Source organism: Colossoma macropomum, unplaced genomic scaffold, assembly GCF_904425465.1.
Source record: "Colossoma macropomum unplaced genomic scaffold, Colossoma_macropomum, whole genome shotgun sequence".
Lineage (NCBI taxonomy): Eukaryota > Metazoa > Chordata > Actinopteri > Characiformes > Serrasalmidae > Colossoma > Colossoma macropomum.
The window spans coordinates 17685825-17802938 of record NW_023494796.1 but is presented as its reverse complement, the minus strand read 5'-3'; the positions used below and the strand labels follow the sequence as shown (position 1 = coordinate 17802938).

General features: G+C 38.8%; 6 protein-coding genes across 8 annotated transcripts; all 6 read left to right on the top strand.

Moving 5' to 3' along the window:
- The first annotated feature begins 332 nt into the window (after nucleotides 1-332).
- LOC118816820 (T-cell ecto-ADP-ribosyltransferase 2-like) lies at nucleotides 333-2520 on the top strand. Its single transcript, XM_036583414.1, has 3 exons — nucleotides 333-346; nucleotides 1146-1275; nucleotides 1798-2520. Exons 1-3 carry the CDS (start codon nucleotides 333-335, stop codon nucleotides 2518-2520), a joined length of 867 nt encoding a protein of 288 aa, XP_036439307.1.
- A 21873-nt stretch (nucleotides 2521-24393) lies between these two features.
- LOC118816565 (ecto-ADP-ribosyltransferase 5-like) lies at nucleotides 24394-34554 on the top strand. Its single transcript, XM_036583007.1, has 4 exons — nucleotides 24394-24608; nucleotides 24904-25029; nucleotides 27631-28349; nucleotides 32369-34554. Exons 2-4 carry the CDS (start codon nucleotides 24970-24972, stop codon nucleotides 32463-32465), a joined length of 876 nt encoding a protein of 291 aa, XP_036438900.1. The 5' UTR covers nucleotides 24394-24608; nucleotides 24904-24969; the 3' UTR covers nucleotides 32466-34554.
- Nucleotides 34555-40877: 6323 nt separating this feature from the next.
- LOC118816564 (GPI-linked NAD(P)(+)--arginine ADP-ribosyltransferase 1-like) lies at nucleotides 40878-44473 on the top strand. Its single transcript, XM_036583006.1, has 3 exons — nucleotides 40878-40996; nucleotides 42397-43115; nucleotides 44299-44473. Exons 1-3 carry the CDS (start codon nucleotides 40937-40939, stop codon nucleotides 44399-44401), a joined length of 882 nt encoding a protein of 293 aa, XP_036438899.1. The 5' UTR covers nucleotides 40878-40936; the 3' UTR covers nucleotides 44402-44473.
- A 1400-nt stretch (nucleotides 44474-45873) lies between these two features.
- On the top strand, nucleotides 45874-54516 carry si:ch211-145b13.5 (Kv channel-interacting protein 4). Its single transcript, XM_036583470.1, has 8 exons — nucleotides 45874-46008; nucleotides 50370-50497; nucleotides 50586-50655; nucleotides 51835-51905; nucleotides 52030-52137; nucleotides 53874-53978; nucleotides 54091-54153; nucleotides 54241-54516. Exons 1-8 carry the CDS (start codon nucleotides 45924-45926, stop codon nucleotides 54286-54288), a joined length of 678 nt encoding a protein of 225 aa, XP_036439363.1. The 5' UTR covers nucleotides 45874-45923; the 3' UTR covers nucleotides 54289-54516.
- Nucleotides 54517-59360: 4844 nt separating this feature from the next.
- synpo2b (synaptopodin 2b) lies at nucleotides 59361-84936 on the top strand. Its single transcript, XM_036583005.1, has 4 exons — nucleotides 59361-59493; nucleotides 74795-75487; nucleotides 77053-79130; nucleotides 83740-84936. Exons 2-4 carry the CDS (start codon nucleotides 74818-74820, stop codon nucleotides 83887-83889), a joined length of 2898 nt encoding a protein of 965 aa, XP_036438898.1. The 5' UTR covers nucleotides 59361-59493; nucleotides 74795-74817; the 3' UTR covers nucleotides 83890-84936.
- Nucleotides 84937-90314: 5378 nt separating this feature from the next.
- Nucleotides 90315-110424, top strand: myoz2b (myozenin 2b). 3 transcript variants are annotated; one of them, XM_036583003.1, is made up of 6 exons: nucleotides 90315-90566; nucleotides 92389-92484; nucleotides 95988-96154; nucleotides 102320-102422; nucleotides 106415-106598; nucleotides 109630-110424. In XM_036583003.1, the coding sequence occupies exons 2-6, from the start codon at nucleotides 92400-92402 to the stop codon at nucleotides 109853-109855; spliced, it is 765 nt and encodes a 254-aa protein (XP_036438896.1). In that variant the 5' UTR covers nucleotides 90315-90566; nucleotides 92389-92399; the 3' UTR covers nucleotides 109856-110424. The 3 variants fall into 3 exon arrangements, with proteins under 3 accessions (XP_036438896.1, XP_036438895.1, XP_036438897.1); XM_036583002.1 differs by having other exon boundaries at nucleotides 92361-92484; XM_036583004.1 differs by lacking the exon at nucleotides 92389-92484 and having other exon boundaries at nucleotides 90351-90566.
- Nucleotides 110425-117114: the final 6690 nt, after the last annotated feature.

Below are 117114 nucleotides of genomic sequence, written 5' to 3'. Positions count from 1 at the left end.
GAGATTAAGAAAGATCTGAGACCAGATTAAGATTTTTCAGAATCTAAAATAAAGCTGATACTTGCTGCCTTCTCTTGTTATTTTCTTGTTATTTCATTCCTACCGTGAAGCAAAAATAAAAACACCTGATCAGTCATTTGACTTTATTCTGTTCACATTTACCTAATTTATTTGGCAGTTGTGTTTTAAGCATAATTTATCACATTTCATTTAATCTGCAAAAACTTATCCACCTCTCCTTTGTCATTTGCATCAAGTCTTTTTTAAATTTGATATGCCAAAAGTTGCATAAAAACATTGATGGAATAAATCTGTAAAAAAATAAACATAAAATGCGTGGTGACAGGTATTCCAGACAAAATATGTAAAATTACAATCATGTAATTTCTTAGAAGTACTGCCTTTTTCTGTAATGTTCAACTAGTTCAACTATTTATTCTATCTATTTTATTTATTCTGACTTACAATATTTAACCATAATAATAACAGTAAACCATTATAAAGGTGATCATTTGTTTTTGTGAATTTACATTCTATTTCTGTAAATTAAAAACAGTAGTGTTAAAAAAGTATATGTATGCTTTATTTACATGCATTTAACCTTTTTTCCCCAAACATGGGCTTTGACCATTACATTTCACAGCACTTTGACAGTGAAAATATCTTTTTACAATGTAGCTATTGTGCTTTTTATTAAATTATCTTTGATTGTTATGTTGCTTGGCAACCACAACTACAAGAATTGTTAATTGCAACTATTATTAATTAAAACTTAAAAAAGAGTGACTCTGCCCTTCAGTGGTTTTACTTTGAGTGTTGTTAAGCATGACAATCTTGAAAAAACTGCACAGACCAGCATAGCTGATCACCAGCGTGGTATGCCAGCATGAACACCAGACCAGCATAAATCATCTTAGATTAGTATAGAATTTTTTTTTCAGCAGGGAAGGTGGTGCAAAACACCCTAATTGTAAGGCCTCTCACAGCTAACATGACTCTTAAAACACACTGACTTATTACCAAGTTCTTGCACTCCACACTTGAAACCTTTTTCATATACTGTATTGCATGTAATTGTATGTAGTCTAACTGAATGCTTTCTGAAAGATGCAGTGAAAACAAAAACACCACAACGGTGAAAACAGACCTGTCACACATCAACCCGTGTCACTGGAGAGCTTGGACTTCAGCTCCCAGAACCCCCAGCAGGATCACGTGACGCTGCAACTTCCCTCCAACTCAGAAACCTCGACGGACTGCATTACCCACAATGCTGTGGGGAATCACATGACCTCTGAAGAGATCACACGCTCCTATCAGAGGTCGCACTCACCCGAATACTAAATGTTTGCACCTGTGTTTTCAGTCATATGACTTAGTTAGAGTAGCTTTTAAGCCCGGGCTGTAGTTTAGCTCTTTGCGAGGTATTGCTTCTTCCAGAACATACTGAGCGTTTCTCCTGAGTGTTATTTGCGGTACGTTTTTGACCTTTGTTTCGTTATTTGACTTTGCCTTTTGCCTTTTGCCTTAGCCCTTTTGTACTGTTGCCTGTCTTTACTGATCTGTGTTTTTGGACCTTTGCCTGTTTTTTGGACTTTGTTGAGCCTTTGAGCCTTTTTAAAAGTTTGTTGAGCCTTTGTGACTTTAAAAGTTTCATCAGATTAGTGTAAGGCAAGCTTCAGCTATTCTTATCCCTTTATTGTAGTAAAGATTCTTGGTAACAACTGTACTGCAGTTCCAGTTTATATCTTTTCAGTATTTTCTTCTTCTTTGTTAAGCTTTCTGTCTGTTTCATAGGTCACTGCAGAGAAGAGAATGCTGGACATGGCTCCTGATGCTGTCGATGACACCTTCTCAGAGTGTCGTGACAAAATGATGCAGAAAGTTACAGCACAAGGCGGCCTGTTGCAGAAAGAGCTCAAGGCTAATAAGGATTTTGCAGACATGTGGAGGAATCACACTGGAACTTGTGAGAAGCAAATTTATGGAGGGCAAAAACATCACTTGGCTGCACTGCAGGCTTATGGGAATTCTAGATTTCAATTCCGAAAGACATTTAACAGACTGGTTCAGACTAAAGGCAGCAACGCCACAACATACAACGACGAATTTCCCTTCAAGTCTCTTCACTTTCTGCTAACAGATGCCTTACGACTTCTTAACCACGGCAAAACATGCTACACTGTGTACTTTGGCACAAGCAACCAGTATACAGCAGAAAACGAGACGGAGGTGCGTTTTGGGAGGTTCATACGTGCCAGTATCCATGAAAGCCTTGAAATTGAACATATTATCACAGCAGATGAAGGCACGCTGTTCAACATCACCTCCTGTTCTGTGGTTAATGTGGAGAACTTCACGTGCACTTCTGAGGAAATTGAACGGCTTATTTCCCCAGCTGAGGTCTTCAGAGTGCAGAGCATCGAGACTGCTTCAACTGATGATGTTGACTATAAAATAATCACTTTAAAACATTCAGGCTTTCTGAGCAACCATGACTGCTACCTTTTTCAGAGGTAAGTCAAGTTCCCTACTGTGTCTAGCTATATATAGCCCTTTGTTTCAGTCATTGGTTGTCTATCTGATGTATTGGCCGTCTGTTGGGTGTTCTTATTAATGGACATTGGAGGGTGCTGTTTTTCCCTAATAGTCTTGCTGCCGCAATGTGGTGAATAAAGCAGTATAGAAGAAGTCGAGTCACGTCTCCCGTCCATTGATTCATCATAACTTATAGTGATAAGTTATACTTAGATAAGCCAATTGCCAGCGAATTTGGTAACATTACCCTAAGAACACAATAAAGCGACGAGTACGGTTGGAACCACATGCATGGAAAAGAGTAGCCGGAGCTGGTATTGAACGGGCTAACTCAGACGTTGGAAGAGTGGCGCAGCTGGTACAGGCTATTAGGCAAAAGTCAAGAAACGGATTACAATGGCACATATCATCGGACAGATTGAGGCATTCGACAAAGCAAGAGAGCAGTGGTCTACTTACGTTGAGAGGTTTGAGCATTTTGTAAGCGAATGACATTACTGCGGAAAAACAAGTGGCGGTGTTTTTGAGTGTCATGGGGGTTACGGTGTACGGCTTACTCCGTAGCCTTGTTGCTCCAGAGAAACTGGGAGAGAAAACATATGCTCAGATAGTGGGTGTGTTACAGGCACATTTTCCCCTAAACCTATTGTGATTGCAGAGCGTTACCGCTTCCACAAACGCAACCAACAAGAGGGGGAAAGTATTACGCAATATGTCGCTGTTCTGAAGAAGCTGGCTGAGCACTGCGAATTTGGGGATTACCTACAGGATGCGCTATGCGACAGACTGGTATGTGGTCTAAGTAATGAAGCAATACAGAGAAAGTTATTGACAGAGGCGACAATCACATACAAAAAAGCGGTGGACATAGCCATGTCAATGGAAAAAGAGGCCACATTTCCCGTATGTGCAGAAGCAAAAAGACAGGAAAAAGGTCAGCAAAGCTAGAAAGTAGAGATAAGCACAAAAAATCTGAGACAAACCTAAGAAAGGGCAAATACACAAGGTTGAAACTAATACAACAGCAAGTGAAAGGGATTCATCTTTAGACACGCATTCAGAATTGGCATTACATCAAGTTACAACTGTCCAGAATGACACTGTAGGGGTGAATGCAGCTAATGACTCTAGCCCTAGGTCATCGGCAATTCGGATAAGGCCAGAGGTGGAAGGACTGCCAGTTGAGATGGAACTAGATACAGGCGCAGCAGTGTCTCTTATCTCCGAGGAACTGTACAGAGACAAATTAGCTCATGTACATCTGCACCACACCAGCACGGTCCTTAAGACTTATACTGGTGAAATGATTGCACTTGAGGGTGTCATTAAAGTAAAAGTGAAGTTGAACAGAGAGTTCGATTCCATCTTTATGTAGTTAAGGGTAATGGACCTCCACTTTTCGGCCGTGAGTGGCTACGCAGAATAAGACTTAATTGGGCTGAGATTAAAACAGTAAGAGGGGCACACCAAACTGATGTAGAGACACTGGATACACTCCTCAAAAGACATTCTAATGTCTTTAAAGAAGGCCTTGGAAAGCTCAGACTTTGAAGCTGCACTGACTCTGAAACCAGATCAGCAGCCAAAATTCCTTCAGGCTCGGGTGGTATCATACATACTCCGATCTAAAGTGGAAGCTGAGCTCGAGCGCCTGCAAAAGCAAGGAGTGATCTCACCGGTCCAGTTCAGTGAGTGGGCGACCCTTATTGTACCAGTAATTAAGAAGAGCGGTGGAGTGAGAATTTGTGGGGTCTTTAAAGTAACAGTAAACCCTGGACTCTGTGCAGAGTATTACCCCTTGCCTCGCATAGAGGATTTGTTTGCATCACTTGCAGGGGGACAGCGTTTTAGCAAACTGGACCTTTCACATGCCTATCTGCAGGTGCCAGTCAGTGAGCAGTCCCGCAAATACCTCACTATCACCACTCATAAGGGCCTGTTTGCTTATAACAGGCTACCATTTGGAATTACATCTTCACCTTCCATCTTCCAAAGAGTGATGGAACAAGTGCTGCAAGGGCTCCCCAATGTTCACTGTTTTCTCGATGACATTTTACTCACAGGTATGGATGATGCCCAGCATATGAAAAACTTGGGGGCATATTTATTATGCTAGATTTGTCCCTAACCTAGCCACTATACTACATCCCCTGAATGCACTGTTGCAGAAATGTGTGAAGTGGGTTTGGTCAGCAGAATGTGAGAGGGCGTTCCAAGAAGCCTAAAACCAGTTGGCAAGCAAAAGTGTACTAACTCATTATGACCCACAACTTCCTATCAGGTTAGCATGTGATGCCTCACCGTATGGCGTTGGGGCGGTGATTTCACATATACTACCGGATGGTCTGGAGAAACCCATAGCCTTTGCTTCCCGGACATTAAGTAAGGCTGAGCAAAATTAGGCTCGGGTAGAGCGGGAAGCACTGGAGATGATCTTTGGTGTCAGGAAGTTTCATGGGTACCTCTATGGACGGCATTTTACATTGCTCACAGATCACCGCCCCCTTACAACCATCCTAAGCCCCAACAAAGCCACGCCATCCATGGCCACAGCAAGACTTCAGCGGTGGGCTCTATTGCTTGCTGCCCATAACTACACAATTCAGTACAGCAGGGCCGCTTAACATGGTAATGCTGACGGATTGTCCCGGTTACCACTTCCAGTACAGCACAAGGAGAAAGTAGGGTCAGTGGAGGCATATCTGGTTCATCATTTAGAAGCATTGTCAATATGCAGTTCGGACATCTGTAAAGAAACGAAGTCTGACCCTATCCTCTCTCAGGTCAGGGAGATATGTTTGGTGGCCGGGCCTTGATGCACAGATTGAAGAAAAATCTAAAACTTGTGCATCATGCCAGTATCATCAGAAGTCTCCAAGCCTGTCACCACTACATCCTTGGCCATGGCCTGGAGCATCATGGCGGCGAATTCATGTAGATTTCGCTGGGCCTTTTGAAGGATACATGTTCTTTGTGGCAGTGGATGCTCATTCTAAGTGGCGGAGGTTTGTTTGATGGATTCAATAACTTCATCTAAGACTGATCCAGTGTTGGTCTGTGATTATCGGTGTGGGGAAAAAAAGTGGACGCCTGGGAGTGTGTTATCCAAAGCTGGTCCAATGTCTTACACTGTTGAGATTGGATTTTCGCAACACTGGAAACGTCACACAGAGCAGATGTTGGCCTGTCACCCGGAGATCACCAAGCACTCAGAACCACCGCAGTCCAGTGAGAGCTCACAACTGATGGACACTGACAGTGTACAGCCAATGTCAGAAGCAAGTAAACAACATAAACTGGAGTCTATGGCCAGCAGGTCTGCTGTTACTACTTCCGAGCACCCTGAAACTCCACCTGCTAAGTCACCAGCTTCACCAGCACAGCTTGTAAGAAGATGTCCTTTCCGGGTTCGCAAGCCACCAAAGAGACTAAACTTGTAATACAAATATTATGGTGGAAGCAGGACATTTATTTTGGTTGTACAAAGTTTAGCGAGTGAGTTGGGTCCCAACATAAGGCAAAATAATCCTTGACCCACTCAAGGTCTTGGGGCAGTCTACCCCCATCCTTAGTTTAGTTGAGATTATGTCCTTCATTAAGAAGAGGGTAATTATGATGTATTGGCCGTCTGTTGGGTGTTCTTATTAATGGACATTGGAGGGTGCTGTTTTTCCCTAATAGTCTTGCTGCCGCATTGTGGTGAATAAAGTAGTATAGAAGAAGTCGAGTCACGTCTCCCGTCCATTGATTCATCATAACTTATAGTGATAAGTTTATACTTAGATAAGCCAATTGCCAGCGAATTTGGTAACATTACTCTTAAGAACACAATAGTCTAGTCTACATTATGTTGTATGCAGTGGTTACGTCTGCCCTGTGTTTGTGTTGAAGTGGCACAAATCCAATTATTTGCCCTAATGTGACTCGGATCTGATGTTTTCAGAGCTGTGTGGACACGCAAATCTGATGTTTTCAAGTCCGACCTAAGTCACTTTCATATGTGGTCCTAGATCGGATATTCGTGGCCATGCGACCTTAATGTGAACGTTCAGATCAGAATTCATGTGTTTTTTTCCACTGCGCGTGCGCTATCATTCAATAAAAGTTGGAAGTAAAAGCTTGTAAACGGTGGAAAAGAAATACATCCCACCTTTTTCACCTTCATCTCGCTCTAATAATAAACAGCTGAGAGGTTTTCAGAGTTAATTATCTTCACAGCGAAGGATCGTTCTGACCGTTAGTCTGTTTGCTGATGATGCACGTGACGCACGCGATTTATTCACGTGCCGTTACTGAGTAGGATGTGCGCATGCGGGTCATTTCAGGACGCAGGTTTGTTCACATTAATGACAGACTTGAATCACTTACCTAAACAAGTGTAAACCATCGTGCCTGAGAGATAGGATTTGAGTAAAAAAACGGATTTGAGAAATGAGGCTTGTAATGTGACTGTAGCTTAAGTGTCTCTTAGTTAAAAGCCTTGTAGTTTGTTCATCATCATCATCATCATCGTTAACCGCTTAGTCCAGATAGGGTCGCGGTAGCAGTTGGGAGAGCAGAGAATCCCAGGTGACCCTGTCCTCCGCAACTTCCTCCAGCTCATTCCCGGGGACCCCAAGCCGCTCCCAGGCCAACTTGGAGATAGTTGCCTACCCGGGGTTTTATTCCGGTAGGCCGTGCCTTGTACACCCCCACCGGGAGGCGTCCAGGGGGCATCCGGATCAGATGCCCAAACCACCTCAGCTGGCTCCTCTCAATGCGGAGGAGTAGCGGCTCTACTCCGAGCTCCTCCCGGATGGCCGAGCTCCTCACCCTATCAAATAGAGTTGAGCCCGCCACCCTGCGAAGAAAGCTCATTTCTGCCGCTTGTATTCGCGATCTCATTCTTTCGGTCATTACCCACAGCTCATGACCATAGGTGAGGGTCGGGATGTAGACCGATCGGTAAACAGAGAGCTTCGCCTTACGGCTCAGCTCCCTCTTCACCACTACAGTCCGGTACAGCGACCGCATTACTGCTGCCGCTTGTCCCAGCCTGTGGTCGATCTCACGATCCTTCTTCCCATCACTTGTGAACAAGACCCCGAGATACTTAAACTCCTCCACCTGGGGCAAGTCCTTTCCCGCTACCTGGAGTGGGCATACCATCCTTTTCCAGGCTAAGACCATGGACTCGGAGGTGCTGATCCGCATACCAACCACTTCACACTCAACTGCAAAACGCTCCAGTGTGCGCTGGAGGCATCCATATGATCCAGCCAAAAGAACAACATCATCTGCAAATAGCAGAGACGCCACCCTCCGGCCTCCACACATAATGCCCTCCTGACCCCGGCTACGCCTTGACACCCTGTCCATGAATATCACAAACAGGAGTGGAGACAGGGCACAACCCTGGCGGAGTCCAACGCTAACACTGAAAGAGTCTGACTTAATGCCGAGTATACGAACACAGCTCTCACTCCGGGCATACAGAGATTGAATGGCCCGGAGTAGTAACCCCGGCACCCCATACTCCCGGAGGACCTCCCACAAGATATCTCAGGGAACACGGTCGTAAGCCTTCTCCAAATCCACAAAACACATGTAGACTGGGTTGGCAAACTCCCATGCCCCCTCAACAATCCGTGAGAGGGTGAAAAGCTGGTCCATTGTTCCACGGCCAGGACGGAATCCACATTGTTCCTCCTCAATCTGAGGTTCAACTATCGGTCGAAGTCTCCTTTCCAGCACCTTGCCATAGACTTTCCCAGGGAGGCTGAGCAGTGTGATACCCCAATAGTTGGCACACACCCTCCGGTCCCCTTTCTTGAAAATAGGGACCACCACCCCGGTCTGCCAGTCCAAGGGTACTGTTCCCGAGGTCCATGCACTATTGCAGAGGCGTGTCAGCCATGACAGCCCCACAATATCCAGAGCCTTAAGCATCTCCGGACGAATCTCATCCACCCCCGGTGCCTTGCCACTGAAGAGCTTGCCAACTACCTCAGTGACCTCCACCAGGGAAATGGAGCTTGACACGCCAGAGGCCTCTGGCCCTGACTCCCGTGAGGGAGGCATGTCACCCAGATTAAGGAGTTCCTCAAAGTGCTCTTTCCACCGACCGACAATATCCTCATTTGAAGTCAGAGTTTCTCCACCCCTGCTGAATACAGCCTGGGCGCAGCCACCCCGACCACTCCTGAGTCGCCGGACAGTTGTCCAGAACCTTCTCGAGGCCAACCGAAAGTCTTTTTCCATGGCCTCACCAAACTCCTCCCACGCCCTGGATTTTGCTTCTGCCACCATTGCAGCCTCCACCTTTTTTGCCTGTCGGTACCTATCTGCTGAATCGGGAGTCCTTCGGGCCATCCAGTCCCTAAAGGCCTCTTTCTTCAGCTTGACGGCCTCCCTCACCACCGGTGTCCACCAGGGGGTTCTTGGGTTGCCGCCATGATAGGCACCAAAAAGCTTTTGGCCACAGCTACGCCTGGCAGCTTCCACAATGGAAGTTTTGAACAGGGTCCATTCAGACTCTATGTCCCCTACCTCCTCCGGGACATGAGAAAAGCTCTCCCGGAGGTGGGAGTTAAAATCATTCCGAACAGGGGCCTCCGACAGTCGTTCCCAGCACACCCTCACTATTCGCTTGGGCCTACCGGGTCTAACCCTCAGTCTTCCCTGCCATCTGATCCAACTCACCACCAGATGGTGATCAGTTGACAGCTCAGCACCTCTCTTCACCCGAGTGTCCAGAACATATGGTCCCAGGTCAGATGAAACGACAACAAAGTCAATCATTGACCTTTGACCCAAGGAGCTCTGGTACCATGTACACTTATGAACATCCTTGTGTTCGAACTTGGTGTTCGTTATGGACAATCCATGTCTGGCACAGAAGTCCAATAACAATTCACCATTCGGGTTTAGATCGGGCAGGCCGTTCTTCCCAATCACGCCTCTCCAGGTCTCCCAGTCATTGCCAACATGAGCATTGAAGTCTCCCAGTAAGACTATGGAGTCTGTAGTCGGGACCCTTTCCAGAACCCCGCCCACTTGCTCCAAGAAGGCCGAATACCCCGACCTGTTGTTTGGTGCATAAGCACACACAACAGTCAGAGTTTTCCTCTCTGCGATTTTAATACGCATTGAGGCGACCCTCTCATCCACCGGGACAAACTCCAACTGCACTGCCGCCAGCCGGGGACTCGTGAGTATCCCCACACCCACCCGGCGCCCCTCACCTTGTGCAACCCCGGAGTAGGAGAGGGACCAACCCCTATCCAGGAGTTTGGTTCCAGAGCCGATACTGTGGGTGGAGGTGAGCCCAACTATATCTAGTTGGTACCTCTCAACCTCCCGCACAAGCTCCGGCTCCTTCCCCCAGTGAGGTTACATTCCACGTACCAAGAGCCAGTTTCTGCCGCAGGGGCCTAGGCCACCAAGGGCCCCCCTGCAATCTCCCACTGCCTGTACGGCACTGCACCACTCCCCCATGCTGGACCTTGCGGGTGGTGGGCCCACATGGTCCCCCCACGTTGCCTCTTCGGGCTGAGCCCGGCCGGGTTACGTGGGCTGCCCGGCCACCAGGCGCTCGCCGAGGGACGCTACCCCCAGGCCCGGCTCCAGGGGTAGGTCCCGGTGACCCTCTCCTGGGCAGGGTACACGATGTTCTGTGTCCGTTTATCATGGAGGTTTTTGGATCGAGTTAGTCTGGGTCTTCACTCCAGACCTGTTCGCCCTGGGAGACCCTACCAGGAGCATGTTGCTCCCGACGACTTAGCTCTGAAGATCCCTAGACCACACAAGCCCTTCCGCCACGACAAGGCCCCGATCCAGGAAGGGCTTGTAGTTTGTTATTTAGTATTATTCTTGTTCTAGTTTATTTTCGTTTGTTCTCAACTACATCCAGCCTCATCACTCTCCGAACATGACATGTCCCTTTTGCATCCTCCCTCAAATCAAATTCTTATAAAATTATACTGTTTTTGCCATACATTATTATCTGTTTTATTTTATGCTATTTTGCTCCAGATCAGAGTTTGGAGATAAAAAAGTAGATTTTACAAGAGTTGATCCAATAGATTTAGCCATTTTTGAACTATAAAAAATGTGACATAACAATGCCAGTATTTGGTATTTAACTCTAAAACACTTTACTTGGACAACTCCAGCTTGTTTTTTGTCTTGTTAGCAACTGCTGTTTTCCACTCTTAACCGAACACTAATTCTCCATACTATGTACTGTTTAATTGTATATAGTATCTAGTTTATTCACAAGTGATAAAGTTGAGTAACCTCAAAACAAACAACATAAAACTCAACCTGCATATCTGCTGTCCATAAAAAAAAAATCATATATATTTTTTCCAGTTTAGTTTTTCTACATCTTCTGAACATAACAGGTGTACTTTACATTCTGTAAAATTTTCACGATGAATGGACCAACAGAAATGGGCCAAAATGACTTGGAATGAAATTATTTTACATTATCTTGCATTTAATATTATGGACATTTTTGCTTTTTCCTGTAAAGTTACTTGATACTTGTTTGTGTTTTTTTTATTTTTAGAACAACAACAATATTTAGAATGGGCTGATTTTTAAAAACATGATGGATGCATAATTGAGCACTAACTAACAAGATCAAGCTGGAATTCAAAGTGAAATAATTTTTTGCCTTGTTAGTTCATGTTCCTAGTCATGTTAACCATGATTAATCAAACCATTCAAAAGACAAACTTCATGTTCCTGTAATTTCTGATTGAAGTGTAGTTACTTTTGTCTGTGTCTGAGCTTTGATTATGTCACTTATAACCAGCAGGCAAGGAAAAATGACGTTTCACCTCAACAGCCATCATCCATCGACACACTCAGCTAGCTCAGAGACTCTCCCTGATACCCAGAAACACATCACTCTGAGGAAGGAAAATGGGGACAGCAGCTAAGCATCAGCTCAAAACCTTTGAAGCCATGCAGATTAGATTTGGGTTATTTCTTATGATTCATATCTGTTTTGTTCTCTTTTTTGTGTCTTTCGAGGCCTTCTGGTGGATCCTCCAGTCCATTGCTGAGCTCTATGGTTCTGGCACTGGTGGCATCCTTTCTGAGTCTGTACTGCTGCACCGTTACACAGTTACTCACACATTCATCTGTATAAACACATGCAACAACGACACTTGCAGAATCGCTGAATTTGCTAATGACCTCATGGGCGATCTTAAGTCTCACAAGGTCAGACATACTCTCATTATGACATCACGAGAGGGGCAACTTGTTAAACCTTTAGTGCTGGACTGTGAATTCCACCACTAATAAGGGTATGCCCCTTCTAAACCCACCCCCAAATTGCTCTAGTCTGTGTTTTGGAGATTTTTTGTACAGTGACGATATGTGTCTTGTGCCCTGTCAACGTATTATTTGAAGTTTCATTAACTCAAAGGTTTAAGGCAGCCTGGGAGCTAACTTTTTTCAGCCATTTTTGTACAGTGCTTTTATGTGCATCACTAAAAGAGAGGAAACCCACACCAGCAGGATCTCACTAATGCATGCATGTGAATTTCTATGTATATGAAGTGAAATGAAATGTTTGGTGTTACAAATTAAACTTTACTGCTGATTGGCACATTCTTTGCCACAGTGTTTTAGTATAAGAAGCATTTTTTTTTCATCTGGAACATCTGCTTAGTATTTTAGTTGTTTGGCCACACTGATTACCTGATTACTCAATGAAACGATCAGTAGATTACTTAACTAGTATCAAAATCAATAAATTGATAGTGGGCACTTTCCATTAGTAGATTTTTTTTTCTTCAGAACTTAAAGAAGTTTACTTTTGTCTTTGGTGTTTGACAAAATATTAATTGAAGTAAAAACCTAAAAAACTTGTATTTTTTCCATCTCAGGCCATCACATCAATACTATGTGAGCTGTTTTTGTCTGATTTCTGTTTTTGAAACATAACCTACTGAATGTTTTACCATTTTCACCAAAAACTGACCAAATAACAGGGTTGAAAAAGATCATATTCTACATTACTTTTACTGCATTAATATCAAGTTAGTGAAAAAAACATATGTATACAAAGTATACAACTTAGAGCAGAAGGGAATCTTGTTTTAATAAAAAAAGTAATTTTGATCAAAATGTTTTCCTTAAAATCTTTGAATCAAGCCATTTTCACACACACACATATACACACACACCTTCTAAGCCATCCTATCCCAGCAGTCATTGGGTGGAAGGCAGGATACACCCTGGACAGGTCACCAGTCCATCGCAGGGCAGACACACCCTAGGGGCACTTTAGCATGTCTAATTGGCCTAACTGCATGCCTTTGGACTGTGGGGGGAAACTCACACAGACACAGGGAAAACATGCAAACTCCACACAGGAAGGACCCTGGTCACCCAGCCGGAAATAGAACCCAGCCCCCCCTTGCTGTGAGGTGACAGTGCTACCCACTGCACCAATTTGCCACTCAATTTCATTTTCATTTAAGGATAATTGAAAACGGCTAACAGTGATACAAATTTACCCTAAAATAAGCAGCATTCAGGAGTGGTTGGCTTGACAGGGTGCACATGTTGCATAATAACTACTAATAACCATATACACTATATAGACAAAAGTATTAGGACATCTGCACATTATACCCACGAGAGCTTTAATGACATTCCATTCTAAATCCATAGGCATTAATATGGAGTTGGTCCCCCTTTGCAGCTATAACAGCTTCCACTCTTCTGGAAAGTTTTCTACAAGATTTTGCAGTGTGTCTGTGGGAGTTTGCCCATTCATCCAGAAGAGCATTTATGAGGTCAGACACTGATGTTGGACAAGACGGCCTGGCTTGCAATCTCTGTTCTAGTTCATCATCCAAAAGGTGTTTCATGGGGTTGAGGTCAGGGCTCTGTGTGGGCCAGTCAAGTTCATCCACACCGAACTCACCCAGCCATGCCTTTATGGAACTTGCTTTGTGCACTGGGGTTCAGTCATGCTGGAACAGAAGAGGGCCTTCCCCAAACTCTTCCCACAAAATTGGAAACTTACAATTGCCTCACTCTGTGAGTTTGTGTGGTCTACTGCTTCATGGCTAAGTTGTTGTTGCTCCTAGATGCTTCCATTTCACAATAATAGCACTTACAATTGACAAGAGCAGATCTAGCATGGCAGAAATTTCACAAACTGACATTTTGAAATTTCAGAAAGGTGGCATCCTATAACAGTGCCACGTTTAAAGTCACTGCGCTCATCACTGCGGCCCATTCTACTGCTATATTGTTTTTGCGTGTAAATTGAGAAAATATAGTGAGAATTTTTACTTGTCTTATGGTCATTTGACAGAAAACAACAAGATGATGCAAATTCCTGTTTATGTCATAATAAATGGAGTGTTCCAATTTTTACAGGTGAGGCCAAACAGGTAAAAATGACTTATTTTGTTCAGTTAAATAAATCAATAGGGAACAGCAATTCTTTAGCCAAATAACATTGTATTTATGGTGTTAGTGGAAGATTTGAATTAATATATTTCATTCAGAGAAGTTCAATGTCAGGGAGATCAGATAGCCCTAAATCACCATAATAAAGCTGTATACAGGCATTTTATGCGTTTTTTTGTCACCATTTTATTTCAAGTTAAAGTACAGATCCCATCAGATTTCACAGAAATAAAAAAAGGAATACACTATAGCCTGATGGACAATAGCACATTTTGGTTGATGCTTCAGAACTGTCCTTTATGATTTTACAGGAAGTCTCCTCCCATCCCATGTCTAACCCACATACATGATTCTCCTGCTTCCCATGAGGCCTTGACATGTTGCTAAACTCTTCTCTATAGCAAAAGAGAAAAATACAGTGGAGATATTTCCTTTAGGTTCCTATTGAACACATTACACAATTTTGTAACATTTCTAAAAGCTCAGAAAGCTTCACAGCACAAATGTGAAACATCGATCAATACATGGTGAAAAAAACCATAATAAAGCATAAAACAATCAAACAATCAAAAGATATATATAAAAAAATAAACAGCAAATACAGTCAATGGTGAGAAATAAAATCCAAGCAGAATAAAAACATGGCAATAACAACAACAAAAAAAGAAAATAACAGTAACAATACAGATGAAAACAGATTATTTTTTTTTGACACTTATTTTTTATATAAGCCTGCTGTTTATGCTTGTTTTATAGGCTTCCTGTTGATGACGATAAATCAAGGTTTATATAAATTATGTATGTACTAAAGGCAAATTTGGCCATGCCCAATGCACATCATATGCAAATAAGGTGCTGGTGTTTATTTCCATGCACTGAAGCTGATTCATCAATTTGTCCCATAGCACTGCTTGTTTCATCGCTTACTGCACTTATGTTGGCAACAGGAGGTTACAAAAAGTACCAAATGCAGGAGTGCCAATAATTGTTTTGGTAGAAACTTTCTGATACTTAATAAAGCTTTTTGTTCTTGTTTCTTTGACATAATTTACTTCGATTAAAGATTAGATCTCCGTCTTATTTTCAGTGTGAGACTGAGATAATCAACAAGACATACTTCACCCATCTTTACCAAGGTTGCCAAAAATTATAGAGCGGACGATATATGTCCATGTAATATTTATTTACAAGCCCATGTAAAACATTTTCTTCAGAGTAAGTTTTTGATCATTTATATTTTTCCATTTATCATAAAATCCTCACAGGACAGCTGCTGTGTTCAAACACTAAGAAATATGAAAATTAAAAATGGTTTTGAACCAACAGAAAAAATATATATTGTAGGTATGACAATTAGAATAGTGCTCTACTCTAACCTAGGCCTGTCACTATTATTACCTATTTGCCTGACCACAATTACTTCAGCTAACTGCAGTTCTTTTCCACAGTTATCATCTTTCACAATCATATGTTTACATTGTAACAAACTGAATGTTAATCGGGTGTGTTTTCATCAGTTGGTTTGAGGCAAATGCAGAAAACATTTACTGAGTTGTGTCATGGGTCTTACAATAACAATAAAAGTTCTTCTCTACTACAACACATTTAGAGGGCAGAAGTGAGTAACGTTTGTTTCTGTACAAACACTTCATTTTTTGCATTTGTAGCAATCATTTTCTGCTTTAGACCCAGTTTGGTATCAGTTTTTTCATTTGTGTCCTTGGATCTACAAGTATCTCCACGATGGGGATAAACTAAACTGACTATAATTTGGGTCATATTTTGACCTCACCAAGCTAGAATCTTTCCTTCTATGTGTCTCAGGGGACAGTTTATCACCATACTTACATATTCTCACATTTGAGTCTTCAAAAACCCAGAACCCAGGGTAGAGTAGCTCATCAAATTTGGTCTTAAAACTATGAAGAAGGGTCATCATGTTAGACACACTGTAGAAGGACAAGATTCCAGATGCATGGTCCATATAGACACCAATTCTGGATGTGACTGGTCCAAAAATATCAATCTCTATACGATCATGAAAGAAATAGCTTTTGGAATTACTACAGCATAAACTCCAAGACTGTCTGTTGTGTCCGAAACCAAGAGAAGTACCACATCCTTTTCTGTCCACCCCTTTATATGATAAACCTGTGGACCATTCCATTCAACCTCCCAATATCTGCGTCCACTCAAACCCTGCTTGCACAGAGCCTGCGCCATGTAGCCAAATCTCTCCGGATGATCAGGGTAGTTTTGACGCTTATCGCTCCATGCCAGCTTGCTGTTTTTCTCACTGAGGCTGAGGTTGCAACTAACACTGTTCGGTTCCAGTATGGGTTGATGAAAGTCTGGAATATTAAACAGAAGCACATTGGAGGACCAGACCAACATCACAACATCCTGCAGGGTGCTTATGTGTGTGTGGCCCATATTTCCCCATTTTAGAAATGCAAAAGTAATTGGACAAACTAGCATAATTATCTAGTACATTGTTGAAACTTGCTTCCAGATCCTTTGCATTTAATGACTGCCTGAAGTCTAGAAACCACAGACATCACTAGACAGTGGGTTTCATCCCTGCCAGGCCTTTACTGCAGCTGTCTTCAGTTCCCGCTTGTTCTTGGGGCTTTTGCTCTCAGTTTTGCCTTCCCTAAGTGAAATGCATACTGGATTGGATTGAGGTCAGGTGACTGGCTTTGCCACTGCAGAACATTCTCCTTCTTTGCCTTCAAATGTCTTGGGTTGCTTTGGGTATATGCTTTGGGTCATGTTCCATTTGCAGTGTGAAGAGCCGTCCAATGAGTTTTGCAGCATTTGCCTGAATCTTAGCAGATGACATAGCCTGATACACTTAATCCTGCTGCTTTTGTCAGCAGTCACAACATCAATAAATACAGGGAACCAGTTCCACTGGCAGCCATACATGCCCACTCCATGGCACTACCTCCACCATGCTTGAGAGATGAGGTAGTATGCTTTGGATGAACAGTTTTCTCTTCTCTATACTCTTGTCTTCCTATCATTCAGGGATAAGTTCATCTTTGTCTCAAACATCATTAGTAGCGGCTCCCGAGTGGCGCAACCGTCTAAGCATTGGCCCTATCATCAGGAGATCGCGTGTTCGATCCCTGGTGATGCTACAGCCATCCGTAGCCAGGAGTCCTAGAGAGCACAATTGGCCTCGCCCTTGTGCTCTCTATCACTCTATCACACTGCCCTTCTCCCCCCATCACTCAATGTGATGCTAGTCAGCACAGGCGTCTGTTAGCTGACGTAACAGATCTGGCGGTTGGCGTTTTCCTCCGAGTGCGTTCAGCTGTCCAATGACGTGGCGTGAGCGGCAGTTCGAAAAGAAGCAGTGGTTGGTTTCACAGGTCTCGGAGGAAGCCTGTGTTAGCCTTCGCCCTCCTAGCGTTGATAGTATCGTGTGACTGGGGGAGTCCTGACTAGTGGGTGGAATTGGCGACGACTAAATTGGGGAGATAATTGGGTAAAAACACCCCCCAAAAAAAACATCATTAGTATGTTCCACAACTGTACCAGCTTTTTTTGGCAAACTTTACTCTGGTCTTCCTGCTTTTTTTCTTTTCTTGATTGTTGACTTTGACACTGACATGTCTACATCCTAGATGGTCCTCTTGATCTGATCAAGTGCTGAGAAGTGTTTTTTCTTCACCATGGAAAGAAATCTTTTGTCATTCATCACAGTTGTTTTTCAGGGTCTTCCAGGCCTTTTGGTGTTTCTGAGCTCACAGGTTCTTTCCTTATTTTACTTTATTTGGCCACATTTAAGGTTTTTGTTGTTTTTTTGAAGGGTTTGTTTTGATGCCTAATGATTCCTTGCAAAGTTACGGTGGTTAATGCAATACTTACATTTCAAGAAATCTTCTCTGATAAAAGGCACAGGAATGTGGATCATCTTCATATTTGTCACTAAGAGAAACAAACAAGCAAATGACAATTAAAAATAGATTACATAAGCAAACAGGACTAAATGCTGTTGATAATGATCTAACCCAAAAAAAAAGTTTTTAGCTGCTTACCCTCTATGTTTATTCTTGCTCCTTCAGCTGTACAGAAGGCATTTAATTGTTCTCTCAGCTTAGAGACAGACTTTTTTATCTTCTCAAAAGAAGGCAGCCTGACCGTTATACTAGGCAGAGGGTCAAACATTGGAGCGGTACAAAGTGGGCGCCAAGTCTGTGAAATAAACTACATTTATTACCCTCTGACATTCATATCAATGGTGAACCAAGGGACACAGCTGAAGATCTAAAACTCAGACATACCTGGAGGAAATGGGCGTGGTCCCCAGTCTCAGAAAGCTGGTCCAGCTCAGTGGCTTTCTCTTTCAGCATAACAATCTCCAACTCCAACTGCCTCTGAATCCCCTCAGCATACTGCAGTTCTGCTCTCTCCTTAGCCTTGATCTTCTCTTTCACCTCAGATCTTGTGCTCTCAATGGAGCGGATCATCTCAGTAAAATTCCTCTCACTGTCTGCAATGGCTGCCTGGGTAGACATCTGTTGCCTGTTTGATTTTTCCCATTTTCACTTGCAATACTTGTTCATACTAATAAACTTGACAAATTAACTACAGTAGGTGAAGTTTGCAGTTGCATACAAAGCTGCTGGAAGCCAACAATTGCTCCTTGTTCTATATACAAGGGGATTTTCACATATCTTTAAGAAAATATGCATTAAATTATTAAGATGTAAACAAAGTCATTTAGAGAGGTTTTATGTAAAATGCTCAAAATATACTCCCTGATGCCTGACATGGTTTTAAAAATATATATATTTTTAAGTGTCTTCTCATTACATAGAGGTACATGCAGGTTGTTGTGAGGCAAAATAGTACCTACCAGATTTACAAATATTTTTGCATTATCAACATTAAACGTAAACACCTAGATAAATATGTTAACTTGTGATTTGGAATAAATACAAAGGCTATAAATGTTGTAGATGTCACAACCCCAAAGAAATCAGTCACTAAGTTTCTCTACATTAAACCATTTCACACCAAATCACTCTAAATAACTTTGTTTACATCTCAGTGGCTGAACTGAGTAGAAAATTAGAAAAAAAGTGGAATTCTGCTTTAATATAACTCACCCTGAATGAATGCACAGCCTGTTTAATTCTCTCCAGTACATTTTCTGCCTGCTGGATCTACTGAGAAACCTTTTCTTTTGTCAGGAACAGTTGACCCTGCACAGTGACCAAGTTTGGTGATGGATTAAATTTAGAGATGCGATAATAAGAGGCTTTAGTTTACAATTTCTCAAATAATTCGTTTTATTTTAATATGAGCTTAATAATGCATAGAGATCAAATGTGAACTAATTTGTTGTCCTCAATAACACGTTAGTTTAGGTATCATCTATGTAAGCCCTTCATGACAGCATAAACCTGCATAAACACTGACAATATAAAGGCTTATTCCTACTGGTATCAACTGTCATAAAGCCTTCTTTATTCAGCCTTTTTCAGCTCAAGCTGACCTAACAACTTTGCCAACTGACAGATTTATGTAGGAATGCATTTATAATGATACTGGGACAGATACTGGGTGCTCATTTACTTATACTCAACCTCATAAAAATGCACCAATACCAACATTCGATTAGAAAAAAACTGGAATACAATGTAAAGTAAACTGAGTGTAAGCTGCCGTGCTATTGAACAAACAACTCAAACTGGCACTGAAGGAGGGTCTGCCCACACAGTGACGTGCTTCTGACACCCTGGGAGAAGCACGTTCACAACCACTTCACCAATATGGGTGGAGACACATAGACTAATAACACAGAGGCGAAAATATACGTCCGTATATGCCAACTTTACTCTGTTTGACAATAGAATTGCAAGGTATAAACGTTAATATGGTATAAACCATGTTGTCATATCATCTACACCACCACCTGGTTTTAGCTTTAGCGCACAGTGTTAGCAGCACTGCTCTGTTTCTCAGCATGTTTGCTTGGTACTCGGTACGCAGTGTGTTATTTTGAATAAAACAGCTTTATTGATAATTGTCTGTTGACAGAGCTGTCTGTACAGGCTGCGTTTCATGTAACATGTCAAGAAACAGATGAGAAGCCTCAGAACAAAACTATGAAACATACATACAGCACTTTTCAGACATCAAACAAATCCACTCTGCTCCACTGCAATGTTACTCAATCCAAGGTAATAATGTAACATAGCTAGCCAATGCACCTCATTTACTGTTAAGATACATTGCACTTATTTACACTAACAACTATTTAATTCTAAGTAGGTAACTTAGTATCAGCGAGCACTAAAACATGTATGTGCACTTATGTTGACATAAGCTTGTGTTATAGCACTTGAAATGACATAGCATGTTATGACAACTGATTTTGTAGCTCAGTGTATGCTGGTATGTCTGAGTAACATAGCCTATTGCTGATGATGTGACAGTGTACCCAGTGAGGCTAGTTAGTGAGGTTAGTACATTAAAATTGACAAGCAGCATTTTAAAATACTCGTGTTGTTTTATCTATGTTTCATGCAACTTTCTGAACCTCACTCTTATGTAAAACCTAACCTTATTATCTTTCTAATGTTCAATGTACTTGCAGAAAATATGCTAAGCTGAAACTTCCACACGCATTCATTAAAAGCCAAAATGTCTTACTTGCTTTGCAGACCTTTCCATATGATTTGGCACAATGGTGTGACCATGATGACTGTCTACAGCACACAATGAACACACACATTTTTGTTCATCACGACAGTAAAACTCCTTGAGTTTGTTATGATACGAGCAGACTCTGTCTGTAAGTTTTAAGGCATTGATCACTTTGTGTTTATTTCCAGGTTCAGCTCATTGTGAAGTCTGAAGTGAGTCCCACAGTAAGAGGCGAGGCACACCAGGCAGGTCTTGACTGCTTTGTGTTTTTGTCCGATGCAGACGTCACACTCCACATCTCCAGGGCCAGCAAGGCTTTCCTCAGCAACATGCGCCTTCTTCAGTTTCTCCACCATTGCAGCCAACATGGTGTTTCGGCCCAAAACTGGTCTTGGGGTGAAGTTCTTTCTGCATAAAGGACAGCTGTAGACTCCTCTTTGATCATCCTGATCCCACTTTGTCTTGATGCAGGTCATGCAGAAACTGTGTCCACAGTTAACAGAGACCGGATCCTTCCTTTAAACCCTATATTTAATGTAAAATATTACAAAGACAACATGTAAAGTGTTGAAATTCAGAAATGTTATTGTTTTTTTAAAAAATATATGCCCATTTTCAATTTGATCTGAACAACACATTTTTAAAAAGTTGGGACAGGGAAACAAAAGATTGGTAAAGTTATCTAATGGTAAAAAACATCTGGTGGGATATCTCACAACTAATTAAGCTAATTTGCAACAGGTCAGTAACATGACTGGATATAAAAAGAGCATCCCAGAGAGGCTGAGTCTTTCAGCAGTAAAGATGGGAAGGGGTTCACTACTCTGTGAAAGACTGCATGAGCAAATAGTGCAAAAAATTTGAGAATAACGTAAAATAGTAAATAACCTGGGGATTTCATCATAAATGGTACATAACATCAGAGAAAAACTTCAGAGAAATCTCTGCATATAAGGGAGAAGGCTGAAGTTGGCTGGGCATGATCTTCTGGCTCTCAGGCAGCACTGCTTTAAAAATAGACACTATTCTGTAGTGGAAATCACTGCATGGACTCAGGAACACTCCCAGAAACCACTGTCTGTGAACACAGTTCATCACTGCAAGTGCACAAATGCAAGTTGCAAATGCAAGAAGAAGCCTTATATAAACAGGATCCACAAACACCGCCACCTTCTCTGGGCCTGAGCTCATTTAAGATGGACTGAGGCAAAGTGGATAAGTGTCCTATGGGCCAGCGAATCAAAAATTCTTTTTGGAAATCATGGACGCCACATCCTCCAGACTAAAGAGGAGAGGGGCCATCTGGCTTGTTATCAGCGCATGGTTCAGAAGCCAGCTTCCATGATGGTATGAGGGTGTTTTAGTGCACATGGCATGGGTGACTTGCAGATCTGTGAAGGCACCATTAATGCTGAACAATATATACAGGTTTTGGAGCAACATATGCTGCCATCCAGATGATGTCTTTTTCATGGAAAGCCCTGCTTATTTCAGCAAGACAGTGTCAAACAACATTTTGCATGTGTTCAAACAGCATGGCTCTGAAGTAAAAGAGTTTGGGTGCTAAACTTGCCTGCCTGCAGTTCCCAAACACTTACAGAGTATTGTTAAAAGATAAGGTGATGCAACACAGGGGTAGACATGCTCCTGCCCCAACTTTTTTGACATTTTTTTGAAAGGGTGAGTTTTTATTTACATTTTGCACAGTGTCTCAACTTGTTTGGAAACAGACCTGTGTAAACATGACAGTACTGATAAAATTTCACTTCAAATCAACTAATTTAAGTGTTCATTGTTTTTTAGTTTATTTAAGTTACTTTGCTCCTTTATGCTGCTTCAAGAGTTCGAAGTGACTAAAACTAAAACTGTAAATAAGTTTTGTGGATATTTTTCAGTAACTTTTCCAGTTAGGCCGAACATATGTCTAAATTTACAGATATGCTATGACTTCATTTTTTAAATTAGTTTATTTGACTAACAAGCACAGTATGAAAAAAGTAAAACAGTAAACAGAAAAATGCTGCCTATTCAGATTTTTAGCGCTGTCGCCTCACAGCAAGAATGGCCTGGGTTCGATTGCCGGCCAGGCGACCAGGGTCATTTCTGTGTGAAGTTTGCATGTTCTCCCCGTGTTCGTGCAGGTTTCCTCCCACAGTCCAAAAACATGCAGTCAGGTCAATTGGACATGCTAAAATTGCCCCTGGGTGTGAGTGAGTGTGTGAATGTGTATGTCTGTCTGTCTGCCCTGAGATGGACTGGCGACCTGTCCAGGGTGTATCCTGCCTTCTGCCCAATGACAGCTAAGATAGGCTCCAGCGACCCAGAAGGATATGCGGTTTAGATGATGTATGTCTGTATTCTTTTTTGAGGGATAATAATTTCCCATCAAACTGGCCGGCAGTCTGCTTCTCTGGAATATACCGCCTCTGCTGATTTTGTATAAAGTCCTGGTTTCTGTCACTGGTGTCGCTGATGTTTCCGACGTTATGTTGTCATTTTATTGTAACTTTCAAGGTTTTTCTTTCAGCTGGAATGTTGGTAAATCATTTTGAGGGTCATGATGCCTTTTCTCTCTTTTTTTGTCCATCAAAGCACAACAATTGCATGACGAAGGTGCATTTTAAACCAGAAGCGGGAACTGTTCGTGCACTGCATTGCTGCAACTTAAAGTGTGCTCCTGTATTAATAAGTACAGCCATGCATGACAGCAGCAGCGGACCCACATGCACTAAGGGCATTTTTATGCTTTGAGTATATTTTTTCTTGCTATATAGTATTGATGTACAATACCCCTGAGGTTTTCGCCATTCATGACTTATAATTTCATCACAGAAATGTTCTGTTTTGCCCTGTGCAGTGTTTTTGTATTGTTTTCAATTTAATACAGGTCCCACAAAATTTACCAAACACTGCTTTCTGTCTTTATTAGCATGTTACTTACTGTCCCAACTTTTTGAGAATTGGGTTTGTATATTTACAGCATGCTGTAGCCTACTAGGTTAGTCTCAGGCAGAGGCCTATATATCAAATAGACCCATATAGCAAAGTATTGCACAAACATTGCTACCACTCTAGAACCCAAACACCACAATGTTGAAAACAGACCTGAAGGCCTTGGTATACTTTCAGAACGAAGCTCACAAAGGTTGTATGAAAGCATATGTATTGCAAGCCTTTCTGTGGTTTGTTTTGGTGCCTATGAGCCTCTTCTGCTCTGTTGAATCATAGCCTTTGTGGCGTAGTCTGTCCATCTGCGGAGTTGACCCAGCTGCCATGGGCATCATCTTTGGTTGCTTGTTTGCTTCGCAATTATGTCATGTTGTTCACTGAAGCCAGTCAAACGTTGTTTCCACAAGAAATATACTGAGGCCTTAACCACGAGACACCGTATTGTAGTTGTAGTGCTCAACCCTAGTCAGTTCAAATCTTTAGCCCCACAAATTCCCATTCAGTAAGAGATGTTGAATTATACTATCATGTCTGCATTTATAGGCTTGTTGTAGTCTCAGTTATTCTTATCATTTCAGGCATGAGTTAGCAAACAACAAACCTGTTCAATGCATCATTCCTCTTCTGAAAAGATCTTAAAAGTGTAATAAAAACTTAAGCTCAAAGATATTGATATCAGGAAGCTCCAGGGCACAATCTGCAATGAATATACCACATAAAAAAGCAGCTCAGAAAAGCTCATACTCTATGCTATGTGTGCATGTTCTTTCTTGATATCAGCCCCACCTTAACTTACCCACATTTTTGGTCATTGTTGAGTCAGCCTTTTACTGAGTGGCAGTGGTTGCCTGGGAAATTTCCTGTGTTATTTCCTTTCGCAGGTCAGCGGAAGACACTAGCAGGGAGTTACTGTTGATGTCCAGTCTTGATAAGAACAGAGTTTTCTTCTGAAGGATGGGCACTCCTGCAGACGCTGTGCTGCACACATTGTAACCAGAGCTTTCCGTGAAGTTTGATCTTGTAGGCTTGGTCTGGTAAGTGTCAAAAAAAATACTATATTCTGTTTATAGTCTTTTACTGATACAGCAAGCTTGTGGTCAGTTCTGGTCGATAGTCCAAGTTGTTCTTTCAATCTTCTATTTTTTCAGTTGTTTGGAAATCATTGAGTAGTTTTTTCATTATTTCTTCATTGTTTAATCAAATTCACTTTGTAATTGAAATTATTAGCGACAGTATTTCTGCAAGAAAACTCATTCTCTGAGATACAACGTTTGATATGATTATGATATATTCATAATGTTTTCTCGTCTCACTTTCTGTGTTTAACAGCTCTTCTCCGCACATATTTCCTGTGTTCATTTTGGCACGGCGAAGGCGAGTAGGCTAACTGACAGAATGGAATGTTGGAGTGTGAATCCTTTTCTCCTGATACTCCTTGCTGGGCTCTTATACACTGTAAGCTCTTTGTCTCCACTTCACAAATTTAAAGCTGCGTTCATAACACTATACAGCTGTTTTTGTTAACTGAAGATACCAGTGATACTCTTTGTTGTTTTATTGTGATTGCGCTGTAACGGTCACTCAAAAAATGAAATGCTAATTTTATTTTTAAATGATACTTCAAGTAGTGCCCCAAAACTCTTAAGTAGCTTCTCAGATAACATGGTAGGGGCAGAGCCATGGCTAGGCCCATCCATATTGATCACAGGCCTACCCAATCAAATGGGTAAAGAATATTTACTAGTTGATTTTTTTAAGATAATGAAATTTAATTGGTTTTCTGTGAGTGCTGTTATTGAATTGTGGCCAATCAAATTGTTATGCTCTCTCTGCCAAGCTCTGCCTACTTTTCCCAGCCCTCCAAAAACCGCTCAACAACCATTGCTATCTGCCATTTCCTCAAACCTTGGGTTTATTATTAGCACACCAGTGTTTAAATTTGAAGCCCCAGCTGTGGTTAAAAGATGTACCTGGGACATTGTTGTCAGTTTTCTGCAATTTTGTTACTTACAATGCTCTTTTGCCACAAAGGCTGAAAGTAGCTTTGTGAAAATGTCAAAGCAAACATCTAATGTTATTCAGTGTGTCAGAGGTAAGACATGAATGGACCACCTACTTATTTCTGCCTACACCCCTGTAATATGTCTTCAGAGAATTCAAATAAATCATAAGAAAGTTATTTGAGTAAAGTTTAATTATCTAATTCTATATATTACATATTGTATATATACCTATGCAATTAAATATCTAATTATCTAGACTGTTTTTATACCATTTTAAAGTACTACACGTACAATTAACTTGATCACTTATTTTGATTTACATAATGTAGTTATGCTGTCAGAAAAAGTCATTTTTTTTCTCACAAAATGTAAATACTCCCCTAAAAAGATACCACATGGTCCTTAAGGCCCAATACATTGTGTTAAATTAGTTTATACTGTATTCATTTTCCCAAAGGAAACAGGCATTTTTGCACCTTTTAACTTTTTAAACAGCTAGATTAGGATTAGGATTTGTGGATAAGGTGGAAATGTTTTGTTCCGTGCAGCATGCAGAAGAACATTTTGTAATGTAGGTTCTGATTTGTGTAAATCTTAAGTAGTGCAGATTTAAGTAGAACAGTGTGATAAACATGGAGTCAAGTTCCATGGGCATATATAACTGCAGTGGAAAATGGTACATTTAATGTTCAATAACCACCCTGTGACAGCCTCCAAACCCTGAAACCTGAGCATGTAGAAACTCGCTTAGCAGCAAGATACATGGTAACTCGTTTTTACAGCCAACAAGAAGGCTAGGTGTTTAAGGAGAGAATATGCACCCAGAGAGGAATATAGGCCAGGAGGAAAGATAACACAAAGAGTAACTAAAGAAAAAAAAGTAAAAGAATATGGTGCTGGGTGCCAGAAAGATGTTGCATTGTACTTATCAAGGCTGCATTGACCAAACATTTCTGAAGTAAATCTGACAAATCACTGTATTTCAGTGACACAACACAACGGACTCAGTTGAACTCAATTACATGTGTCAAGTAATATTAATGAAAAAAATGAGTACACTAAAGCAATACCCTACAGTCTACACCAGGGTTTCTCAACCTGTGGGCCATGGACCACCGGTGGGCCATGAAGCACCCTCTAGTGGTCCGCGGGACTGTACTCTGGAGGAGGCAGTAGTTTGTAGTGGGCCAGTCATAAAAACATGAGTGGAAAAAAGTTTACTTAAGCCTAATAATTAAAAAAATGAAGAATCAAACATTTCTGAATTATAACCAATATAAATATTAACAGAGCCTTATAAATGAAAACATCTCAGTCGCAGGCTGGTCAAACATCATCAGTTTGAGACAACACAGCCTCAGACATGCAGTGCAGTTAGCCAGAGATGGAGACGTTCCTCAGGGCGCTTTCTCCTGCCTTGTTCGGTGCGGACATATCAAACTTTTTTCTTTAGTTCACTCTGTTTTAATGTGTGTAAACATTCCTGTATTTGGGTCTGCAACAAACAGCTGAAATGGTCCGGCAAATACAGGTCCGCTTCCAGCCGAACCCTGTTTTATTCACTGCTGGTGGGATACATTTTATGATGAATCGAGGCAATTAATCTGTAGAGCCAACTTTCTTCCACTAGTAGCATGTCGGTGCTGTTTGTCAGTATAATTTGCCTGTTTTACCATCTGATTCTTTGCAGATTCTCATTCCTGCAGGCTGATAAAAACAACAGACGAGCCTTAAAACAATAGTGAAGATTTTCATGAACTGCTGAGCTTTATATTTAAAAACAGGTGGGCCTTGGGGTGGAAAAGGTTGAGAACCCCTGGTGTACACTGCAGCAATGAATGTTGCTTGAAATTAATAGCCTGCTTGTTTGAGTAGGAATGATCTCACAAACATGATAACTTTAAAAGTTTCATCAGATTAGTGTAAGGCAAGCTTCAGCTATTCTTATCCCTCTATTGTAGTAAAGATTCTTGGTAACGACTGTACTGCAGTTCCAGTTTATATCTTTTCAGTATTTTCTTCTTCATTGCTAAGCCTTTTGTCTGTTTCATAGGTCACTGCAGAGAAGAGAATGCTGGACATGGCTCCTGATGCTGTCGATGACACCTACTTAAAGTGTCGTGACAAAATGATACAGACTATTACAGCACAAGGCGGCCTGTTGCAGAAAGAGCTCAAGGCTAATAAGGATTTTACAGAGATGTGGAGGAATCACGGTGGAACTTGTGAGAAGCAAATTTATGGTGCAACACCTCCTCACTTGGCTGCACTGCAGGCTTATGGGAATTCTGGAGTTCAATTCCGAAAGACATTTAACAGACTGGTTCAGACTAAAGGCAGCAACGCCACAACATACAACGACGAATTTCCCTTCAAGTCTCTTCACTTTCTGCTAACAGATGCCTTACAACTTCTTAACCACAGCAAAACATGTACCACCGTGTACTTTGGCACAAGCAACCAGTATACAGCAGAAATTGGGAAGGAGGTGCGTTTTGGAATGTTCATCAGTGCCAGTATCCGTGAAAGCCTTGAAATTGAACATATTGTCACAGCAGATGAAGGCACGCTGTTCAACATCACCTCCTGTTCTGTGGTTAATGTTGAGAACTACACGTGCACTTCTGAGGAAATTGAACAGCTTATTTCCCCAACTGAGGTCTTCAGAGTGCAGAACGTCAGTCGTGTTTCAACTGATGAAGCTGAATATAACTTAATCACTTTAACACATTCACACTTTCTGAGCAACCATGACTGCTACCTTTTTCCAAGGTAAGTCAAAGATATTACTTATATACTTAAATATACTTAATGAGTTAATTACAGTATAAGGTTATTCTATATTACTACAGTGACCAAGATTTGTTATTTTTTTCATTTACAGCATATTTTAGTCAGTACTGTAGTTTAGAGATTGACTACCATGTTTACCAATAAACTCACGACTACATATCTACCAGATTAACTGTTGGTTTTCTATTAAAATCATAATTACGTAACTAGCATATTAGCTTTATAGAAGTGTTATTAGATAAGAAGTGTTATAATTGATAACAAAGTTCTAAGCTAGGGTTAAGGAGTGAACTGCAGTGATCGATTTGTGAAAAAAAGGGTGTTGACAAGAAGAACTCCTATATTGTGAGGCAAAAATTATACTGTTTTCATGATTGTGTATTTTATTTTATATTATTATGCCATTTTACTCCAGCTCAAAGTCAGGGAATAGAAAAAAATAGATTTGACAAGAGCTACCTCACCAGAGTAGCTTTTTTTTTAACTATAAAAATGTGACATAACAATGCCAGTCTTTTGTATTACCTCTAAAACACATTGTTTTCTTTTTGTCTTGTTAACAACTGGTGCTGTATTCAACTGTAAACTAAACACTAATTCTCCAAGCTACATACTGTTTTAGTACATATTATCTAGTATGTTCACAAGTGCTATAGTTGAGTAACCTAAATAAAAAAACAAAAAAAAACCAACAACTGGTAAATCAGCATTGTCAAGAAAAAAAAAAACAAACAAAAGCAAACCAAAAAAATGTATCTTGTATTTCTCTTTTTAGAATTTTATTTTCCTACATCTTTTGAATATATTAACCGTCTTTTACATTGTGTAAAATTTTTGAAGAAAATCATTTTACATTATTTTGCATTAAAAGTCAGGGCGACTTTTAGGGACGTTTTTTTTGTTTTTTCCTGTAAAGTTAACATTATTGGGAGTTGTGCCATGTACCCATCCCCTGGACCCTGATGACAGTTGCGAGAGCTGGCAGGAGGACTGGCGATTCACCACCATTGCAGATTCAGGCCCCTGCCTTCGTCATCAGGGCCCAGGCTACATGGCACAACTCCCTATAATTCCTGTAATTTTTATAATATAATGTTGTACAAATTTTTTTTGTTCAAGCAATTTGTCGATGCTCAGGAGTGGCACAGGAATATATGCAAAAACACACACAACTTTCCCAGTGGGCTACATCGTCCCCCATCTAACTGAATTGGTTTTAGAGTTCTTTTAGGGACAGCTTGTGATCTAACCTGCCTTGAGTTTTGCCTAGAGCAATGTCTCCCTCTGAAGTTAATGTCAGAGCCCATTCCCCTTTCAAATACAGACTCAGATTCAGCAGTGAAGGGAGAGCGGTCACCACCTTCTCCTTCCATCAAGCAACCACTTTTAATGCCCTCAGGTCTGAGGTTCTGTCTTATTTGAAACATCATTTGATGGTCTCTTTGCCAACGCCCTTTGCAAGAGGTGCTGCCTGCAGATCTTATATGGCTTATACATTCTTTTACACTCCAGGTTTGAGGATGATTTTATGGACTCTTGGGATTCTTCACTTTGCAGTGTCAGCCATCTGTTTAGCCTCTTGCTCTGGGTACATGTCTTCCATTGCACAGATTTGTCAGGGGCATCCAAACCATGTAGCCTTATAGATTGGCCAATAGGCAAAAGGCATCCTCTGTCAGCTATGCCCTGGCAAGTGAGGCAGTTCTTCCATCAGTACAAGGGTTATGGGACACTATCGACTCTGACGCTTGTACTTCCCTTTCTGGCCAAAATTCTGCACCAGCACCTGGTCTCCCATGTCCCAACCCTTCTAGGTTGATACAGGATGTCTACCTGTCTATCATAAGCCTACTTGTTCTGTTGATGTACCTCGTTGGCAGCCTCAGTAGCCAGCTGTTCTGCTCCCTGCAGGTCCCTCTTTAATTTCTTCACATACTGGATGTGATTTTTTACTGCAGCACCATTAGAGGACATTTCAAAACAAAGATTCATGGGAAGTCTGGCCTCCCCTTCAAACATAAATAGTACGTAGAGTAGCCAGTGTTCGGAGTAAATTCTTACAAGTCGGCCATAATGTATTTCTCCACCAGGGTCTTAGCTATAGTGAGGACTGTCTGATTCTTGGTCAAGAAGGCCTGGACATAACACGTAATGTGATCTGTAACCACTAATACATTGCATATCCCCCTTAGAGCCCGAAAAGCAAGTCAGTGCGTACCAGATCTCTCTGGTTATTGCTGATGATCTGATGTAAAGTTAGCAACCATTTTGCAATGAGTTTTATGAGTTTTTAAAGCAAACTGCCCACAGTGTTCTGCAATTCTGCTGCCATTTTGGGACAGTAGAGCCTACTTCTCAGAAAGTCACTCGTTCTTCCCACTCCCACATGGCCCATCTTGTCATACAAGGAGTGCAAGACAGTCTTCTGAACAGTATTTCAGGGATTGAACTACCTTCTGGTCATCCACCCCCCTTCATGAACTCCATTACTATGCCAGTAACCACATCCTCCTTCTGGGCTTGAATCAACTCTGCTTTTGACATCAAATCCAATGAGTTCACTTCTAGGTGTGTGGGGTTGGTATAGACATGTGGAACACACACGGGTGTGGCTCCTTGTTGCCTCACATAGCTAATAGTCCTTCACTACCCAGATAGCTCTCATCCCTGTCTGCAGCGTACTCTCCCACTCTTTAATGTCCTCTTCCCCTGCCAGGTTACGCAAGAACAAATCAGAATCCATGTTGATCTTGCTGGGCCAATTCTGTGTGTCAAAATCATAATTGGCTAGTGCTTCAAGCCAACAATGCCCAGTGGCATTTAGCCTGGTGGTGGCCCCATTAAGAAAGCCTGGAAACTGTACACAATTGTCCACTTCAGTGCCAAAAACTCAAGCTGGTGGATTAGGTAATTCTTTTCTGAGTTACTCATCTTCCTGCTGGCAAAGACTAGAGGTTGTAACCCTCCTAGGTGTTCCTGATACAGGATAGCCTCAAGCCCTTTTAAGCATAACAGTCACCAAATTTACTTAAATTAGGCTTCCCCTACATCAGCCTCTCGTTTTATACCCAGAAAACACAGAACAAATGAAAAATTGTATAGATAAAATGAACTGCGTGTAAAGAAGGCAAACCAGGAAAATTAGAGATTGAAATAATAGGGGTGAAAGTAAAAATAGGGAGCTGTGAACTTGACCTCGGCCTGGACAGAAAGTCCACAGCAACCAGGGGAGATCTGCTATCTGGGTGATGGTCTAGGTGAATGGCAACGTTCAAACATTTGATAAGTCCTGCTGTTCCGTTCACGAACAGAGAAAAACTCCAGTTAAACTTGGCTGAACTTGCTTCGTTAGGATTAATTAGCCCACACGGCTAACTAACAGCTCTCAGTATGAGACAAATTAGCTACTTCGAGTTGAAGTAGAAGATCCGTTTGGCCTCTCTGGTATTAAGCTTCTCAGTTTGACAAAAATATAGGTAGTATTTGCAAAAAACACACACACACAAATGTCCCAATGAGCAAATAACATATTTTACCTAAACGGCCATCATCCTTCGAAACGCTCAGCTGGCTCAGAGCCTCACCGTGATGCCCAGAAACACATCACTGTGAGGAAGGAAAATGAATTTCCGATTCTCGTTCACTTTAAATAAAGCTGCACTTCGATCTGAGAGCTGCCTCTAATAAGTACAACCATACAAAGAAGGCTGTGACAAAACTTATTCTATTGTTGTTTAAATATAGCAGTAATATGCTGACACTGCCTTCCCTCAGTGCAAAATGGTGCTGTGTGTTAATATTTTGCATACTAGCCTGCCAAAACCTAGATGATCAACATAGGATACACCTTATAGTGTGTTTACACACAGAAATAGACTTTTGGGATTTGAGCACAGAAGCTGGGTATCAGCTCAAAACCTTTGAGGCCATGCAAAATGCATTTTTGGGCTATTCCTTATGGTTCATGTCTGTTTTCTCTTCTTTTTGTCTCTTTTAAGGCCTCCTGGTGGATCCTCCAGTCCACTGCTGAGCTCTATGGTTCTGGCACTGATGGCGTCCTTTCTGAGTCTGTACTGCTGCACTGTTACACAGTGACTCACACATCCATCTGTATAAATACAAGCAACAACGACACCTGCAGAATTGCTACATTTGCTAAGGACCTCATGGGTTACATTATTATAGTCATCTTTAGTCTCACAGGGCCAGACATGTACTCTCGTTTATCACATCATGGAAAGGGTGCAACCCCTCTAAAAGCCACTCCCAAATTCCTGTGTTTTTTGTAAACATCTGAAGTACAACTGATAACACAAGCTAGCAAATCGAACTAGCGAAACGCTATTAGCCAAATGACCTGTTTTTCTTTTGTGGGATTAAATGTTTATCTTTACGACGTGTAATGTGGTCTCCACACTGACAACATACATCTAGGGGCCTTTCAGCCATGTTAACTTACATTACAACCACAGACTAATGACAGGCTAGATGTCAGTTGGACAATGATGATGAACAGACCCTCACCCCCTATTTTGAGCTCCACCTTCACAAGGTGTTGGAGTGGTTCTGAAATTTGACCTTGTTAAGCCCCACATTTAAACCACACTTAACCCAAAATTTCTCATGGCTGTCCCCTGTCGTTTTCACTATGAGATCATGTCTGGCCCTGTAAGACTAACCTGCATTCACACTGGCAGTGACTTATCGCCTTTTGTTGCTCAAATGTGGGTGTTTCTGAACTTGAGCTGAACTTGGTTGCCATGGTCTCATGTACAGCAAGCAAATGCCATGGCAATACACTGTACTTTACTGACCAGTGGCTACAGGATGTATACAAAATCAATTTGACCACAAATTGATTTGTTGTTACCCAAAATCGGATGTGATCCTGCTAAAAATAAAAATTGTGGAGAGTAACTGCATGTCTATAATTGTAACCTCTGTGTAGTGCATCATATTCTGTGCAGTCAGTATGACAAGAAAACAGTGTTGTTCCGTCGATTTGCTTTGAAAACATGGCCGCTGTTCCTCCATCTCTAGTAGGAACAAATATCTAGGAACCAAAAAAGATGCACACTGCTTCATTCTAATTTGCATAAAATAAAACTTTGCTTAACTTTATTGCATCACTGACTCCACGCCTTCATGTTGCCAACATTCATGCTGCACGCTGTCCCTGGAAATCACAAGCTCTTATTGAGAATGAATGAGCCTCTTTTTAGTGTACGGACTAAGGAGTAAGTGTGTGCTTTGGAAGGTAGTATTACTCTTATAAGATTGTTAAATATGATTTAATTTCTTTCGTTGCTTCCTGTGCCTCAGCGGAAAGAGAGAAGTGGAAGTGGACAAATGTTACTTAGATTTGTGTTTAAGAGAGACTAAGATTTTATACTATACATGGACTGAATTTATACATGAGCACATTGTGTTTAGCTATTCATCTTGGATTTGAATGTATCTTTGAGCTAGACCTAAAAATTAATAGGCTGCTAAATAAAGCTGGTAGTATTTTAGCACTGATGAATGTATACAGACTCTTTTGTAGTGCTGTGAAAAAGTATGATTGTCTCTATATTTGCATATTTGTCAAACTAAATTGTGTTTTTTAGCAAGTGTGAGATGAGCTTTTATGTTCCTCTTGGTTAGCAGTTGTTTTTACCCTGCATTTCTCCCATGGGTACCATTTTTGTCCAGTCGTTTTCTAATGTTGGAATCATGAGCACTGACCTTATCTGTGGCGGGTGAGGCCTGCAGTTTCTTTGAGGTTTGTTGGGTTTTTTTCATGACTTCCTGGATAAGTTGCCAACTTTGGTCAGCAGGCCACTTCCTGGGAACATTCACCACTGCTCCAAGTTTTTTTGATGATAATGGCTCTCAGTCACTTCCCAGACTGATGTATTTCAATAAATTTCTTTTTTAATCTGTTCATGTATTTGGGGTATTTTGGGTTTACTCAGATTGTCTTTGTTTTTTTTTTATTACATTTAGTCTGAAGATCTGAAACAACTAAGTGTGACTAATATGTAAAAAAACAAGAAATCTGGAGGGGGCAAATACTATTCAGCACTGCATTTGATTATGATCTTGTGAATAAGCTGTCCCTATATTTTGTGCATTGATTGTAAAATGTTTACTTGTTTTTAAATGTTGTTTTCATGTGATTTTATGGAATTAAAAGAGCGATGGCACCAACTTCACTGTTTGTTTCATTTTATACAGTATATCATGAATTTTGGAACAAAACCTTGCATCTCCATCGTTGTCATGTCAAAATTTCATGATGAATGGGTGAATAGAAAAGCTCCGAAACATCTTAGAATGAAATCTCTATACATTAACTTCCATTGACAGTCTTCAACATTTTTCCTTTTTTTGGACATACAAGGTTTTCTGACTGAGTGACTCTTGGTGCAGTGTGGGCCAGATTGATAAAACTGCATGGTAAATAGGAGCTGTTTATAAAATCACTGTGGCAGTAACTAGCACGCTGTCTTTTACTGCGATCAATATCTACATGTAGGTAAGACAACACTACCTATCAGCATGCAAATTGCCAAATATAATGGTCTAGGGCTGCTTTTCCTTAGTTCCAGTGAAGGGTAATGTTAATGCTACAACATGCAGAGACAAAACTTACACAATTATATGGTTCCAACAGTTGTGGAAGGCCCTTTCCTTTTCCAGTGTGACTGTGGCCCTGTGTATAAAGCAAGGTCCATTAAGGTGATGAATTTAGTGTGGAGGGACCCAAACAATCCGACAATACTAGACAGCAGACTGTTCTTCATGTATTATTTCTATACTTAAAAGATCCTGACCTTTGCAATGCAATTGCTGTTGCAATGAGTGTTTGCTGTTTTAAATTCTGATTGTTGACTGATGATATGATGTTTGTCTTGTGGACAGACTAATCGAGAGACGGTGTACAACATTTCGAAAGTATGCGCAGACCAAGATCTATCTATGTTTGCTGGGTAAATGTAAAACATCTCCTGCATAAGTGAAGACCATGATAAAACTAGGCCTGTCATAATAACTGGATTGATAACTGCAGTTAGGTATAAAGCTGTGTTTAGCAGTGTCAATGTTATCCACAAGAGGGTGCTACCACTCACTGTAAGTAAAAAAATGTGTTCTGACTTTTAAACACTATCCAAAAAAGTACCTCAATTTTTGTCATTTTTAGCAAATTAACAATTCTGATAACTTACTAAGTGAAATGCTTTAAGACTATTTTAACCAAAAATGACTGAATAGCAGGGTTGACACCTGGGCTAAAGCGAGTAACAGGGTTGAAGACAGAGATCATATTCCCCATTAAGTTGATATAAATGCAGTAAAAACACACATAAAATATACAACATAGAGTAGAAGAAGTTTAAAATTTTGTTTTAATGAAGCTTAAAATTCGTTTTAATCTAAATGTTTTCAATAAAATAGGGTTAAATGGTAATGCGTTACCCATGGAGCCATTCATTTTTTGTGTGTGTAAATTGAGAAAATAGAATAAGAATATTTACTTGTCTGACGGTTGTTCTGAAGAAAACAACAAGATGATGCAAATTCCTGTTTACGTCATAATAAATCGAATGTTCCATTTTTTTACAGGAGAGGGGGAACAGGCTTGGGTAACAGGGTTGTGCATAAAATGTGGGAGGTTAAAATGACTTTATTGTTAAATACTCCATTTCCAAAAAAATTGGAACGCTTAAATAAAAATAAAATGCAATGATATGCAAATCATGTGAACCATATTTTTAAAGGATAATACTACAAAGACAACAAATCAGATGTTGAAACTGAGAAATGTTATTGTTTTTTGAAAAATATATGCCCATTTTGAACTTGATGCCAACAACATGATCCAAAAAAGTTGGGACAGGGGCATGTTTACCACTGTGTTTCACCGTCACCTCTTCTTTTAACAACTCTCTGTAAGGGTTTGGGAACTGAGGAGACCAGTTGCTGTAGTTTTGATAGTGAAATGTTTTCCCATTATTGTTTGATATTGGATTTCAGCTGCTCAACAGTTCAGGGTCTCCTTTGTTGTATGTTTCATTTCATAACCCTCCAATTGTTTTCAATGGGTGACACTTCTGGACTGCAGGCAGGCCAGTTTAGCACCTGGACTCTTTCAATACGGAGCTGTTGTAATGCATGCAGAATGTGGTTTGGTATTGTCTTGGTGAAATAAGCAAAGCCTGAAAAAGACGTCATCTGGATGGCAACATATGTTGACAAAACATGTATATATCGTTCAGCATTAATGATGCCTTCACAGATGTGCACATCACCCATGCCATGTGCACTAATGCACCTCTACACCATTCTGAATACTGGCTTTTGAACTGTGCACTGATAACAAGCTGAGTGTCCTTTAGCCCGGAGGACGCAGTGTCCATGATTTCCACAAAAAAAAATTCAATTGTTGATTTGTCAGAGCACAGGACACTTTTCCACTTCTCCCCAGTCCATTTTAAATGAGCTCTGGCCAAGAGATGGTGGCAGTATTTCTGGATCCTGTTTGTGTATGATTTCTTTTTTGCATTTTAGAGATTTAATTTACATTTGTGGATGCAGCGACAAACTGTTTTCACAGACAGTGGTTTTCAGAAGTGTTCCTGAGCCCATGCAGTGATTTTCACTACAGAATCATGTCTGTTTTTAATGCAGTGCCGCCTGAGGGCCCAAAGTTCACAGACAGCAAATACTGATTTTTGGCCTTGTCCCTTGCATACAGAGATTTCTCCAGATTCTCTGAATCTTTTAATAATATTATTTACTGTAGATGCTGAAAAGCAGAAGTTCTTTGCTATTTTACATTGAGAAATGTTATTCTTGAATTGTTGCACTATGTGCTTGCGCAGTCTTTCAGAGTGGTGAACCCCTCCTCATCTTTACTTCTGAAAAACTCCACCTCTCTGAGATGCTCTTTTTATACCCAATCATGTTTCTGACTTATTGCCAATGAATCACCATGTGTTTTTTTAGCATTACACAACTTACCAGCCTTTTGTTGCCCCCAGCCCAATTTTTTAGGAATGTGTTGTTGGCATTAAATTCAAAATGGGCAAATATTTTCAAAAAACAATAAAAATTCTCAGTTTCAACATTTGATATGTTGTTGTTGTACTATTTTCAATGAAAATATGTTTTACATGATTTGCACATCAGTGCATTTTGTTTTTATTTACATTTTGCACAGCTTTTCCAACTTTTTTGGAAATAAGGTTGTAAATTAATAGTAAAAAAATTATTAATTTAACATAAAATTGCTTGGATCTTAGCCAAAAACACTGTCATGGTTGTATGGTGTTAGCGGAAGATTTTAATGAAAATATAACATAGAGAATTTCTATGTCAGTGAGGTGGGACAGGCTAAAGTCACCATATTAGGTGGACACAGGGATTTTATGTGCTCATTTAAATGCTAGTTTTGATAATTTTATTTAAAGTTAAAGTACAGATCCCATCACTTTTCATAAAAGAAAAAAAAACAACAACATGGACTTTATTTGTTATTGCTTTTGAAAAGATGTGTGAGAGATTTATCTTGTATAATGGCGTCATTCAAAACAATACTGATGCCGTGCAGTTTTATATGGACAAAAAAAAAAATCAGTGAGTACAGGGAGTTATATAGTTCATCCTATTTTCTTTACTAGACATAATACTGTACTTCTTTTCTAAGGCCCATACATAATGTATTTTCCTGTTGTTATTTAGCACCCATCAACAGTAGGTTGGTTTGAATCAGACATCAGTGTGTTTTGATAACCTAAACTTTGCATCCAGTATATTAACTGCATTAATGCTGTGAAATGCTGACAACAGATGATAAGTCAGTCAATTAAGTCTTTTAACAGTGAGTTTGAGAATCATCCGGTTTTTATGTTTGCGTTTTAGAGTATACTGCTTATTCCAAGGGATTGGTGGAAATCCAGAGATGGTAGCAAAGAGCTGAGAATGAGAAGAAATATCCGTTATATTTATAGTTTGTGTGCTTGATATTTTTAATCAATGATTTACAGTAACCGATGTGTGAACACCAAACAGAGGAAAAAACATGTATGGCCTTTAGAAAACAGTATTATGTCTAGTAAACAAAATTGGATGAACTATATTACTCCCTGATCTCACTGAAAAGAGTTTTTTTCTTGTCCATATAAAACTGCACAGCATCAGTATTGTTTCTGCCATTATACAAGATAAATATACAGGATTAACAAGATTAGCCTATGAAGACAAGCGCTATAAGAGAGTTCAGACTTTTCAGTAGAACACTGTTAGACACTGTTAGCTACATTCAAAGAAACCTTGGTAACATCAGCTTAGCTGATTAATGTTAAACTATTTGAAGTTAGTTAACGTTAAGCCTCAGGTAGGAAACATAAGGCCTAGCTACCAATGTTAGTTCGATTAATATGTTATTATTTATTGGCTGGAGTTTTGACACAAACGTTCAGACATTTTACAGCGAGCAGATGTGAAAGTTGAGCATGTGCTGTGGAGCTGAGAGCAGAAATGAGTGTTTTGCATGAATAGTAAGTAAGTAAGTAAGTAAGTAAAGTTTATTTATATAGCGCTTTTTACAACAGGTGTTGTCACAAAGCAGCTTTACAAGGAAATGAGCATTACAAAAAGAAGTCCGGGTCCAAGCCCCCATGAGCAAGCCAGTGGCGACAGTGGCAAGGAAAAACTCCCTAAGAGAAACAGGAAGAAACCTTGAGAGGAACCAGGACTCAGAAGGGAAACCCATCCTCCTCTGGTCGACACCGGATAGTAAACATTGTTAGTATAAAGTATTATAGTACAAAAAACAGGGTAAAACGTGAAGGAAACAATTAATTTGAATAGTTCAGTTCATGCAGCAGAAGCAGCAGCTTCAGTGGGGTCAGGTTGTGAGGGTGAGGTTTGCACGGTGAGCAGTGGCACCCGATCAAGGCAGCAGAGGCAGCAGCATCAGCAGCAGGATGGGCAGCTGTTCAACTCGGCAAAAGAAAGAGAGGAAAAACACAGTCAATGAGCTCTGAAAGGGATGAATTGTTGTGCAGATTGTACCTGCGCACTTCGTGCTGACAAGTCCATTCAAGTTCATTAGCTGCACGCTCAGACCACCGCTGTCCTCTCAAACCAGAACATTCCTCTCTCAAACATCAGGATCTTCTCTTAAACATTTTGGCACAAAACTAACTCCATAAAAGTGCAGCACAATGCATTAAAATCACCAACACCAATAATATTTGGTCAAAAGGCTGCAAGGCTGGAAAGGTGGTAATCTGCTGGTAATGGGCCGTTAGTTTATATGTCTATATATGTGCCTTAAACAATGTCAAATCCAATCATTGGCAGTTTCTGTTATTTCTGACCAGCCATTATGCGAAACACTGTATTTTTGTATGTATGTTTACAATGTATATTTACTGTATTATACCAGCTAACCTAATCCTAACCCTCCTATATTTCTTACATGTTACTGAGAGTCTGTTTCATCTAAAAAGGACCACTCAAAATAAAGTGTCACCAAAATGTCTTCAGTGAATTTTAGCCTAAAGTTCTCTTTTTACCTTAAATGAGTTTAAAATCTCTTTAGGACAATGTTTAAATAAAAAAAATCGCAATTGCAAAATGAGTTGTAGACCCCAAGGTTTAAGTTTCAGAACTTTAAGCATGTATATTTACTGTATTATACCAGCTCCATGTGACTTCTGCAGTGTAGATATGGGGGTTGTGTCCCCTTAAATCCTCTCCCCACCCTATAAAGGACAAAGCCAACTGGTTACTGGAGAACTGCCTGGACTTTTAAACTGGGCAACCATGTACAAAATGTTCTTCTTTGTCTAGACGTGCAGCTGAATTGTCCCAGAGGCAGTAAGTTTTCTTACTTCTTACGAATATGGAATCTGTACTAGCATGTTTTCTTAGCATGCAGCAACACTGATCTAGTGATTTAGAAATACATTGAAAAAGTTGTTCCATTTAGTTTGTAACAATGTTGCACGTCATCTAATTTTTCATTGAGCATTTCACTTCTGGACCAGAAAAACTGCAAAACTGCGTGTATACTTACTGTAAACTGCTAAATTATACTTACTTATTATCAGCTAAGCAGTTTTTCTGCTGATTAAAGCTGTTAAACGTGCTATCTGACCACAGCCACATTGCCAGTGGGTCATTCTCGGCTTGTTTACTTCAGAAAACTCTGCTCCCTCCCTTCCCTTTCTCTAGTTTCTTGTCTAGTGTTGCTCCCTTGTGGTCACAGTTGGAGCTTACCAGGTTTGAGTCATGTACACAGTTCACAGGCCAGTTTCCTAGACAAGGATTAAGCCTAATCCTTTCAATGGGGAAATTTCATTCAGAATGCTGTGTAGTTCAGGACGAGGCTTAATCCTTGTCTGGGAAATAACATATTTCTGGCTATGTTTAAATGGTAAAATCCAACTGTGGCTGGCTTAACTAAGTTCTGTAAAAGAATGTTTATAGGCCCCAGTGTTAATTTGGTAACTTTTTTCTCCTTTTTGATTCTGTGCTCATTTTACCTTGGCAAAGATGAGTGGACCGATATAATGGGAGGTCAGAATTTGAGTCTCTTTCTGCTGATGTTCCTCCCCGTGCTCATCCACAATGTAAGTTCTTTGCATGAACTTCTAAGGATTTGTAAGACTTCTTTGTCTCTGGTTCTGATATATAAAGGTAAAAAACATTATTTCAATGTTTGCTCTGTTTTCTTTAAACCAGTGATGAACCCAATACCATTTATCAAAACCACAGACTAATGCAACCTTCAGATTCACATGAATGAAAACATTCATGAAACAGTTTGAAATTGTTCTCAAGTCACATAATCAATAGAGATATTAAATTTGCCACTACGTTCGTTTCAGGTTGGAGTGATCTAGTTATATCAAATTTTGGACTGCAATCCTGGCACTTGCATAAAACTCTGGTAACACATTATTTTGAGTGGGCCTTTGTAGTTAATTAATAAACTCTTAACAGATTATCAGTAACACATCAACAACATATCAGTGAAGTAGCAGTAGTGAAGCATCTCAGTACATTGAAGTAAATATCTTGTAGATGTTCTGGTGATTCATTACTTACATTGAGTAGATGTATTGTTAATATGTTACTTCCATTACACAAAAAACCAACCTTACCCAAAACCTGACCCTAACCCTGGCCCTAGTCCTAACCCTAACCATAACCTCAACTCAGAACCTAATCCTAACAATCCTATATTTCTGACATGTTACCGAGAGTCTGTTGAGTGTTTGTTTCATCTAAAAAGGACCACTCAAAATAAAGTGTCACCAAAACGTCTTCAGTGAATTTTGGCCTAAAGTTCTCTTTTTTATCTTAAGTGAGTTTAAAATCTCTTTAGGACAATGTTTAAATCGAAACTGAAAAAAATCATAATTGCAAAATGAGTTGTAGACCCCAAGGTTTAAGTTTCAGAACTTTAAGCAATTTAAATGTACATTTTCAAAATTTAGCACTTGAATTTTACTTAAGATAATGTGTGTTTCAGCATTTAAAATTTAGGCTTACACTTAAGATGTTTTACACTAATTTCTTATTCAATCATTTTCCTAATTCTACAGAAATCTTACATATCAACACAGCAGCTTTCCAAATGTGGTTCATTGGGTTTCTTATATACTCACTGTTATCAAAAAGAGTTCCATATTGTACCAAAAAAGGCTTAATGACTTCTCTGCGTGAGATTAAAAATCATATAAAAAAGGTTCTCTATCATTGAGTTGAGCCTTGCAACTACACAAGAAACAATTTAAGCATTAAAATAGTTCTTAGAGACATAATGATTCTATATATAACCATTGCCTATATTAAAAACCCTTGAAGAACCCCTTTTAAAAGGTGTGGTTCTCCTAATTCTCTTCACCATCTTCATAAATTCAGTCTATCTATCATCTATCTATCCATATATCTTCTGTCCTCTGGGACAGCCTGACCCCTACACTAAGATCCATGTGCTCCATTATAGCTTCTCTTAATTGTGTAGGTCACTGCAGAGAAGAGAATGCTGGACATGGCTCCTGATGCTGTCGATGACACCTTCTCAGAGTGTCGTGACAAAATGATACAGACTATTACAGCACCAGGCGGCCTGTTGCAGAAAGACCTCAAGGCCAGAAAGGATTTTGCAGAGATGTGGAGGGGTCACGGTGGGACTTGTGAGAAGCAAATTTATGGTGCAACACCTCATCACTTGGCTGCACTGCAGGCTTATGGGAATTCTGGAGTTCAATTCCGAAAGACGTTCAACAGACTGGTTCAGACCAAAGGCAGCAACGCCACAACATACAACAACGAATTTCCCTTCAAGTCTCTTCACTTTCTGCTAACAGATGCTTTGCAACTTCTTAACCATGGCAAAACATGTTCCACCGTGTACTTTGGCACAAGCAACCAGTATACAGCAGAAATTGGGAAGGAGGTGCGTTTTGGGAGGTTCCTTCATCCCAGAGTTCAGCAGAGCTCTGAAATTGAAGCAGCTGAGTCAGAAGGTGAAGGCACGCTGTTCTACATCACCTCCTGTTCCGTGGTTAATGTTGAGAACTACACGTGCACTTCTGAGGAAATTGAACAGCTTATTTCCCCAACTGAGGTCTTCAGAGTGCAGAACGTCAGTCGTGTTTCAACTGAGGAAGCTGAATATAAAAGAATCACTTTAACACATTCAGGCTTTCTGAGCAACCATGACTGCTACTTCTCTACCAGGTAACTATGGCTACTATACTATGAGTGTTCTTATAGCATTTTACTAAGAGTTGATTTTGTTGAGTTTCATACACTTAGCACCATTTTAAAAGGGTTCTAGAACCTCTCCTTAAAAGGTTATTTATGTCTCCTTTGCTCCTCACAAAAAACATACATTTCTTCAGGTTCAGATAGTTGTTTAATAGTTATTTTCTTATTAAACTAAAGCTAAATTTGAAGGAACCCTACTAAGTAAAGACCACATTTATCAATTTATGGCCTTTATAAGCTCAAAGTCAAAATCTTTAAAGGTGTCAAGGTGCTGCTACACCATGCACCATCTGCACAACAACATCACTTACTGACATAATTTCACCTGAATTTCACTCAAGATTCATAAAACTCACGTGAGTCAAGTGAAGCAGATGGTAGCTTAGCACAATGATATAGCAAACTTCAGTGGGACAGTTTCTGCTATGAATTTGTAGCTAGGCCTACAGAAAGACTGAAATGCTGCACAGACTAACATACACCAGCTGATTTAATAGACGCTCTCAAGATGATTAACAAATAAGAAAATAAGAAAGTGTCTGTAATTCGCATTTTGACTATGCATGTTAGCTCCATTCCAAAATAAAACCAGGCAAATTACATTATCTTTCATCTGCTATCTTTAAGTTTACCGCAAAAACCTTCCAAATAATTTTTACTTTTAACTCTATACCAAAGCCAAGAACATTATAGGCATCTTTATCTGGAATAGTGAGGATATTGGAGCAAAGAAAAAACTGTGATGGCTAAAAATCGTATCATAACCTGTCAGACAGCCTTCCAAATGGCATTAATGTTATTATTCAGATAGAAGTCGGCCAGATGAGGTACACATTTAGCAATAAACGCATTTTCAGTGTATTCCAATACGTTTGGAAAAATACTATATATTATCTCACTTCTGTATAGCAAAGTTAAAACTGAATGTGTTGTAAGAAAAGCATTGTTTTACACATATTTTAGGAAATGTCTTCCACTATGATTTTAACTAGCAAAACATTACAGTTCAGAACTACTGAAGATTGTCTTACCACAATAGCCTTTTGAGTATACTACACAATCCCACAGCAGCCATGTATAAAATATTGAGTTTAATTACACTGTATGTACACTGACTCATCATTTTTTCTTTCTCCCTGGCCGCTCGCTGAAGCTCACCTTCTGGATCCTCTGCTCCACTACTGACCTGCAAGATTCTGGAATTGGTGTCCCTCATTCTTGCCATTCTTCTGCCAGTAAACATGCTTTACGAGTAAACAAAGTTTTGACCCAAGATTGCTTTGTAATCCATATTTTCTTCATTAAACAAGTTATTCCTCTTAACACCAGCTAATGTTTCCTTGAATTTCCATTTCGAGGCTACTTTTTAGCTGAAATGAAGCTGAAATGTCACTGTAGCTTCTTAATTATGCTAAATTTGTCAAGTAACAATTTTAGGCTTTTTAAATACTGTTTTATGCTGAATGGGAAGAATTAGTACAAGAGCATTTACATTGATCTACATTTCGCACAACCTATAATGTACAACAGTATCCTAATTTTTCAAGTAGAGACATTTTTGTGCAATATCTATCTATCCATATATTTATGTGTGTGTGTGAGTATATATATATATGTATATATATAATTAATCACACTAGATGCACTATGGTGATATTTCTTGACCAGCTCTGTGTACGTGCAGCCCTGTGTGTGTGTGTGTGTGAGTAAACTGTGTGACCGTGTGACCCTGAAGGCTAACTCAGGCAAATTGTATCGCTGTGTTTCAACAATGCCTGGGAAACACTGCTCAGTCCTTTCTGGGACATAAATCATATCCATGTTGCAGATAACTAGGGACACTTGGCTAAGAGCTGCAGGCTGCACAGAGATCATATCTTTATTCTTCGTCCAGAGACCATGGGCCGGATTCACCAAAGTGTCTTAAGAAAGAAAATCTCCTTAAATGTGTTTCTTCTTATTTTTCTTGAGAAAAATGTTATGACAAATTATTCTCATGTTGTTATTATACAAGTGATTCTTCAAATAACTTTTCAAGAATTCTTATATATCATTTTTACCTCTTTTCTTAAGAATAATTGTAAGAGGTATTCTTGAACACATTATGGGCCTCATTCACCAATATGTTCTTTCTGAAATTTGTTCTTGAAAAAGGTCCTACGAAAAAGGCTGTCAGATTATTAAGGTGTTCTTAACGCAGAATAGTTCTCACCTTTGTGCTTTTGAGTGTGTGTAGATTCTGTTCTTACCTAAGAACAAATCCCTAAATAAGAAGACACTGGTGAATGTCAGAATCTTCATGAAAACTGCAGAAGTGGGTTTTTAGAAGAGATTTCCTCTTAAGAAAGGCTGGTGTAGAGGCCTATTGTTGTTTTACAGTGGAGTATATTTGCTTTTATTTTTACAAGATTTCTTTCTCTCTCTGAGTTGGAGGAGTGGGTCAGTGTGCCCCTGAATGAAGCCTTGGATGATGAAAGTAATGTGTAATCGAGTCAGGGTGAAATGTGTGAAACGTTAACCTGTAAGATTCTGGTCTTTATGAAATATATTTTTGACTTAACATAAACACTGCCACCTTTTGACATTGTGGCAGCAGTGCTGACTCTCTTGCTGGGATGTGTCTGGCTGCTCATATGGCCGTAGGCTCCACTTTCATTAGTGAAAGAGTGACTGAGCGCTCTCCACCCATGAGCACACGCTCCCACATACACACATATACAAGCTCCAGGCTACACATTCCTGGCCCGTAAATAAGAAGACTTCATTTTGAAACTGAACATGAGCAGGAGACGACGGTGTAAACGGCAGCTGGTGAAGTTCATCCAGCATATCCACCAACTCGTAACAGGAACTTTAAACTCAGGTAATGTTATTTTATTCAGAACACTGGTCTGCACCTATATTCCCTACTGAAAATAACTTATTTTGAAAAATAACAATTCAATAATAATATTGACAATAACTTGGTTTTTAAACATTTAACATTGCAGGTTCATTTCCGCACTTATTATTCAGTAACTACAGGAATTTCAATGCAAACTAATAGAGCTATTCTTAGATTATAGAAGTGTGTAATAGGGGGTTAAATTCTGCTTCTCAAAATGTTTGTGATGAAATGTTACACACATTTCAAGTAATTCAATGCACTACTTGGAGAAATCACTGTATGGAGAAATAAGTGTTGTTTTGGAATGCATTAATCATTTAATCATTTACTGTCAGATTACCCTGACAGCAAGTATACGCCAACGTAGGCTCAGTTATATTGATTAGATACGGCATAACAATGGTAAAGCATGTTGGGCCAATGTTATTTTGGCCCGATCTTGGTTGGCAACCAATGTTAGAAGTGGGGCTACATTGGCCCATATAGATTCTTATAAGGTGCAATACATATATACATAGACCATAGACTCTAAGCCAAAAACTGTTTCAGTACCAAAAAAGGTTTCTATGACTTGCAGCAGCAGTGGAGCCTCTTTTTAAGAGGTTCTTCAAGAACCATAAACAGTAGGTTTTACATCATAGAGGACAACCATTCATACATGTAAAGATAAAACAATTTATGCATTCAAATGCTTCTTTGTGCTCTCACAGTTCTATATAACTATTGCCTTTACCAAAGAACCCTTGAAGAACCAATTTTTAAAGGGTTTATGGATGATCGATATGGACTATTGATGCTCAAGCCAATACCACTAACCTAATACATGATCAACGTCAAGATGAAGCACCTAATGTAAAGATATACAGCAGTAATGATGCTTTATATGAGGAGATACAGCAGTAATGATGCTTCACATGAGGAGATACAGCAGTAATGATGCTTTGTATGAGGAGATACAGCAGTAATGATGCTTCATATGAGGAGATACAGCAGTAATGATGCTTCATGTGAGGAGATACAGTAGAAATGGCACTTCATTTGAGGAGATACAGCAGTAATGAATGCTTTATATGAGGAGATACAGCAGCAATGACACTTCATATGAGATACAGCAGTAATGAATGCTTTATATGAGGAGATACAGCTGTAATGAATGCTTTATATGAGGAGATACAGCTGTAATGACACTTCATGTGAGGAGATACAGCAGTAATGAATGCTTTATATGAGGAGATACAGCTGTAATGACACTTCATGTGAGGAGATGCAGCAGTAATGATGCTTTATGTGAGGAGATACAGCAGTAATGATAGCATGGGTGTCATTTTCTAGGTTGCTAGTAGGTTTTTAGAACAGTTTGCTACAATAAATCAAATAAGATAGGTGCTTTTCTGCTTATCTCCTCAAAATAATTTAAAGTCCAGTGTCTAGACCTGAGGCACTGACTCTTGAAGAAGACACTTCATGTAGTTCTTCATAATATCATTTCTGAGGAATTGATATCACCACCACCATCTGATGTGTTCAGAATGGATCCTAGCTATAATTTCACAAGCTAGTTACTGTTTTATTATTTATTTATATCATACTTATACTTATTATTATACTGCCCTTTGATGTACTGGTGACCTATCCAGAGTGTTTCATGCCTTCCGCCCAGTGACCACTGGGATAGGCTCCAGCACCCCCTGCAACCCAGAAAGACAATCTGAAACAGGTTTTAAGTTGAAGCCATTTAATCTCATGATGTTTCTTTAAAAATTGAGTAAGTTATAGCTGTAATTGGTGGCGGTGTTATGATTGGGCCCAGTGAGCCTAGGCCCCCACACTTTTGTTACCGGCCCACCCAAAGTGACTGTGGTTGAAGCTTGGCAAAAGCAGCAGCACTGGCAAGGCTACAGCCTTTTATATAAATGCAGAAATTTGACATAAAACCCAGAAAAAATATTAATATTTCAGGCACTGATGAAAAAATACACCCTCCAATAACTTAAACCGTCATGGTTTATTAACATGAAATAAGCTGAGTGAGATATTAATCTTAGTCTTGTGTTGATATCCAGTTAATATCTCATTCAAGTCAGATATTAGAATTCATTGCATAGTAAAACTCAATATTAAAGAGGAAAAGATGCAAACTTTCCCACTGAAATCCATGGCATGCTTGGCCAGAGACATACAGTAAAATATCTAATATTGTGAAAATTTGAAGTACATTAACTAAAGTCCATGTGGTGTGTTATTTTTCTCCACTGGAGTGTTGGATGTTCACTGTGGTGGCGTCATTAGAAACTGGGGCAGTGGTATTATGCTCTCCGAAGGGGACACCGCTTAGCAAAGGTGTCTTTAGTTACCTGGCCTGAACCAGCAGTGCAGTGAATTTTTAATCGTATGTGTTGAACTGAAGTATAGGGTCCCTCTGGTATGCTGAGTTGCTAAAATCTGGCCTGGGAAAAACCTAAAATATCGTGGAATTTTTTTATTGCCTTTTTGATATAAGAATTTCATATGCTATGTAAACATTGCTTCAGGTTTCAAAATGTAGCATTCACTCCCCAAGTCAATGGGCCATAGTTTTAAAAGAAATCAAACTTGTTTCAAACACATTGTTTTTGTGATGTCACAAAAAACAACACATTCAAGAATACATGCTATTCCTTTTCAGCATACAGCAATTTAGCCCCATCCACTTCAGTTGAGGTTATAAAGAATGTTTCAGCCCAGACTTTAAATGAGGCACAATACACAGCAGCCAATCAGAACGGAGATCATTTACAAATGTCAGTCTTAAAGGCACAGTAACAAAAACAGCCTGTATGATTGTAACAGATAAAGAGATGTTCGAAAATGATGCCATGCAAAAATGAATAATGATCAGTTTTCAAAACCGGTTATAGGCATTTTAAGGCAAGTGTCTTAAAGGGGAATTCCACCATTTTTCAAAAATTCTACATAATTCAATGGTTGAGAGTCATTCATAGTGGTTTGTTGTGAAATGCACCATTCTAGATAAATTTACAGACTCAGATTTCCTTACAGTGGTGTTAATAGGAACCAGGGGTCACAATGTCTACAACACAAATACAGCCATTTTACTTACTATCCAAAACCACCAGTGAACCTACACAAGTCTACTGAGTCTTACATGGAAGGTTTGTGATGGTAAATCTGAAAAAATAAGTTTTCTTTGGGGACTATTTTGCCTTGTATGTGATACAACACCCTGCATGTATCCATCCACCTTTAAATCATTCATTTTTAAGAATATGTTCTAGGCCAAAACCTTATCACAAAACTTTTGTAAAGCAATCTCTCGGACTTCAGGCATTTGTAAGGGAGTTTTTAGATAAATACAGACATCTGGCTCCTATCACCACCAATGTGAACAATTCTGACTGGGTAAGTTTCTCTAGAACAGAACATTTCACACTCTAAATGACTGTGTTTACAGGATAATCGTTTAAGTATGTAGAAACATTGATTGATTTATGCTGTTGAAGTTATATCACTGTTTATTTAAAACTACTAGATACAGTGTATTTGTATCTCAAGGCCCAACAACACTGAGACAAAAGCTGAATTATTTAAATCTGCTATGCATGGACACCTTCTCAGATACACAACTACATCTGCCATTACACACGAGCCTCTCGAAATATAAACACACGTGGGTTAGAAAAAGCCACCAGGAAACGTCAACCTCTCTTCATTATTCATTCGAAAGGCAAGCGTGTGTGTAATTAGCATTATAGGACCTGCCAAGGCCAGTGCTCTTAGTTTCAGGCTCTGTCCTCAGAATGCAGGTAGCTGAAGCGGACACTCTGGTTGAGTGACCACTGCACACCACTGAGTCACATGGTATCACTCTCAGGTTGCCAGGAATGTGATCTTTGTCATTCAGGGTCATTCCTTGGAGGATTGTTGAACATTTGAGAAATAAAAACATTTATTGTTTATTTGCACAGTAAAAAATAATGAACAGTTTATGAGCACTTATGCACTTCAGTCATACATTGATGGTCATTTTGGAGGCCTATGCTGATTTCACATGACCCTTAACCAAACCTGTAACATGTAATACCACCTTTTATCACGCTATGCATTGATAAAATTATAAAAATTAATGAAAAGGTATTTGATTTAACCCCTTAAAGAACCAGAGCCCATCAGCTGACCCAAAGTTTTGTTACATACTTATAACCTAAGAACAGTAGTTACTATAGTTACTGAATACTAAGCATAGTATGCTTAGTATGCACTAAGCCTGGGATTTTAAGGGATTAACAGTGACATTGATGTATGGCTTGGTTGTGATGATCTCTGTTACTGTGTCATAGATAATGAAGATGAGGAGCAGGACAGGACCGTGGTGCGCCGTCGCCGTCCTGTTGATTTGGAGCGATTACTCAATCAGAGCCGCTTCACCAAGAGAGAGCTCCAGATTCTCTACAGGGGTTTCAAAAGCGTGAGCACCTGTTACCTTTACTATTACTTTTATAGCTACTACATCCTCATTTTGTATTGAAATGTTAAAATGTGTTTGTTTTGCTCAGGAGTGTCCCAGCGGTCTTGTTAATGAGGATACATTCAAAACCATCTATGCTCAGTTCTTCCCTGGTGGAGGTGAATATTTATATTTTAATCTGTTTTTTATAAACAATATTTTTCTGCATATTTATTTAAAATAATAGTAGTGTTTGTGTGTGGTTTTAATCAACTGACATTATAGAATATTAGACATTGAAACATTTGGAACTTTTTTGTGTTTTGAAAAATTGGTTTGGTGCAAACAGTGACCTCTTGTGGTCAAATCTGCAAATTTGACTTTTCTGACCAGCAGAGGGTGCAGTTGAGTGTTTCTGCAACTACAGGCACTTTAAGGTCCTGGCAGTGGATTTTTGAACAAATGTTCACATTTTCAGCTTAAAGCACATAAAATATTTTGTCATAAAACATTTTCAGAGTTAAAATGTTAGTTGCTAAATGCAATAAATGAATGTAATATATTAAGTGTCTTCAAATGCTTCAAGAAATGTTAATTACAAAATGATGTCTTTTCAACTGGAACATCACTGTATACATGTTAATTCAAATAATTTAAACAAATATTGTTGATCAGCCATGTATTTTCTATAACTATGTCAGGGCCACATTTATTTGTCCTTACCACAACACCTCACCTTACCAAATGTCCCAGAATAAAGTTTTTTTTTAGATAAATAAACCTATTTTAATGACGTCCGCCGTAAAGACAAATTTAATTCTTATATAATTCGCTACAGAGACAGATTTATTTCAAATTTGCTGTGAAGAAAAATTCTGTTTTGTTTCAAAATTTTCTATGAAGACAAATTCAATTCAGATTAAATTCAGCATAAAGACAAATTTGTTAAAAATGTTAGATTAAATTGACTATAAGGACAAAAAAGATTAAAATATTATGCTGTATGTTATTCTGTATAACCCCTTATTTGTATTACAGACCCTTATACCTCAAATAAATTTTTGTTGAGGTTCATTTTCTAAAAAATCCTAAAAACTGACACTGGAGTGTCAGCAGTAGAAACACTCAGTTACAGCATGCCTTAACGCTACCTCACAGTACCAAAAACTGCAGAAGAACTTTTGTTTTGTATGTAACCAAGTTTAATATTTTCAGAATTACATACATTTGTCTGCATATATGCATATAACTTTAATATTTATTTTAATATTATATTAAATATTTTAATATTGTGAGTAAATGTTGATTAATGATAATGTCCTATTAGAACAACTCCTAATATGGAATTTTTGTTTCAGATGTTTCAAAATATGCTCATTTTCTCTTCAGTGCATTTGATACAGATCAGAATGGCATAGTGATTTTTGAGGTAAGTATTTGTGAAAGGAAGCTACTGTTTTTTGGATTTTCTTAGCAGTACAAACCAGAAGGAGTGATGATCTGTATATTATGTAAAGCATACTCTGCAGTACACACTGTTGTGAACTCTGCAGGAGTTCGTAAGAGGCCTGTCGGTTCTGCTGCGAGGCTCTGCCGAGGAAAAGCTGTGCTGGGCCTTCAATCTGTATGACCTCAACAAAGACGGACACATCAGTAAAGAGGTCTGTCTTTGAATTTGATTGAAAGAACAACTTGGCGAAAAATCATATTTACACAGTTTCCCTCTTACTCCAAATGTAGTCATCCAAAACATATTTGCACTGGAGCTAAGGCTAATTAAAGGAAGCTTCTATCTCACCAATGCTGTGCAAAGTCTAACTGAGTTCTTAAGAATTCTCTCATAAACTTGCATATGTGGTTTCTAGCTCTCCTATACAGGGGTCTCAGACCACCGGCCTGAGCATAGCCTCATATACAGCCTAATTTAGCCTGTCACACATCTACTATTTACCCATAATTCTGAGAGGCTTGTCATCAATGTGAAAGCGACAATAATAAACCTTACTTGATATCTGCTTTTTTGTGATTGGTTTACAAATTTGAATCTATCCAATCAGATCACTGGTGCTTGGCCGAAAATATGTTTAGCAGTCCATGTGCCAAAATCATATATTTGCATAAAAGCATATATTTGCTGTTATTTTATTGCTTGTCTGCTGTTATTAACAGCAGCTTGTGCTGCAACAACGATGAGTGTTTGTAAAAAGTAAAGTGTTCTAACAGGCAGTATAGCACTGATGTGCTCTGGTGTTGAATTCCCTTGTTTGGTGTGGATCATAAAAACATGTTTCCCAGGCGAACTTGTAAGCAGACCAAGACCCACGACTTTGTCAGACCACCATTCATTACATTGGTGCGGACCTGAATACGGGTGGAATGTTCATTCGTCCACACCCACAGAAACTAAAGTTTCTGTTTTATGTCTATAAGTCAGCATTCCATGCAGTTTGGAGGTAGCAGAGATTTTCTTTGTGATGTGAGCATCTTGACCTCAATCAGAAAGTGGTGGGTTGTTGCTCCAGTACTTTGAAGAGTGGTGGGTCTAATGCCCGCCTGTCTTTATGGTTCTGGCGGCCCTGTCTGACAGGTAGATTTGTATCTCCCACCATACACTGTAGCTGGATACCCAGCATAAGCTATGTAAAATCATATTATATCATATTATTATATCCCCATATTGGCGAAACACAACGACACAGAGGTGAAAAAGTCGACATTTGCTACCAAATTCCATACATGCCGACTTTATTCTGTTTGACTGAATACAGTAGTGAGATATAAACATTGTGTGTTGTACAGCAGGCTTTGTCCGTACATGACGGTCTATTCAAATGTACAGTTTCTAAATGTACAAGGTTTCTAAAATCACGAAGTGCAAGGCTTTAGAGCACATTCAACTACAGCTCAACCAGTCAAACAAAAGAATCCAACAAGATGTGTGATTCCTGCTGTTGCTGTGCTACTGTTATTTAAAGAGACAGATGAGGATCAAAACTATGAAACATATTTTACCTACAGCTGTATGGTAGCATTTTTCTGGCATGGAACAAAATGCACTCTTCTCCACTGCAGCGCCACTCAATTATAGGTAATTAACGTAGCATAGCTAGCTAATGTACATGATTTAAATCTGCTTAAAAAACTTAAAAAACTTAAACTTAAAAAAGTACATAGCACTCATTTACACTAGCAAGTACTCAATGCTAAGTAGGTTACTATGTATGGTATCTGAACCATTATCGATGCTTCACTAACTGTAACATTCAAAATGACTTCTATACAGCAACATGTAGACTTAAAGTATAAAAGTGTGTCTACAAATGCAACAGTGGGCCTTAAAAGTACATTTTATGTTTCATGAATCATTTTTGTTTCAGTAATGTATTGTCTCTTCCAGGAAATGCTGGATGTAATGAAAGCTATTTATGATATAATGGGGAAGAATATTCCTCCACTGCTGAAAGAGGAGGCGCCCAGGCAACATGTTGAGCTTTTCTTTCAAGTAAAGATGTTTTCCTACTCATAGTGTCAAAACTGAAACATATCATACAGATAAACAGATATTTTCACTGACAAATATGATATTGTTTGATGATATGATATTCCCTCTGCAGAAAATGGACCAGAACCAGGATGGTGTGGTTACTGTTGAAGAATTTATTGATACCTGTCAAAAAGTAAATAAATTAATCATAATCCAATCAGCATTCTACACTTTTTTATGATTATGCTCTTCATAATTGAGACTTGTTTTTTTTCCACAGGATGAAAATATAATGAAATCTATAGGAATTTTTGAGAACAACATCTAGGAGCAGTTTGTGCTTCACTGCTGGGACATGACAGCCATCGGCTCTTGAGGGTATCTGCAGCTGGGGAGCCATCCATGGACGCTGTGGCCGGTCTGTCATTCATGAACTCAGCTCTCAGTGTCCACTGTTTGGTTCGGCACTGAGGAGCCAGGAGCTTTGAGCTGTTATATACTTCACTCACATTAAAAGCGATAGTTTGATGAAAAATCTAAATTATACAAATGTACAAATGCATGGACACAATTCACATTTGCTCTAGCTTGATAATTAATGCTACTGTTCATTTATATAGACAGCAGTGTGTCATACAGAGTCAGAAACCACATAAGCAAGTCTATTTAAGAATATGAACATATGAACATATAACATATGAACTCAACACAGTTTGAGGTAAGTGTGTGATAATTTAGGCCTGCAGTTTGCAAGATGCTAATTAAGGAGCAGTGGGGTTGTGGTCAAGACCAGAGACAAGTCCAAGTCAAGACTGAGATCAGATTAAGCTTTTTTATTCTTATAAAGGGGAAAACTTTGAAATTTGTTTGTAGTTCATATTCTTTTGTGGAAGCAAATGATATTAAAACCGAGACAAAACTGAGACCATTATTTACAGTCTTGAGACCGGACTCGAGACCAAGATTGGACTCGAGCACTACAGCACTAGCTCTAATCATGCTAATATGCTCTGTAAGCACTACATTTCATTTTTAAAGAATTCGTTTGGAGGCAGTTGTTTTATTGTAAAGTTTTTCAGAGGTGTCCCGGGCATAGTTGCAGTTGTAGGCTATAAAGGCCCAACTGGGTGAACCAATTTGCTACAGCGCCACCCAGTGCTGCATCTCCAGTTAGTTAAGAATATTAAAGACAGACGATTACCGATTGTGAGTGAAGCAGGCTGAGCAATGAACATAAACTTAACATCATAATAATTTATTTTCAGGGACACCTTAGAACAGGCATGTCAAACTGGGGACCATCTGGGCCAAAGTGCTGTGGAGATTAACATTTACCCTAATCTAACGCTCTGAATTCAGTTCATGAAGGTCTTGCTAATTAGCTGATGAGCTGAATCAGGTGTGTTTGATGAGGCAGTGTGCTGAAATATGCAGAGTTTTGGCCCGCAAGGACTGGAGCCTGACGCATGTGCCCTAGAATTTTGATTTTGAGACATTCAGGTATTTTGTGCCTTGTTTGTAATGGATTACTTTTTTGAGTGCTGCCTTTACACTGTTGGTGAGTTTCCATTACTTGTTAGCTACATTTGGCCAACCAGTGCATTTAACTCAGCCTTGTTCAACATGTAGACACAAGTATATTTGATGCAGTATTGCACACAGTTTGAAATTTGACAATGTTATAACATTAATGCAAAGTTTTACAATAGGGTGAAAAAGTGAAAAAGTGCACTGTACTTATTGAAGGTGTTATAATTGCAGTAACATATTTGTGTATATTATTTAATCTAAATAAAATGTGTTTAAAATGCATATCTCAGGTTTTATCAACATTGTCATTTTTTTCTGATATACATTCAATAGACACATATATTATGGCTGCTATTTGTTAGTATCAGTCAGTATTTCTGAGTATTTCTTTTTGGCATCAGACAACACTTCCACGATGCCTTGCGATTGGAACTGGAAAAAAGAATGTATATTGAGATTATTAAAGGCCCCATATCCTGTAATTATCTTCACTTTTTTAAGTAAAAGAGTATATAAACATCAAACAGTCCATGTGTGGCAGCTGAGGTGCAAAATCAGCCTGTTTTGAATTCACTATTTTCGTGGTGTCAAGGAAACCGTTACATTTATGTATATCTGCCTACAGCAGGTTAGCTCCGCCCACTCACACTGAAGTGAGATACATTATACCTATATTATAAGTAAAATACAGGGCAGCCAATCAGAACAGAGGTCATTTACATATACCGGTCTCAAAAGCGCAGTAATAACTAACAGCCAAGTTAATTCTAAGGGATTGGAAAGTGGCCATGCAAAAATGCTTTTGGTACATAAAATCCACACAGACGTTATAAGTGGACCTCAGGAAAAAATAAAATGCAAGAATAATGTAAGATATGGGGTCTTTGAAAGCATTCTGTCTATTTTTTGTCAAGAGTGAACCAACTACCGTACACAGAACCCTTCAACTGCATCATTAAAAGCAACGCAGGCTGCAGAAAGAACTTCAGTTGGCTTGTGTCTATAAATCAGTAAAATGATGCTATACTTTAAAGTTACGTGACACTTTGTGCAGCTGCTCTACTGTATTTCTGACTGAATCAGCTCTTCTGTTCTTCTCTGTCCACCAGTCAGTTTATGTTATCCAACTTTGGGCTATTATGTCAAGCTCAAGTCGCATAACACAAAGAGTAGGCCTCTCTTAATCTGCTCCAGTGTTTATATGGATGACCGGCAACAATCAGCTCGTTAACCTCGGAGTAACTTAGAGAAGAGGAGCGTCTGAGGGTTGCCATATTTGGACACAAGCTGCAGTGGAATAAAGCTGTGTATTGACCTAAAAAGGTCATATGTGCTTAAAAAAGGCTTGCAGTATCAGGAGGGTTCTTGGTAATGAATTTACAATTACACACAAACATAACTTTTGTTGGGCCTATTTTGGGTCAGTGTTTACAGAATGGAGTGACGGCTATATTTACAACTGTATGATTAAGAAATGGTATGATATTGATGATTTATTAATAAATAGGCTCTGCCCACAAATGCATTATTTTGTACTCACTGCTGATGCATTGGATAATATTTGTGCAATTCCCATTAAACCTAAAGAGGCATAATGGCTGAATTTATTTCAAATGATATGTACTGTGCGTGCATTTTGGAAGTCACATGGTTAGAATACATTGGATTTTTTTTTTGCTGTGTTCTCAAGCCAATGTTAGCATGATGTAACGATGCACAATAATATTGGAAACATGTTAGTTTCAGCATATGTTTGATTTAAAAATGTATATATTGGCATCAGATAGATGATATCGCCCTGTAGAAATAAATGATATATTTCTCTGTAATGCTAATCCAGGTAGATTTAATCCCAATTTATACATTTTATGTTTATATATTGGAATCAGTAGATATGGACATGAAAATTTTCAGATATTGGCATCAGCCCACTATTCCCACTTGCATCACTAAATCAGCAGCCTATTTGGTGGTGTTTACCATCTGCCAAGTTTTGACTAGCTAAAACAACTAAGTCAAGCTCAGCAGCACAGAATTTTAAACTGGAAACTTCACTTTACTACACAAAGAGTGTTACAAGTTCTATGGTAGCCCATTTGTGCTTTGGAAAAAACAAAACAAAATAGCTGTTTAGTAAGTCATAACAATAAGAAAGTTTCCCAGAATTCTGACTTAGCATCTCATAATTATGACACAGAGCCTCATTTCGATTTATTATCTCATAATAATGAGAGCCCATCTCATAATTACAACTGAGTATCTCATAATTAGGACTTGATCTCTGAAAATACTGAAATCTTATCTCACAGTTATGACTTAGTATCTTATGAGTATGACTAACTGTCATATAACAATTAGATTCTATTGCTTTGTATTGTTTCGAAAGGCCTGTTTTGTTGTGATCAGATGTTCATAAATTAACAGATGTAAAAAATTTCTTAACAAATCCTTAATGATCATTTTTAAAATACTAAATTATACTACAAATCCACGCTAAAAGGGTCATATATGTAAAATATATCCAAGTCCATGATTGTGAAGTTCTTCTTGGTTGTTTATGGAAAATTAGTGACTTACTTTTGGCCACAGATCATGGTCAAGACAGTGGAATAGGAAGTTAGCCCTGTGACCACAGTCCAGTGGGAAAAGAGACTTCTCTCAGCCCACAAACTTCTACTTTCCATTACTGTTAAATACTCCCTCCTGACAGCTGTTTGGCTTCGTTTCATTTTTTTATGTAAGTTCATTCTTGTTTTGTCTTAACATAATGTGTGTCCACACATTACAATGAATCTACTTTAATAAAATATGAACATAATCTCCACGTAAATAAAATTAATTCAGGCAAAGGGGGATCCCCTTTATGTACAACCATAATAACTATAAGCCTTTCTAAAACTCTGGTACATAAGGCCTCTACTGGCAAATCATGCTTGGACCCCTAATTGTGTTGCTCTAATGTGTAAATTAAGTAAATTTAAGACAGCACTTTTTGTCAGTACTGCCAGTCTTTCTTCTGCTCCTTTTCAGTGCTGACAAACAATAGATTAAAGCTGCACCATGTAAGATATGGGGATTTAGAGACCTCTCTGGTGGAAATGTGTGGACCCGTTCCCCAAATTGATGAATCTGATGATTGCGAGCGCATTAAAAGAGTTTTCAAAGAGAATTCAGTCAAAAGTGAAGAACGTGTCTTTTGAGAAGCCAGGGGTGCACACCTCTAGTGCTGGAGGACCAGTGTCCAGCAGAATTTTGTGATTTACTTGCTCAGACACTCTGTTAATTGCCAGGTTTAAAGGGATTTGTGTAGGGAAACTACCAAACTGTGCAGGAAACTGGACCTCCAGGACCAAAGTTGTGCATCCCTGATGTGTATGAATGATTGTGTTTTCATTTTAATGTTGATTTTGAATTTAAGTCCTGAACATTGACCTGGAATTTCTTTTCGAGCCTGTGCCTGTGAAGTTATTACACAAAGATGTACGATGTGGTCCGAATATTTCCCAAACGCCCAAAAAATATTATGTCAGGCTTTACAAGATGACCTACAGCAGTCTACATGCACAATATTTTAGTCTGTTTTTTTTCCTTTTACTCCATTATGTTACTTAGTGCTACAAAATTCTTACATAGTGCAGGTTTAATAGCATCATACACATCATGTTCCCCACTGAGTGAGGAAACAGTGATGGTTAATTTGCAAAGGTTTCAAAGCAAAACGGGTTAATTGATTTGGGAAAGATAAGTAGTTTTGGAGAACGTTGGTCCCTAACCCAATGCCCCTCCTCCTTTTCTTTCGGTCTTTCTCCCACCCATCCTCTTGCCCCATGTTCTGTGGAGGGCTGTTCTCAAGCTTTTGCTTATCGTTCTCAGGAGAGTTCACTGACACTGTGATAAGCTCTCTGTTTAATGGGATAAGAGCAACGTAATCCACAGGACATCGGATAGCACAACAGTTTTCCACACTGCCAAAGGAGGTCTCCAAAAACCTCTGATCTCTCAGGTAAGCAGTGCAAGTGGTACATTTCTGAAGTTGTATATTGCTTTTTGGCTTGTTTTCAAAGTGGACTGCATCCAAGTTTCAGCATGGCATGTTGGTTGATGACCACTTGCAGTTTTATTAAAGGGAATTTCACCAATTTGCGTAATTCTGCATAATTAATTGTTGAGATGTAAACAAATAATTTTGTGCTTTGCTTTTAAATGGTTCATTGTAGAGAAACTCACATTTCTTTACAACGTTACAGTGATGGAAACCAGGCGTCATGGGGTTTACAACACAAATATAGCCATTTTATTTATATGTAATGCTGATGATGGTAAAATAGAAGTTAATCTGAAGAAATTAGTTTTCTTTTATCATATTTTGCCTTACCACACCCTGCGTGCACCAAAACATTTTCTCTTCTTTATCTAGTAGAATGTTATAAGATTATTTCATTTAATCTAGTGAACACTTTTCTTGTGTCAAGCATTATTTCTTGTGCAAAATGTTATGTTTTAAACAAGCAAAACGATCTGCCAGTGGTATTAGGCAATTTTTCCTCATAGAATTACTCTAAATGTCTAGAAATAGGAACAGTAATCTTACATTATTCTTAAAATAAAAAATATATATGCTCTATTGACTTAATTTAACATGCTTTCATCTTCATCTACATCATTTTTGCAGTGTAAAACAATGTGTAAAACAACAGGAGGAACAATGCATCAGCCAACCTATTTAAAATCTATCTATAAGTGCTTTTTGTGAAGTAGCGTTTAGAGGCACTAATCCAGGGGTCTCAATTCTCCAGCCCAAAACCTTCATACAGCTGTCACATATTTACATTTATCCTTAAATCCAGCCTGCAAAGATGTACACACTTAAAAAATGGTTCTGCAAGGGCTCTTCAGATTCTATTTAGCAATGGTTCTTGGTTAAATGGTTATTCAGATTGATAGAGAATGTGTTGTATATGTATATAGAAGCTTTCAGAAAATGGTTCTGTATAGCACCAAAAGGGTTCTGCTACTGTTATGTCAAGCTTTTAACAATAGAAGAACCCATTTTCAGTGCTATATAGAGCCACATACAACACACTCTCCATCAATCTGAACAACCATTTCACCATGCAAAGAACCATTCAACCATGAGTTCTGTATAGAGCCTTTCCCTTTACTAAAGAACCCTTGAAGAACCATCTTTTATGAGTGTGTAGATTTATCTTCATCCAACAGACACTACGCCTGGACACCCAATATAAGCTAGCATTAGCTTAGACTGATTATTACAATGTCATAAGTAACAACTATTCAAACAAAACACGCTGCAGCACAAACGCTGCACTCTGAGCAGACTTGATTGAAATTTAGCTCTAACTGATTTAGCTAGTATTTTAATTTATGCCGATAGTTAGTTAAATCTGCATTCATTGATTCATTCAGGATGGTAGATAAAGCAAGTCAGAATTGAGAAATGAATGAAATTATCAAACGAATCCAACGAGAACACAGAATTAAGCACTCTACTGTCACTCTGCTTGTGAGAGCACTGGCATTTGCGCTGAGTGTGGGTGAAGTGCTCTTAAAATATAGCATCTCCTGCTATAGACTGTATCTTACCCGTTTGGTTAGATGTCAATACGAGAATCTCATTTCCCATCTATGTTTCATTAGTGTTTATACTTTTCATCAGCACTGGAGAGGTTGTTGTTTGTACTGTTGTCAGATTAGGTACACAGCATATAAACTGAAGCTAGCTGAGATAAACAGCCTGGTGTAGAGACTCTATCCTGAATAACTTTTGGTGTTGAATGCATGTAGTATTTGACCTTTCCATGGAAATTAGGTAATTAATTAAGGATGAATTTGCTGGATACAAGGTTTGTTAATATCACAGCTTCCTCTATTGTTCATATTTCAGCTGTGCTGTTTCATTCCACACTCATATTCTACGTTTTTCTTGCATTTTATTTTTTCATCTTATCAAGACATGAGATTCTTCCAAACCCTCTTTATTCCTTAGACGCAAACAGATCGCATTTGTTACTGTGCCTTTAAGACTAATTTATGTAAATGAGCTCTGTTTTGATTGGTTGCTCTCATTCAAAAAGCAGTCCAGGCTAAAACAGTCCTCATAACTTCAATGTGAGAGCTAAACCAGGCTGATTAGGCAAATATATGTAAATGTGTTGTTTTTTGTGACATAATAAAAAGCAACAAATTCAAAACAGGCTGATTTGGCAAGTTGCATGTATGGACTGGGGAGTGAATAATACGTTTTACCAATTAAAGTCTACATACTACATCAAACTCTTTTATTTAGAAAAGGAAATAAATGCGTTTATTTTTCATGATGTTGGCCCTTTAAACTCACAGCAATAGAAACCATCCAAGCAAGTCCATTAGCCTCTTAAAGGGGTTATCTTTTTATTACATAATGGCATGTATAAAGACTGAGGTAATCTGTGATGGAAAAGTCCTGTGACAGGCTTCACAGGTCAGCCAGCAGGACGAGGGGTCACTCACTGACCACAGCTGTGGCATTGCCTTACTTGGAAGCTGTTTCATAATTCATTTGTTCAGGTTCATTAATGCACTTGGGAAACAGACATCTTTTGATTTGGTTTTACAAACCAAAAACCTGAAAAAAATGCTTGATTTACAGTTAACCAGCCAAACTTGTTATCAATATCATCTATAATACCAGTAATAAGAATAAAAAATAGAAAATAACAGTAATGCTAATAATTTGTGTGCATTGCAATCCAGTACAAAAGTAAATGTACTGATTTTACTGTTGTAAACAAATGCTACGACTATTCCATGTTCCATTTAAAGACACACTACACTGTGCTTTTGTTTTATACTACTGACTCCACCACAAAATAAACAATTTAAAACACAGCTAGTGCAGAAGCATCACATACACTACAGTAATACATCATTAAATGTTATTTCAGTAAATATTAACACTACACAGTCACATCATTAAGCCATCTTAAAAAAGACGCTTTGTTTATTTCACATTTTATTCTTTAAGTTAACACATAATGTTAGTTTGGTCAGTAAGGGGGGCAGTGCACTCACTGACTCGACCTCAAACTCCGCCTACGAGCAAAGCCATTGGCTCATGAATGCCGTAGTTTTATTGGCTCCCTAACAAAACATATGCACGTATTAGTGCAGGCCTGTCAACCTGGGGACCTGCCAGGCCAAAGTTCTGTGGAGATTAGCGTTTAGACTCATCTGACGCTCTGAATTCAGTTCATGAAAGCCTTGTTAATTAGCGGATGGGCTGAATCAGCTGTGCTTAATGAGGCAGTGTGCTGAAGTCTGCAGTGTTTTGGCCCGCGAGGACTGGAGTCTGACACCAGTGAATTGGTTCATGCTTGATGTAAATTACATGCAAATGTGGTACTGATGAAATAGATTCATCATTTGGGCTCCGCTTGTTTCTATGTTGTACTACAGTTTGAATAGTTTGTATGTCATTTGCACAAACTTGCTGTCTTTGTAAACTGCTGGAATGCAAATGTCAGTTATTATTATCTCTATATTCTTAATCTCAGTACTGTCATCATCACATTCAAATTGCCTGTAATATTTGGAAATTTAAATTGGACTGTTGTTTTACGGACCAAAAAACATGTAATTCATTTCTACATGATCATTTTCCAACCCTAATCCCTAGGAATTAAACTGTCTTTCTCTGTCTTTCAGACTGACTGTATGGAAATGAGCTTTGTATTGATTGGTGCCCTGTATTGTACCTTGTTCAAAAAGCAGTCCAGGTTGAAATGCTGAACAAACCATTTCAAGCTTAGACTGAAATCCTCTGGGATGTCAGTAGATAGAAACTTGAGCTATTATATATTATTATAGATGCCTGGACCCTTTAGAAGGCTAATAGATTTGCTTCCTAACAGGCAGGAACATCACGATGTCTACCTCACATCTTCCTCTCCAATAACTACAAACTGTCTGCAGTAGCAACACTTCTTATCACTTCAACATGAATGGGCAGCTAAACTGATGTAGGAACAGGCAGTCAGATGAAAATGTGCTACCATGATTTCACAAAAGGGGAACCCTTAAGGCCTTCAGAGAAGGCCTAATGAGTTCTGGAAACTGAAAATACATATCTGTAATTTATTTAGTAGAATTATGCTTGTATTTAAACTATGCGAAGTGAAACAGATGTAATCTTATTTAGTTCTGAATGGAAACAAAAGGGTTGAATTCTTCAAATGCTTCTGCGGTTGTTCTACCTAAGCATTCATTCCTTTTGGTTATGAGGTCCTAAGGTGTCAGATTCGGTGGAATCAACCAAACACCTTTTGATTCCCAGTAGGCGGGACCAAAAAAAAAGGTAACTCTGGAAGTCCCAAATATGGCACTGACTGAATGGCAGCCTAATCAGTGGGTTGTTTGAAACGGAAAACAGCAAATGCAGCTTTTTACCAGGCCTCTCTACTGAAAGAGTCACTGTGAAACTGCTACAAGGTAAAATATACGCTACTATGTCTGTCACAAGCCTCAAGTAAAACATGAAGTGTCTTTTAGAAGCTTAAAGTAAATGTGTTTCATCTAGAAGAACCAAAAATGTAAACGCGAATCACCGTTAGCATACTGCTAACAAACCTCTAGAATCCCAGAAGGATGCTAGCAGAAATTAGCATCATAGAGGTGGGTTTGTTTTGACCAAGTTTTGACATTTATTGCTCAAATTGAAGGCCTAGCTCTAATAGTCTGTGTTCGCCACTGGATATCACAAAATGGGCAGCATTTGTAGCTTGGTTTCCATTTATAGACTGTTAGGACTAGGGAGTGAATAAAACTGTTAAATTTTCAAATAAAAAATTTCAAATATGTTTACATACTACATACAGTTTTCCATGATATAGGCTCTTTATGCGTTTCCGATAAAAGGCAGCCAAATGTGTCCAACTGTAATGGTTTCAGAGGCTTGCTGATACATTTACGACTCACTGACCTTCTATGGAACCAACCTGTAAGTGTTAATCCCAGCTTTTAGCCCCATATAAAACCATGACCTTTTGTAATTCCCCGTCAGCACTCTTTTATTAGCTGATAATTGACTCTCAGGGCAGGTGGTAAGAGTGTAGATAAAGTGACTGGCAGATTGCCTACAGCCAGAAAGATTCTTTGCTTCTACTTGCCATGTGAAAATGGACAAGTGAATGGTTTGTTGGGATAAAGCAGGCTGAAGGTGTTGTTTGACTGGAGCAGGTTGAAGTAGTTGGAGCAATGTTGTTGTGTACCAAGGCCTGCCTAGTAATGACCTATGGTTGAAGTAGGTCAGATTGAACAACACTGTAGGCCAAGAATATGTAAGCATGTAAGTTTCAGATTAAAGATGAGGTAATCAGTTTTGGCTGAAACATCCAAAACAGCCAAGCAAATACATTCCTCCAAAGTCTCGCCCCCAATACACATAACCTTGCCGACACTTTTAAATTAGCTACTTCCAAAGCCTAGGCTGCATTCAAGGTATAGCGGGTCCTCGGTAGGACTGTCCTATGAAGAAGCCTCCTTAGTAGCTTATTGGCTACACAAATGGAACAGCCCTAAAGAGGCTTTGTGGTGACGTCACCAGAAAGGTCCTGCCTCTTGAAATTGCAGCGTGAAACTTGCAAGGGAACTGGTGGAAAGAAAATGGAGCCTGTTATATTGTGTTTGTTGCTATGGTAGCTAAAACGCCAGTAAGCTTATTAGTACGATAAAATGCATATATACAAACTTATACTTATGATTAAAATACGATATATGGATGAATGTTTTAATCAATCATTTTACACTTTATAAGGTAATGAAAATGAATTCAAGTGCAATGTCAAGCTCGCCCAATGGCACTATTTTCGCAGTGCTGTTTTTTTTCTGTGGGTAACTGAAGGCCGGGGAGGATACATCGTGGCGTCCTCAAAATCACTCCAAACATAGGCTGCATATCTAGGCTGTATATGAAGGGTGCTTCACTTTGGAACAGTCTTCTGTGACGTAGCGGCCAAGAAATGCAGCCTACCTCTGCTGCAGCCTAGGCTTTGGAACGCAGCTACTAAGCGCTGTCAAGCCGATTCCAACTCCTGGTGACCCGTATGGATAGTGTTTCTCCTGAACATCCTGTCTTCTGTTTCTTTAGCTGGTGCTAAAATGTTGTCACCTGCTATTGTTACCTGTGCTTGTTCCTTCAAGTCCAGAGCTTACCCTGCGAGAAAAGCCAGCATAGCTGCATATGTTATGTTTTTGATGTTGTTATGCTGGTCAACCAGCAACCTAGCCATGCTAGGTGAAGAGTTAAACCATCTCCAGACCAGCATAAACCTGAAAAATGAATTCCATGTGGGTTTAAGCAGTTTTTTGGCAGTTCATTGTTATCTTTAGAGGTGCTATGCCAAAGAATTTCTGATTTAGCAGATACAGAGTAAAGTCTGCATCACACTTCATGCCCTTAAACTACCATCAGCTCTCTCTAGTGTTGGAAAGAAACCCTTGTTGCTCTACAGCAATGATTTTCTTTTTGGTTCCTGTTCTTCTATGTTATTTATTGTTTGTTTGCCATCACTGGTAGATTACATGGTAATTATGTTCTCTATTTTTAGATGAACCAACCAGCTGTTGCAATGGACTTTGTCCCTGCTGAAGTTTGGGCTATATCTCAGTGTTATGTGCTGGGTACACTACAATTACTTGATTAAAGGGCCCATTATAATGTAAAACTGAATTTCCTTTACTTTTTTTTTAAAAAAAGGACTTTGTAATGTGTAAACATCCTAAAGTTTTAAAAAGTAACATCCCGTATATGGAAACTAAGCTTCGAAACCAGCTCATTATGAATTTACTGTTTCTGTGATGTCACGAGAACCAACACATTTACATTTATCCACCTATTCGGCCTACAGCACTGCAGGACTAAGGAGTGTTTCAGCTCTGGATGCTTTCTGAATGAGGCACAATGCAGGGCAGCCAATCAGAACATCCATAATCTCTTGAAGAAAATCAGGTTTTCATGCTTATTTTTACAAAGTTAGTGTTCCAGTCTTTTGGCCTAATGTTTAGGTTTGCATGTAGAAGTCTGGATTTTGTTTAGATGATGTTGAAACTGGAGGAATATTCAATAAAGTACTTTGTTTTGTTCATATCTTCCAGATTCTAGACTGACAGATGTGATAGCTCCAGTCTGCTTAATTCAAACATGTACATCATTTCCACATAAATAAAATATATTGCGTGGTGATGTGATGTGGAATCAAGTATGTTCCATGATTTAATCATATAATGATCTTATGCAGTTCTGCTATGCTGATTTATAGAGAGAGGTAAAATATCACTGTTCACAAGTGATCTGCACGAAGAAACAATGTTCCTTTTTTGTAGTACTTGCATGCTCAGAGGAGTCGATTAGCTTCCAGCAGGTGGAGCCAGCTGCGCCCAGAGTGTAAGAATAAACAGCAGCTTTTATGTGTCTAACGGCTCTGCTCTACAGTGGACCATATCTTACCTAACTATACGTTTATGCAGTAATATACAAGAGAGAGTGCTGTACTGGGGGATACTGGCACTGCTGTGCTGGAAGCTGGGTTGAAATGTAACAGAATACTCACAAATATTCACAAATACAAATTCAGGGCACAGAAATGATGTAGTCCATGTTACATTTTGTAAAGGCAGTATTCAGAGTGCAGTTAGTTTTTCTTTTTAAGCAGAATGGTTTTAGAATACTTCATCTCAAGAGAAATGCCAATAGTGGTCTATTGTGGTTGTTTTAAAATCAGTCTTCAGACTGAAAAGTGGGCCAGTATGTAATTGGCAATATGTATATATATTGTTTGTAATATTGATCAAAATCATATTTATTTAAGTATTTATATTTGCGTGTAATTTGACCAGGGGTGTTCAAACTTTTGCATATGACTGTAGATAGACAGAGAGATACTATTTGCCAGTATTGCCTTTGTTTACCATGTTTTTATTTACTGTTTGTAGAATTTAGCTGTAGCTGAGTGTTACATATCATACGCTGACATCCAATTAAGATGGCCAAGAGAAAGCACTGGCCAGTGCTGAAAATGAGGGCATTATATAGGCTTGAGCTAAGTAGGTTGCTATTGATCATGTGATTCTTTTTCCATTGGCTCAAGAAAGTAGGTCACGTCAACAAAACATTATTCACTTTGTCACTGATCACCAGCGATGGGGAATGCATGCTGCACAGGAGCTTAAATATCAAAGACACACTGCAAAGACAAGATATCTGCTCAGTGAACAGATGTCACCTTAAGGTCAAAGATCACATGCATGCAAATCACATACAGACAGTTGATAGCTGATAGCTGATACGGTAGTGTTGTCTTTGCAGGGATCTGAAAGTGCAATAACAAAAGCATGGAGTAATTTTAGATAACTGAACTCATTGAAACAAGCGAAAAATTATATTGGAATATTCTGATTATAATTTGATGAAGATATTGTTGTTCTTTTCATTTTGGCCCCTTTTTGACTTTTTTGACATCTAAACAAACAGGAAAAAGTCCGAATTGCAGACATGAACACGTTGAAAGTGCTTTAATATGCAATTAAAAATGTGATTGTTTTCTCAATTGTTTTAATGGGTAAGCAGTGCTAGCCATGCTGAATAATAACTCTACACCTAAAAAAAGAATTTCCCATTGACAATGATTTTAAGAAAATGGCTTTTATTTTAAGAGGAATTCCACCCATTTTTTTCAAAAATCCTGCTTAATTCTGTCGTTCAGAAGTAAACTAAGTAATTCAGGGTGGTTTGATGTGAAATGGTTTATTGTAGAGAAACTTGCACCTCAGATTTCTTTCCAGTGGTGATGACAGGAACCAGGGGTCACAAATATAGGCATTTTATTTATTACTCAAAACAATTCTTAAATCTGCAAGGGTCTACTGAGTTTAATATCATTGCAACAAAATCCTTGCATCTCCAAAATAGTAACTTTACAGCACAAAGAAAAAAAAATATTCTTAATGTATAATATAATTCAATGTAACAAAATTCATTTCCAAGTAATTTTGGACCATTTCTGTTGCTCTGTTTGTCATGAAAATGCAAAGAATAACTGAAATTTTCAAATTATACAGGGTTTTTGTGAGACACTGGTGACATGTAATGTTTGTAATGGTAAAATTGTTCTAAATGCAAAAAAAAAATAATAATAAATTCTCTGTGAGTACTACATTGCCTTACAGCGCCCTGCATGTACCTCTCCACCCTGCACATACCTAAAAAATTGTTTTTAGCTTAAGAATTTATCAGAAAATGCATACATACATTATCTAAACCGCTTATCCTTCTGGGTGGGGTGCTGGAGCCTATCCCAGCAGTCATTGGGCAGAAGGCAGGATACACCCTGGACAGGTCGCCAATCCATCGCAGGGCAGACAGACACACACATTCACACCTAGGGGCAATTTAGCATGTCCAATTGGCCTGCCTGCATGTCTTTGGACCGTGGGAAACCGGAGTACCCCCACACAAACACGGGGAGAACATGCAAACTCCACACAGAAAGGACCCAGGTCGCCCGGCTGGGAATCGAACCCAGGCCCTTCTTGCTGTGAGGCAACAGCGCTACCCACTGCGCCACCGTGCCGCCCCTTTATCAGAAAACGATCATAAACAACAATCTCAGGAATGGGTCTGCTTGAACACTGAAGTTTCTCCCAAAATAAGTATGGAAATAAAAAAGTTCTCCTTTTGTTACACTGTTCCCCATATCAGGGACAGTTGTAGCAGTTCCTGTTGTAACACTAATTTGTAATACTGTAAACTGGTCTATAGAATAATAATAAGTGATTTCCTATGCTGGTAAATGCACCATCATTTAGTGTTTGAGGTGTTACTGAATCTCCAGTTACTCCGTAAACAGGTTTCTAGGTTTCTTTAATTTCTGTTTTATTTGATTTTTTATTCATTTCAAATGTCAATGCATACAAACAAAACAATATCAGTTAAAAACAAATGATGAAACAATTTGAAATATAAACAATTTCAATTTTAACATTTATAATGTTTTGTATTTGCTTGAAAGGGGAACTTAAGTTCCACATAATTAAATGGTTAAGATGTAAACAAAGTCATTCGGAGTGGTTGGGCCTGAAATGCTCTGTTCTAGAGAAACTGTTGTTTGTTCACAATGGTGGTGACAGGAACCAGACGTCCACCTCTAAAAGCTCCCTCACAGAAAGTTATTCATGAAATGGTTATTAATACACTGCCTTATGTCAGACATCATTTTACAATGGTTTCGGCCTAAAATGTCTTGTTAATCAGTTTATTTTAGTCTGTTTATGGTACACATAAAACTCAGAAGTAGGTCCACTGGTGGTTTTGGAGAGTAGATAAAATGGCTATATTTGTGTTGTAGACAATGTGACCCCTGGTTCCTCTCACCACCACTGTAAAGAAACCTGAGTCTGTAAGTTTCTCTACAGTGAACCATTTCACATCAAACCACTCTGAATTACTTTGTTTTCACTGCCACAACAGAATTTTGGAAAAATTTACCCCTTTAAACTATTAAATGAATGTGAGAGTTATTTCATTTCAGACTTAACAGCATCTGACATTGTAATTTACTGTGAGCACATTTAGATTACTGTGTTATAACTGTCCCCCCACTGACACATTTGTCTGGATTTATATGTAATTTATTTAGTATCAGATCAGTGATCACAGAAGTATATGTTTTATTTATTGATTGAAGGGGTATTTCATCCATTATCCAAAAATAAATGTGGTAAATTCATGGTGGAGAGGTTCATGCAGGGTGTCGTAAAGCAAAAGTAGTCTGATAGTCAGATTTTCCACTATATTTTTTACATATAAACACTCAGACACATGTAGATTCACTGGTCATTTTGGATAGTAAATATTGTATGGATATTGTGACTCTGGGTTCCTATCCCCACCACTAAAGGGGCAGTAAGTTTCTGTAGAAAAGAGCATTTCGCATCAGACCACTCTGAATGACTCTGTTACATCTGAACCATTTAATTATGCAGAATTTAAGGGAAGGAAAGTGAAAAACAGAACGCTTCCCCCCAAAATATTTTTGCCAGTATCTACGCAGTGGAGATTTGTACTTAGTTGAAACTTCTCCCGAGGGTGATATCACACTTGCTTAGTATATACGGCACTGTGACACAAGATGTTTAATGTGTTAGAACTGTTTTGCTGTTACTACTGTACTCAGTCTTCCTGCATAGGAGATGCTATATGTGCGTTTATAAAAGGAAGTACAGTGGTTTGCACAAACTTGGAGACTTTTTTATATCAGATCAAGCGATGTGACAAGCAGTGGGTTGGCAATAGGCCGTTATGACTTAGAAAGGAGAACCTAAGCACATTTGGCCACTTGGTATATCTTTAAATGAACAGTTTATTGTATTTTACACCTAATTTACACTATGTTTTACTTCAAATGTAGTGGACTAGCAACGATACGTTTGGTGTGGACAAGCGTATAGACAATGTAGGTTTCAAGAAGGCTAGCTGTGCAATGTACTTTTGTCCATTTTCATAGACAGTATGTCACACAGCGTCAGAAACCACATAATCAAGTTTATCTGACAACAACAAAAAAAAGGAAGAACAGAAAAACAGACTTTGTCAAAAAGTGGCGTAGGCCTATAGATGATAGTACTGGAGGCTAAAATTTGAAAACGTTTTTTATCAAAGAATAATGCTTTCAAATAAGTAACAGAGGCTTCCTCTTCAGATGAGAGCTGACTCTAAAATGTTGAATTTTATATTAAGAACCACCAAAGCTGACAACGCTCTCTGCTTTGCCAGTCTCGTCCTTAACAATGTATCCTTGACAACGTCCTTACATTTAGGCACATGTTTTGTAGTAGCAAAGTGCAAAGATAACATATACCAATAAGCCAAGACATTATGACCACCTGTCTAATGTGCTTTTGGTCCTCTGCGTGCCGCCAAAACAGCCCCAACCTGCTAGGCATGGACTCTACAAGACCTCTGAAGGTGCCCTTGGGTATTTGGCACCAAAACATTAGCAGTAAATCCTCGAAGTTCTTTAAGTTGCGAGCTAGAGCCACTGCAGATCAGGCTTGTTGTTCCAGCACATCCCACAGATGCTCGATCAGAGCTCATGTACCTCAAACCACTCCCGAACAACGTGTGCAGTGTGGTAGGGCGTATTATCTAACAGAAAAAGGCCACTGCCATTGTGAAATAGGTGGCACATGTCATATTGACATCCTCATGAATGCCTGGACCAAGGGTTTACCAGCAGAACAGCACCCACAGCATCACACACCCGTCACTGGCTTGTCTACTTCCCGCAGTGCATCCTGGTCCATCACCTGCCCCAGGTACATATATACCCGGCCATCCTTGTGATTTGAAAGAAAGAAAACGGGACTCATCAGACTAGGCAACCTTCTTCCATTGCTCCAAAGTCCAGTTCTTTCAGTGGTGGACAGGGTTAGCATAGGCACTCTGACTGGTCTGCAGCTACACAGCCCCATATGCAGTAGGGTGCGACGCACTGTGTGTTGTGACACATTCCTCCTGTAACCATCATTAACATTTCTTGTGCAACAGTATCCCTTTCGTTGATTTGGACCAGACATGATATCCTTCATCGCCGCTGTGCTTCGATGAGCCTTGGGACACTTACAACTGTTAGCAGGTACTCACCACTGCTGACTGGGAGTATCCCACAAGCTTTGTCATTTTGAAGATGCTCCAACCCAGTTGTCTGGCCATAATGATTTGGTCAAGGTCAAAGTTCAAGGTCAAGGTTTTCAAGCCTGTCCATTTCTCTCACATCCAACACATTGAGTATGAGAACCAACTCTCAGCTTACTGTCTAATACAGAGGTGCACAATTTGGAGGTTTCCATACTGAAACACACCCACTAAACCTGGCAATTAACAGCTAAATGTAATCAAGTGTGTGTGAGTAGATGAAACACCAAACTGTGCTGGACACTGGCCCTCCAGGACCGGAGTTGTGCATCCCTGGTCTAATATATCCCACAGCTTGACATGTGCCATTGTTACAGAATAATCTGTATTCGCTCTGTCTGTGAGTAGCCATAATGTTTTGGCTCATCAGTGTACATGCTCACAAATACAAGCAAACCATTTTACAGACCTGTTGAAATATCAAATTGCTGTTTCCTTGAAATGTTAGCCTGTATGTTTTCTCCATCTTCCCACGATGAAACACAACAAATACCAAAATAGTGTTTCAAGTATTCAAATACTGGCACCTCAACTGGTTAACAGAGTACTCATGTACCTGAGCACTTCCCTGGTACAAAGTAGCTAGTCTAAGTCCTTAGAGGGATGTCTCAGCAAACTCCTGCTGCTTGATTATCATTTTCCTCATTTCTTCTCATCCATCTTTGCCCTCTTCCCTTTTGTTTCCATCCATGGCTACACATGGGGAAGACGTAAATGGCAATGCAACAACGGTAGGCCCATCAGAAGACTAGAAGCTCTGCTCATGTACCTCTCATGGTGGAAAACAGCCTACCCCACTGTTTTGTTTGGCTTCCAGGACACGAATGCTAGTTTACTGTTCAGGCCCAAACACTGAATACCATTCCATCTAGAGAGAGGAGGGGAGCCAGGCTGTTCCTTGCTAGGTGCCTCATGCTCCCTATTCAGGCAGTGGAATGGAACTGCTCCGTCTCTAAGACAAATTTATGGCACTTTTTTCGAACTTACGAAGCACATTTGGCTAAATCTTGGTGTGTGCCAGATTCCATTGATTTCAAGGCTGAAGTTAATAAGAATACTTTGTTTTGCAGCCCTAAAGCACTTTTGGAATAGTTCAGTTGGAGTTCATGGTTTAGTGCTGTACAAGCTGCTGACACTGTAGAGGTGGTGCACTTTATTATGTAGTGTGGGCCAAATGTAGATCTGAAGCAGCTTTTTTATTAGGAGAGTTCCTGTGATTATCTAAACATTTGTCCTAAGAAGTCTTGCCAATTTTATCCCACTGTTAAGCTAAATTATTCCTTTCTTTGAAAATTCCTGTTGGGAGGTATGTATGAGTACACCCTGATTGTTGGACCAATCCAGGTTGCTTTACAACAGCATTTTACATTGCAAACAAATGTTTATTACCATATCCAAGTTATCTAAAAATCATTCATATGCTGGCCAAGCCTTCAGTTTCTCTCACTTGCCTATATTAGGGTTTGTAAGTAGCTAGCGTTTTGCTGAGTGCAACTGTGCTTTGCTGTTTAATGTCTTGGAAAGGCCAGAGATATTTTGAATGTTTGTGTGTGCGTATGTGCGTGTTCTGGTTCCTGCTCTTTGCAAATGCTCAGTTCATTACTTGAATTTAATCCGCAGCCTTGGATGATAAATAATAAACACACTAAAATGATTATTACACATCATATTATAATTGTGTAGTTCTAAACTTACCCACAAAAGTCATATTCAAGACTCTATTGCTTTATTTTATACCCTTGAACAAGTTTGGTTGTGGCTGGGCCTCCAAATAAAGGTTGCATTACCTTTCAGTTTTCACCAGGATGTAAGATTTGTAACATAATATAGCTTTTATATGTACTATAGGTAAGATGGACACATACAGTATTGTGCAAATGTCAGAGACCAACTCTAATTTTTTTTTCACTTCTAGTCAAAATAGCCATTAAGTGCAAGTTATTCATTAGATTAGATATACGATAATCCATTTGAACAAAGAAGTATAAGGTCAAAGAAAAATAAGTGAAAAAAACTAAAGTTTCCAAAACTGTTTTCAAAGAATAACTATGATATAAAGAAAATTTGACTCCTAACAATCGTGCAAGACCTGGTAAGCCACCAAAAGTGTCCCTATCAGATGAACAGCACTTAAAGCTTTCATTTTTGAGTGACAGAAGAAAATCAAGCTCCACAGTTGCTTAAGATCAGAAAAAATCTGAGATCTGAGATGTGGAGTAAAGTTGTATGGACTGATGAGTCAAAATTTGAATTTGGGATTATTTGGATTGTAAGAAGCAGAAAATGCAACCAACTTTGCAAGGCTTTTCTTTGTATGTTTTGTACATCATTGTTTAGACACTGCCCTCCTGGTGCACACATTCACACTATGTGCAGACATCTATGTGAATGTCTGGGCATGACACCTGCACATGTTTACAGATGCACTGACACAGAAGTATAATTTGGCCTTTACATCTTGATGTATCTTGACAACAAATCTTGTCAAATATCTGTAACATTTTATAAATGATGATCATTCACTGCCACTCTCAATGTTTTCCTGGTCCCCGTTCAGGTCAGAGTGCGCTGTCCCACTAAATGGATCCTGCCATAGATGACCCAGACAGATTCAGCCCCCTGGATGATCCAGAGGCCTGGTCTGGCTCTGATGACCCTGAGGGTCCTTATTGCTCCCAAGATGAGGCTTACTATGGGGAGACAGAGAGTGATCTGGAGCCACAAAATGAGCAGAAGTCATCGCACGCTCTGGATCATCTCCTTGATCCTAAGCCTGAGAACCCTGAGTCCTTCTCTGACTACTCCCAGGAGGATGATGCCCCGGGTTTGCTTTGCCAAAGTCCAGATCCCTGCCCTCATACTCTGTCTGAGGCACAAAACGACAACCCTCCAGAAGATCAGGACCCAAAAAAACTTGAAAGTAGCCCATTCTCCATGTCAAACTGTAGTGCCCACAAGCAAGAAGACCACCAGCCTTCTGCTTCAGGGTCTTCCTCCCCTGACCAAACTATAACCCTACCACAACACAGGAAGCAGTTGGCTCAGGAAAGTTTGGATTCCCTGGAGTCAGAAGAGGAGGAAAAGCAGAGTAGAGGAGGAGGAGGAAAAGGAGGAGGGATAGAGGCAGCACCTCCTGCGTCGTATGTCACTGATGGAATTCAAGCCCACGGTGCTGAGCAGGCAGAGCAGTGGGGCGCTGCTTCCCTCACTGAAACCACCAAAGCTAGCAGACAGCGGGCAAGACACGGATGTAAGTCCAACTGTCTCTCTCTCTCTCTCTCTCTCTCTCTCTCTCAACTACCCTACCTCTCTTTCTCTATATCACTCATGCTGTTTCTTGGGGTCCAAGCACTGAAGGTGCTGCAACCCAGTTGTTTTTGTTAGGATTTTCTCTCTTCGAGGATCTCACTCTGTGTGACTATATGAAACTGGATGAGCTAAAATGAAAGTAGACATATTTTAAGAAAAAACTGTGAATTTAAGAATGTTTTACCTAAATGCTTATGATGATACATGTTTGAAAAAGTAAGCAAGTGCCATTGTTCCATATGGTCACATTTATATTTTATTCAATTATTCTGCTTTTGGAGTAGGTCATAAAGTGGGCATGGCTTGCTATAACCAGCCTGAAGACTAAATGTATTGCATTTTTGCTTTGCAGTATATGTGTCTCATTAAGCTGCTGTGCAACATATGAACAAATCCCTTGTGAGGATAAGTGGGCCCCTCAGGAAGTTTACATGATGAAGAAGCCAGATCATTTTGCATTTACTTGCCCTATGGTTAATAATAGTCTGTGTGTGATGAAAGCTGAAGTAGGGTCAGCATTTAAGGCACATTTCTTTCAGGACTGAGCCACTTCAGAACATAAGGACTTTACTCTTATAAATGAGATTTGGGTTCAGATGAGGCTACGTTTATCAGTTCACCATTTAGGAGCAACCTACATCAGTCAGTGTCTATGCAGTTGCCTGCAAAGGTTTGACAGACACCAGCATGTGTCATTGGTGGCTTGTCATCTGATCTTTCTCGGCTTGAAGCCCTGGGCCCATTGCAAGGAGTATGCCTCATTCCCTCCCTCCCTCTCTCTTTCTCTCACTCACCCTCTCTCTCTCTCACTCTCTCTCCCCCCGCACCATCTATAGCACACTACTGCCATCCAAGGTTAGTGCTGCTGCTGATAGCACAGAGACCCACTTTTGCCTGAGGAGTTTATGGCCCCTTGTAATGTTTGCACTCCTAAAAAAGACTGCAGGTGCACTGGCCTGCTACTAAGCCAAGTTCAAGTTAGTTGGAAACTGTATTCTGTAAGACACTGAAGCAGACTGACAGATCCAGCAGATGTAAGGTAAAGTCCAAACACATGTTTAAGTGGGTTTTTGGACTATTTCAATATTCTTCGCATAGAGTTTAAGAAATGGAACCTGCTTTGATGAAAACAGCTGCTGTAATATATTTGAGTTTCACTGCCGAATTCTTTTTTTTTTTACCATATGCTCATGCTAGCAGAGCACTGCTGAAAGATTCATGTAGACACATAAAAATGGCCCACAGGAGGGTGTGAGATAGCACTTGAGTTTCTTGTCCACTCACTAGCCTGGTTGCATCAACACTAAGCAGATGAAGCTAAGAGAAAAATCAGCTAGCTATTTTTTATTCTCTTTTCATTTGTTTTCCACAAAATTAAGCTCTTTTGTGTAGTTTCCTCAAATACTTTGGAGTCATGTTGGTTTGCACGCAATTGTTTTTTTAAGGTACACGTTTCTAAATGAAATCTTTCTTTTCTCCACCCAACCCCTGGTCCCCCAAACTTAGGCCTAAGACGGAGTGAGGGGCAGTCCGAGAAGCATCTGAAAGAGGCTAAATCTAAATGTAAACGCATCGCCCAGCTCTTGACTGCTGCTCCAAACCCTGAAAGTAAGGGTGTGTTGATGTTCAAGAAGCGCCGGCAGAGGGCCAGAAAATTCACGCTAGTGAGCTACGGTACACGAAAGCCAGAAGACGACAGTTTTGAAGACGAGTACGGGTTCGAAGACGACAACGTAGGCAAAGACTTCAGATTTTCCCTTCCAGCAACAAGTGAATCTGAATTTGACGAAGATTTTAGTTTTAATGTTCAGGGCCAAGGTGCTGCTTTGAACTTATATTACAACTACGAACCACAAGAAGAGAGAATATCAACAAATTATAACTGGGAAAAGATGGAGCAACTTCCACAGACAAAAGGCAAAGGAGTCTTGATGTTTGCCCAGCGGCGTCAAAGGATTGATGAAATTACTGCACAGCATGAGGAGATGAGGCAAAAGGGCATACCAGTGGAAGCATTTGTGGAGTCCGAGACTGTTGCACCTTCCATGCCTGCCCTTCGAGAGGAAAATGCTCCAGTCCATCAGGATGTTCAGGTCAAGCAGCAACCACAGTATCAGGAACAACAATATCAGCAAGAGATGTATCAGCAGCCAAACACTGGTGTAAATGGTCTTGATCCCTACCAGGTTTCTTCCATGTCCAAATCCCTTGTGTCCAACAGAACCGCCAAGCCATTCGGTGGTCTAAATCAAGCCCCAACACCCTATTCACCTGTTAAAGGTGTCCCGAGCCCAACACCAAAGAAACCTGAACACATCTTCAAAGTTCCCGTTCCAGTGAACACAAGCCCTCAGGTGTGGTCACCCACAGGTGATATCATTGCCTCTCGTGATGAACGTATTGCAGTACCAGCTATCAAGTCTGGAATTCTGCCAGAGACAAAAAGAAGAGGGATGAATAAAGCAGATTCCAGACATGTTCCTCCAGAGGAAGACTATCTCAGTCTTGGTGCGGAGGCCTGCAATTTCATGCAACCTCCAACAGTCAGGCAAAAACATCCTCCACCAGTTCTTCCTAAGCCTGCCATCAACCCAGCTTGCCCACCATGGTCTGCAGAGGGTCATGCTCCTCGCAGTCCTCTTCCAGCCTCAAGTCCTGTTCCTGCTCAGCAAAACTGGGCTCCACCTCAACCTCAGCCAGCTACCAAACCCTGGGCTCCATCACCAACTCAGCCACTGCCACAGCAACATATGTCTGCCTGGGTACCACTCAACCCATCAGCTTCATATCAGGCTACATGGCCTTCAGAACCACAGCAGGCACCAGTGAGTATCAAAACCCCAACTACACTTCATGCAGCTCCTTCGCAGCCAAGGACCCCATGGACTAAGCCACAAAATGATGCCAACTCTGTGGCTTCCTGCCCACCCCAACAAGGGAGCTCTTACTTCCATGCATCCAAGGCTCCACTAGCTTCTCCAAGGGGGCATGCCTCAGAAATAGGTCTTTCTGATGGGCCAACCCTTAAGGGCAAAGGTGCCGAACTTTTTGCCAGGAGACAGTCCCGTATGGAGAAGTTTGTGGTAGATGCCGAGACTGTGCAGGCCAACAGAGCCAACAGACCCCCCTCACCCACACTCTCCATGCCAAGCACCTGGAAATATTCTCCAAATATCCGGGCTCCTCCTCCAGTGTCCTACAATCCCATCGTATCCCCTTTTTACCCTCTTGCAGCACAGAAGCAACCCACCTCTGTAACTAGCCCTAAACCCAAAGCAAACAAAGAGAAACCCAAACCAACACCCAAACATCTCAGTGTTGTGGATGTCATGAAACATCAGCCATACCAGCTGGATACCTCACTCTTCACCTACAGCTCCTCCCCAGAAGTGAAGGGTGCAAGCCCTAAAACATCCCCTGTCCCCCCTCTAGAGTCCAAGCAAACCTTTGCCCAGACCCCTAGCCATTTGCAACCCCCTTCTTCTGGTCGTTTTCTGTCTCCTACCCTGTCCCCTTCCCCTGTCCCATCTTCTGGAAGTGCCCAGTCATTTAAACAAGGTGCTCCTGCCAAACCTAGCGGACCGGTGAGTGTTCCATATCCCTTTATCCATCAGCCTGCTCCAGCTGAGGCTGCTCCTGCTACACAGCCCCCACATGGAAAACTACCTGCAACGCCTGCCACGCACGATGGCCCAAGCAAAGTCTCCTCTAGCATCTTTGCTCCTCTCTCTAGCACTGCTGGAAATGTCTCTTTATCCCCTTCCTCTTTCCCACTAAATAATGAAGTTGTCTCAAGATATGCTTTGCCAATAGCTCCTAGGCCAAAGTTTTCTGCAAAAAAGTCAGCTGTTAGTGGCAAGCAGTGGAAACCAGTGGTAATGCAACACTAAGCAAATTGAGATTCACATTGTTAATCAACCTACACTAAGTTCATAAGTCAACTGAACTAGTTGGAGAAATTGCATAGAATCTGCTTAAACAAAGACTGGATATCTCAAAATGATTTATATTTTGAGAATGTAACTACATATGAAATATGTATTACTGGTGAATGGAGTCATTATTATCTACTCCATTTACCAGCAAAGCGTGCAGATATTGTGTTGTCTCGGTGTGGACATTTTTAAAGTTTTTGTTTATCGTATTTGACATGCTGCCACTGATTTGTGCTAGATTTTCAGTAATGGGAATGCTAAGTTGAGTTTGGTATGTAGTAAGACATGTCAATGAGACTAGTTGAAGAAAGAGAGATGAATATTTAATGGAGAAACATTTTTGGATTACTAACACTAATCAGACTTTGGCTTGTAATTTCATATTTATTATAACAGAGAAATAATTCTCAGTGATCTCAGGAAAACCAGCTATATTTAGCTGCTAATCATATCTTAAATTTGTTGTTTACCTTTGGGAGGATTCTACCATGAATACAGAAAGTTACATTTGTATGTGAACAAAGTACGTCGTGTGCCTCGGGGAGTCAGGAAAGAATGCAAGGGTGATCCATGTCGGCCATTTTGTCTGGCTAAAAAAGGAGTGGTGGCAAAAAATATAAAAATATAAAATATAAATGGAGTGTTTGGCTTTTTTTATATGTTAAGAATTTGGTCTTTGGCCACAATTTAAAGGAGTTAAAAAAAGACATGTTGTTCACTACTGGGAGACTACTGAAATCTAAGTATATGTCAATCTAGCTGCTGATGGAGAGTGCAAACCTCTGAAGTGCTGCCGACTGCTGCATGGCAGACCATTATTCCCGATTTAGTAGTCTTGCTCATTGGGTATTTTGGATTCTTTGGTCCATGCTCCACCCACAAATGTGTTATTTCATAGCAACTGTTGCAAGGTTGGACAAGCTTTACAGAACACTGGCAAAAGTCCCATTCAACCTAATGAAAAACTAATAGCGCAGGTCATTGACATTGACACACATTGAGTGTGTTAACTGCAAAATTACTTTTTTTTGACAACATGTTAAAGATTACACTATTGGGAAAGACTGGATGTCATTTTTTTGCATAATTGAGCTAATGTTAGTATTGTGGTGCATTCATCATTGCTGTTTCCCAACTGTGTAGGTGTGATCAGATACAACAACATAGTCCAGCTCGGTGCCATAACAGCTAGAAGCTCAACCTTGTATATCGACTCTAAACAAAAATTAGATTTCTCTGCGAATAGGAAGAGTCGAATAGGATCTTTGCCAACATTGTCTAAATCTTATCCAACCGGACACTCGTTTTAATACCGGTTTTAATGCCGGGTTTTAAGTCACATGTCCACATGGCCTCCCTAACTCCCCTCAGAGGGAAATCCCTGATGCCATCTTAAGGACTGTTCCATTACTTTATTAGTTCTTGTGAAGTCGGAGTGGCAAGGGATTTCGTGAACACTGCTTAAGTGCTGACTTCAGCAGCAGAACTTGCGAATGGTCATGTCTTTACTGTGCTAGCTTGCTAGTTAGCAAATTCAAGGCTACGTGGCTAATAAGAACAAGAAGAAAGGCAATAAACTAAAACTGATAACCATACAAAGCAACTGTTCACAAATTTTATGCATGTTATGTTCACACTTGTCAAAAAGGTTTTGCATTACAAAGTTTGCGTGGCTAGCTGACTGAGGCTGACCTAGCCGACGGCAATTATATTACAATGGAAAAATCCTCTCCTATTGTCCCGTCTTCCTCTTGTACTGCAACGTAATTTCACTTTCGTGTCATGACTTGAAGCTGGTGAGGACATGTTAAAAAATCAACAACAACAGTTGCAGCAAAAAACCTCATTGGTGGGCGGAGCATAGATAGCTCAAGCTTTTTCTGTATTTTTAAACTTTTAAACTTTGGCTTATTTTTGTTTTCTCTTTATTGTGAATTTTTATGTGTTACAGTTTTGTTGTAGAAAATATCCCTGCTGAGCAGACAGTGCTATTTTTATACGGAGCAAAGGGCATATGACGTAACGGACAGTGCAAGTGTAATTATTTGAGCAAGTCAACGTATACATTGCTTCCCGTTTGATCTATTCTTTTCTTGTTTTCCCTAAAAGATTGCACTTCCTGGACTCTCTCTTTACTTATTAAATGTTTCTTTCAACTCTCTGTCTTCTCTCTTTTTCAGCTCTGTGGCTTTTCATCTATATCTGATTCACATCATTCACTTTCTGCTATCTTCACATTTACTTTCTGCTATATCTATAGCAAGCTATCCATACACTTTTATAAACAGATAGTTATGAGACACTTTGAAAAGTTAGTCTTTATCCAACAGATTAAGTCATATTGCTTGTGTTGCAGTATCATAGCTAAATGGTATTGGCTTTGAACACTTCTTACACTGCAACAGAGTGCACCCCTTTCTAAATATAGCTGCCCACCCCTCTATCTTTGACACATGCGATCCCTATTAAACACTGCTCCTGCTTAGCAACTTGATAAGCCCCCCACCTGCCAACAAGCCGAGTGCCTTTAGAAATAGGTAAGTGCTGAAAACCCCCTCGGACGCCCCCTGGTGGGAGAATGTCTAGCACTATTTCTGTTTGGACGACATCATCGGAGTTTGATTATGTTTAGGGTATGACAACAGATCTAAATTCTAACACTAGCTTCCATCATAAGCTCATTGACTGCAGTGTAAGACTATGACACTTTTAGTGAGCACCAGCTTAATAGTGGTCTTGTTTTCCCAGCATTCCCAGGATTAAAAGGCTGTATATGGGAATTCCACCAATGTTTCAGCGTACTGTGCTTGTTGAGGAAGTGAAATAGAGTTTCATTCCAATCTCTAGAAACTTACCAGCTTGTATTTTTTCATAATGTCATTGGTAGGAACCATGGATCTTGACATCACCAGTGAAAAGATTTATACATGGTGTCCTTAAATGTAAAGTTAATAGCACTAAAAGTATGATAAGTCTGTAAAAAAATGTTTACATATTTTCCTTACCATATTCAGGTTATATTTCACAGAACTAACCTGAGGCAAATATAATTATGCTATAAAGCTATTGTAAAATGTTCACTAAGGCATCATGCAATGTGTTTTAATCCTCTATGTGGTTGATTTTGAAGGCTTAAATCTAAATTGAACCCCTGGTTCCTATCACTGCCATTGCACTCAATTCTGACTTATATGTTTCTCTAGAGCAAGGCTGCCCCAAGTGTAGCCCACAGGCTAAAGTTTGCCCTACAGGAGGTAACCCTAACCCGACCCCCTCACCCAGTGAGAGAACAAGCATATTTTTGCACAATATGTAACTTATTTTCTATTTAAAATTGTATTTTTTAAGTCAGTAAGTAACAAAATGTAATGTTATAAAATACACTGGTAAAAACTCAATTATGAAACATGCATACCTTCCTTATTTGTAACCCGTTTTGTTTTTTTGGCCTTCGGCCCACTAAACACTACACTTTGGCCCCCCAAAGACAAAACGTGTGGACACCCTGCCTTAGAATGTTGCATTGTTCTTCAAAACCATCTGAATGATTTTGGTTACTTAAGAGCAAATTATGCTGAAATTTTGAGAAACTGTCACTAAGCCATTCTGATTAATGTTGCAGGTATTTTTAAGTGTTATTTTAAATTCAAACACATAAACATTGATTCACATAGGTTTTCAAACCATACTTATACCTGAGTTTGTGAAACTACATAAATTACATCATTGGTAGGATCTGAATACTTGAATGTCAAATACTGTAATCAGATTAGATCAAATATAACGTTATTGTTCAGTACTGTCTTCATCATATTATCAGCAAATACACCCACTAAGACCAAGGTGGACTTTTTTGTATAATGCTAGCTGGGTTTTGAGGCAGATGACCATTTAAAATATGGCCATACTTGATATTAATTTTAATAGATATATCTTAGCAGTAAGACAGCCTTAATGAGAATTTACCATGAAGCAGAAATAGCCCTCTATGAAGACTAGTGATGTAGAGAGATACCAGATGGGGGCAGCAAAGACTAAAAAAAAGTATACAGCCTTCAAAAGCTCTTCATAAAGAATGCATCCTCACTTCAAGGGAGATATTGATATCCAAAACATCTATAACATTTAATTTAACATTTAATGTTTGTGCATTCAGTATATTAATAAGTTAAATCTGAATGTAATAATGTCTCAAATCTAAACACTGCAATGACAGATCAACAGTTGTCTGTTGCCCATTATTTTTTCCTTTGTTTAGGTGTACAGCAGGAGCCGCTCTATGTCTCTGCCCCGGAGACACTCCTCCGTGTCCACTCTATCGCCCAGTGTCCAGTCCAGGCTTCCATCCCACCCGTGGACCCCTGGACAGGCAGATGTCCTGGGTGGAGCAACCTCAAAAGCCCCCTAGCCCCTGGGAAGCAGCAGCCCGGAGCCCCTTAGGCCTGGTGGATGACGCCTTCGGCCCACAGAACGTCCAGCAGGCGATAACCGCCAGCGTCCACACTGCTGCACACAGGAAGTCCCTACCAGAACCACCATTGGAATGGAAGCGACGGGTCTCCAATGACCCCATTGAACCCCCACAAGCCACAACACCCACACTTGCCGCCACGTCCCCCACCAAGGCCTTCGTTCCAGCCTCAGAGAAGCCGATTGTTTACGGGCCGCCGTTCAGACCAGCCCAGCCTCTAACAATCGGCATCAGGTACACTGGGACCAGTTCTTTGCCTAGGAATTTCTCCCTTCATACCAGCTATGCTCCAACGCATAGAGTCAGCTGGAAAATGTAGCAAATTGTGGTTGTGATCATCCTCACACTTGTTTTTCACAACTCACTGATAGTTAGAAACAGGGGTTAAATTGGGCTGGAATGAACTGAAGCGGCATTCCGGCACCCTTGAGGTAACTCGGAAGGGGAAACAATTAACCCTTTGCTAAGCCTCATCTCCCTTGGCTACTTCTGACAAGTTTAGGCTAGTGAAAATTTAGCAATTTCTGAAGGAATACTTCCAAAATATCAGAAAAGAGTAGAGAAAAAAGTCTCCAGTATGCACATGTCCTTGCTCTAAAAGGATAAAACCTAGATGCCTTATCATATAGCAGCATTACTGAAGGGTAGGTAGAATCACGCTTCTATGCATTTAAAGGAGACTATTTATTATCTATTTTGTACACCCCATTACATGTTAACATGTTAACTGCCTTCGGTGTAGCTAAGTTAGCTAGCGAACAGTGATTGGACTATCACCATTCTCCATTTGGTTCTAAACTCACTGGAATTTTATGCCTTGGTACCAAATTTAAAAACGTAACTTTTATAAAGGACTTTGTTAGCCAGCCAGACTAGCTGGTAATCTACGCTCTTGAAAAAGATGGTTCTGTTTAGAGCCCTGAGTTCTATATAGAACCATGTCATGCTTAATGGCTCTCTGCATGGTGAAACAGTTCTTCAGATTGATGGAGAATATGTTGCATATGGTTCTATATAGAACCTTTTTGAAAATGGTTCCTTCTTATATTGTTATGATGTCAAGCTTGTAACAATAGAAGAACTCTTTTTGGTGCTATATAGAACCATATACAGTACGTTCTCCATCAATCTGAAGAACAATTTCACTGCGCATAGAACCATTTGAGCATGACATAGTTCTGTATGGAACTCACTCACCATTCTCTTTACTAAAGAACCCCTAAAGAACCATCTTTTCTTAAGAGTGTACTTAAAGAGAGCCTTATAACTTAACTTGTAGCAGATGTATGTTATTTGCATGAATTTTTGACAGGTTTAATTGGTAATGCAGTCTTTCTTTTTAAAATCTAGACCCTATACCTGTCCTCATGTGTCTAAGTTTAGGAAATGGGTCAAATGTCCCTCCCTCTCTTGGGTTGTCAGTATCAGATTTCACTTCTGAATGTTTAGGGGCCTAATTACAGCTGCTAAGCTACAATTGGACAATGGGTATTTATGGGGGATACTTAGCAGAGCCTTCTCATTTTAGCATGCAGTGGAACTTCACTGAATCATTAACCATATTCACTGTAGTTTTATATATATATATATATATAAAACACTACACTTTGGCCCCCCAATCATTAACCATATTCACTGTAGTTTTATATATATATATATATATATATATATATATATATATATAGCATGTAAATGAAGCTAGCTAGCTTGTTGTCTTGGTAATTCACAAGCTTGCTAGTTTCAAGCAAGTTAGTCAGCTAGCCAGCTGTCTAATTAATTTACATCCTCCTCCACCTTCCAAATTCCAATTTAACCCCTGTTCAGGTGGAAATCTGCATTGTAGATATTTAGTTTAATGTTGAATGGAATATGTGTTGCAGTCATGATCAATCGACATTTTGATCAAGGCTGCAGTAAGACATGAAAGTTTTGAATATAGACATATGAGCTGATAGTGTGTAATACATTTAACACAAACAGTTTTGGGTTGACATGTACAATGTACATGTACAATCCCATTTCCAAAAAAAGTTCGGACACTGTGCAGAATATAAATAAAAACAGAATGCAATGATATGCTAATTATGTAAACCATATTTTTAAAGGAAAATACTATGAAGACAACATATCAAATGTTGAAACTGGGAATTTTAATTGTTTTTTAAGAAAGATACGCCCATTTTCAATTTGATGCAAAAAACACGTTCCAAAAAAGTTGGGACAGGGGCTTGTATACCACTGTGTTTCATCACCTCTTCTTTTAACAGCACTCTGTCAGCATTTGGGAACTGGGGACACCATTTGCTGTAGTTTTGAAAGTGAATAATTTTCCCATTTTTGTTTGATAGAGGATTTCAGCTGCTCAACATTTTTGGGGTCTCAAAATCTTTTAAATTTCATAATGCGCCAAATGTCATCGGTGGGTGAGAGGTTAGGACTGCACCCAGACAGCACCCAGACTCTTTTAATACTGAGCAATGCTGTTGTAATACATTGCATTGTCTTACTCAAACAATCAAGGCCTTCCCTGAAACGTTGTCTGAATGGCAGCATACGTTGCCAAAACATGTATATATGGTTCAGCATTAATGGTGCCTTCACAGATGTGCATGTCACCCATGCCATGTGCACTAATGCACCCCTATACCATCATGAATACTGGCTTTTGAACTGTGCACTGATAACAAGCTGAGTGGTCTTTAGCCCGGAGGACTAAAATTTCAAATGTTGATTCGTCGGACAACAAGACACTTTTCCACTTCACCTCAGTCCATTTTAAGTAAGCTCAGGCCCAGAGAAGGCAGTGGTGTTTCTGGATCTTGTTTATATATGGTTTCTTCTTTGCATTTTAGACTTTTAACTTGCATTTGTGGATGCAGTGATGAACTGTGTTCATAGACAGTGGTTTTCAGAAGTGTTTCTGAGCCCATGCAGTGATTTCCACTACAGAATCGTGTCTGTTTTTAATGCAGTGTTGTCTGAGGGCCCAAAGATCACAGCCAGCAAAAACTGTTTTTTCAACATCTGATATGTTGTCTTTGTACTATTTTCAATTAAATATAGGGTTTAAATGATTTGCACATCATTGCATGTTGTTGTTTTTTTGCACAGCGTAACAACGTTCTTGGAAATGGGGTTGTATAATGAAAGAGCAAACGAATGTGAAAGTATGTAATGGAGTTTGCATGTTTTGAAAGTGTTGAATATAATGAGAGCTTTAAGACACTTCCACTGGCCACTTTATTAGAAACCTCTACATTGTAGGTTAATAATGATAATTGTCTGTACACCTATATCGTAAACCTATGAGGCAGGCGTAGCTCATAAATTGGCCAGTGAGTGAAAATATAAGGTACTTTTTGCTAGACATAGGTCGTTTTACTAGATCATAAGCATTTAAAGTGTGGAACCTGTTTAAGTACACATTTAGTCATAGTACTTTGTGAGGTCATGGTATTTCCAGTGTGTTTTTCTCGCACTTTCAAATAGTACTTTTTCTTGGTTTGAAGTCAACTGTTAAACCCCAACATTTGATTTGCTGTTTCTTTGCATAGGCCCAGCATGTTTAGCATGATTTAATGCTGGTAAGCTAATCTGCAGAGACTCTTTACTGACACTGGGCTGTTCACATATAAGCACCCTTGAATGTGTTTTTTTTCCCCAACAGTGCTTTTTGACATTAAAAACAAATGTTATGATTTCAACCTAATATTAGCCTATTTTTTTCATTGCCAAGAGGTTACATGGCTCTATACACAAAGGTACTGCTAAAAATGATTTCATACCATCTGAAAATGCCAGGTGCTCTTTGTTATGTGCTGATTTCTTGATGATCTGGCAAATAGAAAAAGTACAAAATTATTATATAAGAAGAAGAAAATTTTTCTAATTTACACTAAAACTTAAGAATGACAATATCATCTCTCATTGCTAACATAAATCCTCATTCCCATGAAGGCAAATGGGCCACTGAGCATCAGTTGGCTTTCTATTGCATTAGTATGAACCTGGGACCAATAATGCAGCCTCTAGGTATTTAGTGAAAGTATTCAGTCATATGCAAAAGTTTTGGCACCCCTGGTTGAAGTATGTTTTGTTGATTTCCTAAGTGAAAATAATATAATACATACTCTACAGAGAAGACATTTCTTCACAAGTTAATGCATGGCCACTGTTTATTTGCTGAATTTAACATATTGGAGGCAAAAAAGGCAATAAAATATAGGCATAAATGCATACAATGTGGCCTGTGCAGAAGTTATTGCGCATTTTATATTTTATGTTTTATTCTAATATGTTAAACCCAGCAAGTAAATAGAAGTTTGCAGAAAATGTAAACATTTAAGTTGTCCTGTAAATGATATTTTAACTTATTTTCACCTAGGAAATGAAAAAAAAACATGTAATGGCCTGGGGGTATACAAACTTTTGCATGCAACTATAGGTCTAAAGGTTATATGCTTGGCTATTCCTTCCTTAAACAATTACATTTAGGCTAACTGAACGTAATGCTGCTAGCCAGTATTAGCAACACTAAATCTAAAACTCTACCACCATCATAAGGTTCTGACGAACAGCAAGTGTCATTGGCAAGGCCGTGAAATAATGTAGTTACATAATCACATGCCTCTGCCTTATAAAGGCTAGTATAGCTATCATCGCTAGTGTTGTTGTAGCATCATCCCTAAAGCCAGCAAGCCATGCTAGCCACAGTAGTAGAAAGTAATTAGCATTACATGTTCTCATCTGTTTCAGACAATGTGAAAAGATCACTTTCCACTACTAGCTTGGCAATTTAAGTGTGAGATATTGAGCTAGCTGAGCTTTGCATGGCTGAGCTGCCCATGGGACTAGCAAATGCTTCAGTACTTTAAATAGAACCTCCATGTTTTAGTGCTAACCACAGTAGAGGAGCAGCAGAGAAGTTCAACCCTATCAGATCAAACCTTAGAGACACTAGTTAATTCTACAATTGACAGACCAAATGAAGGCTAACTGAAAGGTTTAAACTCTCCAGTTGTTTCTAATGTAAATAGTACTCATGAGTGAAAGAAAGATGGTGGTGAAAGAAGAAGATAGAACCAAAAAATCCCCAAAGCAAGGTTTGCAGTTCACCATAAGGTCAGTTATGTAATAGGGCTTGTCACTTGGACTGCCCTCGGCACCCAAATGACCCTTGAGATGAAAAAAATAAGAAAAATGGATAGAGAAAAGGCATAACAACTGGTCAGTTTTTTCTTCATTTCTTATTGCTGCAGAAATAAGCAATAGCAAATATTTAGGAAAAAAAATGATGAAAAAAGTATGATTTTGGACTATTTCCTATTTTAGTTGGTGCATTTGTGAAGACGCATTTGGAGATTTTATTGAAATGGCTTGCAACCATCATATATAATTGTATATCCATATTTATGAGTGGACACAGTGAAGCACACTTTTAATACTATAGTGCTCTCTTGGAGGTCAAATTATGTACAGTAAACTTAGACCTGAATAGCTCCCACCTATCTCCCCCCTCACTCCCCATCTCTTTCATTTTACACATTAAAGCAGTAGTTACCTACAGAAATGGAAGACATATGGACAAATTTCAGGCTTAAACATCTTTACTGGTTTGAAATTGTAACTATTAGAGTCAGGCCTAACTATCAAAACTTCGTCAATGCTAATAACTGCCAGCATGCCTATGGGATTCTAGTAGTATGTTAGTACTAACATAACAGCTATGAACACTTTTTTGACTGTTTTAGATTAAAAACAGACATTTAAAGCTTGTAAAAGACATTCCATGTTTTATTTGAAGCTGGTAACAGACTTAGTAATATATATTTCACCTTGTAGCAGTTTTGCAGTGACTATTTCAATAAAGAGCCCTGACACAATCATTGACGTATCTGAGACTTCCAAAGCTTAAAAGTCCAGTACTTCAAAATCCCATTATGGAAAGCTAGCTGTCCTTGGTGTCTTTTTGATTTATAGATGATGTCATCGCAGGGAAGCAATAAAGCCCACATGCTCTCCAGGTTGAATCTCTAAAAGGACACTCTAGAATTCCTGGGGTTCTAGAATGCAGCCCCAAGAATTAGGATCCCAGGGGTTCTAGAAAGCTAAAATGGTCCCACCCTTTGGAAATCAAAATATGATTGCTGTCAGTTGCTAACTCTGTTGGTGGTTAATCGGGCTATTAGGCCTTCAGCTCATCTTTTGAAGTCCTTACCAATGAGAGAGCTTGCTTGGCGTGCTTAGTGATCAGTAGGCCTTATATGAAGGGGTTCTCCTCTCATCTTTACATGCATACAATTCCTTGCCTACCTACACTCATAGACAAACCCACTTCATCCTAACATACACCTCTCATTCCCATTTTCCTGTCCTCACCATCCCATGGCATTGTGAGGAGTTGGGGTGTTGAACACAGGCTAAAATTAGTCTATTGATGTAAGCCAGCATTCCAACCCTCAACAGACACATGCACCCACCCACAGCCCCCTGTTCCACAGTGGGTTGAGTGTAGAGAGGGGGAGAAAGGAGACTTGGTCTGGATCAAACTGCCCAGGGTGACCCTTTACCTTCCCTCAGAACTTCCAGGTGCAAGCCAAGACACAACTCCACAGGTAAGAAATGTGTCTTTCTAGAAGGTATTGAATGGCTTGAGAAATCTCGATGGTGGGAGAGGAAGACTTTGTGGGTAAACTGGCTGAGTTTCCATCAAGCTTTTTGTCATGATAAAAGGCCTATGATGTGTTTTCTCACAGCCTTTCTAATCTGCATGACCAAAGCTCTGACTTACACTATGTTTTACTTGACACTTTCAGGTGATTTCTTAACAAGCTACATACTTCCATCACTTGTTGCATTGTCACCTTCATGAAACTTATGAAAACTTACACTACTCGGTTCTTTGGGTTCTTTAGAAGGACCACCTTGTTGAGTCAACTTAAAATTTTAAGGCAACTCATTTTACAGCTTTTTGACTTAACTCGAGGGAAGTTAACTCAAAGCTAGGAAGTAAGTTGGTTTAAAATTTTAAGTTGATTCAGCTTTTCTTTTGTAAAGAACCATGAGATTTGGGAGAGTGAAGAGCCTTTTAAGGCTTTGTATAATGTAAAGCTTTTATACCAATTTAAATGTAACTCCTACAACCTTTACATTATATGGAGGTTCTTTGGAGGTTCTTTCTTTCTATATGGAGGAACTTTAGAAAGATTCTTTGCCCTCACACACCTCATTTGTAAAACTGATTCTTGAAAGAACCAGCCATTGCATGTTTTTTAGGGAACCAAAAGAGGTTCTTCTATGGCATTGCACAAAGAACCCTTTCTGGCACCTGTAATTTTATAGAGTGACGGTAGACAGTTTTACATGTACATTGTCCACACATGCTCCATGTCCATTGCACTAAAATATATGCAAAACTATTTTGCATGTTTTCCATCCCGACAGAACTTCCATTATGAACCCACAGCATGACAATGATGTAAAAATAGAGGAGTCCACATTTCATGAAGCTTTTTATTAAGGTCAGGTTGGCACAAGAGCTGTCCGAATGGACTCTTGCTTTGGCAAGATCAAGGTTAGATCGCTCAGTAGCGCATTCTACGGCCAGGACACAATGTCCAATCACCAGCCTATTCATCAGGGACCAATGATTCATAACACTTAAGCAACATGTGACATCTTGCCATGTACAACTTGCCACACAATCTCTGCTTATTTTAAGGTGAGTACTACCTTTGCCCTTTTTAACATGAGCTGGTCAAAGACATACTGCACATCTCTTTGACAAAAAGTTTTCTTCAAAGAACCGTTTATTGAAAGATTCTTTTACAAAGAACCATTTGAGTGTTTCATTAAGTGTTCCTTTGCATAAGATAAGAATTTCACCACATTTCAACCAAAACTGGGATTTTTTTCATGCTAAAAATAGCAAGAGTGGTCTTTTACCACTGCCGTGCACAAAACTCAATGAACTCCATGAACTAACCTTTCATGTCATTTTAAGGGCATGTTCACAGTATGCTTTGTCCCCTCCACAAGGCCTTTTATCAATGGTGAACCCAATATGTCATAAAGGGGTTATACTCAACATATTTATGTTGATCATAAGACATTACACATTGTTATAATGCATTATGATCAACATTTCAGGCATATATGATCACAATATCTACATATTGTCGCTGTTGTAACAAAAAGTTTTTCCCCTCATCTAAAGCTTCCCTTTTCATTGTGTGTGTAGACCAATAGAAATAAAAATCTTACTACATGAACTAGTATTAGTTTACCTCTTTTTATTCCAACTCCTAAAAAGTTACTATTTAAGAGAGGTTTTGATACAACAGCACCAGTACGTAGCATTACCACATACCATACTCGTGTCTTTTGTGTCCCTTATGTATTTATTTTAGCACCTCTCTACACATTCAAACCCATTAGGAAAAGGCACCATGTCACGATTCAGCACGCTTTCAGCCCGCGAGAGGAAGATGCAGGCGGCGGCCATTTGCCGCGAAGTCCATGGTGGTGCTAATGGTACAAAATCTACAGCAAGCATTCCATCTGATTCCCCCACCAAACCCTAACTGTAACCACTAGATACGCACATCTCTGACCTCACAACAATTTGATTCAGTTACAATTCTTTAGGAAATTAATCAATGAATCATACACTTAAACTTCACAATGATTTAATTAGATTATGAATCTTTAGGAAATGATTCAGTGCATCATCTCAAATTGAATAATGATTCAGTTAGATTAGGATTTTTAGGAAATGATTCAATGAAATATAAACTCAAATTTTGCCATGATTTGATTTGATTAGATTATGATTCTTTAGGAAAAATTTCAGTGAATTATGAAAGTCCAGTTTTACCATGAATCAATTTGATTACGATCCTCTAGCAAAGGATTCAATGAATCAAGAACTCTTAAATTTCACCCCTCAGTTAGTTCTTTAGGAAACAATTCCATGCCTTGAAAAAACTAATTTCATGATTTGATTCAGTTCAATTCAGTTATTTTACCACAGTTCAAAATTACTTGAAAACATACACTAAATATGCAAATGTGACTGAAGAAACTATTTACAAAGAAGTGGTATACAGACAATAAAGCAAAAGACCAAGCTTTGTTGGACTTTTACATTAGTCCATGTAACAGCCTTACATTTTTATTTTGGCCAAAAATGAGTACATATTTTATTGAACAGAATTATTATAGTAATAACATTCCAAAATCGATGCAGTTGAATTTCCTCCTTCAGACTAATTTTACAGTCTTAATAACAATTATTTTTGAAAATCCACGGAGTAACTTGGCTCAACCAGCCAGCTTGAACCTTCATATGTCACATCACCTGGCTAGCCACCTTTCCGAGAATGCCAGGGCTAGGTTTGGAGAGCAGTTCATGGACACATTCCCCTTTGCTAGCCAAAAATATGCTAGCCACAGGCTTCACTACCTCTAGCAGTGGATCCCTTTGTCACTGGCGTTTGGAAAAGGGTTATTTTTGAGTTGAGTGGTAATGTTGGGGGAAGGGAGCTGGGGGGAGGTGGGTTGGTGGACGCTAGACAACTGCGAGGTGGCTGGACTGAGGACAGAGTGAAGATCATGGACAGCTGCAGCACTTTCAGCCTCTGCAGCCAAATCTCTTGTAGTTTAGTTTAGGCACTGACATCCCTACAGACTTTTCAGGACTGCACTATATAAAACACAGGAATACTGAGATGCAGGCCTACATTCTAGAGTTCTGGACTACTACAGCATTGCAGAGATTAGTCTGACCCTCCTCTAATGCACCCTGTTAAAAATATTAAAGGGGAATTGGTGTGAAACGTTTATTTCTAGAGAAACTTAGTCAGAATTGTTCACAGAAGTGGTGACAGGAACCAGACATCTGACAAGTTTTGAAAAGTCTTTAAAAGCTCACTCACAGAAAGTTGAATACACTGGACGATGTCTGTGTTTTACAGTAGTTTTGAGATAAGATTTTGGCCTAAAATGGGAAATCCAATCATGGTGAAGGGGTACATGCTAGAGTAAATTAGTCCACAAAGATAACGCTTCCTTTTTATTTACCACTATTACCATCAACAACATTACATAGTGTACGTTCACTGGAAAGAATTCTGACTTGATCAATTCTCTATTTTACATCAAACCACTCTGAATTCAATGACTGAATAGTGCAGAAATTTTGTGAAATCTGTGGAATTCCCCTTTAATATGTTCATTTTCTGACACCTTATCTCAACTCTTTTTGTCACTTTAAGCTCACCTACTTGTGAAATGACCAGTTTTTAATGGCAGTAACTGTATTATAATATCAAAGTGTGCATTTAGATTCCAAAACACTAAATTTGCTTTTAACAACTGATGTAAATGGTAATTGATCAATTTTAATTTACCATTCATTACCAATTACCAACAATTAATGTGTGTGTGTGTGTATATATATAAATATATATAAGTACGTATTATTAATGCACATGACCACCTATTCAACATATAGAAGTTTAGCTCTGCTCTTTAATGCTGAAGTTATAGTTATTGAATAAGTCACAAAAGAAAAAGCCAATCAGAACAGAGCTCATTTACATATGTAGGCCTTAAAGACACAGTCATAAGATTAATTTGTTTAATCAAACTCAAATGGTATGAATATCAGGTGGAAAAAATCACAAAATAATGCAGAATATGGGCCCTTTAAATTATGAACAATGTTTGCATGAGCTGGAATTGTATCTTCAAGATGGCTGCTACTGTTTTAGTTAAAAAAGAACAATTGTGACATTAACACAAAACTAATGTCTTGACTCTTCTGCATTAACACCTAACCATGCACAGTTATTAACTTTAAATTGAAATGCAACTGTATAAATGCCACACAATGTGTTTTTGTAATGCAATTATATTCTATCTAGATGTTATGTAGCACCTTGGCCCATTGGATGTGTCAAAATAAAAGGGACCACAATTTCCTATCAAAATGGTCATTAATTACAAATTATTCATTTTTCTTTAGATATCTCTGAGGAGATAAAAGATAATCCACTTACATAATGAAGGAGAAAGTGAGAAATTAAGTGAAATGAGTGAAAATAAGTGGAAAAAAGAAGAGTTTCCAAAACTGATTAAAAGCTACAGAGGAAATGGGACTACTAACAACCATCTACAAGACCTGGTAGACCCCTACAGTTGCCCCCATCAGATAAACAGCACTTAAAGCTTTCATCTTTGAGAGAGAGGAGAAAATCAAGTTGCTTCAGATCTGAAAAAAGGTGTTTCTGTCCATCCTTCCACTGTGAGAAGACAGCTTAGCACTACGAGTCTGAAAGGATGTGTTGCTTTTAAAGAAGCTGCTTGTGTTCTCAGAACAATGGACTGACCACCCCAGAGTCCACACTAACATCATTGAGTGTATTTAATATTACATTGATCGTGAGAAGCATAAAATGCAACCAACTACTAAGACTGAACTTTGGAGGTGTGGAAAAATATCCCTTTGAAAAACTGAAAGTGAGTCTTCCGAAAAGAATGGAAGCTGTAATAAAGGTAAAGAGTGGACACAATAAACACTGAAATATTTGATACTGAGTTGTTGAGGCTTCTGTATAATTGTCTGTTGAATATATGTTTCCTGAAGCTGAAAAATGAATATTGTACTTAATGGCCATTTTGACTTAAAAATGAACCAAATGAAGTGTTGTCTCTGACTTTTGCACTGCAATGTACATGAATCTTTCGAGTTTTCCTTAAATTAGCTTATGTAAATGATTCTTCGAGGTTCGTCCCACTTGCACATCTAACATCCAGAAACATTTCTTAAAAGATCCAGCCATTGAAAGGGTTTTAGGGAACTACTGGTTCTTCAATGACGTTGCTTCAAAAAAACTCTTTCTGGCATGTTTAGTCTTAATAGTGTTGCAATCTGTCCTATGAAAGCCATGTGACACATTGTGTAGCATTTATAAATGTGTCGTGACTGGTGTAATGTTGTGTATTTATAACACTGTCTAATGCTTATCACTTAGGTGACACAATGGACCTCGGCAAAAAGCTCTCGACCCCAAAAGACATCATGCTGGAGGAGCTGTCTCTCCTCTCGAACCGAGGCTCCCGCCTATTCAAGATGCGTCAGCGCCGTTCAGAGAAATACACCTTTGAAAGTATTCAGAATGAAGCCAATGTACTTCTGAACGTAAGTAAAATGAACAAACGAACAGTTCAGATGTTAAAGCAGTTCAGACAAAAATGAAATTTATAGAATTTTTCCCTCACCAGCTCTTAAATGGCCAGGGCCCACCAGCAGGCCCAAAGTTTTATTACACTCTTGTATAACCTCAGATATATATAGGTATCACATATTGGACATATATGCATATTATGTGGATCATACATATGTGTCTGAGGTGGCTGAGCACATATATGCATTATTTATGGATCACATATACACTGTCTGTCTGACACATGGATTATGTGTATATGTCAGATACACCCAAACACCAAAAGATTTTTTTTTAAAAGCAGACAATAAAAATGAACACCAGCAATATACATGGCATAAACCTTATGCAACTAACATGCAGTTAGCATAAATGAGTAATATATGCTATCCGTAAAGTGATATTTGCCATCATATATTGTTAATTATGTGTTAAACATATATGTCTGTATATGTTGATGTATGGCTGATATATATGTCCCATAATTGGCATATATGTCCATATGTTACTAATAGAGTTAGATAGAAGTTAGATATAAAGGGAATCCATATATGCTAGTATTTGTTATGTATTTGAAATACATTATTATGCCATGTCTCCGATTTCTGTATGGGAAGGTTCATTGTAAAGAATCTTACAGACTCAGATTTCTTTACAGTGGTGGTGATAGGAACCAGCGGTTAAGACGTCTATAACGCAAACATAGCCATTTTATTTTCTACCCAAAACCATCAGTGAGCCTACAAGTGATTTTTTTATGTGTAATGTTGATAAAGGTAAAATAGTGGTAAATCTATAAATTAATAATTTGCCTTACAATGCCCTTCAAGAACCTCTGGTTTTCCAAAATATGCTTTAGGGCAAAAGCTTCCCTCAAAACTCATAAAACTATGTCTCAGACATCAGGCAACATTTCAGTAATTATTTCATGCAATAGCTTTCTGTGAGGTAGCTTTAGGTGCATTAAATGCTTTAGACGTCTGGTTCCTATCACCAACACTGTGAAAAATTCTGACTGGATAAATTTTGACTTGCAATAAATAGCTCCAGTGCAACTCTAATGATATCAAAAATGTCTTGGCTGATCAACATTTAGGGGAAGGAGAAAAGTTTGTCCATTTAGTTGATGGCCAAATGATCACTTTAAGGATGGTGGGCACTAATGCATAGAAAAGCAAACAGACGAAGGAATATCTTACTGTTACCCAAACATACTGATCACAATAAAGCTGTTGAAACACACCCAGCACCTCATGCCTTTATATATCTGAGGCACCATTACTCAGAGAGATGGTAGAGAGAGACTTATTACAGTAAGAAAAAAGAGAGGGAATAGGAATGGATGTGGTTATTCATATGGATATCCAAACTCATGCTATGCTGAACTTGGAGTAATATTAAACCCACTGAGGGAAAGTGAACGTACAACATAGGCTTGATGCTAACAGGCTACTGAAAATAGAGGCCCTAGCGGAAATTAGCATTAACAGAGCAGTGGTTGACCAACCTACACCCACAAACTACATTAATAGAGCACTTAAAATGACACCCACTTGTAACTTTCTAGTTAATATACAATTAATTGTTGGTGTTCATGATGCTAAACTGTTTTCATTCACAGTTGAGGTAAAATAATACACTTAGCGCTGTCTTTTGAGATGCTGACTGAGGCCATGGATAAGGCTAGCACAGTGCTGTGCTGCTTGAATGGCAGCCACACATGGTAGATAGTGCAGGACACGTGCCCCGTGTCCTTCCAAATGTTTCCCTTCTGGGGTCAGCGATAACATGAGGGCTCGCCAGCCCACTTCACTTATCAGCGCCAAGGGACATTTGTGTATGCGTGTCAGATTTTAACACTTTTTTAGCTGAAATGTATGAAGCCATGCACCTTTTGAAGCTGAAATGTATGTAGCAATGAACCTTTTTAGGCTGAAATGTATGTAGCTGTGCACCTTTTTAGCTGAAATGTATATAGCTGTGCACTTTTTTAGCTTAAATGTATGTAGCTGTGCACCTTTTTAGCTGAAATGTATATAGCTGTGCACTTTTTTAGCTTAAATGTATGTAGCTGTGCACCTTTATACCTGAAATGTATGTAGCTGTGCACCTTTTTAGCTGGAATGTATGTAGCCATGCACTTTGTAGCTGAAATGTATATAGCTGTGCACCTTTTTAGCTGAAATGTATATAGCTGTGCACTTTTTTAGCTTAAATGTATGTAGCTGTGCACCTTTATACCTGAAATGTATGTAGCTGTGCACCTTTTTAGCTGGAATGTATGTAGCCATGCACTTTGTAGCTGAAATGTATGTAGCCATGCACCTTTTTAGCTGGAATGTTTGCAGCCATGCACTTTTTAGGTGAAACGTATGTAGCCATAAACCTTTTTAGGTGAAATATATGTAGCTGTGCATGTTCTTTAGCTGAAATGTATGTAGCTGTGCACCTTTTTAGCTGAAATGTATGTAGCTGTGCACCTTTTTAGCTGAAATGTACGTAGTCATGCATCTTTTTAGCTGGAATGTATGTAGCCATGCCCTGTTTTTTAGCAGAAATGTATGTAGCTGTGCACCTTTTTTAGCTAAAAGATATGTAGCCATGCATTTTTAGCTAAGTATGTAGCCATGCCCTTTTTTAGCTGAAATGTATGTAGCCATGCCCTTTTTTAGCAGAAATGTACCTTTTTAGCTAAAATGTATGTAGCAGTGCACAATGTAAAATCGTTGCAGTTGCAAACAAACTAACTTGAAGATGTATTTTCATTATTACATAAATTTTTACATCATGCCCACTGCAAATTAAATTTCACTGCAAATGTAAAGGTTTAAACCACAGTCATTATCTTAAAACAACACTTCCTTCCAGTTTTTTGTTGGAATAATATTATTGAAGTATTTTTATGAAGTGTGATATTCTGAAATATAACTATAACTTGAAAGGCTATCAGATTATCAACATATATATATATATATATATATATATATATATATATATATATATATATAAATATGTTTGTCATTACTGAGGGAATAGTTTTTCTTCTCAAAAGTGTAATATTTTTTCATTTTGAGATTTTGTTTTTTTTTATATTTTAATACATGCTCCTAAAGTAAGATATGGTGCAAAAATGACTTTCCATACACTTTCACAAGGTAGAGAACTGTATCTATTGTTGAGTTCAAAATGGTTTTGTGCAACTGCAAGCACGAAAGGAGTTCAACAACATGATGTTCTTGGTTGCTGAGTGAATGATTAATTTTAGAATTTTTAGTATTTTAACATATAGACCTTTGAAATTGTCAATCTGTAGCCAGTATCATGCCCATATTAGGAAAGGTCTAAGCACATTTCTCAATGGGAAGAATGAATGGCCTGTTTCGAAAATCACTGCTATCACACTGTTGTAAAAAAAAAGAAAAAAAAGTATTTTTCCCCCAAAATATCACTGGATCCTCTGAATTATGAAGTCAGCAGTCCAAATATGAGTATTGCAACACAAAGGCTAAAACTGTTGCACATTGAATTGATATCATAAGACTGGCAACCTCACAAAAACACCCCACACAAACTAACTATGTCAAATGTGACAGTTTAAGCAGATGTTATTGTTCTGTAATAAATAATTAATCCATAAAAATGTTTTTCAAAGCATTTTAAAAAATACAAAAGTACACATACCCAAATCTCTATAAGACTAATTTGTTCTTAAAATAAAAGTTATCATTATTATTATTATAGATCTTATATATTTACCCTTACTCCTTCACACAAAAGCAGTCATGCCTTTACAATCCAGAAGTTATCTACGAAGGCAGTATCAAATATGGTTGTTCACTGAAAATCAGTTTGCCGTCAGCTGTCCTGCATTAATATTTCACTTTTTTTTGGGCAATCTTTAATGTTGAACCGTGGTGTTACCTTGCTACACTACCATTCAAAAGTTTGGAATCACTGTTTGCATTGATATAAAACCAAATTGTTTGCAGACAAGTGTATAAAATAACTCTTATATATGCTCATCCTGTTCAATTTCACTGATTTCAAATCATTATTAGGACCAAATTAAGCATTTAAAATAGCTCTTGGAGAATAGTGTAATGTTTACATCTGCTTTGTTAGTCATTATTGTATATAAAATAACAAAAAATGATTTCTATGGCAATTGATTCTAAACTTGAGCACTAGTGTAAGTACATGTATTCATGTTTTGATTGCTAAATAGCTTCATAATGCATATGATTTAGTGACATTTAGTGAAATAACATAGCTAGAACAGTACGAATAATGTTATGTTTACCACAGGGCATGATTTTCAAAAACGCTGTTAAGAGCTCCTAATATAGGTATTATGTGGACTACAGAATGATGTACATATTTCAAGGCCTATTCACTGAAGTATGTTTAGCATGAACTTTAGCATAAATGTTATTTGCCCATTAAATTGATAGCATTTTTGCCATAACAGCTTCAGGGTTCCTATGTCTGTAAAACTCAACTGTAATAAAAATAAGAGAGAGGCCTAGAACCTACCCCCTACCCACAAACAAGTGTAGGGCAGTAAAATAGTCCCATGTGAGTTATAAAATTACATGCATTTTATGGATGAATAGCGCACTGCTATATTAGAGACTAGATATTAGTGCTTCTAAAAGCAAGTTTGCTGTCTTGTTTGTTGTCTCTGCCCTCTGGAAGCCTGTGAAAGGTCATTTTTGCAGTCTGTGGGAAAAAAAGAGTTTTCTGTCATTAAAGCATAAACTTTGATAACTCAGTTATATGAACTGTCCTTGCTTTTTGAACTATGTAGTCATGCTGTGTAAAAGCTATCCCTACTTTCACCAAGGCATCCCCAATGGGCAGGCTAATAGTTTAGATGGGCATTTGCCCAATGGAGGATAGTCTTTCCTTTGCCCTTTAAGCTATGTAAATACATGAGAAGCTTGACAAGGCACAAGTAATCTTACTCTAGCACGCCTAAGAATACATCTGTAGAGCTCCACTTTTTAGCCTTTCAAATTTCCTTTCAGTTTGGAGCAACACTCTTTAAAATACAGTACTGCAGTGAGATTTCATACCATGGCTTTAAATATCATCATTATGTTTTCATGACTCTTCAGTCTGCTTTACCAGCTGTAATCAATAGTATCTGTTGAAGAAGTAAAAGAGCATTGTTTGTACAAACCCAATTCGAAAAAAGTTGAAACAGTAGGAAAAATATAAATACGGACTGACAGACTTTTTGACCTGTATTCAGTCGAAAACAGCACAAAGACAATATGTTGACACCAATTATTGTAGCTGTGAAAGTAGAATTTTTTTCCCATTCTTGCTTGATATAACACTTCAGCTCCTCAACAGTCTGGGGTCTCCATTGTCGTATGTTGTGTTTCATAAGGCGCCACGTTTTCAATAGGAGACAGGTCTGGACTACAAGCAGGCCAGTCTAGCACCCACACTCTCTTACTACAAAGCCACACTGTTGTAAAACGTGCAAAACATGGTTGGCATTGTTTTGCTGAAACAAACAGGGACACCGCTGAAAAAGAAGTCAACTAGATGGCAGCATATTTTTCTCCAAAATGCATGTGTACCCCTCGGCATTAACAGCACCAACATTTGAACTTTGGTGGTGACAATCAGGAGAGTTCTTTTCCTTTTTGGAACACAATGTCCATTATTACCTAGAACAGTTTGCAAGGTGGACTTGTCAGACCACAGCACACATTTCCACTTTGCATCAGCCCATCTCAGATGATCTTTAGCCCAGAGAAGTCAGCGGCGTTTCTGGATGTTGTCGATACATTACAGAAGCATGTTTGTTTTTAATGCAGTATCATCTCAGGGAATGCATGTCACATGCAGTTTTTGGCCTTGCCCTTAAGATTTCTCTGGACAAAAATAAATAAAGCTCATAAGGAAAAAAATATTAAATATGTCTTTTTGTGCTGTTTTCAGTTAAATACCTGTGAAAGACAGTTTACAAATCAATGCTTTCTGTTTTTCTTTTTATTCTATCTACTGTTTTTACTATTTCTTTTTAAAAGAGAAATTTGACCCATTTCAAATTACCAGTTAATAACAGAATCATCTTTAAATTTCTAGAAATCTCTTATTTTGTATCTCTTCCTGTCTTTTGCTAGAGTGAAGTTCAAACTAATGCTGAAAATGCAGAAAATAAATCTAAAACACCTCCAAGCACGCTTGACACCAGCAATGCAGCCAACCCTGAGGAGATTGCACCAGGTAAGTGGACAAATTCTCACTCTTGCATGGCCAGGGCCTGCCAGCAGGCCCAAATTTTTATTACACATTTCTATAACCTGAGAATAGCTCAGGCAGTTAGCTTTAAATACCCTGTACTTACTGAATAAAAATAGTCTTTGTGTAAAACACCTGGGATTTTAAGGAGTTAGCTTGAGGCAGTACAATATTATTTCAACATTGGAGTCATGATGCAAATCTGTTGTGACTGGAATTTTTTCAAGTGCTTAGTGTATTATGATGTGATGTACTCATATTTTGCAACTTGTTGCATTTTACAACAAATTTCCAAGAAAAAAAAGTTCATACTGATGTATCTTGCTTCAGTCTTTTTTTATTGAAGGAAAGCATTATTCTGAAGAAGACAACCATCATTCAATGGTTACCATTTTTGTTTTGTAGCTAGTAAGTTAACTTTGTCCCACCAAGCATTCACTCTCACCAGAAAGAGAGCTAGTGTTTCACTGGATAATGGGTGGGGGTGGCGGGGGATAAAGAAAATATGATATTATTGGTTAATATTATTTTTTCCCACCACTGGGGAAAAATACTTTTGATATGATGAACTGTGATTAACATCCCCAGGAACATGAACTAAAAAGAAAAAAGGTACATTTTGATTTCATGTTGAATATACACTGAAAATAATAATAACTATAGAAAACATCTGTGGACCCAAAATATATACTATGTAGCCTATGTAGGGGTCAGCAATATGACTATGTTATCGTTATCAGGATAAATTGTCACAATACACTTTTCTGAGCATATTGTAGATATTGACACTGAGTAGCTGCATGTTTAATTATAAAAGTGAACATAATTAGGCCTGTTTATTTAGAGCAGTGCAGTTAGTAAAACAATAAAAGTCATTGTAGGTGTAGATTTATTATTATTATTATTATTGTACATTTTTTTATTTTATATGTGGTACTACATGTTCTTTTTGTTTGTTCCAATTTATTAAATCTCAGGAAAACTAAATATTGTGAAGCATGACTCATATTGTGAATTATAGTGATATATTATTATTATTATTATGAAGTATTGTGATATTTTTTTGCCATACCACTCTAAGCCTATGCATCTTATTATTTTTTGCCCTCTCCTAGTATATAACAATGGATAGAGGCAGGGTGTTTAAATCCATTAACCCTATTACCCCTCCAAATCTTTAATCTCATACTACATAACTTACATGTTAGTTTCATAGTTGTCACTGAATAATTTGTAGTAGTTTCTAAAAACAAGTCTTTATATAGTTGTATCTTCTAATTCACTTCGTAAGCAGCTTTTGTTTTGAATGCAAAAAATATGTCTCCTATTCAAAATGATAAATATGATGAATATGAATGCATTTGGCCTCAGCTAGGCTAGCCTAAATAAGCTAATGAGATTGTTATTTTGTAGTTCAAGTTAGCAAACTTCATAATTCAAACCGTGAAAAGTGAGAGTGTAGAATTCATAAACGTATAGAATTGCTTTTTGTCTGGTTTAAATGTGGTGGAATGCCCTTATTCTATTGTTGTTGGTAAATGTGAAGCCCTGAGTATGCTAGCAAAACGTTAGCAAGAATAAAGTAACAAATTTAAGATGGTGTAATGGGAAATGGTGAAGCCAAGTTGACAAGGTCATATTTAAAAACAGTACTGAAGAGTTGAAATAGAGGGTACATGCTGTAATAAGGATGTGCTCAAATATTCCATTATTAGCATGAATGATAATATGAGTATGTTTTATTAAGTGAATATATTTGGAACTAGAATATACATTAACACAATTTCAGATTGTTCTACTGAACATATAACATCAGAATATGTACTTTTTAAAGTATACCAGATGTATATATGTATATGTATATATGTATGTATATGTATGTGTGTGTGTGTACATATACATATACAAATACATAAATGTACTTATTCACATTGAGGAAATATAATTGAGGCAACTTGGGAACACAGAGCTATTTTCTATGAAAATTTTAATGACAAAACATAGTCTGAGGGACATAGAACCCTGAGAACCCAGGGCCCTAACAACATAGGGATGATCCTGTCACAAGTCAGTCAACACCATGACTGGAGTGTGACTCAAGTTTGAGTTCATAACTTGTGTCCCTATCTCTGCAGTGTACAGCAGCAGACTATGTAGCAGTTATTTTTTGCTCCGAATAACCTTAAATCCAGTTTCACATGCTTTCTGAATGATTTCGAATCAAAACCATAGGGGTTTGTCTACAACATGAGGAGGCACTTTTCGTTTAACGTGCTCCAACACTCGCACGCACACACAGTCTTCTCAACAAGGACATGATGATGATAGCACTTTGTGTCATGCAGGATTAGATCAGTATTTTGCTTCCCTCCCACTCTCTGCACTGTAAGCTTCTCCACGCTATGCAGGAGATGGCAGACGCTTCCAGAAGCTTCTTTTATCTCTTGTGGGAGAGAATGTGGAGTGAGGAGTAGAGATGAGAGCACTGAGGATTGTTATAAGCTTCCAGCTCTACTCCTGCCTCCAGTACTATTTACAGCTCAGTGACTTAGACACTGCGAAACGATGAAATAATCACACTGGATAACATAACTATTTATACATATGTAACTGGCATGATGTTCCCAAGATTTATTCCTCCAGTGTTATATGACTGGCTGCATTGTTCTCTGTCCAGTATTTCAAGGAATACTACAAATCTGTCTGAGAGAGTCTCATAAACATGAAAAATACAGCTTGAAAAAGTTACAATGACTAAACATAGAGGAAGAAACCTTGAGAGGAACCAACACTCAACAGGCGGTTGGTCAACACCAGAAAACAAAATAACACAGCAAGAGCAATATGAATAAAGGATAAATAACTTGCAATGAATGTACAGCAGAGAATGTAGAAAAAAAGAAATGTGCCTGTCATCGGATAGAAACGTTTCAATATACCAGCAATAACACATGACTACGGTACGAGGCCTATCACTACAACAAATCAGAAATATCTCTATGAAAACTAGTTCCTGACTAGAAACAGTGTTAGTGTCGCTGTTATAGATCAGTTAATGTCACTGCTGCATTCACTGTATTACTGTTACAATCACAGTCACTGTTACTGTCACTGTTAGAGGACAATCAGAGTAACAAATGAAAAAATAGATGTAAAACCAGTCACTCTGTCTGATTAGTGAGTGTTACTGTTATAGCCAGTGTCAACTGTTAGAGTCCTGTCAAAGTAACAAATGAGAAATAGCTATGAAACCAGTCACTGTTACTGACTAGTAACAGTGTTACAGTCACTGTTACTGTCACTGACTGTTAGAGGCCTGTCAAAGTAACAAATTAGAAATAGCTCTTGGAAAACCAGTGACTACTGTTAGAAGTGCATCACAGTAAATTCAGTGTAGTATTGTAGTGTCCCTCTACTGGCTCACGTTGCCAAGGGTGTGCGGGAGTCCTCTCTGATGCCACAGTATGTAGCAGGCGAACAATATCTAAGATTGAATACTCCTAGCCTAATACACACAATGCCTGGTTAAATAATCAAAAATAAACCCAAATAATTTCATTGACTTTTGAATGGATTTTTAGTGAAAATTTTCCAATTCAACTGACCACAACACAGTAATATGTGAAGATAAGTCTGTAAATAAAGTTTAGTTTTTAGAATGTCTGCTGCTGCCAGACTACTCTTTTAAAGCTAAGCATATTGTTTTATAATAGTGAAAACTGTGATCTATCAGTTATGAAACAAATGACATTTGAAGCAAAGAATGATTTCTGTTTTGAAAAAACAAACAACAATAACTTTTCACCAATTTCAAACTATAAAAAGATGTATCCAAAGATTTTCAAACAGAAATGTGGTGTATCTCAAAATTTCACAAAATGTAAAAAGAGGCATTTCAAGGCATGATAGATGTTGTAATTAAACTTCTTTTACATGAAGAAAAGTAAGGCCTACTACAGATTTCTTATGCATTTCAGGTTATGGTGGCCCTCTAAAGAACGTCCCACCTGAGAGATTCAATGCCACAGCTCTCCCCAAGTCCTACCACTCACCCTGGGAGGAGGCCATCATCAATGACCCCGCGCTGGCCGATACGCTCAAGCTCAAGATGCCTGTGCTTGAACCCAGAGCAGAGATGCCTGATTACAAGAGCTTCAACAGGTACAACAATTACTCCATCGATATACACAAATGCAAACTCGCTTATGGGAAGCATATTCCATTGAGTGGCAATACAGCTAATTGTACCACATACCCTGAAGTCTCTTTCTTTGCTTTAATTAGGGCTGTCGATCCCTATTCCAAGAGATGGAGATGGAATCGATTCTAGGAGTCAATTCCGAAAATAATTTTCTTGATTACTGATTCTAAACATCACTCACGTTACAGCTAGCTACCTCATGTCAGCTCTCCATATTAGCTAACTAGTTGGTGTGGATCACAGACTTACCACCATTAATTTGTTGTTAATGTAAACATTCAAGGCAGCTAAATTGCCAGTTTAATTAGCCAGCAAGGCAACTTGGAGAGCTAGTGCTAGCTAAACTAGCATAGGTATCTAATGGAGGCTAAACTACGACCTGATTCTTCTTTGTCAACTCATTTGATTAGGTATAATTAACAAGGAATTTCATGATTTTTAAAAACATTTTCTGCGTATTTCAAACGTAGAGATGTGAACAAAGTCATTCAGAGTGGTTTGATGTGAAATGCTTCATTGTAGAAGCTTACCAGTTCTTTAGTCTTTGCAGTGGTGGTAGGACCCAGGATTCACAATGTCTATATGTACATGTATATATGTGAACATGTGTATATATATATCTGTATTGTTTTTTTGGGGGGAGGGTTCATGTTATTTCAGAACTATTCCCTGAATCTCTGCCATGAATGGAACTCAAAACTATCATACAACAGTGTTTTAGGCATCAGGCAGTGTATTTGTAACTATTTCATGCAATGCTTTAAACTCCTTAGGCTTTAAACTCTTCTGATGTCTGGTTCCTATCACCACCACCGTGAACAATTCTTACTCTGTGAGTTCCTCTAAAATAGAACATTTCACATCAAAACACTTTAAATGACTTTGTTTATATTTTAAACTTTAATTATGCAGAAATTTTAAAAGATTGGTGGAATTCCCCTTTAATATGTTTCTGTATTGACAGTGGTGTTTGATTGTAAACTTCTTCTTTTTTTACGATTTTTTATTTAGTTTCCTGACAGAAAACTAAGTGCGGCCAACTTGAACATCATTGTGTAGAAATGAGTGCCTGGAATCCAGGAATCAGAGAATCGACTCTTTTTGGGAACGACTCCCCACCCTATTTCAATTAATCATTTGTACTTTTTTAATATTAAAATCCCTAAAACTGTAAAAAGTCTGTATGCGGCCCGCATTTCAGGTTCCCAAAATTATTTACTTTTTACAGAACGATAAAATTGAATATTTTGGACTGAATATTACAATTCAAGGCACTTGAATAGTTAATTCATCACTGGTAACTTCACTGGCATATAGATTGGACCTGTCATATAGGCTCACAGATGTTTGAACTGGTTTGTGGAGCTGTAGTTTGGTGGAGGCAGAGCAACATTTCTGCCCACCAGCTCCTTCTTGTGGTCAGCAGCTGCAGGGTCAGTCCACTGAGGACCAGTTTAACAAGTTCAGTCACAACATAAACTTTGTGCTGTGTAACATATTACAGCTGCCACAGGCGAGCTCAAGTTCTTCTGACATTGTCAGTTAGATCTTTTTTTTTATTTTCTTTTAGTTTAATCATTCATTTATGTTATTTTAGATATTTCAATCAGATTTATAGTAGCTCCAGCTCCCTATGTTCTGAGAAAAAGTAACTTACAACAGAAAAGGTAAAGGAAATGTAAATGGGGAACTGAATTAATCTTCTCCATTTAAAGGGCTCATTATACAAAACTGATTTTCCTCACTTTTTTCAATTCATTGTTTTTGTGATGTCATGAAAAACAATGTATTTACATATATCCACGTATTCACCTCATAGCAGTTTAGCCCTGCCCATTCACACTGATGCTATCAGGAGTGTTTCAGCCCACACAGCTGAAAAGCTGAAAAGGCAGCCAATTCGATCAGAGGTCATATACATATATCAGTCTTAAAGGATGCCTCCATGGAGGCGTCCATGTTTTTTCCCACTTTGCAGCACAAATGTATGAAATGTGAAAACAAGTTAATGAAGTCGTGGCCACAACGTAAATATCACAACTTTATTATCATGTTCATACACCTCACTAAGTCATGGCCAGGACTTAATTATCTCGTTCCCATGCCTTACTGAGTTGTGGCCATGATTTAATTATCCCATTCTCACACCTTACTAAGTTGTGGCCATGACTTTATTATCTTATTCTTATGCCTTACCAAGTTGTGGCCACAACATTCTTATGCTGTTTTCACACCTTAATAAGTCATGGTCATAACTTAGTAAAGTGTGGGAACAAGATAATTAAGTCATAGCCACAACTTAATAATGTCATTCTCACACTTAACTAAGTTGTGGCCATGATCGTTTCCATGCTTTACTAAGTTGTGGCCATGATTTAATAATCTCATTCTCACATTTGGCAAAGTTGTGGCCATGACTTATCATCTCATTCTCACACCTTAATAAGTCATGGCCCCAACTTAATTATCATGTCCTCACACCTTACTAAGCTGTGGCCATGACTTTATTATCTTATTCTTACACCTTACTAAGTTGTGGCCACAACATGCTTATCTTGTTTCCACACCTTAATAAGTCATGGCCATAACTTAGTAAAGTGTGGGAACAAGTTAATTAGTCAGAACTTAATAATCTCATTCTCACACTTAACTAAGGAGTGGCCATGACCGTTCCCATGTCTTACTAAGTTGTGGCCATGATTTTATTATCTCATCCTCACACTTAGATAAGTTATAGCCATGACTTAATTATCTCATTCTCAGGCCTTAATCGTAGCCATACTTTTGTCTGTTTTTTATATTAACAGTCATCTAGTGTCAAAAACCACATGCAAGTCTGTTTGAAATGACTTCACAACTCAACATGGTTTGAGATAAACATGTGAGCACTTAAACATGGAATTTGAACAATGCTAATTTGTGGCTATTCGCTTCCATTACTTGTTACCTGCATTAGCATCGTAGCTCCAATGCACACTTTGTTTTTTCCAGGGTGGCCACACCATACGGAGGCTTTGAGAAAGCCCCACGGGGAATCACCTTCAAGATCCCAGAGATAGACCTGAACCCCCCAAGATACCCCGAACTTCAAGACCCTGCGGCCAAGCGGCCCACCTTCAACCGGACCGCACAGGGCTGGATCTCTGATGGTGTGCCCATCATCCTCCCCACTGTCCCACTGGAGCCCCCCGAGATCCCTGAATCTGATGACCTGTAATTGCAACATGGCAGCCGTATTGTGGTAGAGGGTCTGAGCAGGGGTTGGCCCCCCAGCTGCTGCTCCAAAACCAGTTCTATTTCCTAATATTGAGTATGGGACTGAGGGAAACTGGTTTTGGAACAGTGCCATGGGCAACCTCTACATAGAGCAGTCTGGAGTGGGTGCCTCATTGCTTCAAGGGCTGATTGGTTTAACATGAATTGACTGCAAGAAAGTGTCAAATCTATCGGCAATGTAAGTATTGAAAGTTAGCAACGTTACTTAATACTACTCAATTACTACAAACTATCACATTGCATTAACAGCAGCAAGTGATAACTGAACAGGACATTAATATAACATCGCTGTCATATCAAAAACATGGAACTCTCACTGTGTGAAAATTACACGAGGAATGGACCAGTAGAAATGGTTCAGAATAAAATCTTGTTACATTAATGTACATTAAAGGTAAGATTGTTTTTTCCTCCTACTATTGTTACCATTTTGTCACTAGTGATGCGTATTTAAATCATAATAAATGTAACAAATATGACAGTGACAATATAATAAACATAATAAATATATACGTGTATTTCTGTCAGAATATATATAATAAACATATACAATTTGTATAGCACTGTGCAAATGACCACCCTTCATTTATTAAATTTCCAGTCAAAATGACCGTTAAGTACATTTTTCAGCATCAGAAAAAAAAACAAACTGAAAATTACATTGAAGCCTCAATAACTAATTTTTTTTTTCAGTAATTAGCATTCTTCATTGGGGCCTTGCTTTCACTTTTCAAAGAAATCTGCAGGGATATTTTCCCACACCTACAAAGTTCAGTCTTAGAAGTTGGTTACATTTTCTGCCTCTCAATCCAAGCAATCCCAAAATGCGTTTAGTGATGTTGAGGCCTCTGAGAACATCTTGACAGCTACACAACCTTTCAGAACCATAGTGTTCTTACAGTGGAGGGATGGACAGATGGACACCTATGGATTTTATCAGATCTGAAGCAAAAATGAAGCTTGATTTTCTCTCAAAAAAGTATCTTTAAAGCAACACTATGTAAGATTTGGGGATTTGGAGACCTCTCTGGTGGAAATGTGTAATTGCATGCAACATGTGAAAGAACATATTGTAACGTCGGTTGTGCTTCAGACCCCCACAAGTGGATGAATCTGAATTTTGCAAGTGTGTTGAAAGAGTATTTGAAGAGAACGTGTCTTCTGAGGATGTGAGTGAATTATCTACTATTGTCACCACATCTTCTTCAGTATAATGTTGATTTTGCATTTGAGACCTAAACATCTAGTTGCACCTTCTTTTTGAGTCTGTGCGTGTGATGTTAATACATCAAAAAGTAAGACATGGTCTGAAAAGCTCCCATCAAATCCGTCCCAATACCTCTGATTTTTAAAAGATTATGTCAGGCTTTAGAGGCTGACTTGCAGCAGTGCAAGCACACCATATTTTAGTGTGTTTTCATTATACTGGTTAATGCTATTCCTTTCAGTTTTAACAAAAAAAATTACACAGTGCTGCTTTAAGTTTTGTTTATGTGATGGGGACAGTTTGGGTGGTCCACCAGGTCTTGCACGGTTGTTAGGAGGCCCATTTTCTCCTGTTCTCCTATTTATTCACACATTTTTCAAATGACTTTCCCTTCCCCATGTAAGTGGATTATCTCCTTAGAAAAAGTTCCCAAAACTAAATAACTTGGTCAATTTGACTGAAAATTAAATAAATGAAGGGTAATCTCTGACTAGCACACTTACCATAACCAATTTTTTGTTGGAAAGGTGACAATACAGCACATCCTGTAATGCAGTAAGAAATATTCACTGAATAGTCATAGAATACTAGCATAACAAAATAGACATGAGCAATCCATATATCCATAAATAGATTTGAGAAGTACATATTATATTATGTTTTAAAGTTTGTAGCCACACATGTATCCTAGAAATAAACTGAATGTAACTAATGAATAATATAGAATAGCAATAGAATAGCAGAGTAGCAAAAAAAGCCTGAAACATCTACAACTCAATATCGATTTACATAAACCTCACCCAAACAGAACACAACAGTGTGTACTAGATTAGTTTGGTTGTAGTTGTGTGAGTGTATTAGAAATACATTGAATGTTAATAAAGAGCATTTATAATACCTTGCTGACTACTGAGGTGTACAGGACATATTAGAGTTGATAATGTGTACTTCAGTAAAGGAATGCTTCCAGAGCTTTTATTTAAGATTTTATTATGTATCATAATCAATATTTGTAATATTTATTGGATAATTAGATATTATTAGAGCCACTAACCGATATGTTGTTTGATTGTGAGTGATTTGTTTAAAAAGATATTAAACGTTTTAAAGGCGACGATAGGATGTTACAAAATGAGATTAGATTCAGTTTCATTAAGAGAGAGGGAAAAACATTGTAAATAGAACGTGTTGATTTTTTGAAGCTGGTTTTTACTGTAAAAAGTTGCTCTTTTGCAATTCATGTTGTGAAACTTGATGTGCTTTTTGGTGGTTGCTATTGTGTGTGTATTTAGTATGATGGAGATCTTATGCTTGTGCTGTAGTCTGAAATTATTTTAGAAGCTGTGGTGTAAACTCTGAAATAAAATGTGCATTTATTTCATGATGAAACAGTTTCAGCACAAAAATGTTCTAATTCAATTAAGTTCAAATAACCTGTTTTGTTGATTTCCTAGGTTAAAATGCACTCTTAGAAAAGATGGTTCATCAAGGGTTCTTTAGTAAAGGCAATGGTTCTATATAGAACCATGGATTCTATTTAGAACCATTTCATGCTTAAATGCACACTTAAAATGATGGGTTCTTTAATAAAGAAAATGGTTCCTTATAGAGCCATGAACATTCAAAGAACCCTTTGCATGATTAAAGGATTCTTTTGATTGTGGAAGTGTTGATTGTTGATTTGATTGTGCATTCTCCATCAATCTTCAGATTGATGGAGAATGTGCTGCAGATAGTTTTATATAGAACCTTTTTGGTGCTATATAGAACCCTTTTCAAAATGGTTCTATATAGAACTTTTACAACACATTGTCCATCAATCTGAAGAACCATTTTATGATTTCTTTACTAAAGAACCCTTGAAGAACCATCATTTTTCGAGACTGGTTCTTTGCATGGTGACGTGTCTTCAGAGCACTATATAAGTGTATATACATATGGAACCAAAAAGGGTTCTGCTATTGTTATGATGTCAGGCTTGTAACGTTAGAAGAACCATATGTAGAACCATTTTCAAAAAGGTTCTATATAGAACTCTCCATATAAATTCGCCATCATCAATCTTTAGTACCATTTCACCATGCAAGGAACCATTTAAGCATGAAATGGCTCTTTATAGAACTCATGGTTCTATATAGAGCCACTGCCTTTGCTAAAGAACCCATGAAGAACCATCTTTTTTAAGAGTGTATGTTAACACGTCTTCAACAGAAAACACACTTAAATGAATAAACTATAGATGAGTTCACGGTTTTCATGTCCAGCTCTCAGGCCATGTTCATCCGTCTGCAGCCTGCTCCAGTTACAACCTCAACAGTGCGAGACAGCTGCGTCTGTGTCCGCTAACACCAGCTATATTTAAAGGAGACATAAGTAGCTTTGCATCTGGCACTTACTGTGCTAGAGTTACAATAAGCAGACACTAGCGAGCTTCCAGACCATCAACAACTGCTTTTTGATTGCTTCCCTTTCCCCTCACCAAATACCTAACCTAGATTTCTCGCTATAAATTCTAATAAGTAGCTTCACATTTTGACTCACATAAGCAGAGCTCAGTCAGGCTTTATGTTTTTTACTGGAAATGACTTTTCGAGATCAATTACAGCACGTTGGAAAGTAAGTGTGAACATGTAATGCACCAGTGATTTAACATTTCGCTTAAAGAAAGCTTGTAACTTTGATCGAATTACAACAGCAGAACCCCTATATATACACCAAACAGCCCTTCAGTAAGTTCTCCTCCTTGTTTCTACACTCATTGTCCAATTGATCAGCTCCACTTACTATATAGGAGCACTTTGTAGTTCTACTATTACAGACTGAAGTCCATCTGTTTATCAGCATGTGTTGTTAGCTCCCATTCACTCTGTTCTTCAATGGTCAGGACCCCCAACAGAGCAGGTATTATTTGGGTGGCGTATCATTCTTAGTACTACAGTGACACTGATGTGGTGGTGGCGTGGCCTGCTTAGTGTGTGTTGCGCTGGTATGAGTGGATCAGACACAGCAGTTTTTAAACACCTCAGTGTCACTACTGGACTGAGAACCAAGCAAAAGAGTCCTGTGGGCAGCATCCTGTGACCCCTAATGAAGGACTATAGGATGACCAACACTAACTGTGCAGCAAAAGATGAACTATCGTCTCTGACTTTACATCTACAAGGTGGGCCAACAAGGTAGGTGTGTCTAACAGTGAGTCAAACTCTTAATAAACTGGGCTAATTGATTCTCAATAGCATTAGGGTTATGACTAGGTTTAGGTTTTGGGTTTGTGTAGAAGTTAAGGTCAAGGTTAGGCTTAGATTTAAAAGAATTGATTCCATTCAACTTGAAGTTTAGTTGTATTTAATAGATATTTAGTTTGAATGTTTGTTGAGGACAACATGAACATCTACAGGTGAACATTAGAATAAAGTGTAGCACAGAAATGGTTCTTCGAAGTGTCATGGTTCTATATGGAATCATTGCTTTTACCAAAGAGCATCTGGCCTCTTTGACTAAAATAAGGAAATGCAAGTGCAACTGATACCTGATTTCCCACTGACCAAACACTGTAGATCTTCAGTATTTTTAATTATGAAATCATGTATTATGTATTACCTGTTGAAATGTGGTTAGATTCATTGTATAGGGTGTACCCTGTCAAAACTTTCTACTGTGAATTAGTCGTAAGTTGGTTTATAAGCCAGTTTTCAACCTGTGAACACAACATGAAGACCAGCCCATCAATGACATATAAAGCTAATGAGGTCATGTGACCCCTGGGTTTCCTACAACAACAGAAGTCACATTTAGAGGTCAATTATGTCTGAAACACAATAATCACCCAAGCACTGCCATTAATTCACATTAGTTATGTTGATTTATTGATACATGCTGTTTTCGGTATTTAACGTAGTGCGTTTTTGGAGTTTAATCTGATCTGGGATCAGAAGCTGGAGCAGTTTGTGCCTGAAGCCTGTGTCAGCCTCATTACTCACACAACAATCACTGGCAAACACTAATTATAGCCCGCAAAATATGGATCGGACAGATTCATAAGGACTCATCAAGGCAAAACGCTGGCTCAAACAATGCTACACTGGGACTTATGGTCTATTATGCGTCCATGCACATTTAGATCAGGTGTTTGCAGCATTTAGCCAGAGATGAGGGAGGGAAGAAGTCCAAGGTGCAATAGAGGTCAACTTTATGAAAAAAATGATGCACTGAATTTACCTGAGTCAAACGCGTACCTCATTATAACAACTATCAACACAATCATGTCTGTATGTTGAATCACTGTTGGCAGTATTTGTATTGTATCAGCTACATTCAAAAAATGCACTGATGTATGAATGTAATTCAATTAGGCCACACATTTCCATTCAATTAAAGACAGTATAAACACATTCTGTTACTTCAGCATGAAGTTTAATTGTTGATAGACTTTTTTGTCCATTTTATATAAACCTGATACTTAAAGACAACACAATTCACTTGTTTAAAGGTGCAGTGTGCAAGGTTTAATGCCATCTAGTGGAAAGGTTGCTGATGAAGCAACCAACTGAATACAACACCCTTTCCAAGCGTGTAGTAGAACCTACGGTGGTCGTCAGGTTTTGGCGCATAAATGTAAAATTATCCTGGCAGTACTTGTGTTGGTAACTATGCCCATGACCATGTTCTAGCTAAAGCTATCAAACAACCAATTGATTGACAGGCTAAATTGTCCAGCAGGAAACAGGTAAGTTTTGCGTTACACTGAAACATTTATCCCTCTTTAGCAATTCCCATCTGGGAAAGGCCTCACTGATGTTTACCCTTGTTTGATGATGAGGACTCATGCTACCTTGCTTTTTCTTGTGCTAAATAAAAAGTATGATCCTCCATTTTTCAAAATTTGGGTTCTCAAACTTCTCACAACACAAAATGGTTAACCAGCACCAGCAGCAACAACTGATTCTTCTTCTTTCTACATCAAGTAAATATCTGAAAGGCGCTCTCTAGAGCCAGTGTTTGGTTTGTCTGTTCTGGGCTACTGTAGAAATCTGGCCACGCAACTTGGTGGCCTCTGTTGGAAGAGGACCCGCTCCATATGTAGATATGAAGGGCTCGTTCTAAACTAACTAAAACACAATTCGTAGTTACACTAATAAAAATGTGGTTTTGTATACTATGTTTCTGCTAATAGGTTTCTGTAAATCTTGCACACTGCACCTTGTAGGCACATTTTCAGTTTGTAAGTCCAACTACCCTATTAGTTTATTTTTCATGTGTAGGATCTTACAGGCCACCCCCAGGCTTCTTACTCCACCCATTAGCAACTAAATGTTTATCTTAGACTACTTTTTTTGAGATTTTAAAATCATAGGAAATAAATATATCATGTTTCAAGTTGTGAAGAATCTGAAATTGGTTAGAATGAATTAAATGTGTTATGAATAAGAGGGAGATAAACAGACACCAGATCTGTCTGTGTGCTGCTGATGGAATCTAACTGGTGAGGAATGCTGTTAAGAAACTGGAAACTGGTGAGTCATAGGTGTACAGTTGTGCCAGCATCTATATAAGGGGCCCAATAAAAATTTTAGGGGGTCCCGGTCACCGCAGGCTACCCTGTGTGATGGGCCAGAGTGCGACTGCCCTCCCTTCTCCTCAGTAGTTACACCACTGGTCCAAATGACTGTAATTATGCTCTTTGTTGTCTGGCATTAGCATTGTCGCATTGTCAAACATTAGCACTGTGCTGCAATTTAGGCAGTTTAATTTTACCCAAGAAAGACAACATTAGGGAAATAGAGGTGACAAAAGTCTTGTAGGCCTTAGCCAACTGCATAAACACTGCATAGGCCTCATTTAAAGGCTTCATTAAGCACAATATTCTCCACACCTTCTAACCAAGTTTAGTCTTAGAAGCTGGTTGCATTTTCTGCTGTTATCCAAGTAATCTGAAACACAATCAATGATGTTCAGGTCTGGACTCTGGGGTGGTCAGTTCATTGTTTTCGAGA

What these genes read in the sequence shown, in the direction of transcription:
- si:ch211-145b13.5 (XM_036583470.1), top strand. Translation starts at nt 45,924, where the DNA reads ATGAGCAGGAGACGACGGTGTAAACGGCAGCTGGTGAAGTTCATCCAG. An exon ending in TCAGTTCTTCCCTGGTGGAG is followed by an intron (nt 50,656 to 51,834) that starts GTGAATATTTAT and finishes TTTTTGTTTCAG; the next exon opens with ATGTTTCAAAATATGCTCAT. An exon ending in ATGGCATAGTGATTTTTGAG is followed by an intron (nt 51,906 to 52,029) that starts GTAAGTATTTGT and finishes TGAACTCTGCAG; the next exon opens with GAGTTCGTAAGAGGCCTGTC.
- LOC118816565 (XM_036583007.1), top strand. Translation starts at nt 24,970, where the DNA reads ATGGAATGTTGGAGTGTGAATCCTTTTCTCCTGATACTCCTTGCTGGG. An exon ending in TTGCTGGGCTCTTATACACT is followed by an intron (nt 25,030 to 27,630) that starts GTAAGCTCTTTG and finishes TCTGTTTCATAG; the next exon opens with GTCACTGCAGAGAAGAGAAT. An exon ending in GACTGCTACCTTTTTCCAAG is followed by an intron (nt 28,350 to 32,368) that starts GTAAGTCAAAGA and finishes GTCTCTTTTAAG; the next exon opens with GCCTCCTGGTGGATCCTCCA.
- LOC118816564 (XM_036583006.1), top strand. Translation starts at nt 40,937, where the DNA reads ATGGGAGGTCAGAATTTGAGTCTCTTTCTGCTGATGTTCCTCCCCGTG. An exon ending in TCCCCGTGCTCATCCACAAT is followed by an intron (nt 40,997 to 42,396) that starts GTAAGTTCTTTG and finishes TTAATTGTGTAG; the next exon opens with GTCACTGCAGAGAAGAGAAT. An exon ending in GACTGCTACTTCTCTACCAG is followed by an intron (nt 43,116 to 44,298) that starts GTAACTATGGCT and finishes CGCTCGCTGAAG; the next exon opens with CTCACCTTCTGGATCCTCTG.
- LOC118816820 (XM_036583414.1), top strand. An exon ending in ACTGCATTACCCACAATGCT is followed by an intron (nt 1,276 to 1,797) that starts GTGGGGAATCAC and finishes TCTGTTTCATAG; the next exon opens with GTCACTGCAGAGAAGAGAAT.
- myoz2b (XM_036583003.1), top strand. Translation starts at nt 92,400, where the DNA reads ATGTCACGATTCAGCACGCTTTCAGCCCGCGAGAGGAAGATGCAGGCG. An exon ending in AGTCCATGGTGGTGCTAATG is followed by an intron (nt 92,485 to 95,987) that starts GTACAAAATCTA and finishes CTTATCACTTAG; the next exon opens with GTGACACAATGGACCTCGGC. An exon ending in AAGCCAATGTACTTCTGAAC is followed by an intron (nt 96,155 to 102,319) that starts GTAAGTAAAATG and finishes GTCTTTTGCTAG; the next exon opens with AGTGAAGTTCAAACTAATGC.
- synpo2b (XM_036583005.1), top strand. Translation starts at nt 74,818, where the DNA reads ATGGATCCTGCCATAGATGACCCAGACAGATTCAGCCCCCTGGATGAT. An exon ending in ACAGCGGGCAAGACACGGAT is followed by an intron (nt 75,488 to 77,052) that starts GTAAGTCCAACT and finishes CCCCAAACTTAG; the next exon opens with GCCTAAGACGGAGTGAGGGG. An exon ending in CTGCCAAACCTAGCGGACCG is followed by an intron (nt 79,131 to 83,739) that starts GTGAGTGTTCCA and finishes TCCTTTGTTTAG; the next exon opens with GTGTACAGCAGGAGCCGCTC.